The following is a 144179-nucleotide window of genomic DNA, read 5'->3' on the forward strand; positions in this document are numbered from 1 at the left end:
ATGCCGAAACTGCTTGTCTAAATAATAAGCTTCTCAAAACGTACGGATGTGTGGCGATTTTCCTACATTAAAATATTTCTGTGCTGTTTCACTATCTAACAGCACACGGGAAAAGTGAACATTTAAATATCTCTGTGCCAGCTCTGATTTATTTTATTATGATGGTCGTTCCTCCCATGAATGTGGGCGCAAAACAAATATGTTTACAGATTGAGCAGAAAGGTGGTGACTGAAACTCCCTGAGAAGGTCTTGTCGCAACGGAAAACGTCTATTTTCTAATGATTGCACCCCAAATCATGTATCACGTCCGTGGCACACTCCCTCCTATTACGCAATAACACAAAACGAGGTGCTCGATTCTGAACTTTTTTGATGTCCTCTGACGATATTATTTGATTCGGATCCCACACCACGTAGCAGTGCTCCACAAGAGGGCTTGTCAGTGTAGTGGGGGCAGCCCCTTTGGTAGACCTGTGGCATATTCTCAGTGTTCTGCCTATAAATTGCAGGCTTTGGTTTGCTTTACATTATCTATGTGATCATTACAACTCAAGTTATTCGTAACTGTAATCACACAGTATCCAGTTGAGTTTATAGCCTTTAAATTTCTGTGATTTATCGTGTAACCGAAATTTAGCGGATTTCTTATAGTAGTCATGTGGGTGAATTGATGCTTTTCATGACTTCGAGTCAGTTGGACCGTACATATACATGAAAGTAAATGACAGCATAACGTGCAGACTAGGAGGACCACTCTGAAGGTCTGGTAAACAGCAACAGCAGAGGGTTATTACACTTCCTTGGGAAACGCAAGCAATCACTTCTGTTTTACTCGATGAGTTTCCATCAGTTAGCAAAGACTATGACTGTTTTGACAGGATATCACGAATCCAGTCGCACAACTGAGACGATACGCCATACACGTGCAATTTGTTTAGAACTCGTTTGTGAGGTATAGTGTGAAAAGCTTTCTGGAAATCTAAAAATATGGAATCAATATGACAACCAATGTCTATAGCACTCATTATTGATGAGGATAAAGGGCTAGTCGTGTTGCACAAGAACGATATTTTCTGAACTCGTGTAGGCTGTCTGTCAGCAAATCGTTTCCTTCAAGGTAACACGTAATGTTAGAAAACAGCATATATTCTAAAATCCTACTACAAATCACCGTTAGCAATATGTTAAAAAATGTTCAAATGTGTGTGAATTTCTAAGGGACCACACCGCTGAAGTCATCGGTCCCTAGACTTACACACTACTTAAACTAACTTATGCTAAGAACAACACACACCCCCATGCCCGAGGGCGGACTCGAAGGTCCGTTGGGATGGGCCGCGCAGTCCGTGAAATGGGGCCTCAAACCGCGTGGCCAGTTCGTGCGGTGGATCAGTTAGTAGGACACATTCTGAGACGTCAACGGATCGTCAGCTTAGTATTGGAGGAAAGTGTGGAGAGTAAAAATGCAGAGGGAGATGAATACAGCTCGCAGGTTCAAACGGATGTGAGTAGCAGTAGTTACTCAGAGATGTAAAGGCTTGCAGAGAATAGAGTAGCAGAGAGCACTGCATCAAACCAGTCTCGAGACTGAAGGCCACACCAGAACGCAACGCAACACAACGTGTTTCATAGCTGCAGTCTCTGAAATAAACAGTTGAAAATGGTCCTGCAGACACTTACAATGCTTCGAATGTTACCCAATAAATAATGTTGTCAATGTTATTAGCTTTATGGAATGATATTCTTGTGCTTCTTTGTATATTAGTTATAATTATTAATACATTTCTTGTGCTACAAATTCATAAATTTCTAATTCTGCAGCGACAATCCAAATTTGTGATCTCAAGCTGTTGTACAGTACTGCGTATTTGTGTATGCCTCTTCTGTGTACTTTATGGAGGTCGTATACGCATCCTGACAATTCAAGTGTCAGCCTCTCTTCTGTTCACATGTGCTAGTAGCCAATTCCTTAAAAAAAGAACTGTTTGGGTGTTTGTGTGGCTATCGAGAGCTACAGACCAATGCACTACTGTACTGTTACCATTTGACCAATCGTTAAAGCTGCGATTGCGGTTTTCCATCTTGTTCCAGGGGCTGAGGAGGGAGGCAGCATGACGCTGAAAGTACATCCCAAACAGTATTATCAACACAGCGAATACTAGTCACGAAGTGAATATATCTAAAAAAATAAAAAATGTATGCGCGTTCTTGGCTCTTTAACTGCAAATTTCCCTTAACCTCATAAAAATAAAAGCTGGTCGGCAACACAACGGGCTTAATGTATTGGTATAAGCTGTCTCCACTACACTGGTCGGGAAAGATGAAGCGCATAGATCGACAAGTAGGCGCTGGATCAAGAACACCTATCACCCGAAAGGTCAGAGACTCACCCACACGCAACAGGCCACCACCGCCCTCTCGACAGCATGTATTTAGGCCGCCGCCGACAGTCAGTCATCCGGTTTGCCATCTGTCAGTTTACTCGCAGAGCGCGTTTAGTTCGTCACATCCTTCGACAGTATATTGCGACCAGATTAGTGACTATAGAGGGATTGTTACTGACGAACTTGAATAGAGTTCATGTCTGTGGTACATGTTAAGTAGATATTCCATTTCGTATAAATAACGAACAGTATTAATCCAAGTGTGCATTCGTGTTGCAGAAAGTGGATAATGGCCACCCAAAACTCCGCGGGCCCTCCCGCCAGAGGTTCGAGTCCTCCCTCGGGCATGGGTGTCTGTATTTTCCTTAGCATAAGTTAGTTTAAATAGTTTGTAAGACTAGGGACCGATGACCTCCGCAGACTAATCCCTTAATAGATCACACACATTCTAACATTTTGGCTTCCCATAATAACATCCTCTCGCTTCCTTGTTAGCGGTACAAGGCTCTGCAATGGCGAATGAGGATAATTCTGTGACGATCGTTGTTTCAGCCTGCAGGGGTGATCGTATTCATGTGTTACTATTTGTTGTTGTGTTCTTGCATGTATTCCAAGAGGGGAACCGCAGAACTAATCAAATTTTTCTTTTCAGAGGCTGTGCTTGCTTTTTGATGGCTCGGCGCCTCTGACGCAGACAGCCAGTGTGATCGATCTAACACAAGTTTCTCAGTTTCAGAACCGACAAATTGCTACCGTACTGACGACGGTACAATAACTGCTTGATGCACGATATGCGTCGGCAGCACAACCACAACCGACCAACCAATCAGCCTTCACAAGTGCCGCCGACCAGTATACCAACGTTACGGCAATTTAAGGAAACAAAGGAGGAATTGATTGAATACCTGACTCTGTTCCAAGAACATTGTCAAGTCCATCGTGTTCAAGAGACTGTAAAGTTATGACACTCCCTTTCGATTGCAGGGTCTCCAATGTTAAGGCTAATACAAAAACCATTCCCAACCGCGTCTCCCAACGAACTCGTGTATGACTAAAAATGGTTCAAAAGGCTCTAAGCACTATGGGACTTAACATCTGAGGTCATCAGTACCCTAGAACTTAGAACGACTTAAACCTAACTAACCCAAGGACATCACAAACATCCATGCCCGAGGCAGGATTCGAACCTGCGACCGTAGCGGTCGAGCGGTTCCAGACTCTAGGGCCTAGAACCGTTCGGCCACACCGGCCGACGGAATTCCTTATGCACTGCTTTTGAACCAAATGACAGACACTGAAAGTACATTGTCTTGGATACAAAGTTCTAGAGTACTGATGACCTCAGATGTTAAGTCCCATAGTGCTCAGTTCAGGAAATTCCTTAAAATGGTTCAAATGGCTCTATCTTCAGAAGGAATGGGAAAAGCTAATAACTTTGCAGTGCAGGTTATATTGAAAAACAATGCAGGTCCTAAGTTTATCCTGCCCCGCCCATTACAGTTGCTTTAAGAGACAGAGGATCTAGTGAATTTAAAGAATTGCAAGATAATGGTGTAATTGCTCCAATTCCAGCTAGTCAATGGTAAGTCCTCTCGTTTTGTTGCCCATGCCTTCTGGTCGCATTCGCATTTAAGTCTACAGTCAACCCACAGACAACAGTTGAAACTTACCCGTTACCTCGCCTCGACGAACTAATGGACAGTCTTGGTGCAGGACGTTACTTTTTAAGACAGATTTTTGTGATCCGTATTTGCAAATTCCATTAGAAGAAGAATCACAGAAAGTGTTTGTTGTAAATACACATTTAGGACTGTTCAAGTATCTGCATTTGCCCTTCAGCAGTGCTTCCGCACCGGCCGTTTTTCAACGTTACTTGGAACAGCTGACTACAAAAGTGTCATTTTGTTCAAACTACTTGACGATATTGTCGTGTCAGGCTCTACTCTGGAAGAACACATTGCCATTTGCGTACTCTTTTTCGATTGTTTTCAGACGCTGGACTCAAGTGAGACTTTTTTCAAACCCAACTACAATACTGAGGCCATGTGCTAAACAGTCTGGGTGTTCACCCCCTCCAATCTCATTTGATTGCAATCCGTGACCTGCCCCCGTGCCCCGCAATGTGTCAGATCTCCAGTCAGTACTAGGCAAGATGACATTCTTCATTCGGGTCATACCGAATGCTGCTCAGATCGCGGCTCCATTGCACCGCTTGCGTCGCGAAAATGTGTCGTGACAGTCTTTAGTCCACACAAAAGGTACATTTCAGTAAGTCAAAAATGCCTTGCTCAGTGACAGATTTTTAGTGCATTCTGACTCTGAAGCAAAGGCAAAAGGTCTGTCTTGTGCACCAATTCTCTGCCAAATCACAGCGCTGATTCTGTAACAGGAAGCGTCTACTTGGAAATATGCCGACTTTGCAAAGTTGTTACCTCAAGCTCAGTGCAATTATACTCAAATAGAAAAAGGGGCTCTCACTAGGCAATACAGTGTGACCAAATTCCATCACAATTTGTACAGTCGTAAGTTCCTTTTAGTGGCGGATCACACCCCTTTGCAGTCCATGTTTCATCCGTCAAAACCGGCTTCTACACGCACTTCTCAAAAATTCCAACGTTGTGCTTTATTGCTTGAAGCATCAGTATCAAATTGTGCACAGACCTAAGCCAAAGCACGGCAGTGTAGAACCCCCATCTCGCCTTCCAATTGGCCCAGATTCTGGCTTAGATGCATCTGCCGCATCTTGTGTCAGATCTATGTCTGTAATGTAAGGAAAAAGATTCCAGTAATTCAGAGTCCTGGACAAACTGCACAGGCCACAGAAGCAGACCCATATATCAAGATTTTGTTGCATTGCGTTCGCTCGTCTTGGCGTTGTTGATTGTGCAGTGTGCACAACTCAGTTGTTGTACTGAAAGGTTATGCCGACGTGCAAAATATCGGCGCACAAGGCATGATATTAGTGTAATCTAACAGTGGACAATCGCATGTGCTCTTTTCCGAAGTGTTGCAGAAGGATGTGTTGCGAATGAAACACCAAGGACATTGTTCGCATTAAACAGTTATCGCGCTGGCACTGTACTTGGCAGAGCATCGATGTCCACATAGAAAAGATGGCGTCACAGTGTCGGGCATGCCCGGAAAGCCAATCCAACTCACGACAGACATTCGCAGTTTTGCCTACAACTCAATCCCGATGGCAATGGGTGCACATCGACTCTGCAGGACCATTTCGGAACGCTCATTGTCTGATAGTGGTCAATTCTTGTAGAAAGTTCCCATTTGTGGTGCCTATGGCTTCCACCACATCACGTAGCACCATTCAATCTTAGTCCTCCATGTTTTGCATAGATGGTTTCCCAGAAGTACATGCGTTGGACAACGGATCACAGTTCACTTCACTCGACTTTGAACGGTGTTGTTAGACGACGAATGCCGTTTCTTTCACAAGTGTTCCGTTTCACACCCAGTCCAATGGAGACGCAGTTTGTGCGCAAATTTAAACAACAGAAGGCCAAGCTTCGCAATACCCACACACGGGAACAGGCGCTGCAACTCTTTCTCGCCTCCTATCGCTCCAACCACGAGACGGACCATAACTGGCGGAAGTTCTGCGTGTACTTGCTACACCCACTGCAGCGTCCGGCACTGCCAACTGTTCGCAAGTGTCGCTTTGCACCACGCCATCTTGTTATTTTCAGGGATTATGGCAACCGTGGGCGCTGGGAAATAGGTGTAATCCAGGAACGCATTGGCTCTTTTGTGTACTTCACAGCAGGTCGCGATGGTTTGCAGTGATGCCAACAGAACCAAAACTGGTGCGCGTCATTTGCCCCATGATTCTGCTGCTCTCCTTCCCACAGATTCGCGGCCTCACCGGACCTCACGGCCTTCGCAGCCGCCTGCACGTCCCACCAGGGCACCCCAGGAGGAGCGGATGGACGATGCGTCCTCGCTCCCGCCGTCCCCTCTTGCCGACCCAATGGACGTGGACCAATCGTCACTGGTGCTTCCCCGTCATCACCACAGGACACGCCCTCAGGCCTGGACATGTGCCCAGGCAGCAGTTTTACAGAGGCTGTTTCTGTTGCCTCAAGCCAGAGAGTGGGGTTCAGTCGGGGGTACGCCGCCCTACACAGTCGTGGCTCCCAGCTCATCTCTACGTCCAGTATCCTGTCTCCCTCCCCACACCTCCCCTGCCCTGCTGTCAGCATCCTTTTACATGACGTAGGATCATCTTGAGAGTTTCACTACGATTTATTCGCGCTCATTTATTTTCATTTCACTTTATAAACCACGCGTTGTATTTTCCAGTGTATTTGTGATTTTCGAGTGTATTAGCGTTCACTTATTTTTACGTGATGTATTTTCGTTCCACGTGCACCTGGTGCTGTGCTCGCAAGTGGTTTCAGGAAGTCTCTACTGGGGCCGCCACAGATTCTAAGATGCCCGGCCATGGCTCAGTGCGCTGCAACTTCCAGCACAGGTATATAACACTTTCCAAATACAGGGCAGCATTTTGTGTGGAAGTGTATTTGAAGTAAATTGTGTAAAGCACCATTTGTAAGTATACTGAGGCATCAAACAGTGTGTGAAGTGCATCATGGGGGAAGCCTTTTGTATTTCCCTCAAATGTGCATGAAGCGTCCGAGGGAGGAAAGCTGGATGAAGACTGGTAGGTTTCACAAGTGTGCAAGAATCCGCCATGATCGTTTCAAGCTCTGTGTTCAAGTCTGGTGGGATTTCTCGGATTTAAAAGTGTAATTACATCGCAAATTGTCTTAAAATTCTTGTGTCACCTGCAAAGCTCTCTCTCTCTCTCTCTCTCTCTCTCTCTCTCTCTCTCTTTCTTTCTATTTTTCTTTCTTTCTTCAGTGTTATATTTTAATCCTGCTGTAACTTTAATTTGCAGACTGTGTTAAATATTTCACACAATACCTGGGTTTAAAAATTCCATGCAACATTTACTTCCGATCTTTTTATTCAACCTGCTACTAGCTGTGAATTTTTTATATGTGTGAAACAATACCTGTGTATACAGCATCCCTGTAAATTGTTTGAACTCCAGTGACAATTTCGAGGTGTATTAGAAATAAATAACCACAATGCATTAAACAATTTGCATGGATATTGTTTAACATTGTATTAGCCTACAATCGTGAGATCCTCCCTGACCAGTAGCTTGGCACAGACTGAGCAAATTTCCCACTTTTTTTCACAGGCTGCCATCTTGGATTACGTCATGGGAAGGGAGGGAGCTGGGAATTCCCTGAGGAGGGACCGATGTGCCAGCTGGGGTAAACCTGTGACATCATCAGGGGTGTGGGTAAGAAATTGATCAATTAATTAATTTGTAGAATTACTTTGGTATCAATTTGACATCAAATGTAGGCTGGCAATGGCTCAGCCCAACCACTCATTCTGTCATTTGACAAGCCATAACGTGAGTGAACAGTATGGCTGTCGAGAAGAGGAAGCATTGACTATCAGTGAAACTGTTTTATGTGGACGGCAGCAGTTAGAGTGCTGCATTGAGAGAGTATCACCTACTGATAGGTCTGAGGAGAGACTTCATGTCATTAAATGGTACACATTAGTTGACGATGAAATTCGAAAACACTGTATTAGCTGTGCACACGGAAGAGGAAGGTGTCATATCACTTTGGAAGTTATTGATAAGGTTGCTGTTGCTGTAACTGCCAGTGCAGCACGTGTCCAATGTAGTAATAGTCCGTTCTCTAAAGAGAACAAACCCAGAGAACCTGTCAGGCTTACTGTGACGTCGGCACGCTATCGAGACCTTATTGTACAGAACGTGATTCCTACTTTGGAAAAGCGCAGCTTTGTGGAAACCATCGTTTTCATGCAAGGTGGGGCAACACCTTAAGCGTCATTTCGAGAGATTTTCTAGATGCATGAACTACAAGGTCACTTTATTCGAATCCATGTAACTTTTAGCTCTGAGGGTATCTGAAAGTACGCATTTACCGCGGACGCGTTCGGTCTCTACCTGACCTGAAGGCCAGCACACAGGAACACACTGCTCAGATTCCACCAGAACTGCTGTGAGCGACTGGTGGCCTGTTGTTTTACCGATGCAGCATCTCGTCGCTGTTTCCGGTGGTCGTATTTAACAAACTGTGTAGGCGACGTTAATAATAAAGTAAAGATTGTGCCTTTCCACTTATTTGAGCTTTCCTGCCACGTCCCGGTCCTAATCCGTTATGTACGGAAACACTTCCATATGGCTATCTTCCATTCACAGCGCCAGATTTGCATCGGTTCCACATTATCTCATTACCTACCAAATTTCGCTGCCATACGATTACTGCAGCCCACACTGGACCTCTGTGACATTAATTTGCACACAGTATTTCGTTGCACTATGAGACACAGTCTATACAAAAACGTCTACGTTCATGGTTGCATGCTGTATCTGAACAGCTTCCACATATTCGTCATGCAGTGCCAAGAAGCTTTGGTTTTCATTTGTGTCGAACATACTTAGGTAACGGTAACTAAGCGAAACAAATGTAGCAATTACGAATCTATTCTATCCTCGTATCGTGATGAAACAGAACATGTAACTGCAGTAATTCAACGACCTCACGGTCACTGTCTTTGACACTCCAGCTTTTCTGCAGGTTGTAAAACCAAGGAAGAACTAACTGGATTCTAGGTATTTTTGCTACTGATTAGTATGTACCCGCTTTAAATGGTTTCGTGAAATCTACAATTCTTCCTGCAAGTTCATTGTCATATCCCTCTAATCGGTAAGCGGAATTCTTATTCTTGACTAAGCAGCAACTTTTTTGCACAGTGTGTGTACGGACTCGAACATAGTGCACGAACTGTTCCAACATGTGCAGAACTTTGGCTCCAAGCATGAGTACAAGCCGCTGTTCTTCATATCATTTAACAGCGCAATTGTGGCTGACTGCTGTTTTACAATGAGCACCACAGAGAAGGCTTTCGCGATTTTCCAAAGCTGTTATTTCATTAAAACCCTGGTCGGAAATAAAAACAAAATTATGCAACATGTCCTGCGAAATTTTCGGATCAGTCATCCTCCCCTGTGCGTGTTTGGTTATATTTTGTCCTATCAGCTTAACGCCTGGGAATTTAGTTATAAATAAAACGTTATACACATGAGGGCAATCTGTATTTATGTAATGTGTTTTAAGTGTCAAATAATTCACCTTTTGTACGAATCAGTCCCCGTATCAACTGTCGCAGACAATGTTTTATTAATAACTTACTTAGTAACAGAAGCCCTCATTCGGATTCGGACTGCAAGAAGCCCGTCTACGTACAGTAGAAATATTTGACATAACGTATGAACTTCTGACTTCTCGATAATATGAACCTAGATGAATTAATTCTTGGCCTATATCTTTGAAACCTTCCTCAGAAACACCTCTCACATTTAATAGGTGCCATCTTTTTAGCACACATTGTAGCAAAGTTCACACTTGTTTTTATTAGCCGGACGGTGTTGCCGAGCGGTTCTAGGCGCTTCAACTCGAACCGCGCGTCCGCTACGATCGCAGGTTCGAATCCTGCCTCAGGCATGGATGTGTGTGATGTCCTTAAGTTAGTTAGGTGTAAGTAGTTCTAAGTTCTAGGGGACTAATAACCGCTGATGTTAAGTCCCATAGTGCTCAGAGGCATTTGAACCATTTGAGTTTTTTATTACTACCTACATTGCTGAAGGAGGTGTGTAAGTGTGGGATTTCTTACAACTGTATTTCTTAAATAAGTTGTTTCCGACTTCAACGTCGTAACAGTGATCAATTTACACATGACACATATCCTGTAGACTGTGTTTTAGTTTACAACAAATATTTATTCCTTACTACGCTTTTTAGACTCTCCCGTTTCTTCTCCGTTTACGCATTGGTTTCAGAGTTACTTGTTACTGTACATACATCCTCACTTTGCACGATTACAAATACACGACGAATCAGAAGCCTGTGCTGGATGTAGTCCTGCAGGGATAAAAACCCAGAAATTGCGTCGCTATGAAATACTATGTATTGTATGACCTCTCCTTCTAAATCGAGTAACGTTTCTATGGAAACGACAGGATATTCCTTTGGGATACGACTATCTCCCTTCCGATGCACTATTCCTTCTTGACTGCATCCCTCGCTCCCTCACATTGACGAAATAACACTGAAATTGCGTCGCTATGAAGTACTATAGGTTCTATGACATCTCCATGTAAATCGAATATCATATCTATGGAAACGACAGGAATTTCTTTTGGGATACGAGTAAATCCTTTCCGATGCACTATTCCTTCTTTACTGTATTCCTCGTTCCCTTTCATAGACGAATTCACACAGAAATTGCGTCGCTATGAAATACAATGGGGTCTATGATTTCTCCTTTTAATTCGAGTAACGTTTCTATGGAAACGACAGGAATTTCTTTTGGGATACGACTATCTGCTTCCCGGTGCACTATTCCTTCTTTATTGCATCCCTCGCTACCACAAAATGACGAATTAACACAGAAATTGCGTCGCTATGAAATACTATGGGATCTATGACTTCTCCTTCTAAATCAAGTAACGTCTCTACGGAACCGACAGGATTCTCTTTTAGGATACGAGAAACTCCTTTCCGATGCAATATTCCTTCCTTACTGCATCCCTCGCTCCCTCACATTGACGAAATAACACAGAAATTGCCTCGCTATGAAATACGTTATGTTCTACGACTTCTCCTTTTAAATCGAGTAACGTTTCTATGGAGATGACATGATTTTCTTTTGGGATACGAGTATCTCCTTTCCGATGCACTATTCCTTCTTTACTGCATCCCTCGCTCCCTCACATTGACGAATTAACACAGAAATTGCGTCGCTATGAAATACTATGTATTCTATGACGTCTCCATCTAAATCGAGTAACGTTTCTATGGAAACGACAGGATTTTCTTTTGGGATGCGAGTATATCCATTCAGATGCACTATTCCTTCTATACTACATCCTTCGCTCCCTCACATTGACGAATAACACAGAATTTGCATCGCTATGAAATACTATGGGCTCTATGACATCTCCTTCTAAATCGAGGAACGCTTCTATGGAAGCGAGAGTATTTTCTTTTGGGACACGAGTATCTCCATTCCGATGCACTATTCCTTCTTTACTGCATCCCTTGCTCCCTCACATTAACGAATTAAACAGAAATTGCGTCGCTATGAAATACTATGGGTTCTATGACTTTTCGCTCTAAATCGAGTAACGTTTCTATGGAAACGACAGGAATTTCTTTTGGGAGACGAGTATCTCCTCTCCGAGGCACTATTGCTTCTTTACTGCATCCCTCGCTCCCTCACACTGACAAACTAACACAGAATTTGCGTTGCCATGAAATACTATGGGTTCTACGACTTCTTCTTCTAAATCGAGTAACGTTTCTATGGAAACGACAGGATTTCCTTTTGGGATACGAGTATTTCTGATGCACTATTCCTTCTTTACTGCATCCCTCGCTCCCTAACATTGACGAATTAACACATAAATTGCGACGCTATGAAATACTATGGGCTCTATGACATCTTCTTCAAAATCGAGTAACGTTTCTATGGAAACGACAGGATTTTCTCTTTGGATGCGAGTATCTCCTTTCCGATGCACTATTCCTTCGTTACTGCATCCCTAGCTCCATCACATTGACGAATTAACACAGAAATTGCGTCGCTATGAAATACTATGGGTTCTATGACTTCTGCTTCTAAATCGAGTAACGTTTCTATGGAAACGACGGGTTTTACTTTTGGGATTCGACTATATCCTTTCTGATGCACTATTCCTTCTTTACTGCATCCCTCGCTCCATCACATTGACGAATTAACACAGAAATTGAGTCGCTATGATATACAATGTTTTCTATGACTTCTCGTTCTAAATGGAGTAACGTTTCTATGGAAACGACAGGATTTTCTTTTGGGATCAACTATCTCCTTTCCGATGCACTATTCCTTCTTTACTGCACCCCTCGCTCCCTCACATTGACGAATTAACACAAAATTGCGTCGCTATGAATAGTATGGGTTCTATGACATCACTTTCTAAATCGAGTAACGTTTCTATGGAATCGACAGGATTCTTCTTTGGGATACGAGAATCTCCTTTCCGATCCACTATTCCAGCTTTACTGCATCTTTTGCTCCCTCTCATTGTCGAATTAACACAGAAATTGCTTCGCTATGAAATACTATGCATGCAATGACATCTCATTCTAAATCGAGTAACGTTTCTATGGAAACGACAGGGTTTTCTTTTGGGATACCAGTATCTCCTTTCTGATGCACTATTCCTTCTTTACTGCATCCCTCGCTCCATCACATTGACGAATTAACACAGAAATTGCGTCGCTATGATATACAATGTTTTCTATGACTTCTCGTTCTAAATCGAGTAACGTTTCTATGGAAACGACAGGATATTCCTTTGGGATACGACTATCTCCCTTCCGATGCACTATTCCTTCTTGACTGTATCCCTCGCTCCCTCACATTGAGGAATTAACACAGAAATTTCGTCGCTATGAGATACTATGTGTTCTATGACTTCTCCTTCTAAATCGAGATCGTTTCTATGGAAACGTCATGATTTTTTTTTGGGATACAACTATCTGTTTTCCGATGCACTATTCCTCCCTAACTGCATCCATCGCTCCCTCACATTGACGAATTAACACAGAAATTGCGTCGCTTTGAAGTACTATAGGTTCTATGACATCTCCAAGTAAATCGAGTAACGTATCTATGGAAACGACAGGAATTTCTTTTGGGATACGAGTAAATCCTTTCCGATGCACTATTCCTTCTTTACTGCATTCCTCGTTCCCTTTCATTGACGGATTCACACAGAAATAGCGTCGCTATGAAATACAATGGGGTCTATGATTTCTCCTTTTAATTCGAGTAACGTTTCTATGGAAACGACAGGAATTTCTTTTGGGATACGACTATCTGCTTCCCGGTGCACTATTCCTTCTTTATTGGATCCCTCGCTACCACAATATGACGAATTAACACAGAAATTGCGTCGCTATGAAATACTATGGGTTCTATGACTTCTCCTTCTAAATCAAGTAACGTCTCTATGGAACCGACAGGATTCTCTTTTAGGATACGAGAAACTCCTTTCCGATGCAATATTCCTTCCTTACTGCATCCCTCGCTCCCTCACATTGACGAAATAACACAGAAATTGCATCGCTATGAAATACGTTATGTTCTACGACTTCTCCTTTTAAATCGAGTAACGTTCCTATGGAAATGACATGATTCTCTTTTGGGATACGAGTATCTCCTTTCCGATGCACTATTCCTTCTTTACTGCATCCCTCGCTCCCTCACATTGACGAATTAACACAGAAATTGCTTCGCTATGAAATACTATGTGTTCTATGACGTCTCCATCTAAATCGAGTAACGTTTCTATGGAAACGACAGGATTTTCTTTTGGGATGCGAGTATATCCATTCAGATGCACTATTCCTTCTATACTGCATCCTTCGCTCCCTCACATTAACGAATTAAACAGAAATTGCGTCGCTATGAAATACTATGGGTTCTATGACTTTTCGCTCTAAATCGAGTAACGTTTCTATGGAAACGACAGGAATTTCTTTTGGGTTACGAGTATATCCTCTCCGAGGCACTATTGCTTCTTTACTGCATCCCTCGCTCCCTCACACTGACAAACTAACACAGAATTTGCGTTGCCATGAAATACTATGGGTTCTACGACTTCTTCTTCTAAATCGAGTAACGTTTCTATGGAAACGACAGGATTTCCTTTTGGGATACGAGTATTTCTGATGCACTATTCCTTCTTTACTGCATCCCTCGCTCCCTCACATTGACGAATTAACACATAACTTGCGACGCTATGAAATACTATGGGCTCTATGACATCTTCTTCAAAATCGAGTAACGTTTCTATGGAAACGACAGTATTTTCTCTTTGGATTCGAGTATCTCCTTTCCGATGCACTATTCCTTCGTTACTGCATCCCTAGCTCCATCACATTGACGAATTAACACAGAAATTGCGTCGCTATGAAATACTATGGGTTCTATGACTTCTGCTTCTAAATCGAGTAACGTTTCTATGGAAACGACGGGTTTTACTTTTGGGATTCGACTATATCCTTTCTGATGCACTATTCCTTCTTTACTGCATCCCTCGCTCCATCACATTGACGAATTAACACAGAAATTGCGTCGCTATGATATACAATGTTTTCTATGACTTCTCGTTCTAAATGGAGTAACGTTTCTATGGAAACGACAGGATTTTCTTTTGGGATCAACTATCTCCTTTCCGATGCACTATTCCTTCTTTACTGCACCGCTCGTTCCCTCACATTGACGAATTAACACAGAAATTGCGTCGCTATGAATAGTATGGGTTCTATGACATCACTTTCTAAATTCGAGTAACGTTTCTATGGAATCGACAGGATTCTTCTTTGGGATACGAGAATCTCCTTTCCGATCCACTATTCCTGTTTTACTGCATCTTTTGCTCCCTCTCATTGTCGAATTAACACAGAAATTGCTTCGCTATGAAATACTATGGGTGCAATGACATCTCATTCTAATTCGAGTAACGTTTCTATGGAAACGCCAGGGTTTTCTTCTGGGATACGAGTATCTCCTTTCTGATGCACTATTCCTTCTTTACTGCAGCCCTCGCTCCCTCACATTGACGAATTAACAGAGAAATTATGTCGCTATGAAATACTATGGTTTCTATGACATCTCCCTCTAAATCGAGAACGTTTCTATGGAAACAGCAGGATTTTCTTTTGGGATACAACTATCTGCTTTCTGATGCACTTTTCCGTCTTAACTTCATCCTTCGCTCCCTGACATTATCGAATTAACACAGAAATTGCGTCGCTACGAAATACTATAGGTTCTATGACATCTCCTTCTCAATCGAGTAACGTTTCTATGGAAACGACAGGATTTTCTTTTGGGATACGAGTAAGTCCTTTCTGGTGCATTGTTCCTTCTTTACTGCATCCCTCGCTCCCTCACTATTACGAATTAATACAGAAATTGCGTCGCTATGAAAAACTATGGCTACTATGACTTCTCCTTCTAAATCGAGTAACGTTTCTATGGAAACAACGGGATTTACTTTTGGGATACGAGTATCTCCTTTCCGATGCACTATTCCTTCTTTACTGCATCCCTCGCTCCCTCTCATTGACGAATTGACACAGAAATTGCGTCGCTATGAAATACTATGTGTTCTATGACTTCTCCTTCTAAATCGAGTAACGTTTCAATGGAAACGACAGGGTATTCCCTTGGGATACGACTATCTCCCTTGCGATGCACTATTCCTTCTTGACTGTATCCCTCGCTCCCTCACATTGAGGAATTAACACAGAAATTTCGTCGCTATGAGATACTATGGGTTCAATGACTTCTCCTTCTAAATCGAGATCGTTTCTATGGAAACGTCAGGATTTTCTTTTGGGATACAACTATCTGTTTTCCGATGCACTATTCCTCCTTAACTGCATCCATCGCTCCCTCACATTGACGAATTAACACAGAAATTGCGTCGCTATGAAGTACTATAGCTTCTATGACATCTCCATGTAAATCGAGTAACGTATCTATGGAAACGACAGGACTTTCTTTTGGGATACGAGTAAATCCTTTCCGATGCACTATTCCTTCTTTACTGCATTCCTCGTTCCCTTTCATTGACGGATTCACACAGAAATTGCGTCGCTATGAAATACAATGGGGTCTATGATTTCTCCTTTTATTTCGAGTAACGTTTCTATGGAGACGACAGGAATTTCTTTTGGGATACGACTATCTCCTTTCCGATGCACCATTCGTTCTTTACAGCATCCATCGCTCCATCACATTGACGAATTAACACAGAAATTGCGTTGCTATGATATACAATGTTTTCTATGACTTCTCGTTCTAAATGGAGTAACGTTTCTATGGAAACTACAGGATTTTCTTCTGGGAACAACTATCTCCTTTCCAATGCACTATTCCTTCTTTACTGCACCCCTCGCTCCCTCACATTGACGAATTAACACAGAAATTGCGTCGCTATGAAATATTATGGGTTCTATGACTTCTCCTTCTAAATCGCAGAACGTTTCTATGGAAACGAGAGGATTTTCTTTTGGGTTGCAAGTATATCCTTTCGGATGCACTATTCCTTCTTTACAGCATCCCTCGCTCCATCACATTGACGAATTAACACAGAAATTGCGCCGCTATGAATAGTATGGGTTCTATGACATCACTTTCTAAATAGAGTAACGTTTCTATGGAATCGACAGGATTCTTCTTTGGGATACGAGAATCTCCTTTCCGATCCACTATTCCAGCTTTACTGCATCTTTTGCTCCCTCTCATTGTCGAATTAACACAGAAATTGCTTCGCTATGAAATACTATGGGTGCAATGACATCTCATTCTAAATCGAGTAACGTTTCTATGGAAACGCCAGGATTTTCTTTTATGATACGAGTATCTCCTTTCTGATGCACTATTCCTTCTTAACTGCAGCCCTCGCTCCCTCACATTAATGAATTAACAGAGAAATTATGTCGCTATGAAATACTATGGTTTCTATGACATCTCCCTCTAAATCGAGAACGTTTCTATGGAAACGGCAGGATTTTCTTTTAGGATACAACTATCTGCTTTCCGATGCACTTTTCCGTCTCAACTGCATCCATCGCTCCCTGACATTATCGAATTAACACAGAAATTGCGTCGCTACGAAATACTATAGGTTCTATGACATCTCCTTCTCAATCGAGTAACGTTTCTATGGAAACGACAGGATTTTCTTTTGGGATACGAGTAATTCCTTTCTGGTACACTATTCCTTCCTTACTGCATCCCTCGCTCCCTCACAATTACGAATTAATGCGGAAATTGCGTCGCTAGGAAAAACTATGGCTACTATGACTTCTCCTTCTAAATCGAGTAACGCTTCTATGGAAACAACGGGATTTATTTTTGGGATACGAGTATCTCCTTTCCGATGCACTATTCCTTCTTTACTGCTTCCCTCGCTCCCTCTCATTGAGGAATTAACACAGAAATTTTGTCGCTATGAGATACTATGGGTTCTATGACTTCTCCTTCTAAATCGAGTAACGTTTCTATGGAAACGACAGGACATTCCTTTGGGATACGACTATCTCCCTTCCGATGCACTATTCCTTCTTGACTGCATCCCTCGCTCCCTCACATTGAGGAATTAACACAGAAATTTTGTCGCTATGAGATACTATGGGTTCTATGACTTCTCCTTCTAAATCGAGATCGTGTCTATGGAAACGTCAGGATTTTCTTTTGGGATACAACTATCTGTTTTCCGATGCACTATTCCTCCTTAACTGCATCCATCGATCCCTCACATTGACGAATTAACACAGAAATTGCGTCGCTATGAAGTACTATAGGTTCTATGACATCTCCATGTAAATCGAGTAACATATCTATGGAAACGACAGGAATTTCTTTTGGGATACGAGTAAATCCTTTCCGATGCACTATCCCTTCTTTGCTGCATCCCTCGCTCCCTCACATTAACGAATTAAACAGAAATTGCGTCGCTATGAAATACTATGGGTTCTATGACTTTTCGCTCTAAATCGAGTAACGTTTCTATGGAAACGACAGGATTTTCTTTTGGGATACGAGTATCTCCTTTCCGATGCACTATTCCTTCTTTACTGCATCCCTCGCTGCATCACATTGACGAATTAACACAGAAATTGCGACGCTCTGACAGACAATGGGTTTTAGGACATCTTCTTCTAAATCGAGTAACGTTTCTATGGAAATTACAGGATTTTCTTTTGGGATACGAGTATCTCCTTTCCGATGCACTATTCCTTCTTTACTGCATCCCTCGCTCCCTCATATTGACGAATTAATACAGAAATTGCCTCGCTATGAAATACGTTGGGTTCTATGACATCTCCTTTTAAATAGAGTAATGTTTCTATGGAAATGACAGGAATTTCTTTTGGGATACGTGTATCTCCTTTCCGATGCACTATTACATCCTTACTGCATCCCTCGCTCCCTCACAATGACGAATTAACACAGAAATTGCGTCGCTATGAAATACTATGTGTTCTATGACTGCTCCATCTAAATCGAGTGACGTTTCTATGGAAACGACAGGATTTTTCTTTGGGATACGAGTATCTCCTTTCTGATCCACTCTTCCTGCTTCACTGCATCCCTCGCTCCCTCTCATTGACGAATTGACACAGAAATTGCTTTGCTATGAAATACTATGTGTTCTAAGACATCTCCTTCTAAATAGGGTAACGATTCTATGGAACCGACAGGATTCTCTTTTATGATACGAGAATCTCTTTCCGATGCACTATTCCTACTTTACTGCATCCCTCGCTCCCACAAATTGACGGATTAACACAGAAATTGCGTCGGTATGATATACTGTGGGATCTATGATATCTCCTTCGAAATCGGGTAACGTTTCTGTGGAAACGACAGGATTTTCTTTTTGGATACGTGTATCTCCTTTCCGATGCACTAGTCCTTCTTTACTGCATCCCTCGTTCCCTCACAAAGACGAATTAACACAGAAATTGCGTCGCTACGAAATGCTATGGGTACTATGGCATCTCCTTCGAAATCGAGTAACGTTTCAATGGTGACGGCAGGATTTTCTTTTGGGATGCAAGTATCTCCTTTCGGAGGCACTATTCCTTCTTTACTGCATCCCTCACTCCATCACGTTCACGAATTAACACAGAAATTGCGTCGCTATGAAATACTATGGGTTCTATGACATCACTTCCTAAATCGAGTAACGTTTCTGTGGGAACTACAGGATTTCCTTTTGGGATAGTGGTATTTCTGATGCACTATTCCTTCTTAACTGCATCCCTCGCTCCCTCACATTGACGAATAAACACATAAATTGCGACGCTATGAAATACTATGCGCTCTATGACATCTTCTTCAAAATCGAGTAACGTTTCTATGGAAACGACAGGATTTTCTCTTTGGATGCGAGTATCTCCTTTCCATGCACTATTCCTTCTTTACTGCATCCCTAGCTCCATCACATTGACGAATTAACACAGAAATTGCGTCGCTATGTAATACTATGGGTTCTATGACTTCTGCTTCTAAATCGAGTAACGATTCTATGGAAACGACGGGTTTTACTTTTGGGATTCGACTATATCCATTCTGATGCACTATTCCTTCTTTACTGCATCCCTCGCTCCATCACATTGACGAATTAACACAGAAATTGCGTCGCTATGATATACAATGTTTTCTATGACTTCTCGTTCCAAATGGAGTAACGTTTCTATGGAAACGACAGGATTTTCTTTTGGGAACAACTATCTCCTTTCCGATGCACTATTCCTTCTTTACTGCACCCCTCGCTCCCTCACATTGACGAATTAACACAGAAATTGCGTCGCTATGAAATATTATGGGTTCTATGACTTCGCCTTCTAAATCGCAGAACGTTTCTATGGAAACGACAGGATTTTCTATTGGAATGCGAGTATATCCATTCAGATGCATTATTCCTCCTATACTGCATCCTTCGCTCCCTCACATTAACGAATTAAACAGAAATTGCGTCGCTACGAAATACTATAGGTTCTATGACATCTCCTTCTCAATCGAGTAACGTTTCTATGGAAACGACAGGATTTTCTTTTGGGATACGAGTAATTCCTTTCTGGTGCACTATTCCTTCTTTACTGCATCCCTCGCTCCCTCACATTAACGAATTAAACAGAAATTGCGTCGCTACGAAATACTATAGGTTCTATGACATCTCCTTCTAAATCGAGTAACGTTTCTATGGAAACAACGGGATTTACTTTTGGGATACGAGTAATTCCTTTCTGGTGCACTATTCCTTCTTTACAGCATCCCTCACTCCCTCACATTGAAGAATTAACACAGAAATTGCGTCGCTATGAAGTACTATAGGTTCTATGACATCTCCATGTAAATCGAGTAACGTATCTATGGAAACGACAGGAATTTCTTTTGGGATACGAGTAAATCCTTTCCGATGCACTATTCCTTCTTTACTGCATTCCTCGTTCCCTTTCATTGACGGATTCACACAGAAATTGCGTCGCTATGAAATACAATGGGGTCTATGATTTCTCCTTTTAATACGAGTAACGTTTCTATGGAAACGACAGGAATTCCTTTTGGGATACGACTATCTGCTTCCCGGTGCACTATTCCTTCTTTATTGCATCCCTCGCTACCACACACTGACGAATTAACACAGAAATTGCGTCGCTATGAAGTACTATGGGTTCTATGACTTCTCCTTCTAAATCAAGTAACGTTTCTATGGAACCGACAGGATTCTATTTTAGGATACGAGAAACTCCTTTCCGATGCAATATTCCTTCCTTACTGCATCCCTCGCTCCCTTACATTGACGAAATAACACAGAAATTGGCTCGCTATGAAGTACGTTATGTTCTATGACTTCTCCTTTTAAATCGAGTAACGTTCCTATGGAAATGACATGATTTTCTTTTGGGATACGAGTATCTCCTTTCCGATGCACTACTCCTTCTTTACTGCATCCCTCGCTCCCTCACATTAACGAATTATACAGAAATTGCGTCGCTATGAAATACTATGGGTTCTATGACTTTTCGCTCTAAATCGAGTAACGTTTCTAGATAAACGACCAGATTTTCTTTTGGGATACGAGTATTTTCCGATTCACCATTCCTTCTTTACTGCATCCCTCGCTCCATCACATTGACGAATTAACACAGAAATTGCGACGCTCTGAAATACAATGGGTTTTAGGACATCTTCTTCTAAATCGAGTAACGTATCTATGGAAATAACAGGATTTTCTTTTGGGATACGAGTATCTCCTTTCCGATGCACTATTCCTTATTTACTGCATCCCACGCTCCCTCATATTGACGAATTAATACAGAAATTGCCTCGCTATGAAATGCGTTGGGTTCTATGACATCTCCTTTTAAATAGAGTAATGTTTCTATGGAAATGACGGGAATTTCTTTTGGGATACATGTATCTCCTTTCCGATGCACTATTCCTTCTTTACTGCATCCCTCGCTCCCTCACATTGACGAATTAACACAGAAATTGCGTCGCTATGAAATACTATGTGTTCTATGACTGCTCCATCTAAATCGAGTAACATTTCTATGGAAACGACAGGATTTTTCTTTGGGATACGAGTATCTCCTTTCTGATCCACTCTTCCTGCTTCACTGCATCCCTCGCTCCCTCTCATTGACGAATTAACACAGAAATTGCTTCGCTATGAAATACTATGTGTTCTAAGACATCTCCTTCTAAATCAAGTAACGATTCTATGGAACCGAAGGGATTCTCTTTTAGGATACGAGAATCTCTTTCCGATGCACTATTCCTACTTTACTGCTTCCCTCGCTCCCACAAATTGACGAATTAACACAGAAATTGCCACGGTATGATATACAGTGGGTTCTATGATATCTCCTTCGAAATCGGGTAACGTTTCTGTGGAAACGACAGGATTTTCTTTTGGGATACGAGTAATTCGTTTCCGGTGCACTATTCCTTCCTTACTGCATCCCTCGCTCCCTCACAATTACGAATTAATACGGAAATTGCGTCGCTATGAAAAACTATGGCTACTATGACTTCTCCTTCTAAATCGAGTAACGCTTCTATGGAAACAACGGGATTTATTTTTGGGATACGAGTATCTCCTTTCCGATGCACTATTCCTTCTTTACTGCTTCCCTCGCTCCCTCTCATTGAGGAATTAACACAGAAATTTTGTCGCTATGAGATACTATGGGTTCTATGACTTCTCCTTCTAAATCGAGTAACGTTTCTATGGAAACGACAGGACATTCCTTTGGGATACGACTATCTCCCTTCCGATGCACTATTCCTTCTTGACTGCATCCCTCGCTCCCTCACATTGAGGAATTAACACAGAAATTTTGCCGCTATGAGATACTATGGGTTCTATGACTTCTCCTTCTAAATCGAGATCGTGCCTATGGAAACGTCAGGATTTTCTTTTGGGATACAACTATCTGTTTTCCGATGCACTATTCCTCCTTAACTGCATCCATCGATCCCTCACATTGACGAATTAACACAGAAATTGCGTCGCTATGAAGTACTATAGGTTCTATGACATCTCCATGTAAATCGAGTAACATATCTATGGAAACGACAGGAATTTCTTTTGGGATACGAGTAAATCCTTTCCGATGCACTATTCCTTCTTTGCTGCATCCCTCGCTCCCTCACATTAACGAATTAAACAGAAATTGCGTCGCTATGAAATACTGTGGGTTCTATGACTTTTCGCTCTAAATCGAGTAACGTTTCTATGGAAACGACAGGATTTTCTTTTGGGATACGAGTATCTCCTTTCCGATGCACTATTCCTTCTTTACTGCATCCCTCGCTGCATCACATTGACGAATTAACACAGAAATTGCGACGCTCTGACAGACAATGGGTTTTAGGACATCTTCTTCTAAATCGAGTAACGTTTCTATGGAAATTACAGGATTTTCTTTTGGGATACGAGTAAATCCTTTCCGATGCACTATTCCTTCTTTACTGCATTCCTCATTCCCTTTCATTGACGGATTCACACAGAAATTGCGTCGCTATGAAATACAATGGGGTCTATGACTTCTCCTTTTAATACGAGTAACATTTCTATGGAAACGACAGGAATTCCTTTTGGGATACGACTATCTGCTTCCCGGTGCACTATTCCTTCTTTATTGCATCCCTCGCTACCACACACTGACGAATTAACACAGAAATTGCGTCGCTATGAAGTACTATGGGTTCTATGACTTCTCCTTCTAAATCAAGTAACGTTTCTATGGAAGCGACAGGATTCTCTTTTAGGATACGAGAAACTCCTTTCCGATGCAATATTCCTTCCTTACTGCATCCCTCGCTCCCTTACATTGACGAAATAACACAGAAATTGGCTCGCTATGAAGTACGTTATGTTCTATGACTTCTCCTTTTAAATCGAGTAACGTTCCTATGGAAATGACATGATTTTCTTTTGGGATACGAGTATCTCCTTTCCGATGCACTACTCCTTCTTTACTGCATCCCTCGCTCCCTCACATTAACGAATTATACAGAAATTGCGTCGCTATGAAATACTATGGGTTCTATGACTTTTCGCTCTAAATCGAGTAACGTTTCTAGATAAACGACAGGATTTTCTTTTGGGATACGAGTATTTTCCGATTCACCATTCCTTCTTTACTGCATCCCTCGCTCCATCACATTGACGAATTAACACAGAAATTGCGACGCTCTGAAATACAATGGGTTTTAGGACATCTTCTTCTAAATCGAGTAACGTATCTATGGAAATAACAGGATTTTCTTTTGGGATACGAGTATCTCCTTTCCGATGCACTATTCCTTCTTTACTGCATCCCTCGCTCCCTCATATTGACGAATTAATACAGAAATTGCCTCGCTATGAAATGCGTTGGGTTCTATGACATCTCCTTTTAAATCGAGTAACGTATCTATGGAAATAACAGGATTTTCTTTTGGGATACGAGTATCTCCTTTCCGATGCACTATTCCTTCTTTACTGCATCCCTCGCTCCCTCACATTGACGAATTAACACAGAAATTGCGTCGCTATGAAATACTATGTGTTCTATGACTGCTCCATCTAAATCGAGTAACATTTCTATGGAAACGACAGGATTTTTCTTTGGGATACGAGTATCTCCTTTCTGATCCACTCTTCCTTCTTCACTGCATCCCTCGCTCCCTCTCATTGACGAATTAACACAGAAATTGCTTCGCTATGAAATACTATGTGTTCTAAGACATCTCCTTCTAAATCAAGTAACGATTCTATGGAACCGAAGGGATTCTCTTTTAGGATACGAGAATCTCTTTCCGATGCACTATTCCTACTTTACTGCTTCCCTCGCTCCCACAAATTGACGAATTAACACAGAAATTGCCACGGTATGATATACAGTGGGTTCTATGATATCTCCTTCGAAATCGGGTAACGTTTCTGTGGAAACGACAGGATTTTCTTTTGGGATACGTGTATCTCCTTTCCGATGCACTAGTCCTTCTTTACTGCATCCCTCGTTCCCTCACAAAGACGAATTAACACAGAAATTGCGTCGCTACGAAATACTGTGGGTACTATGGCATCTCCTTCTAAATCGAGTAACGTTTCAATGGTGACGGCAGGATTTTCTTTTGGGATAGAACTATCTCCTTTCGGAGGCACTATTCCTTCTTTACTGCATCCCTCGCTCCATCACGTTCACGAATTAACACAGAAATTGCGTCGCTATGAAATACTATGGGTTCTATGACATCACTTCCTAAATCGAGTAACGTTTCTATGGTAACGACAGGATTTTCTTTTGGGATACGACTATCTCCTTTCCGATGCACCATTCGTTCTTTACAGCATCCATCGCTCCCTCACATTGACCATTTAAGACAGAAATTGTGTCGCTATGAAATACTATTGGTTCTATGGCTTCTCCTTCTAAATCGAGTAACGTTTCTATGGGAACCACAGGATTTCCTTTTCGGATACGAGTATTTCTGATGCACTATTCCTTCATTACTGCATCCCTCGCTCCCTCACATTGACGAATTAACACAGAAATTGCGTCGCTATGAAATATTATGGGTTCTATGACTTCGCCTTCTAAATCGCAGAACGTTTCTATGGAAACGAGAGGATTTTCTTTTGGGTTGCAAGTATATCCTTTCGGATGCACTATTCCTTCTTTACAGCATCCCTCGCTCCCTCACATTGAAGAATTAACACAGAAATTGCGTCGCTATGAAGTACTATAGGTTCTATGACATTTCCATGTAAATCGAGTAACGTATCTATGGAAACGACAGGAATTTCTTTTGGGATACGAGTAAATCCTTTCCGATGCACTATTCCTTCTTTACTGCATTCCTCGTTCCCTTTCATTGACGGATTCACACAGAAATTGGGTCGCTATGATATACAATGGGGTCTATGATTTCTCCTTTTAATTCGAGTAACGTTTGTATGGAAACGACAGGAATTTCTTTTGGGATACGAGTAATTCCTTTCTGGCGCACTATTCCTTCTTTACTGCATCCCTCGCTCCCTCACAATTACGAATTAATACAGAAATTGCGTCGCTATGAAAAACTATGGCTACTATGACTTCTCCTTCTAAATCGAGTAACGTTTCTATGGAAACAACGGGATTTACTTTTGGGATACGAGTAATTCCTTTCTGGTGCACTATTCCTTCTTTACTGCGTCCATCGCTCCCTCACATTGACGAATTAACACAGAAATTGCGTCGTTATGAAATACTATGTGTTCTATGACTTCTCCATCTAAATCGAGTAACGTTTCTATGGAAACGACAGGATTATCTTTTGGGATGCGAGTATATCCATTCAAATGCACTATTCCTTCTATACTGCATCCTTCGCTCCCTCACATTCACGAATAACACAGTATTTGCATCGCTATGAAATACTATGGGCTCTATGACATCTCCTTGTAAATCGAGGAACGTTTCTATGGAAGCGACATTATTTTCTTTTGGGACACGAGTATCTCCATTCCGACGCACTATTCCTTCTTTACTGCATCCCTCGCTCCCTCACATTAACGAATTAAACAGAAATTGCGTCGCTATGAAATACTATGGGTTCTATGACTTTTCGCTCTAAATCGAGTAACGTTTCTATGGAAATGACAGGATTTTCTTTTGGGATACGAGTATTTTCCGATGCACCATTCCTTCTTTACTGCATCCCTCGCCCCATCACATTGACGAATTAATACAGAAATTGCGTCGCTACGAAATACTAGAAGTTCTATGACATCTCCTTCTCAATCGAATAACGTTTCTATGGAAACGACTGGATTTTCTTTTGGGATACGAGTAATTCCTTTCTGGCGCACTATTCCTTCTTTACTGCATCCCTCGCTCTCTCACAATTACGAATTAATACAGAAATTGCGTCGCTATGAAAAACTATGGCTACTATGACTTCTCCTTCTAAATCGAGTAACGTTTCTATGGAAACAACGGGATTTACTTTTGGGATACGAGTAATTCCTTTCTGGTGCACTATTCCTTCTTTACTGCGTCCATCGCTCCCTCACATTGACGAATTAACACAGAAATTGCGTCGCTATGAAGTACTATAGGCTCTATGACATCTCCATGTAAATCGAGTAACGTATCTACGGAAACGACAGGAATTTCTTTTGGGATACGAGTAAATCCTTTCCGATGCACTATTCCTTCTTTACTGCATCCCTCGTTCCCTTTCATTGACGGATTCACACAGAAATTCCGTCTCTATGAAATACAATGGGGTCTATGATTTCTCTTTTTAATTCGAGTAACGTTTCTATGGAAACGACCGGAATTTCTTTTGGGATACGACTATCTGCTTCCCGGTGCACTATTCCTTCTTTATTGCATCCCTCGCTACCACACATTGACGAATTAACACAGAAATTGCGTCGCTATGAAATACTATGAGTTCTATGACTTCTCCTTCTAAATCAAGTAACGTTTCTATGGAACCGACAGGATTCTCTTTTAGGATACGAGAAACTCCTTTCCGATGCAATATTCCTTCCTTACTGCATCCCCCGCTCCCTCACATTGACGAAATAACACAGAAATTGCCTCGCTATGAAATACGTTATGTTCTACGACTTCTCCTTTTAAATCGAGTAACGTTCCTATGGAAATGACATGATTTTCTTTTGGGATACGAGTATCTAATTTCCGATGCACTATTCCTTCTATACTGCATCCTTCGCTCCCCCACATTGACGAAGAACTCAGTATTTGCATCGCTATGTAATACTATGGGCTCTATGACATCTCCTTCTAAATCGAGGAACGTTTCTATGGAAGCAACAGTATTTTCTTTTGGGATACGAGTATCTCCTTTCCGATGCACTATTCCTTCTTTTCTGCATCCCTCGCTCCCTCACATTGACGAATTAACACAGAAATTGCGTCGCTATGAAATACTATGTGTTCTATGACGTCTCCATCTAAATCGAGTAACGTTTCTATGGAAACGACAGGATTTTCTTTTGGGATGCGAGTAAATCCATTCAAATGCACTATTCCTTCTATACTGCATCCTTCGCTCCCCCACATTGACGAAGAACTCAGTATTTGCATCGCTATGTAATACTATGGGCTCTATGACATCTCCTTCTAAATCGAGGAACGTTTCTATGGAAGCGACAGTATTTTCTTTTGGGACACGAGTATCTCCTTTCCGATTCACTATTCCTTCTTTACTGCATCCCTCGCTCCCTCACATTAACGAATTAAACAGAATATGCGTCGCTATGAAATACTATGGGTTCTATGACTATTCGCTCTAAATAGAGTAACTTTTCTATGGAAACGACAGGATTTTCTTTTGGGATACGAGTATTTTCCGATGCAAAATTCCTTCTTTACTGCATCCCTCGCTCCATCACATTGACGAATTAACACAGAAATTGCGACGCTTTGAAAAACAATGGGTTTTAGGACATCTTCTTCTAAATCGAGTAACGTTTCTATGGAAATTACAGGATTTTCTTTTGGGACACGAGTATCTCCTTTCCGATGCACTATTCCTTCTTTACTGCATCCCTCGCTCCCTCATATTGACGAATTAATACAGAAATTGCCTCGCTATGAAATTCGTTGGGTTCTATGACATCTCCTTTTAAATAGAGTAATGTTTCTATGGAAATGACAGGAATTTCTTTTGGGATACGTGTATCTCCTTTCCGATGCACTATTCCTTCTTTACTGCATCCCTCGCTCCCTCACATTGACGAATTAACACAGAAATTGCGTCGCTATAAAATACTATGTGGTCTATGACTGCTCCATCTAAATCGAGTAACGTTTCTATGGAAACGACAGGATTTTTCTTTGGGATACGAGTACATCCTTTCTGATCCACTCTTCCTGCTTCACTGCATCCCTCGCTCCCTCTCATTGACGAATTAACACAGAAATTGCTTCGCTATGAAATACTATGTGTTCTAAGACATCTCCTTCTAAATCAAGTAACGATTCTATGGAACCGAAGGGATACTCTTTTAGGATACGAGAATCTCTTTCCGATGCACTATTCCTACTTTACTGCTTCCCTCGCTCCCACAAATTGACGAATTAACACAGAAATTGCGTCGGTATGATATACTGTGTGTTCTATGATATCTCCTTCGAAATCGGGTAACGTTTCTGTGGAAACGACGGGATTTTCTTTTGGGATACATGTATCTATTTTCCGATGCACTAGTCCTTCTTTACTGCGTCCCTCGTTCCCTCACAAAGTCGAATTAACAGAGAAATTGAATCGCTACGAAATACTATGGGTACTATGGCATCTCCTTCTAAATCGAGTAACGTTTCAATGGTGACGGAAGGATTTTCTTTTGGGTTGCAAGTATCTCCTTTCTGAGGCACTATTCCTTCTTTACTGCATCGCTCGCTCCATCACGTACACGAATTAACACAGAAATTACGTCGCTATGAAATACTACGGGTTCTATGACATCACTTCCTAAATCGAGTAACGTTTCTATGGTAACGACAGGATTTTCTCTTGGGACACGACTATCTCCTTTCCGATGCACCATTCGTTCTTTACAGCATCCATCGCTCCCTCACATTGACGATTTAAGACAGAAATTGTGTCGCTATGAAATACTATTGGTTCTATGGCTTCTCCTTCTAAATCGAGTAACGTTTCTATGGGAACCACAGGATTTCCTTTTGGGATACGAGTATTTCTGATGCACTATTCCTTCTTTACTGCATCCCTCGCTCCCACACATTGACGAATTAACACAGAAATTGCGTCGCTATGATATACAATGTTTTCTATGACTTCTCGTTCTAAATGGAGTAACGTTTCTATGGAAACGACAGGATTTTCTTTTGGGAACAACTATCTTCTTTCCGATGCACTATTCCTTCTTTACTGCACCCCTCGCTCCCTCACATTGACGAATTAACACAGAAATTGCGTCGCTATGAAAGATTATGGGTTCTATGATTTCGCCTTCTAAATCGCAGAACGTTTCTATGGAAACGAGAGGATTTTCTTTTGGGTTGCAAGTATATCCTTTCGGATGCACTATTCCTGCTTTACAGCATCCCTCGCTCCATCACATTGACGGATTAACACAGAAACTGCGTCGCTATGAATAGTATGGGTTCTATGACATCACTTTCTAAATCGAGTAACGTTTCTATGGAATCGACAGGATTCTTCTTTGGGATACGAGAATCTTCTTTCCGATCCACTATTCCAGCCTTACTGCATCTTTTGCTCCCTCTCATTGTAGAATTAACACAGAAATTGCTTCGCTATGAAATACTATGGGTGCAATGACATCTCATTCTAAATCGAGTAACGTTTCTATGGAAACGCCAGGATTTTCTTTTGGGATACGAGTATCTCCTTTCTGATGCACTATTCCTTCTTAACTGCAGCCCTCGTTCCCTCACATTGACGAATTAACAGAGAAATTATGTCGCTATGAAATACTATGGTTTCTATGACATCTCCCTCTAAATCGAGAACGTTTCTATGGAAACGGCAGGATTTTCTTTTGGGATACAACTATCTGCTTTCCGATGCACTTTCCCGTCTTAACTGCATCCATCGCTCCCTGACATTATCGAATTAACACAGAAATTGCGTCGCTACGAAATACTATAGGTTCTATGACATCTCCCTCTCAATCGAGTAACGTTTCTATGGAAACGACAGGATTCTCTTTTGGGATACGAGTAATTCCTTTCTGGTGCACTATTCCCTCTCTACTGCATCCCTCGCTCCCTCACAATAACGAATTAATACAGAAATTGCGTCGCTATGAAAAACTATGGCTACTATGACTTCTCCTTCTAAATCGAGTAACGTTTCTATGGAAACAACGGGATTTACTTTTGGGATACGAGTATCTCCTTTCCGATGCACTATTCCTTCTTTACTGCATCCCTCGCTCCCTCTCATTGACGAATTCACACAGAAATTGCGTCGCAATGAATTACTATGGGTTCTATGATTTCTCCTTTTACTTTGAGTAACGTTTCTATGGAAACGACAGGATTTTCTTTTGGGATACGACTATTTGCTTCCCGGTGCACTGCTCCTTCTATACTGCATCCCTCGCTACCTCACATTGACGAATTAACACAGAAATTGCGTCGCTATGAAATACTATGGGTTCTATGACTTCTCCTTCTAAATCAAATAATGTGTCTATGGAACCGACAGGATTCTCTTTTGGGATACGAGAATCTCCTTTCCGATTCACCATTCCTTCTTTACTGCATCCCTCGCTCCCTCACTTTGACGAGTTAACACAGATATTGCTTCGCTAAGAAATACTATGGGTTCTATGACATCTCCATCTAAATCGAGTAATGTTTCTATGGAACCGACAGGATTCTCTTTTAGGATACGAGAATCTCCTTTCAGATGCACTTTTCCTTCTGTACTGCATCCCTCGCTCCCTCACTTTGACGAATTAACTCAGAAATTGCTTCGCTATGAAATACTATGGGTTCTATGACATCTCATTCTAAATCGAGTAACGTTTCAATGGAAACGACAGGATTTTCTTTTGGGATACGAGTATCTCCTATCTGATGCACTATTCCTTCTTTACTGCAGCCCTCGCTCTCTCACATTGAAGAATTAACACAGAAATTGCGTCGCTATAAATACTATGGGTTCTATGACTTCTCCATCTAAATCGTGTAACGTTTCTATGGAAACGACAGGATTTTTCTTTGGGATACGAGTATCTCCTTTCTGAAACACTCTTCCTGCTTCACTGCATCCCTCGCTCCCTCTCATTGATGAATTAACACAAAAATTGCTTCGCTATGAAATACTATGTGTTCTAAGACATCTCCTTCTAAATCAAGTAACGCTTCTATGGAACCGACAGGATTCTCTTTTAGGATACGAGAATCTCTTTCCGATGCACTATTCCTACTTTACTGCATCCCTCGCTACCACAAATTGACGAATTAACACAGAAATTTCGTCGCTATGAAATACTGTGGATTCTATGATAGCTCCTTCGAAATCGAGTAACGTTTGTGTGGAAACGACAGGATTTTCTTTTGGCATACGTGTATCTCCTTTCCGATGCACTAGTCCTTCTTTACTGCATCCGTCGTTCCCTCACAAAGACGAATTAACACAGAAATTGCGTCGCTACGAAATACTATGGGTACTATGGCATCTCCTTCTAAATCGAGTAACGTTTCAATGGTGACGGCAGGATTTTCTTTTGGGATGCAAGTATCTCCTTTCGGAGGCACTATTCCATCTTTACTGCATCCCTCGCTCCATCACGTTCACGAATTAACACAGAAATTCCGTTAATATGAAATACTATGGGTTCTATCACATCTCCTTCGATAATCAGGTAACGTTTCTATGGATACGACAGGATATTCTTTTGGGATACGAGTATCTCTTTCCGATACACTATTAATTCTTTGCTGCATCCCTCGCTCCCACAAATTGACGAATTAACACAGAAATTGCGTTGCTATAAATACTATGGGTTCTATGACTTCTCCTTCTGAATCGAGTAACGTTTCTATGGAAACGACAGGATTTTCTTTTGGGTTGCAAGTAACTCCATTCCGATGCATTATTCCTTCTTTACTGCATCCCTCGCTCCCTCACATTGACGAATTCACACAGAAATTGCGTCGCTATGAAATCCTATGGGCTCTATGACGTCTCCTTCTAAATCGAGTAACGTTTCTATGGAAACGACAGGATTTTTTTTTTGGGATACAACTATCTCCTTTCCGATGCACTGTTCCTTCATTTCTGCATCCCTCGCTACCTCACATTGAAGAATTACCACAGATGATGCGTGGCTATGAAATACTATGGGTCCTATGACGTCTCCCTCTAAATCGAGTAACGTTTCTTTGGAAACGACAGGATTTTTCTTTGGGATTTGAGTCTCACATTTCCGATGCCCTATTCCTTCTTTACTGCATCCCTCGCTCCCTCACATTGACGAATTAACACAGAAATTGCGTTAATATGAAATACTATTGGTTCTATCACATCTCCTTCGATAATCAGGTCACGTTTCTATGGAAACGACAGCATTTTCTTTTGGGATACGACTATTTCCTTCCCGGTGCACTGCTCATTCTTTACTGAATCCCTCGCTACCTCAAAGTGACGAATGAACACAGTAATTGCCTCGCTATGAACTACTAAGGGTTCTATGACTTCTCCTTCTGAATCTAGTAACGTGTCTATGGAACCGACAGGATTCACTTTTAGGATACGAGAATCTCCTTCCCGATGCACTATTCCTTGTTTACTGCATCCCTCGCTCCCTCACTTTGACGAATGTACACAGAAATTGCTTCGCTATGAAATACTATGGGTTCTATGACATCTCCATCTAAATCGAGTAACGTTTCTAATGAACCGACAGGATTCTCTTTTAGGATACCAGAATCTCCTCTCCGATGCACTATTCCTACTTTACTGCATCATTCGCTCCCTCCCTTTGACGAATTAACACAGAAATTGCCTCGCTATGAAATACTAAGGGTTCTATGACTTCTCCTTCTGAATCAAGTAACGTGTCTATGGAACCGACAGGATTCACTTTTAGGATACGAGAATCTCCTTCCCGATGCACTATTCCTTGTTTACTGCATCCCTCGCTCCCTCACTTCGACGAATGTACACAGAAATTGCTTCGCTATGAAATACTATGGGGTCTATGACATCTCCATCTAAATCGAGTAACGTTTCTAATGAACCGACAGGATTCTCTTTTAGGATACCAGAATCTCCTCTCCGATGCACTATTCCTTCTTTACTGCATGCCTCGCTCCCTCACATTGACGAATTAATACAGAAATTGAATCGCTACGAAATACGTTGGGTTCTATCACATCTCCTTTTAAATAGAGTAACGTATCTACGGAAATGACTGGATTTCTCTTTGGGATACGAGTATCTCCTTTCCGATCCACCATTCCTGCGTCACTGCATCCCTGGCTCCCTTTCATTGACGAATTAACACAGAAATTTCTTAGCTATCAAATACTATGAGTTCCATGACACAACCTTCTAAATCGAGTAACGTTTCAATGGAAACGACAGGATTTTTGTTGGGATACGAGTATCTCCTTTCCGATGCACTATTCCTTCCTTACTGCATCCCTCGCTCCCTCACATTGACGAATTAACACAGAAATTGCGTCGCTATGAAATAATATGGAATCTACGACATCTCCTTCTAAATCGAGTAACGTTTCTAGGGAAATGACAGGGTTGTCTTTAGGGATACGAATATCTCCTTTCCGATGCACTATTCCTTCTTTCCTGCATCCCTCGATCAATCACACTGACGAAAAAACACAGAAAGTGCGTCGCTATGAAATACTATGGGTTCAAGGATTACTACTTCTAAATCGAGTAACGGTTCTATGGAAACGACAGGATTTTCTTTTGGGATACGAGTATCTCCTTTCCGATGCACTATTCCTTCTTTACTGCATCCCTCGCTCCCTCACATTGACGAATTAACACAGAAATTGCGTCGCTATGAAATACTATGGGTCCTATAAAATCTCCTTCTAAATCGAGTAACGTTTCTATGGAAAGGAGTGGATTTTCTTTTGGGATACGAGGATCTCCTTTCCGATGCACTATTCCTACTTTACTGCATCCCTCGCTCCCTCAAATTGACGAATTAACACAGAAATTGCGTCGTTATGAAATACTATGGGTTCAGTGACTTCTACTTTTAAATCGAGTAACGGTTCTATGGATACGACAGGATTTTCTTTTGGGATACGTGTATCTCCAGTCCGATGCACTATTCCTTCTTTACTGCATCCCTCGCACCCTCACATTGATGAATTAACACAGAAATTGCGTCGCTATGAAATACTATGTGTTCTATGACATCTCCTTCTAAAACGAGTAACGTTTCTATGGAAACCACAGGATTTTCTTTTGGGATACGAGTATCTCGTTTCCGATGCACTATTCCTTCTTTACTGCATCCCTCGCTCACTCACATTCACGAATTGACACAGAAATTGCGTCGCTATGAAATACTATGGGTTCTATGACACCTCCTTCTAAATCGAGTAACGTTTCTATGGAAACGACATGATTTTCTTTGGGGACACGAGTATCTTCTCTCTGATGCTCTATTCCTTCTTAACTGCATTCCTCGCTCCCTCACATTGACGAATTAACACAGAAATTGCGTCGCTATGAAATACTATGGGTTCTACGACATCTCTTTCTAAATCGAGTAACGTTTTTACGGAAAGGACAGGACTTTCTTTTGGGATACGAGTATCTCCTGTCCGATCCACTATTCGTTCTTTACTGCATCCCTCGCTCCCTCACATTGACGAATTAACACAGAAATTGCGTCGCTATGAAATACTTTGAGCCCTATGACATCTCCTTCTAAATCGTGTAAAATTTCTATGGAAACGACCGGATTTTCTTTTGGGATACGAGTATTTCCTTTCCGATGCACTGTTCCTTTCTTACTGCATCCCTCAATCAATCACACTGACGAATTACACACAGAAATTGCGTCGCTTTGAAATACTGAGGGTTCAAAGACTTCTACTTCTAATTCGTGTAACGGTTCTACTGAATTTACAGGATTTTCTTTTGGGATACGAGTATCTCCTTTCCGATGCACTATTCCTTCTTTACTGCATCCCTCGTTCCCTCACATTGACGAATTAACACAGACATTGCGTCGCTATGAAATACAATGGGTTGTATGGCATCTCTTTCTAAATCGAGTAACGTTTCTACGGAAACGACAGGATCTTGTTTTGGCATACGACTATCTCCTTTCCGATGCAATTTTCCTTCGTTACTGAATCCCTCGCTCCCTCACAACGACGAATTAACACAGAAATTGCGCCGCTATGAAATACTATGTGTTTTATGTCGTCTCCTTCTAAATCGAGTTACGTTTCTTTGGAAACGACAGGATTTTTTTTTTTTTTTGGGATACGAGCCTCTCCTCTCCGATGCACTATTCCTTCTTTACTCCATCGCTCGCTCCCTCACATTGACGAATTAACACAGAAATTGCGTCGTTATGAAATACTGTGTGTTCTATGACATCTCCTTCTAAATCGGGTAACGTTTCTATGGAAACGACAGAATTTTCTTTGGGGATACGAGTATATCCTCTCCGATGCACTATTTCTTCTTTACTGCATTCCTCGCTCCCTCACATTGACGAATTAACACAGAAATTGCGCCGCTATGAAATACAATGGGTTCTATGACATCTCCTTCTAAATCGAGTAACGTTTCTATGGAAACGAAAGGACTTCCATTTGGGATACGACTAAATCCTTTCCGATGCACTATTCCTTCTTTACAGCATCCCTCGCTCCCTCAAATTGACCAGTTAACACAGAAATAGCGTCGCAATGAAATACTATGAGTTCTATGACATATCCTTCTATATCGAGTAACGTTTCTATGGAAACGACCGGATTTTGGTTGGGAAATGAGTATCTCCTTTCCGATGCACAATTCCTTCTTTACTGCATCCCTCTATCAATCACACTAACGAATTAACACAGACATTGCGTCGCTATGAAATACTATGCGTTAAATGACTTCTACTTCTAAATCGAGTAACGGTTCTATGGAAACGACAGGATTTTCTTTTGGGATACGAGTATCTCCTTCCGATGCTCTATTCCTCCTTTACTGCACCGCTCGCTCCCTCACATTAACAAATTAACACAGAAATTGCGTCGCTATGAAATACTATGTGTTCTATGACATCTCTTTTTAAATCGAGTAACGTTTCTATGGAAACGACAGGAATTTCTCTTGGGATGCGAGTATCTCCTTTCCGCTGCACTATTCCTTCTTTACTGCATCCCTCGACGAATCACACTGACGAGTTAACACAGAAATTGCGTCGTTATGAAATACTATGGGTTCAGTGACTTCTACTTTTAAATCGAGTAACGGTTCTATGGATACGACAGGATTTTCTTTTGGGATACGAGTATCTCGTTTCCGATGCACTATTCCTTCTTTACTGCATTCCTCGCTCCCTCACATTGACGAATTACCACAGAAATTGCGTCGCTATGAAATGCTACGGGTTCTACGACATCTCTTTCTAAATCGAGTAACGTTTCTATGGAAAGGACAGGACTTTCTTTTTGGATACGAGTATCTCCTTTGCGATGCACTATTCGTTCTTTACTGCATCCCTCGCTCCCACACATTGACGAATTAACACAGAAATTGCGCCGCTATGAAATACTATGGGTTCCATGACGTCTCCCTCTAAATCGGGTAACGTTTCAATGGAGACGGCAGGAATTTTTCTTGGGATACATGTATCTCCTCTCCGATGCACTATTCCTTCTTTATTTCATCCCTCGCTCCATCACATTCACGAATTAGACACAGATATTGCGTCGCTATGAAATACTATGATTTCTATGACATCTCCTTCTAAATCGAGTACCCCTTCTATGGAACGACTGGATTTCCTTTTGGGATACGACTATCTCCTTTTCGATGCACTTTTCCTTCTTTACAGCATACCTCGCTACCTCAAATTGACCATTTAACACAGAAATTGCGTCGCTATGATATACCATGAGTTCTATGACAACTCCGTCTACATCGAGTTACGATTCTTTGGAAACGACAGGATTTTCTTTTGGGATATGAGTACCTCCTTTCCGATGCACTATTCGTTCTTCACTGCTTCCTTCGCTCGGTCACATTGACGAATTAACACAGAAATTGCGTCGCTATGAACTACTATGGGTTCTATGACATCTCTTTCTAAATCGAGTAACGTTTCTATGGAAACCACAGGATTTTCTTTTGGGATACGAGTATCTCGCTTCCGATGCACTATTCCTTCTTTACTGCATCCCTCGCTCACTCACATTGACGAATTAACACAGAAATTGCGTCGCTATGAAATACTATGGGTTCTATGACACCTCCTTCTAAATCGAGTAACGTTTCTATGGAAATGACAGGATTATCTTTAGGGATACGAATATCTCCTTCCCGATGCCCAATTCCTTATTCACTGCATCCCTCGCTCCTTCACATTGACGAATTAACACAGAAATTGCGTCGCTATGAAATACCACGGGTTCTATGACATCTCCTTCTAAAACGAGTAACGTTTCTATGGAAACGACAGGATTTCCCTGTGTGATTCGACTATCTCCTTTCCGATGCACTATTCCTATTTTTACAGCATCCCTCGCTCCCTCAAATTGACCAGTTAACACAGAAATTGCGTCGCTATGAAACACTATGTTTTCCATGACCTCTCCTTCTAAATCGAGTTACGTTTCTATGGAATCGACAGGATTTACTTGTGGGATACGGCTATCTCCTTTCCGATGCCCTGTTCTTTCTTAATTGCATCCCTCGCTCCCTCACATTGACGAATTGACACAGAAAATGCGTCGCTATGAAATACTATGGGTTCTATGACATCTCGTTTGAAAACGAGTAACGTTTCTATGGAAACGATTGGATTTTCTTTTGGGATACGAGTATCCCATTTCCGATGCACTATTTGTTCTTTACTGCATCCCTCGCTCCATCACATTGACAAATTAACACATAAATTGCGTCGCTACGAAATACTATGGGTTCTATGACTTCTCCTTCAAAATCGAGTAACGTTTCTATGGAACGACATGATTTTCTTTTCGGATATGACTATCTGCTTTCCGACGCACAATACCTTCTTTACTACATCCTTCGCTCCTTCACATTCACGAATTAACAAAGAAATTGCGTCGCTATGAAATACTATGGGTTCTATGACATCTCCTTCTAAATCGAGTAACGTTTCAATTGAAACAAGACGATTTTCTTTTGGGAAACGATTATCTCCTTTCAAATGCACTATTCCTTCTTTATTGCATCCCTCGCTCCCTCACATAGACGAAATAATACAGAAATTGCGTCGCTATGAAATACTATGGGTCCTATAAAATCTCCTTCTAAATCGAGTAACGTTTCTATGGAAAGGACTGGATTTCCTTTTGGGATCCGACTATCTCCTTCCCGACGCACTATTCCTTCACTACTGCATCCCTCGTTCCATCACACAGACGAATTAACACAGAAATTGCGTCGCTATTAAATACTACGAGTTCCATGACCTCTCCTTCTAAATCGTGTAACGTTTCTATGGAAACGACAGGATTTTCTTTTGGGGTACGACTATCTAATTTCCGATTCCCAATTCCTTATTTATTGCATCCCTCGTTCCTTCACATTGACGAATTACCACAGAAATTGCGTCGCTATGAAATACTATGGGTTCTATGACATCTCCTTCTAAAACGAGTAACGTTTCTATGGAAACAACAGGATTTCCTTGTGGGATTCGACTATCTCCTTTCCGATGCACTATTCCTACTTTTACAGCATCCCTCGCTCCCTCAAATTGACCAGTTAACACAGAAATTGCGTCGCTATGATTTACTATGAGCTCTATGACATCTCCTTCTAAATGGAATTACGTTTCTATGGAAACGACAGGATTTTCTTTTGGGATACGAGGATCTCCTTTCCGATGCACTATTCCTACTTTACTGCATCCCTCGCTCCCTCAAATTAACGGATTAACACAGAAATTGCGTCGTTATGAAATACTATGGGTTCAATGACTTCTACTTTTAAATCGAGTAACGTTTCTATGGAAACGACAGGATTTTCTTTGGGGATACGAGTATCTCCTCTCCGATGCTCTATTCCTTCTTTACTGCATTCCTCGCTCCCTTACATTGACGAATTAACACAGAAATTGCGTCGCTATAAAATACCATGTGTTCTATGAGATCTCCTTCTAAATCGAGTAACGTTTCTATGGAAACGACAGAATTTTCTTTGGGGATACGAGTATCTCCTCTCCGATGCTCTATTCCTTCTTTACTGCATTCCTCGCTCCCTCACATTGACGAATTAACACAGAAATTGAGTCGTTATGAAATACTATGGGTTCAATGACTTCTAGTTTTAAATCGAGTAACGGTTCTATGGAAACGACAGGATTTTCTTTTGGGATACGTGTATCTCCTGTCCGATGCACTATTCCTTCTTTACTGCATCCCTATCTCCCTCACATTGCTGAATTAACACAGAAATTGCGTCGCTATGAAATACTATGTGTTCTATGACATCTCCTTTTAAATCTAATAACGTTTCTATGGAAACGACAGGAATTTCTTTTGGGATACGAGTATCTCCTTTCCGATGCACTATTCCTTCTTTACTGCATCCCTCGATGAATCACACTGACGAATTAACACAGAAATTGCGACGCTATGAAATACCTTGTGTTCAATGACTTCTACTTTTAAATCGAGTAACGGTTCTATGGAAACGACAGGATTTTCTTTTTGGATACGTGTATCTCCTGTCCGATGCACTATTCCTTCTTTACTGCATCCCTCGCTCCCTCACATTGATGAATTAACACAGAAATTGCGTCGCTATGAAATACTATGTGTTCTATGACATCTCCTTCTAAATCGAATTACGTTTCTATGGAAACGACAGGATTTTCTTTTGGGATACGTGTATCTCCTGTCCGATGCACTATTCCTTCTTTACTGCATCCCTCGCTCCCTCACATTGACGAATTAACACAGAAATTGCGTCGCTATGAAATACTATGTGTTCTATGACATCTCCTTCTATATCGAGTAACGTTTCTATGGAAACGACCGGATTTTTGATGGGAAATGAGTATCTCCTTTCCGATGCACAATTCCTTCGTTACTGCATCCCTCCATCAAACACACTAACGAATTAACACAGAAATTGCGTCGCTATGAAATACTATGCGTTAAATGACTTCTACTTCTAAATCGAGTAACGGTTCTATGGAAACGACAGGATTTTCTTTTGGGATAAGAGTATCTCCTTCCGATGCTCCATTCCTCCTTTACTGCACCGCTCGCTCCCTCACATTAACGAATTAACACAGAAATTGCGTCGCTATGAAATACTATGTGTTCTATGACATCTCCTTTCATATCGAGTAACGTTTCTATGGAAACGACAGGAATTTCTTTTGGGATACGAGTATCTCCTTTCCGATGCACTATTCCTTCTTCACTGCATCCCTCGATGAATCACACTGATGAATTAACACAGAAATTGCGTCGCTAAGAAATACCATGTGTCCAATGACTTCTACTTCTAAATCGAGTAACGGTTCTAAGGAAAAGACAGGATTTTGTTTTGGGATACGAGTATCTCGTTTCCGATGCACTATTTCTTCTTTACTGCATACCTCGCTCCCTCACAATGACGAATTACCACAGAAATTGCGTCGCTGTGAAATGCTATGGGTTCTACGACATCTCTTTCTAAATCGAGTAACGTTTCTATGGAAAGGACAGGACTTTCTTTTTGGATACGAGTATCTACTTTGCGATGCACTATTCGTTCTTTACTGCATCCCTCGCCCCCTCACATTGACGAATTAACACAGAAATTGCGCCGCTATGAAATACTATGGGTTCCATGACGTCTCCCTCTAAATCGAGTAACGTTTCAATGGAAACGGTAGGAATTTTTTTTGGGATACATGTATCTCGTTTCCGATGCACTATTTCTTCTTTACTGCATTCCTCGCTCCCTCACAATGACGAATTACCACAGAAATTGCGTCCCTGTGAAATGCTATGGGTTCTACGACATCTCTTTCTAAATCGAGTAACGTTTCTATGGAAAGGACAGGACTTTCTTTTTGGATACGAGTCTCTCCTTTCCGATGCACTATTCGTTCTTTACTTCATCCCTCGCTCCCTCACATTGACGAATTAACACAGAAATTGCGTCGCTATGAAATACTATGGGTTCTATGACTTCTCCTTCTAAATCGAGTAACGTTTCTATGGAAACGACATGATTTTATTTTGGGATACGAGGATATACTTTGCAATGCACTACTCCTTCTTTCCTGCATCCCTCGCTCACTCACACTGACGAATTAACACAGCAATTGCTTCGCTATGAAATACTATGGGTTGTAAAGACAGGATTCTCTTTTGGGATACGAGTATCTCCTTTCTGATGCACTATTTCTTCTTTACTGGATCCCTCGCTACCTCAGATTGACGAATTGACACAGAAATTGCGTCGCTATGAAATTCTATGGGTTCTATGACACCTCCGTCTAAATCGAGTACCGTTTCTATGGAAATGACAGGATTTTCTTTTGGGATACGAGTATCTCCTTTCCGATGCACTATTCCTTCTTTACTGCATCCCTCGCTCCATCACATTCACGAATTAGACACAGAAATTGCGTCGCTATGAAATACTATGTTTTCTATGACATCTCCTTCTTAATCGAGTAACCCTTCTATGGAACGACTGGATTTCCTTTTGGGATACGACTATCTCCTTTTCGATGCACTATTCCTTCTTTACAGCGTACCTCGCTACCTCAAATTGACCATTTAACACAGAAATTGCGTCGCTATGATATACCATGAGTTCTATGACAACTCCGTCTACATCGAGTTACGTTTCTATGGAAACGACAGGATTTTCTTTTGGGATACGAGTACCTCCTTTCCGATGCACTATTCCTTCTTTACTGCATCCCTCGCTCACTCACATTGACGAATTAACACAGAAATTGCGTCGATATGAAATACTATGGGTTCTATGACACCTCCTTCTAAATCGAGTAACGTTTCTACGGAAATGACAGGATTATCTTTAGGGATACGAATATCTCCTTTCCGATGCACTATTCCTTCTATACTGCATCCCTCGATCAATCACACTGACCAATTAACACAGAAATTGCGTCGCCATGAAATACTATGGGATCAAGGACTACTACTTCTAAATCGAGTAACGGTTCTATGGAAACGACAGGAATTTCTTTTGGGATACGACTATCATCTTCCCGATGCCCAATTCCTTATTTACTGCATCCCTCGCTCCTTCACATTGACTAATTAACACAGAAATTGCGTCGCTATGAAATACTATGGGTTCTATGACGACTCCTTCTAAATCGAGTATCGTTTCTACGGAAACGATAGGAATATCTTTTGGGATACGGGTGTCCCCTTTCCGATGCACTATTCCTTCTTTACAGCTTCCCTGGCTCCATCACATTGACGAATTAACACATTAATTGCGTCACTATGAGATACTGTGGGTACTATGGCTTCTCCTTCTAAATCGAGTAACGGTTCTATGGAAACGAGAAGATCTTGTTTTGGGATACGACTATCTCCTTCCCGATGCGCTATTTCTTCTTTACTGCATCCCTCGCTCCATCACATTGACGAATTCACACAGAAATTGCGTCGCTGTTAAATACTATGGGATCTATGACATCTCCATCTATTTCGAGTAACGTTTCTATGGAAACGACAGGAATTCCATTTGGGATACGACTATCTCGTTTCCGATGCACTATCCTTCTTTACTGCATCCCTCGTTCCATCAGACTGACTAATTAACACAGAAATTGCGTCGCTATGAAATACTATGGGTTCTAGGACTTCTGCTTCAAAATCGGGTAACGTTTCTATTGAAACGAAAGGATTTCATTTGGGATACGACTATCTCCTTTGCGGTGTACTATTCCTTCTTTACTACATCCCTCGCTCGGTCACATTGACGAATTAACACAGAAATGGCGTCGCTCTGAAATACTATTCGTTCTACGACTTCTACTTCTAAATCGAGTAACGTTTCTATGGATACGACGGGATTCTTCTTTGGGATACGACTATCTCCTTTCCGATGCACTATTCCATCTTTACTGCATCCCTCGCTCACTCACAATGACGAATTAACACAGAAATTGCGTCGCTATGAAATACTATGGGTTCTACGACATCTGTTTCTAAATCGAGTAACGTTTCTATGGAAAAGACAGGACTTTCTTTGGGATACGAGTATCTCCTTTCCGATGCACTATTCGTTCTTTACTGCATCCCTCGCTCCCTCACATTGACGAATTAACACAGAAATTGCGTCGCTATGAAATACAATGGTTGTATGGCATCTCTTTCTAAATCGAGTAATGTCTCTATGGAAACGACAGGATCTTCTTTTGGGATACGACTACCTCCTTTCCGATGCAATTTTCCTTCTTTACTGAATCCCTCGCCCCCTCACAATGACGAATTAACACAGAAATTGCGTCGCTACGAAATACCATGGGTGCTATGACACCTCCTTCTAAATCGAGTAACGTTTCTATGGAAATGACAGGATTATCTTTAGGGATACGAATATCTCCTTTCCGATGCACTATTCCTTCTATACTGCATCACTCGATCAATCACACTGACCAATTAACACAGAAATTGCGTCGGCATGAAATACTATGGGATAAAGGACTACTACTTCTAAATCGAGTAACGGTTCTATGGAAACGACAGGAATTTCTTTTGGGATACGACTATCATCTTCCCGATGCCCAATTCCTTATTTACTGCATCCCTCGCTCCTTCACATTGACTAATTAACACAGAAATTGCGTCGCTATGAAATACTATGGGTTCTATGACGACTCCTTCTAAATCGAGTATCGTTTCTACGGAAACGATAGGAATATCTTTTGGGATACGGGTGTCCCCTTTCCGATGCACTATTCCTTCTTTACAGCTTCCCTGGCTCCATCACATTGACGAATTAACACATTAATTGCGTCACTATGAGATACTGTGGGTACTATGGCTTCTCCTTCTAAATCGAGTAACGGTTCTATGGAAACGAGAAGATCTTGTTTTGGGATACGACTATCTCCTTCCCGATGCGCTATTTCTTCTTTACTGCATCCCTCGCTCCATCACATTGACGAATTCACACAGAAATTGCGTCGCTGTTAAATACTATGGGATCTATGACATCTCCATCTATTTCGAGTAACGTTTCTATGGAAACGACAGGAATTCCATTTGGGATACGACTATCTCGTTTCCGATGCACTATCCTTCTTTACTGCATCCCTCGTTCCATCAGACTGACTAATTAACACAGAAATTGCGTCGCTATGAAATACTATGGGTTCTAGGACTTCTGCTTCAAAATCGGGTAACGTTTCTATTGAAACGAAAGGATTTCATTTGGGATACGACTATCTCCTTTGCGGTGTACTATTCCTTCTTTACTACATCCCTCGCTCGGTCACATTGACGAATTAACACAGAAATGGCGTCGCTCTGAAATACTATTCGTTCTACGACTTCTACTTCTAAATCGAGTAACGTTTCTATGGATACGACGGGATTCTTCTTTGGGATACGACTATCTCCTTTCCGATGCACTATTCCATCTTTACTGCATCCCTCGCTCACTCACAATGACGAATTAACACAGAAATTGCGTCGCTATGAAATACTATGGGTTCTACGACATCTGTTTCTAAATCGAGTAACGTTTCTATGGAAAAGACAGGACTTTCTTTGGGATACGAGTATCTCCTTTCCGATGCACTATTCGTTCTTTACTGCATCCCTCGCTCCCTCACATTGACGAATTAACACAGAAATTGCGTCGCTATGAAATACAATGGTTGTATGGCATCTCTTTCTAAATCGAGTAATGTCTCTATGGAAACGACAGGATCTTCTTTTGGGATACGACTACCTCCTTTCCGATGCAATTTTCCTTCTTTACTGAATCCCTCGCCCCCTCACAATGACGAATTAACACAGAAATTGCGTCGCTACGAAATACCATGGGTGCTATGACACCTCCTTCTAAATCGAGTAACGTTTCTATGGAAATGACAGGATTATCTTTAGGGATACGAATATCTCCTTTCCGATGCACTATTCCTTCTATACTGCATCACTCGATCAATCACACTGACCAATTAACACAGAAATTGCGTCGGCATGAAATACTATGGGATAAAGGACTACTACTTCTAAATCGAGTAACGGTTCTATGGAAACGACAGGATCTTCTTTTGGGATACGACTATCTCCTTCCCGATGCCCAATTCCTTATTTACTGCATCCCTCGCTCCTTCACATTGACGAATTAACACAGAAATTGCGTCGCTATGAAATACTATGGGTTGTAAGACTTCTGCTTCTAAATCGAGTAATGTTTCTATGGAAACGACGGGATTTTTCTTTCTGGGATACGACTATCTATTTTCCGATGCAAATATCCATTTTTAATGCATCCCTCGCTCCTTCACATGGAAGAAATAAAACATAACTTGCGTCGCTATGAATTAATATGTGTTCTATGACATCTCCTTCCAAATCGAGTAACGTTTCTATGGAAACGACAGGAATTCCATTTGGGATACGACTATCTCGTTTCCGATGCACTATTCCTTCTTTACAGCATCCCTCGCTCCCTCAAATTAACCAGTTAACACAGGAATTGCGTCGCAATGAAATACTATGAGTTCTATGACATATCCTTCTAAATCGAGTAACGTTCCTTTGGAAACGACAGGATTTTTGTTGGGATACGAGTATCTCCTTTCCGATGCTCTATTCCTTCTTAACTGCATCCCTCCATCAATCACACTAACGAATTAACACAGAAAGTGCGTCGCTATGAAAAATTATGCGTTCAATGACATCCACTTCTATATCGAGTAACGGTTCTATGGAAAAGACAGGATTCTCGTTTGGGATACGAGTATCTCCTTTCTGATGCACTATTTCTTCTTTACTGGATCCCTCGCTACCTGAGATTGACGAATTGACACAGAAATTGCGTCGCTATGAAATACTATGTGTTCTATGACACCTCCGTCTAAATCGAGTAACCCTTCTATGGAACGACTGGATTTCCTTTTGGGATACGACTATCTCCTTTTCGATGCACTATTCCTTCTTTACAGCATACCTCGCTCCCTCAAATGACCATTTAACACAGAAATTGCGTCGCTATGATATACCATGAGTTCTATGACAACTCCGTCTACATCGAGTTAAGTTTCTATGGAAACGACAGGATTTTCTTTTGGGTTACGAGTTCCTTTCTTTCCGATGCACTATTCCTTCTTCACTGCTTCCCTCGCTCGGTCACAATGACGAATTAACACAGAAATTGCGTCGCTATGAACTACTATGGGTTTATGACATCTCCTTCTAAATCGAGTAACGTTTCTATGGAAACCACAGGATTTTCATTTGGGATACGAGTATCTCGCTTCCGATGCACTATTTCTTCTTTACTGCATCCCTCGCTCCCTCAAATTGACAAATTAACACAGAAATTGCGTCGCTATGAAATAGTATTGGTTCTATGACAATCCCTTCTGAATCGAGTAACGTATCTATGGAAACAACAGGAATTTCTTTTGCGATACGACTAACTCCTTTCTGATGCACTATTTCTTCTTTACTGGATCCCTCGCTACCTGAGATTGACGAATTGACACAGAAATTGCGTCGCTATGAAATACTATGTGTTCTATGACACCTCCTTCTAAATCGAGTGACGTTTCTATGGAAATGACAGGATTATCTTTAGGGATACGAATATCTCCTTTCCGATGCACTATTCCTTCTATACTGCATCCCTCGATCAATCACACTGACCAATTAACACAGAAATTGCGTCGCCATGAAATACTATGGGATCAAGGACTACTACTTCTAAATCGAGTAACGGTTCTATGGAAACGACAGGATTTTCTTTTGGGATACGAGTATCTCCTTCCCCATGCACTATTCCTTCATTACTGCATCCCTCGTTCCATCACACTGACGCATTAACACAGAAATTGCGTCGCTATGAAATACTATGTTTTCCATGACCTCTCCTTCTAAATCGAGTAACGTTCCTATGGAAACGACAGGATTTTCGTTTGGCATACGTCTATCTCCTTTCCGATGCACTATTCGTCTTTTACTGCATCCCTCGCTCCCTCACATTGACGAATTAACACAGAAATTGCGTCGCTATGAAATACAATGGTTGTATGGCATCTCTTTCTAAATCGAGTAATGTCTCTATGGAAACGACAGGATCTTCTTTTGGGATACGACTACCTCCTTTCCGATGCAATTTTCCTTCTTTACTGAATCCCTCGCCCCCTCACAATGACGAATTAACACAGAAATTGCGTCGCTACGAAATACCATGGGTTCTATGACACCTTATTCTAAATCGAGTAACGTTTCTATGGAAATGACAGGATTATCTTTAGGGATACGAATATCTCCTTTCCGATGCACTATTCCTTCTATACTGCATCACTCGATCAATCACACTGACCAATTAACACAGAAATTGCGTCGGCATGAAATACTATGGGATAAAGGACTACTACTTCTAAATCGAGTAACGGTTCTACGGAAACGACAGGATTTTCTTTTGGGATACGACTATCTCCTTCCCGATGCCCAATTCCTTATTTACTGCATCCCTCGCTCCTTCACATTGACGAATTAACACAGAAATTGCGTCGCTATGAAATACTACGGGTTCTATGACATCTCCTTCTAAAACGAGTAACGTTTCTATGGAAACGACAGGATTTCCCTGTGGGATTCGACTATCTCCTCTCCGATGCACTATTCCTATTTTTACAGCATCCCTCGCTCCCTCAAATTGACCAGTTAACACAGAAAGTGCGTCGCTATGAAATACTATGTTTTCCATGACCTCTTCTTCTAAATCAAGTAATGTTTCTATGGAAACGACAGGATTTACTTTTGGGATACGGCTATCTCCTTTCCGATGCCCTATTCCTTCTTAATTGCATCCCTCGCTCCCTCACATTGATGAATTGACACAGAAAATGCGTCGCTATGAAATACTATGGGTTCTATGTCATCTCGTTCGAAAACGAGTAACGTTTCTATGGAAACGATTGGATTTTCTTTTGGGATACGAGTATCCCATTTCCGATGCACTATTTCTTCTTTACTGCATCCCTCGCTCCATCACATTGACAAATTAACACATAAATTGCGTCGCTACGAAATACTATGGGTTCTATGACTTCTCCTTCAAAATCGAGTAACGTTTCTGTGGAACGACATGATTTTCTTTTCGGATATGACTATCTCCTTTCCGACGCACAATACCTTATTTACTGCATCCCTCGCTCCTTCACATTCACGAATTAACAAAGAAATTGCGTCGCTATGAAATACTATGGGTTCTATGACATCTCCCTCTAAATCGAGTAACGTTTCAATTGAAACCAGACGATTCTCTTTTGGGAAACGATTATCTCCTTTCAAATGCACTATTCCTTCTTTATTGCATCCCTCGCTCCCGCACATAGACGAAATAACACAGAAATTGCGTCGCTATGAAATACTATGGGTTCTATGACGACTCCTTCTAAATGGAGTAACGTTTCTATGAAAGGATAGGGATACGAGTATCTCCTTTCCGATGCACTATTCCTTCTTTACTGCATCATTCGCTCGGTCCATTGACGAATTAACACAGAAATCGCGTCGCTATGAACTACTATGGGTTCTATGACATCTCCTTCTAAGTCGAGTAACGTTTCTATGGAAACCACAGGATTTTCTTTTGGGATATGAGTATCTCCTATCCGATGCACTATTCCATCTTTACTGCATCCCTCGCTCACTCACAATGACGAATTAACACAGAAATTGCGTCGCTAAGAAATACTATGGGTTCTACGACATCTGTTTCTAAATCGAGTAACGTTTCTATGGAAAGGACAGGACTTTCTTTGGGAAACGAGTATCTCCTTTCCGATGCACTATTCCTTCTTTACTGCATCCCTCGCTCCCTCACATTGACGAATTAACACAGAAATTGCGTCGCTATGAAATACAATGGTTGTATGGCATCTCTTTCTAAATCGAGTAATGTCTCTATGGAAACGACAGGATCTTCTTTTGGGATACGACTACCTCCTTCCCGATGCAATTTTCCTTCTTTACTGAATCCCTCGCTCCCTCACAATGACGAATTAACACAGAAATTGCGTCGCTATGAAATACTATGGGTTCTATGACGTCTCCTTCTGAATCGAATTACGTTTCTTTGGAAACGACAGGATTTTCATTTGGGATACGAGTCTCACCTTTCCGATGCACTATTCGTTCTTTACTTCATCCCTCGCTCTCTCACATTGACGAATTAACAGAGAAATTGCGTCGCTATGAAATACTATGGGTTGTAAGACTTCTGCTTCTAAATCGAGTAATGTTTCTATGGAAACGACGGGATTTTTCTTTCTGGGATACGACTATCTATTTTCCGATGCAAATTTCCATTTTTAATGCATCCCTCGCTCCTTCACATGGAAGAAATAAAACATAACTTGCGTCGCTATGAATTAATATGTGTTCTATGACATCTCCTTCTAAATCGAGTAACGTTTCTATGGAAACGACAGGAATTCCATTTGGGATACGACTATCTCGTTTCCGATGCACTATTCCTTCTTTACAGCATACCTCGCTCCCTCAAATTGACCAGTTAACACAGGAATTGCGTCGCAATGAAATACTATGAGTTCTATGACATATCCTTCTAAATCGAGTAACGTTCCTTTGGAAACGACAGGATTTTCTTTTGGGACGAGTATCTCCTTTCCGATGCTCTATTCCTTCTTAACTGCATCCCTCCATCAATCACACTAACGAATTAACACAGAAAGTGCGTCGCTATGAAATATTATGCGTTCAATGACATCCACTTCTATATCGAGTAACGGTTCTATGGAAAAGACAGGATTCTCGTTTGGGATACGAGTATCTCCTTTCTGATGCACTATTTCTTCTTTACTGGATCCCTCGCTACCTGAGATTGACGAATTGACACAGAAATTGCGTCGCTATGAAATACTATGTGTTCTATGACACCTCCGTCTAAATCGAGTAACCCTTCTATGGAACGACTGGATCCATGACCTCTCCTTCTAAATCGAGTAACGTTCCTATGGAAACGACAGGATTTTCTTTTGGGATACGACTATCTCCTTCCCGATGCCCAATTCCTTATTTACTGCATCCCTCGCTCCTTCACATTGACGAATTAACACAGAAATAGCGCCGCTATGAAATACTACGGGTTCTATGACATCTCCTTCTAAAACAAGTAACGTTTCTACGGAAACGACAGGATATCCCTGTGGGATTCGACTATCTCCTTTCCGATGCACTATTCCTAATTTTACAGCATCCCTCAAATTGACCAGTTAACACAGAATTTCCGTCGCTATGAAATACTATGTTTTCCATGACCTCTCCTTCTAAATCGAGTAACGTTTCTATGGAACGACATGATTTTCTTTACGGATATGACTATCTCCTTTCCGACGCACATTACCTTCTTTACTGCATCCCTCGCTAATTCACATTCACGAATTAACAAAGAAATTGCGTCGCTATGAAATACTATGGGGTCTATGACATCTCCTTCTATATCGGGTAACGTTTGAATTGAAACCAGACGATTTTCTTTTGGGAAACGATTATCTCCTTTCAAATGCATTATTCCTTCTTTATTGCATCCCTCGCTCCCTCACATAGACGAAATAACACAGAAATTGCGTCGCTATGAAATACTATGGGTTCTATGACGACTCCTTCTAAATGGAGTAACGTTTCTATGAAAGGATAGGAATTTCTTTTGGGATACGGGTAACCCCTTTCCGATGCACTATTCCTTCTTTACTGCATCCCTGGCTCCATCACATTGACGAATTAACACATTAATTGCGTCACTATGAGATATTGTGGGTACTATGGCTTCTCCTTCTAAATCGAGTAACGTTTCTATGGAAACGAGAGGATTTTGTTTTGGGATACGAGTATGTCTTTTCCGATGCACTATTCCTTCTTTACTGCATCCCTCGCCCCACAACATTGTCAAATTAACACATAAACTGCGTCGTTATGAAATACTATGGGTTCTATCACATTTCCTTCTAAATCGAGTAACGTTTCTAAGGAAACGATAGGAATATCTTTTGGGATACGAGTATCCCCTTTCCGATGCACTATTCCTTCTTTACTCCATCCCTCGCTCCATCACATTGACAAATTAACACAGACATTGCGTCGCTGTGAAATACTGTGGGTTCTATCACACCTCCTTCTAAATCAAGTAACGTTTCTATGGAAACGACAGGATTTTCTTTTGGGATACGTGTATCTCATTCCCGATGCACTATTCCTTCTTTACTGCATCCCGCGCTCCCTCACATTGGCGAATTAACACAGAAATTGCGTCGCTATGAAATACTACGCGTTCTGAGACTTCTCCTTCTAAATCGAGTAACGTTTCTATGGAAACAAAAGGATTTTCTTTTGGGACGAGTATCTCCTTTTCGATGCACTATTACTTCTTTACTGCATCCTTTGCTACATCACATTGACGAATTAACACAGAAATTGCATCGCTGTGAAATACAATGGGTTCTATGACATCTCCTTCTAAATCGAGTAACGTTTCTTTTGAAACGATAGGAATATCTTTTGGGTTACGAGTATCCCCTTTCCGATGCACTACTTCTTCTATACTGCACCCTCGCTCCGTCACATTGTCGGATTAACACACAAATTGCGTCACTATGAAACACTATGAGTTCTATGGCTTCTCATGTCCGCCCCGATAGCTGAGTGGTCAGCGTGACAGACTGTCAATCCTAAGGGCCCGGGTTCGATTCCCGGCTGGGTCGGAAATTTTCTCCGCTCAGGGACTGGGTGTTGTGTTGTCCTAATCATCATCATTTCATCCCCATCGACGCGCAGGTCGCCGAAGTGGCGTCAAATCGAAAGACCTGCACCAGGCGAACGGTCTACCCGACGGGAGGCCCTAGCCACACGACATTTCCATTTCTATATGGCTTCTCATTCTAAATCGAGTAACGTTTCTATGGAAACGAAAGGTTTTCCATTTGGAATACCAGTATCTCCTTTCCGATGCACTATACTATCTTTACTTCATCCCTGGCTCCATCACATTGACGAATTAACACAGAAATAGCGTCGCTATGAAATACTATTGGTTCTATGACATCTCCTTCTAAATCGAATAACGTTTCTATGGAAACGATTCGAATATCTTTTGGGATACGAGTATCCCCTTTCCGATGCACTATTTCTTCTTTACTGCACCCTCGCTCCGTCACATTGTCGGATTAACACAGAAATTGCGTCACTATGAAACACTATGGGTTTTATGGCTTCTCATTCTAAATCGAGTAACGCTTCTATGGAAACGAAAGGTTTTCCATTTGGAATACCAGTATCTCCTTTCCGATGCACTATACTATCTTTACTTCATCCCTGGCTCCATCACATTGACGAATTAACACAGAAATTGCGTCGCTATGAAATACTATTGGTTCTAAGACATCTCCTTCTAAATCGGGTAACGTTTCAGTGGAAACGAGACGATTTTCTTTTGGGATACGATTATCTCCTTTCAAATGCACTATTCCTTCTTTATTGCAACCCTTGCCCCCTCACATAGACGAATTAACACAGAAATTGCGTCGCTATGAAATACTATGGCTTCAATGACATCTCCTTCCATATCGGGTAACGTTTCTATTGAAGCAAGATGATTTTCTTTTGGGATACGGCTATCTCCTTTCCGATGCATATTCCTTCTTAATAGCATCTTTCACTACCTCACATTGTCGAAATAACACAGAAATTGCGTCGCTATGAAATACTATGTGTTCTATGACATCTCGTTCTAAATCGAATAACGTTTCTATGGAAACGATTCGAATATCTTTTGGGATACGAGTATCCCCTTTCCTATGCACTATTCCTACTTTACTGCATCCCTCGCTCCATCACATTGACGAATTAACACAGAAATTGCGTCGCTATAAGATACTATGGGTTCTATGACATCTCGATCTGAAACGAGTAACGTTTCTATGGAAACGATTGGATTTTCTTTTGGGATACAAGTGTCCCCTTTCCGATGCACTATTCCTTCTTTACTGCATCCCTCGCTCGGTCACATTGACGAATTAACACAGAAATGGCGTCGCTATGAAATACTATTCGTTCTACGACTTCTCCTTCTAAATTGAGTAACGTTTCTATGGATACTACGGGATTAATCTTTGGGGTACGACTGTCTCCTTTCCGATGCACTATTCCTTCTTTACTGCATCCCTCGCTCCTTCACATTCACGAATTAACAAAGAAATTGCGTCGCTATGAAATACTATTGGTTCTAGGACGTCTCCATCAAAATCGGGTAACGTTTCTATTGAAACCACAGGATTTTCTTTTGGGATACGACTATCTCCTTTCCGATGCACTATTCCTTCTTCACTACATCTCTCGCTCGGTCACATTGACGAATTAACACAGAAATGGCGTCGCTATGAAATACTATTCGTTCTACGACTTCTCCTTCTAAATTGAGTAACGTTTCTATGGATACGACGGGATTAATTTTTGGGATACGACTGTCTCCTTTCCGATGCACTATTCCTTCTTTACTGCATCCCTCGCTCCCTCACAATGACGAATTAACACAGAAATTGCGTCGCTACGAAATACTATGGGTTCTATGACAGCTCTTTCTAAATCGAGTAACGTTTCTATGGAAACCACAGGATTTTCTTTTGGGATACGAGTATCTCCTTTCCGATGCACTATTCCTACTTTACTGCATCCCTCGCTCCCTCACATTGGCGAAGTAACACAGAAATTGCGTCCCTATGAAATACTATGGGTTCTATGGGATCTCCTCTAAATCGAGTAACGTTTCAATGGAAACGACAGGATTCTCTTTTGGGATAGGAGTATCTCCTTTCCGATGCACTATTCCTTCTTTACTGCATCCCTCGCTCCATCACACTGACGAATTAACACAGAAATTGCGTCGCTATGAAAAACTATGGGTTATATGACTTCTCCTTCTAAATCGAGTAACGTTTCTATAGAAAGGACAGGATTCTCTTTTGGGATACGACTATGTCCTTCCCGATTCCCAATTCCTTCTTTACTGCATCCCTCGCTCCTTCACATTGAAGAATTAACACAGAAATTACGTCGCTATGAAATACTATGGGTTCTATGACATTTCCTTCTAAATCGAGTAACGTTTCAATTGAAACCAGACGAGTTTCATTTGGGAAACGATTATCTCCTTTCAAGTGCACTATTCCTTCTTTATTGCATCCCTCGCTCCCTCACATAGACGAAATAACACAGAAATTGCGTCGCTATGAAATACTACGGGTTCTATGAGATCTCTTCTAAATCGAGTAACGTTTCTATGGAAACGACAGGATTTTCTTTTGGGATACGACAACCCCCTTTCCGATGCACTATTCTTTCTTCACTGCATCCATCGCTCCCTCACATTGACAAATTAACACAGAAATTGCGTCGCTATGAAATACTATGTGTTCTATGACATCTCCTTCAAAATTAGGAAACGTTTCTATGGAAACGAAAGGATTTTCTTTTGGGATACGACTATCTCCATCCCGATGCGCTATTCCTTCTTTACTGCATCCCTCGCTCCATCACATTGACAAATTAACACATAAATTGCGTCGTTATGAAATATAATGGGTTCTATGACATTTCCTTCTAAATCGAGTAACGATTCTAAGGAAACGATAGGAATATCTTTTGGGATACGAGTATCCCCTTTCCGATGCACTATTTCTTCTTTCCTGCATCCGTCGCCCCGTCACATTGTCGAATTAACACATAAGTTGCGTCACTGTGAAATACTATGGGTTCTATGAGATCTCTTCTAATTCGAGTAACGTTCCTATGGAAACGACAGGATTATCTTTTGGGATATGAGAACCCCCTTTCCGATGCTTTATTCCTTCTTTACTGCATCCATCGCTCGCTCACATTGACGAATTCACACAGAAATTATGTCGCTGTTAAATACTATGGGATCTATGACATCTCCATCTAAATCGGGTAACGTTTCAATGGAAACGAGACGATTTTCTTTTGGGATACGATTATCTCCTTTCAAATGCACTATTCCTTCTTTATTGCAACCCTCGCCCCCTCATATAGACGAACTAACACAGAAATTGCGTCGCTGTTTAATACTATGCGATCTACGACATCCCCTTCCAAATCGAGTATCGTTTCTATGGAAACGACAGGATTTTCTTTTGGGATACGAGTATCTTCTTTCCGATGCACTATTCCTACTTTACTGCATCCCTCGCTCCATCACATTGACGAATTAACACAGAAATTGCGTCGCGCTGAAATAAAATTAGTTCTATGACATCTCCATCTAAATCGAGTACCGTTTCTATGGAAACGACAGGACTTCCTTTTGGGATCCGAGTATCTCCTTTCCGATGCACTATTCCTTCTTTACTGCATCCCTCGCTCCATCACATTGACGAATTAACACAGATATTGCGTCGCTGTAAAATACTATGGGATCTATGACATCTCCTTCTAATTCGAGTAACGATTCTATGGAAACGACAGGATTTTCTTTTGGTTTGCGGCTATCTCCTTTCCGATGCACTATTCCTTCTTAATTGCATCCCTCGCTCCCTCACATTGACGAATTAACACAGATATTGCGTCGCTATGAAATACTATGTGTTCTATGACATCTCGTTCTAAATCGATTAACGTTTCTATGGAAACGATTAGATTTTCTTTTGGGATACGAGTATCCCCTTTCCGAAGGACTATTCCTTCTTTACTGCATCCCTCGCTCCCTCTCATTGGCTAATTAACACAGAAATTGCGTCTCTATGAAATACTACGGGTTCTATGAGATCTCTTCTAATTCGAGTAACCTTTCTATGAAAACGACAGGATTTTCTTTTGGGACACGAGAACCCCCTGTCCGATGCACTATTCCTTCTTTACTGCATCCCTCGATCCCTCACATTGACGAATGAACACAGAAATTGCGTCGCTATGAAATACAATGGGTTCTATTATACTCCTTCTAAATCTAGTAACGTTTCTATGCAAGCGACAGGATATCCTTTTGGGATACGAGTATTTCCATTCCGTTGCACTATTCTTTCTTTACTGCATCCCTCGCTCCCTCACATTGACGTATTAACACAGAAATTGCGTCGCTATGAAATACTATGGGATCTGTGACATCCCCTTCTAAATCGAGCAACGTTTCTAAGAAAACGACAGGATCTTCTTTTGGTATACGAGTATCTCCTTTCCGATGCACTTTTTCCTCCTTTACTGCATCCCTCGCTTCCTCACATTGACGTTTTAACACAGAAATTGCGTCGCCATGAAATACTATTGGTTATATGATATCTCCTTCTAAAACGAGTGACGTTTCTATGGAAACGACAGGTTTTCTTTTTGGGATTCGACTATCTCCTTTCCGATGAACTATTCCTATTTTTACAGCATCCCTCGCTTCCTCACATTGACGAATTAACACAGAAATGGCGTCGCTATTAAATACTATGCGTTCTAAGACTTCTCCTTCTAAATAGAGTAACGATTCTATGGAAACAAAAGGACTTTCTTTTGGGATACGTGTATCTCCTTTGCGATGCACTATTCCTTCTTTACTGCATTCCTCGCTCCCTCACATTGACGAATTAATGCAGAAATATCGACGCCATGAAATACTATGTGTTCTATGACATCTCCTTCGAAGTGGAGTAACGTTTCAATGGTGAATGAAGGATTTTGTTTTGGGATACGAGTATTTCCTTTCGGATGCTTTATTCCTTCTTTACTGGATCCCTCGGCCCCTCACATTGACTTTTTAACACAGAAATTATGTCGCTATGAAAAATTATGGGTTCTATGACATCTCCTTCTAAAACGATTGACGTTTCTATGGAAACGATTGGATTTTCTTTTGGGATACATGTATCCCCTTTCCGATGCACTATTCCTTCTATACTGCAACCCTCGTTCCATCACATTGACAAATTAACACATAAATTGCGTCGCTATGAAATACTATGGGTTCTATGACTTCTCCTTCAAAATCGAGTAACGTTTCTATAGAACGACATGATTTTCTTTTCGGATATGACTATATCCTTTCCGATGCCCATTTCCTTCTTTACTGCATCCCTCGCTCCTTCACATTGACGAATTAACACAGAAATTGCGTCGCTAAGAAATACTATGGGTTCTATGACATCTCCTTCTAAAACGAGTAACGTTCCTATGGAAATGACATGATGTCCTTTTGGGATTCGACTATCTCCTTTCCGATGCACTATTCCTATTTTTACAGCATCCCTCGCTCCCTCAAATTGTCCAGTTAACACAGAAATTGCGTCGCTATGATTTACTATGAGCTCTTGACATCCCCTTCTAAATCGAATTACGTTTCAATGGATCGACAAGATTTTCTTTTGGGATACGAGTATCTCCTTTCCGATGCACTATTCCTACTTTACTGCATCCGTCGCTCCATCACATTGACGAATTAACACAGAAATTGCGTCGCTCTTATATACTGTTAGTTCTATGACATCTCCATCTAAATCGAGTAACGTTTCTATGGAAACGACAGGATTTTCTTTTGGGATACGTGTATCTTCTTTCCGATGCACTATTCCTTCTTAATTGCATCCCTCGCTCCCACACAATGACGAATTAACACAGAAATTACTTTGCCATGAAATACTATGGGTTCTATGACATCTCCTTCTAAATCGGGTAAGGTTTCTATGGAAACGACAGGATTTTCTTTTGGGATACGACTATCTCCTTCCTGATGCCCAATTCCTTCTTTACTGCATCCCTCGCTCCTTCACATTGACGAATTAACACAGAAATGGCGTCGCTATGAAATACTATGGGTTCTATGAACTCTTTTTTTAAATCGAGTAACGTTTCTATGGATACGACAGGATTTTCCTTTGGGATACGACTATCTTCTTTCCGATGCACTATTCCATCTTTATTGCATCCCTCGCTCCCTCACAATGACGAATTAACACAGAAATTGTTTGCTATGAAATACTATGGGTTGTATGACATCTCCTTCTAAATCGAGTAACGTTTCTATGGAAACCACAGGGTTTTCTTTTGGAATACGAGTGTCTGCTTTCCGATGCACTATTCCTACTTTACTGCATCCCTCGCTCCCTCACATTGGCGAAGTAACACAGAAATTGTGTCGCTATGAAATACTATGGGTTCTATGAGATCTCTTCTAAATCGAGTAACGTTTCAATGGAAACGACAGGATTTTCTTTTGGGATAGGTGTATCTCCTTTCCGATGCACTATTCCCTCTTTACTGCATCCCTCGCTCCATCACACTGACGAAGTAACACAGAAATTTCGTCGCTATGAAATACTATGGGTTATATGACTTCTCCCTCTAAATCGAGTAACGTTTCTACAGAAACGACAGGATTCTCTTTTGGGATACGACTATCTCCTTCCCGATGCACTATTGCTTCTTTACTGCATCCCTCGCTCCATCACATTGTCGAAGTAACACAGAAATTGCGTCGATATGAAATACTATGGGTTCTATGGCTTCTCCTTCTAAATCGAGCAACGTTTCTATGGAAACGATAGGAATAACTTTTGAGATACGAGTAACTCCTCTTCGATGCACAATTCCTTCTTCACTGCATCCGTCGCTCCCTGACATTGACGAACTAACACAGATATTGGGTCGCTATGAGATACTATGGGTTCAATGACATCTCCATCTAAATCGAGTAACGTTTCTATGGAAACAACATGATTTTCTTTTGGGATACGAGTATCTCCTTTCCGATGCACTATTCCTTCTTTACTGCATCCCTCGCTCCCTCACATTGACGTATTAACAAAGAAATTGCGTCGCTATGAAATGCTATGTGATCTATGAAACCCCCTTCTAAATCGAGCAACGTCTCAAAGGAAACGACAGGATTTTCTTTTGGTATACGAGTATCTCCTTCCCGATGCACTATTCCTTCTTTACTGCATCCCTCGCTTCCTCACATTAACGTTTTAACACAGAAATTGCGTCGCATTGAAATACTATGTGTTCTATAAAACCTTCTTCAAAATCGAGTAACGTTTCTATGCAAACGACAGGATATCCTTTTGGGATAGGAGTATCTCTACTCCGTTGCACTATTCCTTCTTTACTGCATCCCTCGCTTCCTCACATTGACGTTTTAACACAGAAATTGCGTCGCTAAGAAATACTGGGGGTTCTATGACATCACCTTATAATTCGAGTAACGTCCCTATGGAAACGACAGGATTTTCTTTTGTTATACGAGTATCTCCTTTCCGATGCACAATCCCTCCTTTACTGCATCCCTCGCTCCCTCACGTTGACGACTTAACACTGAAATTGCGTTACTATGAAATACTATGTGTTTATGACATCTCCTTCTAAACCGAGTAACGTTTCTACGGAAACGACAGGATTTTCTTTGGGATATGACCATCTACTTTCCGATGCACTATTCGTTGTTTTCTGCATCCCGCGCTCCCTCACATTGGCGAATTAACACATAAATTGCGTCGCTATGCAATAATATGGGTTCTATGACATCTTCTTCGAAGTCGGTAACATTTCTATGGAAACGACAGGATTTTCTTTCGGGATTTGACTATCCCCTTTCCGACGCACTGTTCCTTCTTTACTGCATCCATCGCTCCCTCACATTGACAAATTAATACAGAAATTGCGTCGCTATGAAATACTATGGGTTCTATGACATCTCCTTCAAAATTAGGAAACGTTTTTATGGAAACGACAGTATTTTCTTTTGGGATACGTGTATCTCCTTCCCGTTGCACTATTCCTTCTTTACTGCATCCCGCGCTCCCTCACATTGGCGAATTAACACAGAAATTGCGTCGCTATGCAATACTATGGGTTCTATGGCTTCTCCTTCTAAATCGAGTAACGTTTCTATGGAAACGAAAGGATTTCCTTTTGGAATACCAGTATCTCCTTTCCGTGCACTATTCCTTCTTTACTGCATCCCTCGCTCCCTCACATTGACGAATGAACACAGAAATTGCGTCGCTATGAAATACAATGGGTTCAATTACATCTCCTTCTAAATCTAGTAACGTTTCTATGCAAACGACAGGATATCCGTTTGGGATAGGAGTATTTCCATTCCGTTGCACTATTATTTCTTTACTGCTTCCCTTGCTCCCTCACATTGACGTATTAACACAGAAATTGCGTCGCTATGAAATACTATGGGATCTATGACATTCCCTTCTAAATCGAGCAACGTTTCTAAGAAATCGACAGGATTTTCTTTTGGTATACGAGTATCTCCTTTCCGATGCACTTTTTCCTCCTTTACTGCATCCCTCGCTTCCTCACATTGACGTTTTAACACATAAATTGCGTCGCTATGTAATACTATGGGTTCTATGACATCTCCTTCTAAAACGAGTGACGTTTCTATGGAAACGACAGGATTTCTTTTTGGGATTCGACTATCCTCTTTCCGATGCACTATTCCTACTCTACTGCATCCCTCGCTCCATCCCATTGACGAATTAACACTGAAATTGCGTCGCTGTGAAATACTATTAGTTCTATGACATCTCCATCTAAATCGAGTAACGACAGGACTTCCTTTTGGGATCCAAGTATCTCCTTTCCGATGCACTATTCCTTCTTCACTGCATCCCTCGCCCCATCACATTGACGAATTAACACAGATATTGCGTCGCTGTAAAATACTATGGGATCTATGACATTGCCTTCTAATTCGAGTACCGTTTCTATGGAAACGACAGGATTTTCTTTTGGGTTACGGCTATCTCCTTTCCGATGCACTATTCCTTCTTAATTGCATCCCTCGCTCCCTCACATTGACGAATAAACACAGAAATTGCGTCGCTATGAAATACTATGTGTTCTATGACATCTCGTTCTAAATCGAGTAACGTTTCTATGAAAACGATTGGATTTTCTTTTGGGATACGAGTATCCCCTTTCCGATGCACTATTCCTTCTTTACTGCAACCCTCGCTCCATCACATTGACAAATTAACACATAAATTGCTTCGCTATGAAATACTATGGGTTCTATGACTTCTCCTTCAAAATCGAGTAACGTTTCTATAGAACGAAATGATTTTCTTTTCGGATATGACTATCTCCTTTCCGACGCACAATACCTTCTTAACTGCATCCCTCGCTCCTTCACACTCACGAATAATCACAGAAATTGCGTCGCTATGAAATACTATGGGTTCAATAACATCTCCATCTAAATCGAGTAACGTTTCTATGGAAACAACATGATTTTCCTTTGGGATACGAGTATCTCCTTTCCGATCCACTATTCCTTCTTTACTGCATCCCTCGCTCCCTCACATTGGCGAATTAACACAGAAATTGCGTCGCTATGAAATACTACGGGTTCTATGAGATCTCTTCTAAAGCGAGTAACGTTTCTATGGAACCGACAGGATTTTCTTTTGGGATACGAGTATCCCCATTCCGAAGCACTATTCCTTCTTTACTGCATCCATCGCTCCCCCACATTGACAAATTAACACAGAAATTGCGTCGCTATGAAATACTATGGGTTCTATGACATCTCCTTCAAAATCGGGATACGTTTCAATGGAAACGACAGGATTTTCTTTTGGGATTCGAGCATCTCCTTCCCGATGCACTATTCCTTCTTTACTGCATCCCGCGCTCCCTCACATAGGCGAATTAACACAGAAATTGCGTCGCTATGCAATACTATGGGTTCTATGGCTTCTCCTTCTAAATCGAGTAACGTTTCTATGGAAACGAAAGGATTTCCTTTTGGAATACTAGTATCTCCTTTCCGATGCCCTATTCTCTCTTTACTGCATCCCTGGCTGCATCACATTGACGAATTAACACACAAATTGCGTCGCTAAAAAATACTATGGGTTCTGTGACATCTCTTTCTAATTCGAGTAACGTTTCAATGGAAACGAGTCGATTCTCTTTTGGGATACGATTATCTCCTTTCAAATGCACTATTCCTTCTTTATTGCATCCCTCGCTCCCTCACATAGACGAATTAACACAGAAATTGCGTCGCTAAGAAATACTGAGGGTTCTATGACATCAACTTCTAATTCGAGTAACGTCTCTATGAAATGGACAGGATTTTCTTTTGTTATACGAGTATCTCCTTTCCGATGCACAATCCCTTCTTTACTGCATCCCTCGCTCCCTCACGTTGACGAATTAACACTGAAATTGCGTTACTATGAAATACTATGTGCTTATGACATCTCCTTCTAAACCGAGTAACGTTTCTACGGAAACGACAAGATTTTCTTTTGGGATATGACCATCTATTTTCCGATGCACTATTTCTTCTTTACTGCATCCCGCGCTCCCTCTCATTAGCGAATTAACACAGAAATTGCGTCGCTATGCAATACTATGGGTTCTATGACATCTCCTTCGAAGTCGGGTAACATTTCTATGGAAACGACAGGATTTTCTTTTGGTATACGAGTATCTACTTTCCGAAGCACTATTCCTTCTTTACTGCATCCATGGCCCCCTCACATTGACGAATTAACACAGAAATAGCGTCGCTATGAAATACTATGGGTTCTGTGACATTTCCTTCGTAGTCGGGTAACGTTTCTATGGAAACGAAAGGATTTTCTTTTGGGATACGAGTATCTCCTTCCGATGCACTATTCCCTATTTATGCGTCCCTCGCTCCCTGACATTGACGAACTAACACAGAATTTGCGTCGCTATGAAATTCTATGGGTTCTATGACATCCCCTTCTAAATCGGGCAACTTTTCTATGGAAGCGACAGGATTTTCATTTGGGATACGAGTATCTCCTTTCCGATGCACTATTCCTTATTTACTGCATCCCTCGCTCCCTATAAAATAAATAAAATAAATAAATAAAAATATATTGTTATTTAGATATTGATTATTCTATCTGTATGATGGTGATTGTGATTGCAATTGTATTTGCTTATCTGGAACGTGGACGTTTAATTATTCGGTATCAGACGCTTGACAATGGCTTTTTCGTAAAGGCAATGTTACTCGTAGTTGACCGTGAAATAAAAACTGAATAATCGGACTTCGTAATTAAATCGTTTCCAAAGACTGCTGCGGTAGGTGTGGACTCATAATCTAAATCTCAATATTACAATAATTTGCCAGCCATGCCAATACGTCATACAGAGGTGATTGTCTACTAAACATAAAAAAGTTACACAGTTAGTTAAATCAGATATATTCAATGAATAAGCCTACAGTTCATAATCCTACTTACTTTTATAAATATAATTCTTTACAGAATCGAGTGCCTAGTGTGGTTGCAACTCGCAGTATTCTACTATAACATGAAATATGGCGGTGTGCCAGACAATAAAAAAATACGTGCTTCTCGCACCACTTCAACCTGAGCTCTCCCTTTCTTAATCAAACATAAGAGTAACGTAATTGTGCTTTTGTTTTATCAGCGACACAGCGCTGCAGTTGTGTGCCATAGGCTTTATTTATTTGTCACTGATTATTTATTTAATTAATATTTCGCGTTTCTGAGGAAACTCATGCTCGGCATGCAAATGTGCCTTTATATTGCCCCCTGAATTGCGAGGCGAAAGGACACACCTGCAGGCGAGCAATTCACCTAAAGGCACAAGAAAATCTAAGTTATCTACAACTATTTACATGACTTACATTACACATTATACACATTATATACAAAATTTGAATGACGCGGGTGCGCCGTAAAAGTTCTAATGTTGGCAGATAGAGTGCGCGCATGCGCAGAAGCGTCTGTGTAACTGTGGCACTGCCGTTATATCGTACAGTTAGATCACGCGGCACAGTATTGCAGATCATATTGTTCGTGTGCGCGCGTTTTTCAGTCGTTGCACAAAGAAAATATTCAACCATGATTACATATGAAGACTACATTCTATTACAGGTAACTTAGTTTTAAATTTACAATATTTGTTATAACGCAATACAACTTAGATTGTTGAATGCTCTTAGTTACATAGTATTGTTTTGAAATACTTCAAAGAAAAATGTCCGTATGTTTCAGGTGCGTTGACCTATACACATCGTGTCGTTATTACAGTTCATATTCATCCGCTGCACAATAATTTTTTACAGGTTAGTATCGTCGTGGTAAAGTTTTTTGATCACAGTAACATCGTTGTATAACAACGTGATTAATACATAAGCGTGTCCATTTCTCATTTCCATTATAGTCGTAGTGATGCAGTTGGTTGTGACTAAAAGCATTGCTTATTACAGATCAGACGTGACCCATCGAGTAATTGGTCCACGTGCAGTTCGTTTTTTACATTCCGTGGAAGCTTGGTTGCAGAACCTCGGACGGCACATAGCTGGCGTCGATCCTTGGACAGTCCAGGTAAGAGTGTCCGTCACATTTCGAGAACATTTCATTCCCTGAAGTTCCAACCAAAATTCTTCCACCCGTCGTGTTGTTTTCTGGACAGGCACTTTGTGTCCATTTAATCCAGTTAACATCTTGAAGTTGGGTACTGTAGTAATATCACTAGACGATGCACGAATTATGCACTTCACATTTTCAGTTTTTTGCTGAATATAGCTCACTTAAATGTTCGTAGTTATTAATCAAGGAAATCGTTCATCGCGTTCACGTAGATACGCTGCATAATGAATGGCATTAACAGTTTCTTTCACATAGGTTTCCGCGTAGTTGCAGAGTTAGTAATGTTCGTTAATGTCCGTGAACAGTGGTTCACTATGCAATGTCTTTTTGGCACTCGTTTTGTTCAAATTTTTACATAGTAACAGTTACACTATACATCAGTTAAAAAAATAAGTAATTATACATACACACGTCACATATTTTCTTAGCATAAACATAATATAGTTGCACATAAACATGTTTACATCATCATTACATCGCTATAGGTTATTACATTGTGTCACATTTGATTACATGAATTGCAGATATTTACATCCTCTTTAGCGGTTTTGCTGGGATATTATCAATGTTTTTTGTGATGTCATCTGAAATTAAGATAGGTTAGACACAACATTCATTACATCAGTAGGCAAGACTAGGAGTTTTCACTACTCAATAAATATTCAAAATAGTAAGAGAGAGAAAATGTTCGATTGCTCGCGTTTTGTGAGTGTGTGTAGAGTGTCTGTGTGGCCTTGACTACTGATAGATGCTTTTCGTGTTGAGAGATGTGCGTCTAATCTATTTCTCAAAGTAAAAGATCGCTTCACAGATGACGTTTGTCAGTTCGTCAGGTGTCACACCAAGTCAGTGGTAGCTTCAGTAACAAATGTTCCGTGAAAAATTAATATGTCATCCACTGCTACGTAATCATAAATTTTACTTTAATATTCCGTCTTTCAGGTGGAGGCGCGCGCTGAAAGAAGAGTTCTTCTGTCTTCAACTGCGTCACTGGAACCGCTGAAATGAAAATTTCTATACTACTTATTATCTGTGTTGTAACAACAGAGTTTTCCGAGTTGCTTAGCAATATTTTGATGGGTATGACTTTGACATTATTCAGCATGAAATGCTCTAAGATCTCGGTGTGCGTATAGCCCAATAATTTTGTTAGTTCTAGGATGTTGTAACAGATACGCACCAGGATGCGGTATGTTAACAATTATATAAGGTCCTTCATATAGCAGACGCCACTTAGCGTTGCGTCGTTTGAGTGCTACAGATTTATGATGAGTACGAAGTAGTACAAGCATTCCTACCTCGAATTTTTGTTTTCTTTTTATTATGTTTCTGTGATGTTTGTTTCGTATTTGTGCGTGATGTGTCAATGTAGTCAATACTTCTTTTATTTTCTGTTCAGGTGTGATTTCCTTGTCTGACAACTTAGGTAATGGTTCTATCCACTGATCGTTCTGTTTGCAATTGAACATGATCTCGTTAGGTGTGTAATTCGTATCGTAAATAGTTAAGTTATTGTGTACGTCTTCGAAAAGACTTAGGTAGGACACCCAATTAGTATGTTTTGATGAAATATAGGTCCTCATGAATCGATTTAATTCTCGGAAAAGTCTCTCAGTCGCGTTACATTGTGGACTAAACCTCGAAATAAATATACTTTTAATGTTATTGTCCTTCAAGAAATTTCTCCATTTGTACCCAGAGTAGTATGCTGCATTATCTGATAGAATTGCTTTAGGTTTTCCCACGTGCGTCAGGTAATCACTTGAGAATCTTCGTATTATAGCATTTGCAGTGGCGGATTTTAAAGCATAAAGTTTTACATGTTTAGAAAATATATCGTAAAAAGCTAAGATATATTTGACGCCTCCAGAGCTTGCTGGATGCGGTCCACTGATGTCAGTACACAGAATTTCCAGGGGTTTACTGGGTAAAATAGAATGTAAATCTGTTTTTGTGGATAAATTCTGAGGTTTTGATTTTTGACATATGACACATGTTTTCAGTTCCCTGTAAATTTTTCTTCTCATATTGCTAAAATAACAGTATGTACTGAGCTTTGCCAAACACTTTTTCGTCCCATAATGACCCCAAACTAAGTGTGTGTGCCAAATTAGATTACGTTCAGACTCTTTGGGAATGCATACACACCAGTTAGTAGCATTTGGATGTCGGCGGTAAAATAACACATCATTGTGTAACTTGTAATACTTAGTCAAAGGATGATTGTGTTTTTCCACCAGTAATGTTATTATCTTATACCAGTGAGGATCAGATTTTTGTAATTCAGCCATGTTTCTGCACATATCAATATAATATTGGTGATACTGCTTGTCTTGCATTAAGAGAATCCTGTAGTCATTTATATTTTCTAAGTCACTGTTGGTATCATTCATACCTTGTGGAAGTCTAGACAAAGTGTCTGCAATGGTGTTGTCCTTACCTCTTATGTACTTAATTTCAAAAGAGTAGTTCTGAAGTGTAACTGCCCATCGTGATAGTCTAGGATGTACAAGTTTACAAGTTAACAAAAATGTCAGGGCCTGGTGATCGGTGTAAATTACTGTATGTTTTCCAAATAAATAATAATTGAATTTCTTGAATGCCCATACTATGGAAAGTGTTTCTAACTCAGTAGTGGAGTATGTACGCTCACATTCAGTTAGAGTGCGACTCTCAAACCCAATAATTCTTATCTGTTCCTCCTCTTTATTCTTTACAACTTGAAATAAGCAACAGCCCAAGCCAGTACGTGAAGCGTCACAAGTCATACAAAAATCTAAATTGAAATCTGGATGGCTCAATATGTTAGCATTCACTAAAGCATGTTTAATTGTATTAAAGTCATTCTGGCACTGTTCCGACCAGATCCAAACTTGATTCTTTCTGAGTAGATTTAGCAGATGTTTGCTGTTCAAAAGTGGTTGTGGCAAAAAACGTCTGAAAAATGAACATAGCCCAAGGAATGATTTTAACTGCTTTTTAGTTCGAGGGCTAGGAAAGTTTCTGATAGCATCTAATTTACTGGGATCCGGACGTATGCCCTGTGAATTAATGATATGTCCTAAATACTTTATCTCACTGCAACCAAATTTTGATTTTCTTAGGTTGGCTGTGACTCCAGCTTGTGCAAATTTTTCTAAAATTCTTTGAAGTGTGTCAACGTGTTCATTCCAAGATTGTGTAGCTATCAGTATATCATCTACATAGTGTGTGACTGTCTCAACTAAATCGTCGCCAAGCACGGTATCCAGGGCTGTAATGAATACCCCAGAGCTGACATTCAGTCCGAAGGGTAGAACACAAAACTGATAGGTTCGCCCCCCGAACATAAATGCAGTATATTTCCGAGAATCAGGAGTGATACCCACCTGCCAAAACGAATTAGCGAGATCTATTGTGGAAAAATATTTTGCATCTAGGAATTTCTGTAATTGCTCTTCTAAATTTTCAGGTTTTGTGTGAACCGGTAAAATTATTTCATTAATAGCTCGTGCGTCTAACACTAACCTAATGCTTCCATTTGATTTTTTGACAACAAGTAGAGGACTACAATAAGGTGAGGTGGATGGTTCAATGACCTTCCAGTCTAACATTTGTTTTAATTCTTGCCACACAGCAGGTCGTTGAGATAACGGTACGTTATATGTCTTATGGTAGAAGATCTTGTGAGGCTTAACTTCAATCTTGTACACATACGTGTTGATAACACCTAATCGTTTGGTAAAAACTTGTAAATATTTGGATAACACTTCCTGTAGTTTTATACGTTCATGTACACTGAGAGCTGTAGCTTCACTTATGATCAAGCAATGTTTTCAAGTCCATTAGCTCTGTGTCAGATGAGTGTGTTTGCATGTCTTGAATGTCATTGTCAAGTACTAACTGAACCTTGTACCCTGTACAGTGTTTGTCATGCTTTAGAGTTCTCCTGTCCAAATCAATAATAATTACACTGCCTTTATCATTTAAAATACATTTACCTTTGGAGAAGTCTATAATGCAGTCCTTCTCGCTCATAATATCTATTCCTAATATGCAATTTGTCACAAGGTTTTGTACAACCAGGAATGGCCATTGTACGGTTCCATTACCTATTTTAACGTTTACAAAAACTTGCTTCGTAACCCTACATGACTTATTACCTAGTGCAGTAGTTATTTTACAGTTTTGGGCAGGAAACTCAGGCACAGGTTCCAATTCACACATCTTTTTATAGAAATTAAAAGACAAAACGCTCACAGCTGCACCTGCATCTAGGATAATAGTAGTTGGAATCCCACCTACTACACCAGTAGTAGATGCTAAAACAATTTCATTTGAGTTTAAACGACATTGTGTACTGTCTTGTAAAAGTTCATCTGATATATTGTTGTTGTGGTTGTATCTTATAAATAAAACAGGTAGTTTTTGTTTAGAATTACTCGGCATATCATTATTCTGTTGTTCAAGTGTGGTGTCAAATAACTGATTAACATTGAAGTCGCCCCCCAAGAATTCTTCAGCCACGACCTGGGGCAAAGTAGTGACTGTTTCTAGTTTGTTGGATTATCATTTGTACTAGGTACTGACACAGATTGAGGTTGTGCATCAGGTGTCATTTCTATCATATTCACATTCGGATATTGCCTATTATGATCTCCAAACTTTTGCGGTTGTTGTTGCTGTTGCGCATTATAACTTACCTGTCGGTCGTAAGGTATGCTCCAATTTTGTCCTGGTGGCTGCTGTGGTAAAGCAGAGTTTGAATGAAAGTACTGATCGTTACGAGTCCAACCTTGATGCTGTCTTGGCTCGTAGTTATTATTATTTCTATTTCTGTTTGTGTTTTTGTTATTACCTTTGTATCCGTTGTTACCGTTGTAGTTATTACCGCGGTGCCTTTTGTATGGATTGCCGCATGAAATGTTATTACTGTTGTAACTATTGTTTGTATTGGAATACGCGTGTTGATTTTGATTTCCGTACTGAGACGGCATGTGAGTTTGCTGTTTTTGTTGTACCGCGTATCCAACTGTGGGCGCGCCAGAATTGTGTTGGCAAGCCTGCATGTTTTGCATACCACTAGTGTAAACATTGTGGCTGCTGTTTTGCCGCGCGAAGCGCTGATCTTCAAGTAACATGTCAACTGAATCTAAAGCTGTTAAAAAATAATCTGAATCGTCATCCGGGATATGTAGAAGTTTTTCCTTAATGTTGAAAGGCAATTTGGCCTTCAACGCTCGGAGTATATCACGCGTTGCGACTGGTTCGTCTAAAAAATGTCCCATGTTCAAGTATTTTTCAAAATATCTGCGTAAGTTACCATTTTTACTGTTAAAAGTTTCAGGTTCTAAAATTTGTCTTCTGAGTCGCTCCTGGACGGATTGCGACCAGAATTTGTTCAGAAAAGCACGCTCAAACTCACTGTACGTGGTACATACGTCAGCCTGACTGTATGCCCAGACAGCTGCATCGCCTTGGATGTAACCGACAATATATGAAATCTTTTTCCGGTCACTCCAAGTGCGTGGAAATGCGTTACTAAAAGATTTAAGAAAAATCACCGGATGAATGGTTCGTTTTTCTGGGATAAAAATCTGAAATTGCCTGTGTTTCATTAAGCTTTCATCTTCCTTCGCATTGTGATATGGATTTATTCCACTGTAATTACTGGTATGTTCAGCTGGCGAGTAATTACGATAATGTTGCTGTGGTTTACCATGATAATAGCTTGTGTTTGTGTTTCCACATCGTGGTATGTGTTGTAGTCGTGGTGTGTTTTGTTCTTGTGTATTTGTCGTGTGCGGAATGTGTGTATCATACTCGAATGTATATTGGTTTCTGAACTGTACATTTTGACTGATATTTTCGTTACATTCAGACTGTAGTTGATCGGTGAATTGTCTCATGGGTGCAGTGACGGATTGTACTGCGTCACTGATCAGCTGTTTGTTATTAGTAATGTATTGCGCTACGGAGTCGTGCACAATTGTTGGTAAATTTTCACGTAAGCATCTATCAAAATGTTTGTCTTTGTTCTCAACCCAATCATGAAATTCTTTATTAATATTTTGAAAATGAGCTGTGGCATCTGATTGTAAGATGTCAGTCAGGTGTTGTTCAACATTGTCAAATTTATTCTGTACGTCAGTAATTCGTTTTTCAAGATTGTCATGTACTGAAGGATATGTTTGAATTTGTTCAGTAAGAACTTCACACGTGACATTAAGGTTTTTTACTTGTGTCTGTAAAAGTGCTACGTCAGTTGTAGTCTTTTCTTGTCTCGTATTGAGCTGGGAAAATTTAGTACTGAGTTCGGTCATCTGTTTGGTCAGTGTGGCGTCTATAAGTTCCACACGCTTACATAAAGTGTCATTACCTATCTTGATTGCTATGAGATCAGATTTGATTTCGTCCTTTTTTTGTGTTTTTAACTGTTCATTTTGTGTCTCTAATTGTGCCTTTAAGGTTGCCATGTTTTCGGCGTTTTGTTTCATTAGCATTTGTAACATGTCGGCAATGTTTACCGTTTGCAAGGTCTCTGCCCCCGCCGCGTCATTAGACGTGACGTCATGCATTAACATGGGCTCTGATTGAGATTTTGAAATTTTTGTAGTGGACGGCCTATCGTCAAAATTTTCGTCAACACTTGCGTCAATGTTTGATGAATCGTCACTACCGGTTGCTGTCGTAAAGTCATTTTCTAACACTTGTCTCACGTCCGAGTCGGATTGCGTCTGAATAGTACGTCCTTGCTGTTCCATTTTTGCGTATTGTTTTCTAGTTATTACCATGCCACACGTGATATATGTTTCAAGAAAATTTTTGACACTGATTTTAAAATAAAATGTAGTTGAGCATGAATCGCTCGTAGCAACAATGGCTGTCTGTTAATTTAAAAATATAAACTGAATTTGAGATTATTGGTAATGGCTGCTGGCCATGTTACATGATATCGTACAGAAGTCGGCCATATTGTACACTCGTGTATTGGTATTGTTGCATACGTTATTGTTTAGGGAAAAGTACTGAGAATGAAATTTATCACTGAAACTGTTATGCGGAAAAGAAACACTACAGAATTTACTGAAAAGCTAATACACTGAATTATACGTCTGGTCAAGCCTGCTAATGCAAAGATGCTGCGTCTTACCTTATTTTGCTGGAAGTTTCATTGCGTCTTCCCGCAAAATTTCAGAATTGGAAAATATCTTCAGATTTTGTTATCTCTCATTCATTGACGTCCAGATCCAGAAAGTTGATTTTTTACATGAAACAAAGAGAACAATATAACAAATGACAAAATAACAAGTCCGACACGCAGTCGCCAATATAAAATAAATAAAATAAATAAATAAAAATATATTGTTATTTAGATATTGATTATTCTATCTGTATGATGGTGATTGTGATTGCAATTGTATTTGCTTATCTGGAACGTGGACGTTTAATTATTCGGTATCAGACGCTTGACAATGGCTTTTTCGTAAAGGCAATGTTACTCGTAGTTGACCGTGAAATAAAAACTGAATAATCGGACTTCGTAATTAAATCGTTTCCAAAGACTGCTGCGATAGGTGCGGACTCATAATCTAAATCTCAATATTACAATAATTTGCCAGCCATGCCAATACGTCGTACAGAGGTGATTGTCTACTAAACATAAAAAAGTTACACAGTTAGTTAAATCAGATATATTCAATGAATAAGCCTACAGTTCATAATCCTACTTACTTTTATAAATATAATTCTTTACAGAATCGAGTGCCTAGTGTGGTTGCAACTCGCAGTATTCTTCTATAACATGAAATATGGCGGTGTGCCAGACAATAAAAAAATACGTGCTTCTCGCACCACTTCAACCTGAGCTCTCCCTTTCTTAATCAAACATAAGAGTAACGTAAATGTGCTTTTGTTTTATCAGCGACACAGCGCTGCAGTTGTGTGCCATAGACTTTATTTATTTGTCACTGATTATTTACTTAATTCATATTTCGCGTTTCCGAGGAAACTCACGCTCGGCATGCAAATGTAGTGCCAAAAAGACATTGCATAGTGAACCACTGTTCACGGACATTAACGAACATTACTAACTCTGCAACTACGCGGAAACCTGTGTGAAAGAAACCCTCACATTAATGTTTTAACACAGAAATTGCGTCGCTGTGAAATACTATGTGTTCTATGACATGTCCCTCTAATTCGAGTAACGTTTCTATGGACACGACAGGATTTTCTTCTTGGATACGACTAACTCCTTTCCGATGCACTATGCCTTATTTACAGCATCCCTCGCTCCCTCACAATGACAAATTAACACAGACATTGCGTCACTATGAAATACTATGGGTTCTTTGACATCTCCTTCTAAATCGAGTAACGTCTCTATGGAGACGACGGGATTTTCTTTTGGGATACGAGTATCTCCTTCCGATGCACTATTCCTTCATTACTGCATCCATCGATCCCTCACATTGACTAATTAACATAGAAATTGTGTCGCTATGAAATACTATGGGTTCTATGACATCTCCTTCGAAATCGGGTAACGTTTCTATGGAAACGAAAGGATTTTCTTTTGGGATACGAGCATCTCCATTCCGATGCACTATTCCTTCTTTACTACATCCCTCGCTCCCTGACAATGACAATTTAACACAGAATTTGCGTCGCTATGAAATACTATGGGTTCTATGACATCCCCGTCTAAATCGAGCAACTTCTCTATGGAAACGACAGGGTTTTCATTTGGGATACGAGAATCTCCTTTCCGATGCACTATTCCTTCTTAATTGCATCCCTCGCTCCCTCACATTGACGTTTTAAGACAGAAATTGCGCCGCGATGAAGTACTATGGTTTCAATGAGATCCCCTTCTAAATCGAGCATCGTTTCTTTGGAAACGACAGGATTTTCTTTTGGGATACAAGTATCTCCTTTCCGTGCCCTATTCGTTCTTTACAGCAGCCCTCGCTCCCCCACATTGACGAATTAAAACAGAAACTGCATAGCTATGAAATACTATGGTTTCTATGATATCTCCATCTAAATCGAGTAACGTTTCTATGGAAACGATAGGATTTTCTTTTGGGATACGAGTATATTCTTTTCGATGCCCAATTACTTCTTTACTGGAAACCGCGCTCCCTCACAGTGACGAATTAACACAGAAATTGCGTCGCTATGAAATACTATGGGTTCTATGACCTCTCCTTCTAAATCGAGTAACGTTTCTATTAAAAAGACAGGATTTTCTTTTGGGATACGAGTATCTCTTTTCCGATGCACTATTCCTTCTTTACTGCATCCCTCGCTCCCTCGCATTGACGAATTAATTCAGAAATTGCGTCGCTATGAAATACTATGGGTTCTATGACATCCCCTTCTAAATCGAGAAACGTTTCTATGGAAACGTTAGGATTTTCTTTTGGGATACGAGTATCTCCTTTCCGATGCACTAGTCCTTCCTTACTGCATCCCTCGCTCCCTCACATTGACGTTTTAACACAGGAATTGAGTCATTATGAAATACTATGGGTTCTTTGACATGTACTGCTACATCGAGTAACGTTTCTGTGGAAACGACAGGATTTTCGTTTCAGATACGAGTATATCCTTTCCGAGGCACTATTACTTCTTTACTGTATCCCTCGCTCCATCACATAGACGAATTAACACAGAAATTGCGTCGCTATGAAATACTATGCGTTCTATGACTTCTCCTTCTACATCGAGTAACGTTTCTATGGAAACGACAGGATTTTCTTTTGGTATACGAGTATCTCCTTTCCGATGCACTATTCCTTCTTTACTGCAACGCTCGCTCCCTCACATTGACGAATTAATTCAGAAATTGCGTCGCTATGAAATACTATGGGTTCTATGACATCCCCTTCTAAATCGAGCAACTTTTCTATGGAAACGACAGGATTTTCATTTGGGATACGAGTATCTCCTTTCCGATGCACTATTCCTTCTTTACTGCAACGCTCGCTCCCTCACATTGACGAATTTATTCAGAAATTGCGTCGCTATTAAATACTATGGGTTCTATGACTTCTCCTTCTAAATCGAGTAACTTTTCTATGGAAAATGAAGGATTTTCTTTTGGGATACGAGTATCTCCTTTCAGATGCACTAATCCTTCTTTACTGCATCCCTCGCTCCCTCACTTTGCCGTCTTGACACAGATATTAAGTCGCTATGAAATACTGTGGGTTCTACGACATCACCTTCTAATTCGAGTAACGTTTCTATGGAAACGACAGGTTTTCTTTTGGGATACGACTAAGTCCTTTCCGATGCACTATCCCTTCTTTACTGCATCCCTCGCTCCCTCACAATGGCGAATTAACACAGAAATTGCGTCACTATGAAATACTATTTGTTCTTTGATATCTCCTTCGATATCGGGTAACGTCTCTATGGAAACGAAAGGGTTTTCTTTTGGTTTACGAGTACCACCTTTCCGATAAACTATTCCTTCTTTATTGCATCACTCGCGCCCTCACATTGACGTTTTAACACAGAAATTGTGTCGCTATGAAATACTATGGGTTCAATGACATCTCCTTCTAAATCGGGTAACGTTTCTATGGAAACGACAGGATTTTCGTTTCAGATACGAGTATCTCCTTTCCGAAGCACTATTACTTCTTTACTGCGTCCTTCGCTCCATCACATAGACGAACTAACACAGAAATTGAGTCGCTATGAAATACTATGCGTTCTGTGACTTCTCCTTCTAAATCGAGTAACGTTTCAATGGAAACGACAGGATTTTCTTTTTGGATACGAGGATCTCATTTCCGATGCACTATTCCTTCTTTACTGCATCCCTCGCTCCGTCACATTGGCGAATTATCACAGAAATTGCGTCGCTATGACATACTATGGGATCAATGACATCTCCTTCTAAATCGGGTAACGTTTCTACGGAAACGACAGGATTTTCCTTTGGGAAACGAGTATCTCCTATCCGATGCACTATTCCTCCTTTACTGCATCCTCGCTCCCTCACATTGGCGAATTAACACTGAAATTGCGTCGCTATGAAATACTATGGACAAAATGATTTCTCCTTCTAAATTGAGTAACGCTTCTATATAAAAGACAGGATTTTCTTTTGGGATACGAGTATCACATTTCCGATGCACTATTCCTTCTTTACTGCATCCCTCGCCCCCTCACATTGGCGAATTAACACAGAAATTGCGTCGCTATGAAATACTATGGGCTCAATGATTTCTCCTTCTAAATTGAGTAACGTTTCTATATAAAAGACAGGATTTTCTTTTGGGATACGAGTATCTAATTTCCGATGCACTATTCCTTCTTTACTGCATCCCTCGCTCCCTCACATTGACGAATTAATACAGAAATTGCGTCGCAATGAAATACTATGTGTTCTATGACATCCGCTTCTAAATCGAGCAACGTTTCTATGGAAACGACGGGATTTTCTTTTGGTATACGAGTAACTCCTTTCCGATGCACTATTCCTTCATTACTGCATCCCTCGCTTCCTAACATTGACGTTTTAACACAGAAATAGCGTCGCTATGAAATACTATGTGTTATTTGACATCTCCTTCTAAATCGAGTAACGTTTCTATGGAAACGACAGGATTTTCTTTTGGGATTCGAGTTTCTCCTTTCCGATGCACTATTCCTTCTTTACTGCATCCCTCGCCCCATCACAAAGACGAATTAACACAGAAATTCCGTCGCTATGAAATACTATGCATTCTATGACTTCTCCGTCTAAATCGAGTAACGTTTCAATGAAAACGACAGGATTTTCCTTTGTAATACGAGTATCTCCTTTCCGATGCACTATTCCTTCTATACTGCATCCCACGCTCCCTCACATTGACGAATTAACACAGAAATTGCGTCGCTATGAAATTCTATGGCTACTATGACATCCCCTGCTAAATCGAGCAACTTTTCTATGGAAACGACAGGATTTTCTTTTGGGATACGACTATCTCCTTTCCGATGCACTAATCCGTCTTTACTGCATTTCTCGCTCCCTCACATTGACGAATTAACAAAGAAATTGCGTCTCTGTGAAAATCTATGGGGTTCTATGACATGTTCTTCTAAGTCGAGTAAGGTTTCAGTGGAAACTACGGGATATTCTTTTGGGATACGAGTATCTCCTTACCGAAGCACTATTCCTTTTTTACTGCATCCATGGCTCCCTCACATTGGCGAATTAACACAGAAATAGCTTCGCTATGAAATACTATGGGTTCTGTTACATTTCCTTCGTAGTCGGGTAACGTTTCTTTGGAAACGAAAGGATTTTCTTTTGGGATAAGAGTATCTCCTTCCGATGCACTATTCTCTGTTTATGCGTCCCTCGCTCCCTGACATTGCCGAACTAACACAGAATTTGCGTTGCTATGAAATTCTATGGGTTCTATGACATCCCCTTCTAAATCGGGCAACTTTTCTATGGAAGCGACAGGATTTTCTTTTGGGATACGAGTATCTCATTTCTGATGCACTATTCCTTCTTTACTGCAACCCTCGCTCCCTCACATTAATGTTTTTACACAGAAATTGCGTCGCTGTGAAATACTATGTGTTCTATGACATGTCCTTCTAATTCGAGTAACGTTTCTATGGAAACGAGAGGATTTTCTTTTGGGATACGACTAACTCCTTTCCGATGCACTATCCCTTCTTTACAGCATCCCTCGCTCCCTCACAATGACGAATTAACACAGAAATTGCGTCACTATGAGATACTATGGGTTCTATGATTTCTGCTTCAAAATCGAGTAACTTTTCTATGGAAAATGAAGGATTTCCTTTTGGGAAACGAGTATCTCCTTTCAGATGCACTAATCCTTCTTTACTGCATCCCTCGCTCCCTCACTTTGCCGTCTTAACACAGATATTAAGTCGCTATGAAATACTGTGGGTTCTATGACATCACCTTCTAATTCGAGTAACGTTCCTATGGAATCGACAGGTTTTCTTTTGGGATACGACTAACTCCTTTGCGATGCACTATCCCTTCTTTACTGCATCAATCGCTCCCTCACATTGACGAATTAACACAGAAATTGCGTCACTATGAAATACTATGGGTTCTTTGATATCTCCTTCTAAATCGAGTAACGTTTCTATGGAATCGGCGGGATTTTCTTTTGGGATACGAGTATCTCCTTTCCGATGCACTATTCCTTCGTTACTGCATCCATCGCTCCATCACATTGACGAGTTAACATAGAAATTGCGTCGCTATGAAATACTATGGGTTCTACGACATCTCCTTCGATATCGGGTAACTTCTCTATGGAAACGAAAGGATTTTCTTTTGGGATACGAGTATCTCCTTTACGATGCACTATTCCTTCATTACTACATCCCTCGCTCCCTCACATTGACGAATTAACTAAGGTATTGCGTCGCTATGAAATACTATGTGTTCTATGACATCCCCTTCTAAATCGAGCAACCTGTCTATGGAATCGACAGGATTTTCTTTTGGGATACGAGTATCTGCTTTCCGATGCACAATTCCGTCTTTACTGCATCCTTCGCTCCCTCACATTGACGATTTAACACAGACATTGCGTCGCTATGAAATACAATGGGTTCCATGACCTCTCCTTCTATATCGAGTAACGTTAGTATGGGGACGACAGGATTTTCTTTTGGGATAGGACCATCTCCTTTTCGATGCACTAATCCTTCTTTACTGCATCCCTCGGTCCCTCACATTGACGAATGAACACAGAAATTGCGTCGCTACGAAATACTGTGGGTTCTATGACATCCCCTTCTAAATCGAGCAACGTTTCTATGGAAATGATAGGATTTTCTTTTGGGATACGAGTATCTCCCTTCCGATGCACTATTCCTTCCTTACTGCATCCCTCGCTCCCTCACATTGACGTTTTAACACAGAAATTGAGTCGCTATGAAATACTATGGGTTTTTTGACATCTACTGCTAAATCGAGTAACTTTTCCGTGGAAACGACAGGATTTTCGTTTCAGATACGAGTATCTCCTTTCCGATGCACTATTACTTCTTTACAGCATCCCTCGCTCCATCACATAGACGAATTAACACAGAAATTGCGTCGCTATGAGATACTATGCGTTCTATAACTTCTCTTTCTAAATGGAGTGATGTTTCTATGGAAAATGATGGATTTTCTTTTGGGATACGAGTATCTCCTTTCAGATGCACTAATCCTTCTTTACTGCATCCCTCGCTCCCTCACTTTGCCGTCTTAACACAGATATTAAGTCGCTATGAAATACTGTGGGATCTATGACATCACTTTCTAATTCGAGTAACGTTTTTATGGAAAGGACTGGTTTTCTTTTGGGATACGACTAACTCCTTTCCGATGCACTATCCCTTCTTTACTGCATCCCTCGCTCCCTCACATTGACGAGTTAACATAGAAATTGCGTCGCTATGAAATACTATGGGTTCTGTGACATCCCCTTCTAAATCGAGCAACTTTTCTATGGAAACGACAGAATTTTCTTTTGGGATACGAGATTCTCCTTTCCGATGCTCTATTCCTTCCATACTACATTCCTCGCTCCCTCACATTGACGAATTAACACAGATATTGCGTCGCTATGTAATACTATAGGTTCTATGACTTCTCCTTGTAAATCGAATAACGTTCCTATTAAAACGACAGGATTTTCTTTTGGGATACCAGTATCTCCTTTCCGATGCACTATTCCTTCCATACTGCATCCCCCGCTCTCTCACATTGACGAATTAACACAGATATAGCGTCGCAATGAAATACTACGGGTTCTATGGCATCTCCTTCAAAATCGAATATCGTTTCTATGGAAATGACAGGATATTCTTTTGGGATACGAGAATCTCCTTTCCGGCGCCCAATTCTTTCTTTACTGCATCCCTCGCTCCCTCACATTGACGTATTATCACAGAAATTGCGTCGCTATTAAATACTATGGGTTCAATGACTTCTCATTCTAAATCGAGTAACGTCCCTTTAAAAAAGGCAGGATTTTCTTTTGGGATACGAGTATCTCTTTTCTGATGCACTATTCCTTCTTTACTGCATCCCTCACTCCCTCACATTGACGAAATAACACAGAAATTACGTCGATATGCAATACTATGGATTGTATGACCTCTCCATCTAAACCGAGTAAAGTTCCTATGGAAAATGCAGGATATTCTGTTGGGATGCCAGTATCTCCTTTCCGATGCACTATTACTTCTTTACTGCATGACTCGCTCCCTCACATTGACGAATTAACACAGAAATTGCGTCGCTATGAAATACTATGAGTTCAATGACTGCTCCTTCAAAATCGAGGAACGTTTCAATGGAAGCGACAGGATTTTCTTTTGGGATACGCGTATCTCCTTTCCGATGCACTATTCCTTCTTTACTGCATCCCTCGCTCCATCACATGGACGAATTAACACAGAAAATGCGTCGCTATGAAATACTATGCGTTCCATTTCTTCTACCCCTAAATCGAGTTACGTTTCTATGGAAACGATAGGATTCTCTTTTGGGATACGAGTATCTCCTTTCCGATGCACTATTCCTTCTTTACTGCATCCCTCGCTCCCTCACATTGACGAAATAACACAGAAATTGCGTCGTTATGCAATACTATGGGTTGTATGACCTCTCCTTCTAAACCGAGTAACGTTTCTATGGAAAATGCAGGATTTTCTGTTGGGAAGCGAGTACCTCCTTCCAGATGCACTATTCCTTCTTTACTGCATCCCTAGCTCCCTCACATTGACGTTTTAACACAGAAATTGCGTCGCTATGAAATACTGTGGGTTCTGTGATATCACCTTCTAATTCGAGTAACGTTTCTATGGAAAAGACAGGATTTTCTTTTGGGATATGAGTTACTCCTTTCCGATGCACTATTCCTTCTTTACTACATCCCTCTCTCCCTGACATTGACGAGTTAACCCATAAATTACATCGCTATGAAGTACTATGGGTTTAATGACTTCTCCTTCTAAATCGAGTAACGTTTCTTTAAAAAACACAGGATTTTCGGTTGGCATACGAGTATCTCCTTTCAGATGCACTATTCCTTCTATACTGCATCCCCCGCACCCTCTCATTGGCGAATTAACACAGAAATTGCGACGCTATGAAATACTATGGGTTCTATGACTTGTCCTTCTAATTCAGGTAACGTTTCTATGAAAAGACAGGATTATCTTTTGGGATACGAATAACTCCTTTCCGATACATTATTCCTTCTCTACTGCATCCGTCGCTTCCTTACATAGACGGATTAACTCAGAAATTGCGTCGCTATGAAATACTATGTGTTCTACGACTTCTCCTTCAATATGGAGTAACGTTTCTATTGTAACGACAGGATTTTCTTTTGGGATACAAGTATCTCCTTTCCGATGCACTATTCCTTCTTTACCGCATCCCTCGCTACCTCACATTGACGAATTAACACAGAAATTGCGTCGCAATGAAATACTATGGGCTCTATGACATCTCCTTCTAAATCGAGGAACGTTTCAATGGAAACAACAGGATTTTCTTTTGGGATACAAGTATCTCCTTTCCGTGCACTATTCCTTCTTTACTGCAGCCGTCGCTCCCTCACATTGACGAATTATCACAGAAATAGCGTCGCTATGAAATACTGTGTGTTCTATGACATCTCAGTCTAAATCGAGTAACGTTTCTATGGAAACGACAGGTTTTCTTTTGGGATACGACTATCTCCTTTTCGATGCAATTTTCCTTCTTTACAGCATCCATCGCTCCCTCACATTGACGAATAAACACAGAAATTGCATCGCTATGAAATGCTATGCGTTGTATGACATATCCTTCTAGATCATGTAACATTTCTATGGAAACGACAGGATTTTCATGTGGGATATGATTATCTCCTTTCCGATGCACTATTCCTTCCTTACCGCATCCCTCTCACCCTCACATAGACGAATTAACACAGAAATTGCCTTGCAATGAAATACGTTGTGTTCTATGACATCTCCTTCTAAATCGCGTAACGTTTCTTTGGAAACGACAGGATTTTCTTTTGGGATACCAGTATCACCTTTCCGATGCACTAATCCTTGTTTACTGCATCCCTCGCTCCCTCACATTGACGAATTAACACAGAAATTGCGGTGCTATGAAATACTATGCGTTCTATGACATTTCCTTCTAAATCGAGTAATGTTTCATTGGAAACGACAGGATTTTCTTTTGGGATACAAGTATCTCCTTTCTGATGTACTATTAATTATTTACTGGATTCCTCTCTCCCCCACACTGACGACTCAACACAGAAATTGCGGCGTTATGAAAAACTATGTGTTCTATGACATTTCATTCTAAATCGAGTAACGTTTCAATGGAAACGACAGGATTTTCTTTTGGGATACGACTATCTCCTTTCCGATGCTCTATTCCTCCTTTACTGCATCCCTCGTTTAATCATATTGACGAATTAACACAGAAATTGTGTCGCTATGATATACTATGTGTTCGATGACATCTCCTTCTACATGGAGTAAAATATCTATGCAAACGACAGGATTTTCTTTTGGGATACGAGTATCTCCTTTCAGATGCACTATTCCTTCTTTACTGCATCCCTCGCTCCCACACATTGACGAATTAACACAGAAATTGTGGCGCTATAAAACAATATGGGTTCTATGACATCTCCTTCTAGATCATGTAACGTTTCTATGGGAACGACAGGATATTCTTGTGGGATACGAGTATCTCCTTTCCGATGCACTAATCCTTGTTTACTGCATCCCTCTCTCCCTCACATTGACGAATTAACACAGAAATTGTGGCGCTATAAAACAATATGGGTTCTATGACATCTCCTTCTAAATCGAGTAACGTTTCAATGGAAACGACAGGATTTTCTTTTGGAATACGAGTATCTCCTTCCCGATGCACTATTCCTTCTTTACTGCATCCCTCGCTCCCTCACATTGACGAATTAACACAGAAATCGCAGCGCTATGAAATGCTATGGGTTGTAAGACATATCCTTCTAGATCATGTAACGTTTCTATGGGAACGACAGGATATTCTTGTGGGATACGAGTATCTCCTTTCCGATGCACTATTCCTTCTTTACTGCATCCCTCGCACCCCCACATTGACGAATTGACAAAGGAATTGCGGCGCTATCAAATTCTATGGGTCCTATGACATCTCCTTGTAAATCGAATAACGTCTCTATGGAAACGACAGGATTTTCTTTTGGGATACGACTATCTCCTTTCCGATGCACTATTCCTTCTGTACTGCATCCCTCGCTCCCTCACATTGACGAATTAACACAGAAATTGCGTCGCTATGAAATGCTATGGGTTGTATGACATATCCTTCTAGATCATGTAACATTTCTATGGAAACGACAGGATTTTCTTGTGGGATACGAGTATATCCTTTCCGATGCACTATTCCTTCTTTACTGCATCCCTCGCACCCTCACATTGACGAATTAACACAGAAATTGCATCGCTATGAAATGCTATGGGTTGTATGACATATCCGTCTAGATCATGTAACGTTTCTATGGGAACAACAGGATATTCTTGTGGGATACGAGTATCTCCTTCCCGATCACTATTCCTTCTTTACTGCATTCCTCGCACCCTCACATTGACGGATTAACACAGAGATTGGGTCGCTATGAAATACTATGGGTTCTATGACATCTCTTTCAAAATCGTGTAACGGTTTTATGGAAACTACCGGATTTTCTTTTGGGATACGTGTATCTCCTTTCCGAAGCACTAATCCTTCTATACTGCACTCCTGGCGCCCTTACATTGACGAATTAACAAAGAAATTGCGACACTATAAAATACAAAGGGTTCTATGACATCTTCTAAATCGAGTTACGTTTCTGCGGTAACGAAAGGATTTTCTTTTAGGATACGACTATCTCCTTTCCGATGCACTAATCCATCATTACCGCATCCCTCTCTCCCTCACATAGACGAATTAACACAGAAATTGCCTTGCAATGATATACGTTGGGTTCTATGACATCTCCTTCTAAATGGAGTAAAATGTCTATGGAAACGACAGGACTTTCTTTTGGGATACGACTATCTATTTGCCGATGCACTAATCCTTCTTTGCTGCACTCCTGGCGCCCTCACATTGAGGAATTAACATAGAAATTGCGTCGCTATGAAATATTATGTGTTTTATGACTTCTCCTTGTAAATCGAAAAACGTTACTATGGGAACGACAGGATTCTCTTTTGGGATACGAGTATCTCCTTTCCGACGCACTATTCCTTCTTTACTGCATCCCTCGCAACCCCACATTGACGAATTGACAAAGGAATTGCGTCGCTATCAAATTCTGTGGGTTCTATGACATCTCCTTGTTAATCGAATAACGTTTCTATGGAAAAGACGGGACTTTCTTTTGGGATACGACCATCTCCTTTCCGATGCACAATTCCCTCTTTACTGCATCCCTCGCTCCCTCACATTGACGAATTAACTCAGAATTTGCGTCGCTATAAAATACTATGAGTTCAATGACATCACCTTCTAAATCGAGTAATGTTTCTATGGAAACAGAATTTTCTTTTTGGGTACGACTTGCTCCTTTCCGATGCTCTATTCCTTCTTTACTGCATCCCTCAATACCTCACATTGACGAATTAACACAGAAATTGCGGGGATATGAAATACTATGTGTTCTATGACCTCTCCTTCTAAATCGAGTAACGTTTTAATGGAAGCGACAGTAATTTCTTTTGGGATGCATATATCTCCTTTCCGATGCAGTATTCCATCTTTACTGCATCCCTCAATACCTCACATTGACGAATTAACACAGAAATTGCGGGGTTATAAATACTATGTGTTCTATGACACCTCATTCTAAATCGAGTAACGATTCAATGGAAGCGAAAGGATTTTCTTTTGGCAAACGACTATCTCCTTTCCGATGCTCTATTCGTTCTTTACTGAATCCCTCGCTAAATCATATTGACGAATTAACACAGAAATTGTGTCGCTATGATATACTATGTGTTCGATGACATCTCCTTCTAAATGGAGTAAAATTTCTATGGAAAAGACAGGACATTCTCTTGGGATACGAGTATCTCCTTCCCGCTGCACTATTCCTTCTTTACTGCATCCCTCGCTCCCTCACATTGACGTATTAACACAGAAATTGCGTCGCTACGAAATACTATGGGTTGTATGACTTTTACTTCCAAATCGAGTAACGAATCTATGGAAAAGACAGGACTTTCTTTTGGGATACGAGTATCTCCTTCCCGATGCACTATTCCTTCTTTACTGCAACCCTCGCTCCCTCACATTGACCAATTAACACAGAAATTGCGTCGCTATGAAATACCTTAAGTTCTATGACATCTCCTTCAAAATCGAGTAACGTTTCTATGGATACGAAAGGATTTTCTTTTGGGATACGAATATCTCCTTTCCGAGGCACTATTCCTTCATTACTGCATCACTCGCTCCAACACATTGACGAATTAACACGGAAATTGCGGCGCTATGAAATACTGTGAGTTCTATGACATCTCCTTCTAAATCGAGTAACGTTCCAATGGAAACTACAGGGCCTTCTTTTGGTATACGAGTATCTCCTTTCCGATGCACTATTAATTCTTTACTGCATCCCCCACTCCCTCACATTGACGACTTAACACGGAAATTGTATGGCTATGAAATACTATGGGTTCTATGACTTCTCCTTCTAAATCGAATATCGTTTCTATGGAAACGACAGGATTTTCTTTTGGGATACGAGTATCTCATTCCCGATGCACTATTCCTTCTTTACTGCATCCCTCGGTCCCTCACATTGACGAATTAACACAGAAATTGCGTCGCTATGAAATACTTTGTGTTCTATGAAATCTCCTTCTAAATCGAGTAACGTTTCTATGGAAACGAAAGGATTTTCTTTTGGGATACGACTATCTCCTTTCCGATGCTCCATTCCGTCTTTACTGCATCCCTCGCTTAATCATATTGACGAATTAACACAGAAATTCTGTCGCTATGGTATACTATGTGTTCGATGACATCTCCTTTTAAATGGAGTTAAATTTCAATGGAAACGACAGGATTTTCATTTGGGATACGATGTACTATAAATTTTTTACAGCATCCCTCACTCCCCACACTGACGACTTAACACAGAATTTGCGGCGTTAGGAAATACTATCCGATCCATGACACCTCATTCTAAATCGAGTAACGTCTCAATGGAAACGAAAGGATCTTTTTTTGGGATACGACTACCTCCATTTCGATGTTCCATTTCGTCTATACTGCATCCCTCGCCTAATCATATTGGCGAATTAACACAGAAATTGTGTCGCTATGATATACTATGTGTTCGATGACATCTCCTTCTAGTAAAACAGAAATTGCGTTGCTGTGATGTGCTATGGGTTCTATGACTTCTTCTAAATCGAGTAACGTTTATATGGAGACGACAGGATTTTCTTTTGGGATACGACTATCTCCTTTCCGATGCACTATTCCGTCTTTACTGCATCCCTCAATACCTCACATTGACGAATTAACACAGAAATTGCCTGGATATGAAATACTGAGGGTTCCATGACATCTCCTTCTAAATCGAGTAACGTTTCTATGGAAACGACAGTAATTTCTTTTGGGATGCTAATATCTCCTTTCCGATGCACTATTCCTTCTTTACTGCATCCCTTGCTCCTTCACATTGACGCATTAACACAGAAATTGCGTCGCTATGAAATACTTTGGGTTCTATGACATCTCTTTAAAAATCGAGTAACGTTTCAATGGAAACGACCGGATTTTCTTTTTAATACGTGTATCTCCTTTCCGATGCACTGTTCCTTCTTTACTGCATCCCTCGCTATCTCACATTGACGAATTAACACAGAAATTGGGTCGCTATGAAATACTATGCGTTGTATGACTTCACCCTCTAAATCGAGTAACGAATCTATGGAAACAACAGGATTTTCTTTTGGGATACGACTATCTCCTAACCGATGTACTATTCCTTCTTTACTGTATCCCTCTCTCCCTCACATTGACGAATTAACACAGGAAATGCGTCGTTAGGACATACTATGGATCCTATGACATCTCCTTGTAAGTCGAGTAACGTTTCTATGCAAACGACAGGATTTACTTTTAAGATACGACTATCACCTTTCCGATGCACTATTCCTTCTTTACTGCACTCCTCGCGCCCGCACATTGACGCAGTAAAACAGAAATTGCGTCACTATGATGTGCTATGGGTTCTATGACATCTCCTTCTAAACCGAGTAACGTTTCTACGGAAACGACAGGATTTTCTTTTGGGGATACGAGTATCTCCTTTCCGAAGCTCTATTCCTTCTTTACTGCATCCCTCGCTCACACACATTGACGAATTAACACGGAAATTGTGGCGCTGTGATATACTATGGGTTCTATGACATCTTCTTCAAAATCGAGAAACGTTTCGATGGAAACGACAGGACCTTCTTTTGGGATACGAGTATCTCCTTTCCGATGCACTATTAATACTTTACTGCATCCCCCACTCTCACACATTGACGACTTAACACAGAAATTGTGGGGCTATGAGATACTATGGGTTCTATGACTTCTCCTTCTAAATCGAATAACATTTCTATGGAAACGACAGGATTTTCTTCTGGGATACGAGTATCTCCTTTCCGATGCACTATTCCTTCCTTACTGCATCCCTCGCTCCCTCACATTGACGATTTAAAACAGAAATTGCGTCGCTATGAAATACTTTGTGTTCCATGACATCTCCTTCTAAATCGAGTAACGTTTCTATGGAAACGAGAGGATTTTCTTTTGGGATACGACTATCTATCTTCCGATGCACAATCCCGTCATTACTGCATCCCTCGCTCCATCACACTGACGAATTAACACAGAAATTGCGGCACTATGAAAAACTATGGGTTTTATGACTTCTCCTTCTAAATCGGGTATCGTTTCTATGGAAACGAAAGGATTTTCTTTTGGGATACGACTATCCCCATTCCGATGCACTATTCCCTCTTTACAGCATCCCTCGCTCCCTCACATTGACGAATTAACACAGAGATTGCGTCGCTATAAAATTCTATGGGTTCGATAACATCGCCTTCTAAATTGAGTAGCGTTTCTATGGAAACAGGATTTTCTTTTGGGATACGACTACCTCCTTTCCGATGCACTATTCCTTATTTTTTACATTCCTCGCTCCCTCACATTGACGAAGTAACACAGAAATTGCGTCGCTATGAAATGCTATGGATTGTATGACATATCCTTCAAGATCATGTAACGTTTCTATGGGAACGACAGGATATTCTTGTGGGAAACGAGTATCTCCTTCCCGATGCACTATTCCTTCTTTACTGCATCCCTCGCACCCTCACATTGACGAATTAACACAGAAATTGCGGGGATATAAATACTATGTGTTCTATGACACCTCATCCTAAATCGAGTAACGATTCAATGGAAGCGAAAGGATTTTCTTTTGGGAAACGACTATCTCCTTTCCGATGCTCTATTATTCTTTACTGCATCCCTCGCTAAATCATATTGACGAATTAACACAGAAATTGTGTCGCTATGATATACTATGTGTTCGATGACATCTCCTTCTAAATGGAGTAAAATTTCTATGGAAAAGACAGGACATTCTTTTGGGATACGAGTATCTCCTTCCCGATGCACTATTCCTACTTTACTGCATCCCTCGCTCCCTCACATTGACGTATTAACACAGAAATTGCGTCGCTACGAAATACTATGGGTTGTATGACTTCTCCTTCTAAATCGAGTAACGAATCTATGGAAAAGACAGGACTTTCTTTTGGGATACGAGTATCTCCTTCCCGATGCACTATTCCTTCTTTACTGCAACCCTCGCTCCCTCACATTGACCAATTAACACAGAAATTGCGTCGCTACGAAATACTTTATGTTCTATGATATCTCCTTCAAAATCGAGTAACGTTTCTATGGAAACGACAGGAATTTGTTTTGGGATACGACTATCTACTTTCCGATGCTTTATTCCTTCTTTACTGCATCCCTCGCTCCATCTCATTGACGAGTTAACACGGAAATTGCGGCGCTATGAAGTACTGTGGGTTCTATGACATCTCCTTCTAAATCGAGTAAAGTTTCAATCGAAACTACAGGAACTTCTTTTGGGATACGGGTAACTCCTTTCCGATGGACTATTAATCCTTGACTGCATCCCGCAATCCCTCACATTGACGACTTAACACAGAAATTGTGGTGCAATGGAATACTATGGGTTCTATGACATCTCATTCTAAATCGAGTAACGTTTCAATGGAAACGACAGGATTTTCTTTTGGGATACGACTATCTCATTTCCGATGCACTATTCCTTCTTTACTGCATCCCTCGCTACTTCACATTGACGAATTAACACAGAAATTGCGTCGCTTTGAAATACTATGGGTTCTATAACTTCTCCTTCTAAATCGAGTAACGTTTCTATGGAAACGACAGGAATTTCTTTTGGGATACGGCTATCTACTTTCCGATGCTCTATTCCTTCTTTACTGCATCCCTCGCTCCCTCTCATTGACGAATTAATACAGAAATTGCTTTGCTATGAAACACTATGGGTTGTATGGCTTCTTCTTCTAAATCGAGTAACGAATCTATGGGAATGACAGAATTTTCTTTTGGGATACGACTATCACCTTTCCGAAGCACTTTTCCTTCCTTACTGCACTCCTCGCGCCCTCACATTGACGAAGTAAAACAGAAATTGCGTTGCTATGATATGCTATGGGTTCTATCACATCTTCAAAATCGAGTAACGTTTCTATGGAAACGACAGGATTTTCTTTTAGGATACGAGTATCTCCTTTCCGATGCACTATTCCTTCTTTACTGCATCCCTCGCTCCCTCACATTGACCAATTTACACAGAAATTGCGTCGCTATGAAATACCTTAAGTTCTATGACATCTCCTTCAAAATCGAGTAACGTTTCTATGGATACGAAAGGATTTTCTTTTGGGATACGAATATCTCCTTTCCGAGTCACTATTCCTTCATTACTGCATCCCTCGCTCCAACACATTGACGAATTAACACGGAAATTGCGGCGCTATGAAATACTGTGAGTTCTATGACATCTCCTTCTAAATCGAGTAACGATCCAATGGAAACTACAGGGCCTTCTTTTGGTATACGAGTATCTCCTTTCCGATGCACTATTAATTCTTTACTGCATCCCCCACTCCCTCACATTGACGACTTAACACGGAAATTGTTTGGCTATGAAATACTATGGGTTCTATGACTTCTCCTTCTAAATCGAATAACGTTTCTATGGAAACGATAGGATTTTCTTTTGGGATACGAGTATCTCATTCCCGATGCACTATTCCTTCTTTACTGCATCCCTCGGTCCCTCACATTGACGAATTAACACAGAAATTGCGTCGCTATGAAATACTTTGTGTTCTATGAAATCTCCTTCTAAATCGATTAACGTTTCTATGGAAACGAAAGGATTTTCTTTTGGGATACGACTATCTACTTTCAGATGCTCCATTCCGTCTTTACTGCATCCCTCGCTTAATCATATTGACGAATTAACACAGAAATTCTGTCGCTATAATATACTATGTGTTCGATGACATCTCCTTTTAAATGGAGTTAAATTTCAATGGAAACGACAGGATTTTCATTTGGGATACGAGTATCTCCGTTCCGATGTACTATGAATTCTTTACAGCATCCCTCTCTCCCCACACTGACGACTTAACACAGAATTTGCGGCGTTAGGAAATACTATCGGATCTATGACATCTCATTCTAAATCGAGTAACGTCTCAATGGAAACGACAGGATCTTCTTTTGGGATACGACTATCTCCATTTCGATGCTCCATTTCGTCTATACTGCATCCCTCGCTTAATCATATTGGCGAATTAACACAGGAATTGTGTCGCTATGATATACTATGTGTTCGATGACATCTCCTTCTAAATGGAGTAAAATTTCAATGGTAACGACAGGATTTTCTTTTGGGATACGACTACCCAATTTCCGATGCACTATTCCTTCTTAACTGCATCTCTCGCTGCCTCACATTCACGAATCAAAACTGAAATTGTGTCGCAATGAAATACTATGTGTTCTATGACATCTCATTCTAAATGGAGTAACGTTCCAATGGAAACGACAGGATTTCCTTTTGGGATACGACTATCTCCTTTCCGATGCACTATTCCTTCTTTACTGCATCCCTCGCTCCAACACATTGACGAATTAACACGGAAATTGCGGCGCTATGAAATACTGTGAGTTCTATGACATCTCCTTCTAAATCGAGTAACGTTCCAATGGAAACTACAGGGCCTTCTTTTGGTATACGAGTATCTCCTTTCCGATGCACTATTAATTCTTTACTGCATCCCCCACTCCCTCACATTGACGACTTAACACGGAAATTGTATGGCTATGAAATACTATGGGTTCTATGACTTCTCCTTCTAAATCGAATAACGTTTCTATGGAAACGACAGGATTTTCTTTTGGGATACGAGTATCTCATTCCCGATGCACTATTCCTTCTTTACTGCATCCCTCGGTCCCTCACATTGACGAATTAACACAGAAATTGCGTCGCTATGAAATACTTTGTGTTCTATGAAATCTCCTTCTAAATCGAGTAACGTTTCTATGGAAACGAAAGGATTTTCTTTTGGGATACGACTATCTCCTTTCCGATGCTCCATTCCGTCTTTACTGCATCCCACGCTTAATCATATTGACGAATTAACACAGAAATTCTGTCGCTATGGTATACTATGTGTTCGATGACATCTCCTTTTAAATGGAGTTAAATTTCAATGGAAACGACAGGATTTTCATTTGGGATACGATGTACTATAAATTTTTTACAGCATCCCTCACTCCCCACACTGACGACTTAACACAGAATTTGCGGCGTTAGGAAATACTATCCGATCCATGACACCTCATTCTAAATCGAGTAACGTCTCAATGGAAACGAAAGGATCTTTTTTTGGGATACGACTACCTCCATTTCGATGTTCCATTTCGTCTATACTGCATCCCTCGCCTAATCATATTGGCGAATTAACACAGAAATTGTGTCGCTATGATATACTATGTGTTCGATGACATCTCCTTCTAGTAAAACAGAAATTGCGTTGCTGTGATGTGCTATGGGTTCTATGACTTCTTCTAAATCGAGTAACGTTTATATGGAGACGACAGGATTTTCTTTTGGGATACGACTATCTCCTTTCCGATGCACTATTCCGTCTTTACTGCATCCCTCAATACCTCACATTGACGAATTAACACAGAAATTGCCAGGATATGAAATACTGAGGGTTCCATGACATCTCCTTCTAAATCGAGTAACGTTTCTATGGAAACGACAGTAATTTCTTTTGGGATGCTAATATCTCCTTTCCGATGCACTATTCCTTCTTTACTGCATCCCTTGCTCCTTCACATTGACGCATTAACACAGAAATTGCGTCGCTATGAAATACTTTGGGTTCTATGACATCTCTTTAAAAATCGAGTAACGTTTCAATGGAAACGACCGGATTTTCTTTTTAATACGTGTATCTCCTTTCCGATGCACTGTTCCTTCTTTACTGCATCCCTCGCTATCTCACATTGACGAATTAACACAGAAATTGGGTCGCTATGAAATACTATGGGTTGTATGACTTCACCCTCTAAATCGAGTAACGAATCTATGGAAACAACAGGATTTTCTTTTGGGATACGACTATCTCCTAACCGATGTACTATTCCTTCTTTACTGTATCCCTCTCTCCCTCACATTGACGAATTAACACAGGAAATGCGTCGTTAGGACATACTATGGATCCTATGACATCTCCTTGTAAGTCGAGTAACGTTTCTATGCAAACGACAGGATTTACTTTTAAGATACGACTATCACCTTTCCGATGCACTATTCCTTCTTTACTGCACTCCTCGCGCCCGCACATTGACGCAGTAAAACAGAAATTGCGTCACTATGATGTGCTATGGGTTCTATGACATCTCCTTCTAAACCGAGTAACGTTTCTACGGAAACGACAGGATTTTCTTTTGGGGATACGAGTATCTCCTTTCCGAAGCTCTATTCCTTCTTTACTGCATCCCTCGCTCACACACATTGACGAATTAACACGGAAATTGTGGCGCTGTGATATACTATGGGTTCTGTGACATCTTCTTCAAAATCGAGAAACGTTTCGATGGAAACGACAGGACCTTCTTTTGGGATACGAGTATCTCCTTTCCGATGCACTATTAATACTTTACTGCATCCCCCACTCTCACACATTGACGACTTAACACAGAAATTGTGGGGCTATGAGATACTATGGGTTCTATGACTTCTCCTTCTAAATCGAATAACATTTCTATGGAAACGACAGGATTTTCTTCTGGGATACGAGTATCCCCTTTCCGATGCACTATTCCTTCCTTACGGCATCCCTCGCTCCCTCACATTGACGATTTAAAACAGAAATTGCGTCGCTATGAAATACTTTGTGTTCCATGACATCTCCTTCTAAATCGAGTAACGTTTCTATGGAAACGAGAGGGTTTTCTTTTGGGATACGACTATCTATCTTCCGATGCACAATCCCGTCATTACTGCATCCCTCGCTCCATCACACTGACGAATTAACACAGAAATTGCGGCACTATGAAAAACTATGGGTTTTATGACTTCTCCTTCTAAATCGGGTATCGTTTCTATGGAAACGAAAGGATTTTCTTTTGGGATACGACTATCCCCATTCCGATGCACTATTCCCTCTTTACAGCATCCCTCGCTCCCTCACATTGACGAATTAACACAGAGATTGCGTCGCTATAAAATTCTATGGGTTCGATAACATCGCCTTCTAAATTGAGTAGCGTTTCTATGGAAACAGGATTTTCTTTTGGGATACGACTACCTCCTTTCCGATGCACTATTCCTTATTTTTTACATTCCTCGCTCCCTCACATTGACGAAGTAACACAGAAATTGCGTCGCTATGAAATGCTATGGATTGTATGACATATCCTTCAAGATCATGTAACGTTTCTATGGGAACGACAGGATATTCTTGTGGGAAACGAGTATCTCCTTCCCGATGCACTATTCCTTCTTTACTGCATCCCTCGCACCCTCACATTGACGAATTAACACAGAAATTGCGGGGATATAAATACTATGTGTTCTATGACACCTCATTCTAAATCGAGTAACGATTCAATGGAAGCGAAAGGATTTTCTTTTGGGAAACGACTATCTCCTTTCCGATGCTCTATTCCTTCTTTACTGCATCCCTCGCTAAATCATATTGACGAATTAACACAGAAATTGTGTCGCTATGATATACTATGTGTTCGATGACATCTCCTTCTAAATGGAGTAAAATTTCTATGGAAAAGACAGGACATTCTTTTGGGATACGAGTATCTCCTTCCCGATGCACTATTCCTACTTTACTGCATCCCTCGCTCCCTCACATTGACGTATTAACACAGAAATTGCGTCGCTACGAAATACTATGGGTTGTATGACTTCTCCTTCTAAATCGAGTAACGAATCTATGGAAAAGACAGGACTTTCTTTTGGGATACGAGTATCTCCTTCCCGATGCACTATTCCTTCTTTACTGCAACCCTCGCTCCCGCACATTGACCAATTAACACAGAAATTGCGTCGCTACGAAATACTTTATGTTCTATGATATCTCCTTCAAAATCGAGTAACGTTTCTATGGAAACGACAGGAATTTGTTTTGGGATACGACTATCTACTTTCCGATGCTTTATTCCTTCTTTACTGCATCCCTCGCTCCATCTCATTGACGAGTTAACACGGAAATTGCGGCGCTATGAAGTACTGTGGGTTCTATGACATCTCCTTCTAAATCGAGTAAAGTTTCAATCGAAACTACAGGAACTTCTTTTGGGATACGGGTAACTCCTTTCCGATGGACTATTAATCCTTGACTGCATCCCGCAATCCCTCACATTGACGACTTAACACAGAAATTGTGGTGCAATGGAATACTATGGGTTCTATGACATCTCATTCTAAATCGAGTAACGTTTCAATGGAAACGACAGGATTTTCTTTTGGGATACGACTATCTCATTTCCGATGCACTATTCCTTCTTTACTGCATCCCTCGCTACTTCACATTGACGAATTAACACAGAAATTGCGTCGCTTTGAAATACTATGGGTTCTATAACTTCTCCTTCTAAATCGAGTAACGTTTCTATGGAAACGACAGGAATTTCTTTTGGGATACGGCTATCTACTTTCCGATGCTCTATTCCTTCTTTACTGCATCCCTCGCTCCCTCTCATTGACGAATTAATACAGAAATTGCGTTGCTATGAAACACTATGGGTTGTATGGCTTCTTCTTCTAAATCGAGTAACGAATCTATGGGAATGACAGAATTTTCTTTTGGGATACGACTATCACCTTTCCGAAGCACTTTTCCTTCCTTACTGCACTCCTTGCGCCCTCACATTGACGAAGTAAAACAGAAATTGCGTTGCTATGATATGCTATGGGTTCTATCACATCTTCAAAATCGAGTAACGTTTCTATGGAAACGACAGGATTTTCTTTTAGGATACGAGTATCTCCTTTCCGATGCACTATTCCTTCTTTACTGCATCCCTCGCTCCCTAACATTGACCAATTTACACAGAAATTGCGTCGCTATGAAATACCTTAAGTTCTATGAGATCTCCTTCAAAATCGAGTAACGTTTCTATGGATACGAAAGGATTTTCTTTTGGGATACGAATATCTCCTTTCCGAGGCACTATTCCTTCATTACTGCATCCCTCGCTCCAACACATTGACGAATTAACACGGAAATTGCGGCGCTATGAAATACTGTGAGTTCTATGACATCTCCTTCTAAATCGAGTAACGATCCAATGGAAACTACAGGGCCTTCTTTTGGTATACGAGTATCTCCTTTCCGATGCACTATTAATTCTTTACTGCATCCCCCACTCCCTCACATTGACGACTTAACACGGAAATTGTTTGGCTATGAAATACTATGGGTTCTATGACTTCTCCTTCTAAATCGAATAACGTTTCTATGGAAACGATAGGATTTTCTTTTGGGATACGAGTATCTCATTCCCGATGCACTATTCCTTCTTTACTGCATCCCTCGGTCCCTCACATTGACGAATTAACACAGAAATTGCGTCGCTATGAAATACTTTGTGTTCTATGAAATCTCCTTCTAAATCGATTAACGTTTCTATGGAAACGAAAGGATTTTCTTTTGGGATACGACTATCTACTTTCAGATGCTCCATTCCGTCTTTACTGCATCCCTCGCTTAATCATATTGACGAATTAACACAGAAATTCTGTCGCTATAATATACTATGTGTTCGATGACATCTCCTTTTAAATGGAGTTAAATTTCAATGGAAACGACAGGATTTTCATTTGGGATACGAGTATCTCCGTTCCGATGTACTATGAATTCTTTACAGCATCCCTCTCTCCCCACACTGACGACTTAACACAGAATTTGCGGCGTTAGGAAATACTATCGGATCTATGACATCTCATTCTAAATCGAGTAACGTCTCAATGGAAACGACAGGATCTTCTTTTGGGATACGACTATCTCCATTTCGATGCTCCATTTCGTCTATACTGCATCCCTCGCTTAATCATATTGGCGAATTAACACAGGAATTGTGTCGCTATGATATACTATGTGTTCGATGACATCTCCTTCTAAATGGAGTAAAATTTCAATGGTAACGACAGGATTTTCTTTTGGGATACGACTACCCAATTTCCGATGCACTATTCCTTCTTAACTGCATCTCTCGCTGCCTCACATTCACGAATCAAAACTGAAATTGTGTCGCAATGAAATACTATGTGTTCTATGACATCACATTCTAAATGGAGTAACGTTCCAATGGAAACGACAGGATTTCCTTTTGGGATACGACTATCTCCTTTCCGATGCACTATTCCTTCTTTACTGCATCCCTCGGTCCCCCACATTGACGAATTAACACAGAAATTGCGACGCTTTGAAATACTATGGGTTCTATGACTTCTCCTTCTAAATCGAGTAACGTTTCTATGGAAACGACAGAAATTTCTTCTGGGATACGACTATCTCCGAAGCTCTATTCCTTCTTTACTGCATCACTCGCTCCCTCTCATTGACGAACTAACATAGATATTGCGCTGCTATGAAATACTATGGGTTGTATGTCTTCCTTTTTTTTAAATCGAGTAACGAATCTATGGGAACGACAGGATATTCTTTTGGGATACGACTATCACCTTTCCGATGCACTATTCCTTCTTTACTGCACTCCTCGCGCCCTCACATTGACGAAGTAAAACAGAAATTGCGTTGCTGTGATGTGCTATGGGTTCTATGACTTCTTCTAAATCGAGTAACGTTTATATGGAGACGACAGGATTTTCTTTTGGGATACGACTATCTCCTTTCCGATGCACTATTCCGTCTTTACTGCATCCTTCAATACCTCACATTGACGAATTAACACAGAAATTGCGAGGATATGAAATACTGAGGGTTCCATGACATCTCCTTCTAAATCGAGTAACGTTTCAATGGAAACGACAGTAATTTCTTTTGGGATGCTAATATCTCCTTTCCGATGCACTATTCCTTCTTTACTGCATCCCTTGCTCCCTCACATTGACGGATTAACACAGATATTGCGTCGCTATGAAATACTTTGGGTTCTATGACATCTCTTTAAAATTCGAGTAACGTTTCAATGGAAACGACCGGATTTTCTTTTTAATACGTGTATCTCCATTCCGATGCACTGTTCCTTCTTTACTGTATCCCTCGCTCCCTCACATTGACGAATTAACACAGAAATTGGGTCGCTATGAAATACTATGTGTTCAATGACATCTCCTTCGAAATCGGGTAACGTTTCTATGGAAACGAAAGGATTTTCTTTTGGGATCCGAGTATCTACATTCCGATGCACTATTCCTTCTTTACTGCATCCCTCGCTCCCCCACATTGACGAATTAACACAGAAATTGCGTCGCTATGAAATTCTATGGGTTGTATGACTTCACCCTCTAAATCGAGTAACGAATCTATGGAAACAACAGGATTTTCTTTTGGGATACGACTATCTCCTAACCGATGCACTATTCCTTCTTTACTGTATCCCTCTCTCCCTCACATTGACGAATTAACACAGGAAATGCGTCGCTAGGACATACTATGGGTCCTATGACATCTCCTTGTAAGTCGAGTAACGTTTCTATGGAAACGACAGGATTTACTTTTAAGATACGACTATCACCTTTCCGATGCACTATTCCTTCTTTACTGCACTCCTCGCGCCCGCACATTGACGAAGTAAAACAGAAATTGCGTCACTATGATGTGCTATGGGTTCTATGACATCTCCTTCTAAATCGAGTAACGTTTCTACGGAAACGACAGGATTTTCTTTTGGGGATACGAGTATCTCCTTTCCGAAGCTCTATTCCTTCTTTACTGCATCCCTCGCTCACACACATTGACGAATTAACACGGAAATTGTGGCGCTGTGATATACTATGGGTTCTATGACATCTTCTTCAAAATCGAGAAACGTTTCGATGGAAACGACAGGACCTTCTTTTGGGATACGAGTATCTCCTTTCCGATGCACTATTAATACTTTACTGCATCCCCCACTCTCACACATTGACGACTTAACACAGAAATTGTGGGGCTATGAGATACTATGGGTTCTATGACTTCTCCTTCTAAATCGAATAACGTTTTTATGGAAACGACAGGATTTTCTTCTGGGATACGAGTATCTCCTTTCCGATGCACTATTCCTTCCTTACTGCATCCCTCGCTCCCTCACATTGACGATTTAAAACAGAAATTGCGTCGCTATGAAATACTTTGTGTTCCATGACATCTCCTTCTAAATCGAGTAACGTTTCTATGGAAACGAGAGGATTTTCTTTTGGGATACGACTATCTATCTTCCGATGCACAATCCCGTCTTTACTGCATCCCTCGCTCCATCACACTGACGAATTAACACAGAAATTGCGGCACTATGAAAAACTATGGGTTTTATGACTTCTCCTTCTAAATCGGGTATCGTTTCTATGGAAACGAAAGGATTTTCTTTTGGGATACGACTATCCCCATTCCGATGCACTATTCCCTCTTTACAGCATCCCTCGCTCCCTCACATTGACGAATTAAGACAGAGATTGCGTCGCTATAAAATTCTATGGGTTCGGTAACATCGCCTTCTAAATTGAGTAGCGTTTCTATGGAAACAGGATTTTCTTTTGGGATACGACTACCTCCTTTCCGATGCTCTATTCCTTATTTTCTACATTCCTCGCTCCCTCACATTGACGAAGTAACACAGAAATTGCGTCGCTATGAAATACTATGGGTTCTATGACTTCTCCTTCTAAATCGAGTAACGTTTCAATGGGAACGACAGGATTTTCTTTTCGGATACGACTATCTCGTTTCCGACGCACTATTCCTTCTTTGCTGCATCCCTCAGCACCTCTCATTGACGAATTAACACAGAAATTGCGAGGATATCAAATACTAACGGTTCCATGACATCTCCTTCTAAATCGTGTAACGTTTCTACGGAAACGACAGTAATTTCTTTTGGGATGCGAATATCCCCTTTCCGATGCCCTATTCCTACATTACTGCATCCCTCGCTCCCTCACAATGACGAATTAACTCAGAAATTGCGTCTCTATGATTTACTAAGGGGTTCCATGACTTCTCCTTGTAAATCGAGTAACGTGTTAATGGATACGATAGGATTTCCTTTTGGGACACGAGTAACTCCTTTCCGATGCACTATTCCTTCTTTACTGCATCCCTCGCTCCCTCACATTGACGAATTAACACAGGAATTGCGTGGCTATGAAATACAATAGGATCTATGACGTCTCCTTATAAATCGAGTAACGTTTCTATGGAAACTACAGGCTTTTGTTATGGGATGCGACTATCTCCTTTCCGATGCACTATTAGTTCTTTATTGCACACTCGCTCCCTCACATTGACGAATTAACACAGAAATTGCGGCGCTATTTAATACTATGTGTGCTATGACATCTCCTTCTAAATCGAATAACGTTTCTATGGAAACGACTGGATTTTCTTTTGGGATACGAGTATTTCCTTTCCGATGCACTATTAAATCTTTGCTTCATCCCTCACTCCCTCACTTTGACGCATGAACACAGAAATTGCGTCGCTATGAAATACTATGGGTTGCATGATTTCTGCTTCTAAATCGAGTAACGTTTCCATCTATACGACAGGATTTACTTTTGGGATAAGACTATCTCCTTTCCGATGCACTATTCCTCCTTTACTGCATCCCTCGCTCCCTCACATTGACGAATCACACAGGAATTGTGTCGCCATGACATACTATGGGATCTATGACATCTCTTTGTAAGTCGAGTACCGTTTCTGTGGAACCGACAGGATTTACGTCCGATGCACTATTCCTTCCTTACTGCACTCCTCGCGCCCTCACTTTGACGAGTACAACAGAAATAGCGTCGCTATGAAATGCTACGGCTTCTATGACATCTTCAAAATCGAGTAACGTTTCTATGGAAACGACAGTATTTTCTTTTGGGATACGACTATCTCCTACACGATGCACTATTCCTTCTTAACTGCATCCCTCGCTCCCTCACATTGACCAATTAACACAGAAATTGCGTCGCTATGAAATACTTTAGGTTCTATGACATCTCCTTCTAAATCGAATAACGTTTCTATGGAAGCGACACGATTTTCTTTTGGGATACGAGTATCTCCTTTCCGAAGCACTATTCCTTGTTTACTGCATTCCTCGCTCCCACTATCTACTTTCCGATGCACAATCCCGACTTTACTGCATCCCACGCTATCTCACACTGACGAATTAACACAGAAATTGCGTCGCTATGAAAAACTATGGGTTCAATAACATCTCCTTCTAAATATAGTAATGTTTCTATGGAAACTACAGGCTTTTGTTATGGGATGCGACTATCTCCTTTCCGATGCACTATTAGTTCTTTATTGCACACTCGCTCCCTCACATTGACGAATTAACACAGAAATTGCGGCGCTATTTAATACTATGTGTGCTATGACATCTTCAAAATCGAGTAACGTTTCTATGGAAACGACAGTATTTTCTTTTGGGATACGACTATCTCCGTTCCGATGCACTATTCCTTCTTTACTGCGTACCTCGCTGCCTCACACTGACGAATTACCACAGAAATTGCGTCGCTATGAAATACAATGTGTTTTATGACATCCCCTTCTAAATCGAGTAATGTTTCCATGGAGTCGAAAGGAATTTCTTTTGGGATACGAGTATCTCCTTTCCGCTGCACTATTCCTTCTTTACTGCATCCTACCCTCCCTCACATTGACGAATAAACTCAGAAATTGCGTCGTAATGAAATACTATGGGTTCTATGACTTCTCCTTCTGAATCGAGTATCCTTTCTATAGAAACGACAGGATTTACTTTTGGGATACGACTATATCCTCTCTCATGCACTATACCTTCTTTACTGCGTCCCTCGCTCCTTCACATTGACTAATTAACACAGAAATTGCGTCGCTATGAAATACTATGGGTTCGATGACATCTCCTACTATATGGATTAAAGTTTCTATGGAAGCGAAATGATTTTGTTTTGGGGTACGACTATCTACTTTCCGATGCACTATCCCTTCTTTACTGCATCCCTCGCTCCCTCACACTGACGAATTAACACAGAAATTGCGTCGCTATTAAAAACTATGGGTTCCATGACATCTCCGTCTAAATGGAGTAACTTCTCTATGGAAACGACAGGATTTTCTTTTGGGATACGACTATCTCCTTTCCGACGCACCGTTCCTTCTGTACTGCATCCCTCGCTCCCTCACATTGACGAAGTAACACAGAAATTCCGTCGCTATGGAATACTATGGGTTCTAAGACTTCTAAATCTAAATCGAACAATGTTTCTATGGAAACGACAGGATTTTCTTTAGGGATACGACTATCTCTTTTCCGAATCAGTATTCCTTCCTTACTGCATACCTCAATACCTCACATTGACGAATTAACACAGAAATTGCGGGGATATGAAATACTATGGGTTCTATGACATCTCCATCTACATCGAGTAATGTTTCAATGGAAACGACAGTAATTGGTTTTGGGATACGACTATCTCCTTTCAGATGCACTATCCCTAATTTACTGCATCCCTCACTCCCCCACATTGTCGATTTAACACAGAAACAGCATCGCTATGAAATACTATGGGTTCTATGACATCTCCTTCTAAATCGAGTAACGTTTCTATGGAAACAAAGGATGTTCTTTTGCGATACGAGTATCTCCTTTCCGATACCCTAGTAATACATTGTTGCATCCCTCGCTCCCTCACATTGACGAAATAACACAGATATTGCGTCGCTGTGAAATACTATGGGTTGTATGACATCTTCTAAATTGAGTAACGTTTCTATGGAAACGACGGGATTTTCTTTTGGGATTCGACTATCTCCTTTCCGATGCACTATTCCTTCTTTACTGCATCCCTCGCTCCCTCACATTTGCGAATTACCACAGACTTTACGACGCAATTATATACTATGCGTTTTATGATATCTCCTTATAAATCGAGTAATGTTTCTGTGGAAACGAAAGGATTCTCTTTTGGGATACGAGTATGTCCTTTCCGATGCACCATTCCATCTTTACTGCAACCCTCGCACCCTCACATTGACGAAATAACACAGAAATTGCGTCGCTATGAAGTACTATGTGTTCTACGACATATCCTTCTAATTCGAGTTATGTTTCTATGGATACGACAGGATTCTCTTTTGGGATACGACTATCTCGTTTCCGATGCACTATTCCTTCTTTATTGCAACCCTCGCTCCCTCACATTGACGAATTAACACAGAAATTGCGTCGCTATGAAATACTATGGGTTGGATGACATATCCTTCTAAATCGAGTCACTTTTCTTTGCAAACGACAGGATTTTCTTTTGGGATACGACTATCTCCTTTCCATGCACTATTCCTTCTTTACTGCATCCCTCGCTCCCTCACATTGACGAATCAACACGGAAATTGCGTCGCTATGAGATACTAGGGGTTCTATGTCATCTCCTTGTAAAACGAGTAACGATACTATGGAAACGACAGGATTTTCTTTTGGGATACGAGTATCTCCTTTCCGATGCACTAATCCTTCATTACTGCACTCCTGGCGCCCTCACATTGACCAATTGTCACAGAAATTGTGTCGCTATGAAATACAATGTGTTCTATGACATCTCCTTGTAATTCGAGTATCGTTTCTATGGAAACGGCAGGATATTCTTTTGGGATACAAGTATATACTTTCCGATGCACTATCCCATCTTTACTGCATTCCTCGCTCCCTCACACTGACGAATTAACACAGAAATTGCGTCGCTATTAAAAACTATGGGTTCCATGACATCTCCTTCTAAATGGAGTAACTTTTCTATGGAAACGACAGGATTTTCTTTTGGGATACGACTATCACCTTTCCGACGCACCGTTCCTTCTTTACTGCATCCCTGGCTCCCTCACATTGACGAATTAACACAGAGGTTGCGTTGCTATGAAATACTATGGGTTCGATGACATCTCCTTCTAAATTGAGTAGCGTTTCTGTGGAAACAGGATTATCCTTTGGGATTCGACTATCTCCTATCCGATGCTCCATTCCTTCTTTACTGCATCCCTCGCTCCCTCTCATTGACGAATTAACACAGAAATTGCGTCTCTATGAAATACTATGGGTTCTAAGACTTGTCCATCTCTATAGAGTTACGTATCTATGGAAACGACAGGATTTTCTTTAGGGATACGACTATCTCTTTTCCGATTCAGTATTCCTTCTTTACTGCATACCTCAATACCTCACATTGACGAATTAACACAGAAATTGCGGGGATATGAATTACTATGTGTTCTATGACATCTCCTTCTACATCGAGTAACGTTTCAATGGAAACGACAGTAATTTCTTTTGGGATACGAGTATCTCCTTTCCGATGCACTAGTAATTTATTGCTGCATCCCTCACTCCCTCACGTTGACGCATTAACGCAGAAATTGCGTCGCTATGAAATACTATGTGTTCCATGACTTCTGCTTCTAAATCGAGTAATGTTTCTATGGAAACGACAGGATATCCGTTTGGGATAAGACTATCTCCTTTCCGATGCACTATTCCTTCTTTACTGCATCCCTCGCTCCCTCACATTGACGAATTAACACAGAAATTGCGTCGCTATGGAATTCTATGTGTTCTAAGACCTCTAAATCTAAATCGAACAATGTTTCTATGGAAACGACAGGATTTTCTTTAGGGATACGACTATCTCTTTTCCGAATCAGTATTCCTTCTTTACTGCATACCTCAATACCTCACATTGACGAATTAACACAGAAATTGCGGGGATATGAAATACTATGGGTTCTATGACATCTCCTTCTACATCCAGTAACGTTTCAATGGAAACGACAGTAATTGCTTTTGGGATGCGAGTATCTACTTTCCGATGCACTATTCCTAATTTACTGCATCCCTCGCTCCCTCACATTGACGACATAACACAGAAAATGCGTCGCTATGAAATACTATGGGTTGTATAACATCTTCTAAGTCGAATAACGTTTCTATGGAAACGACAGGATTTTCATTTGGGATACGACTATCTCCTTTCAGATGCACTACTCCTAATTTACTGCATCCCTCGCTCCCTCACATTGTCGATTTAACACAGAAACAGCATCGCTATGAAATACTATGGGTTCTATGACATCTCCTTCTAAATCGAGTAACGTTTCTATGGAAACAAAGGATGTTCTTTTGCGATACGAGTATCTCCTTTCCGATACCCTAGTAATACATTGTTGCATTCCTCGCTCCCTCACATTGACGAAATAACACAGAAATTGCGTCGCTATGAAGTACTATGGGTTGTATGACATATCCTTCTAAATCGAGTCACTTTTCTTTGGAAACGACAGGATTTTCTTTTGGGATACGAGTATCTCCTTTCCGATGCACTATTCCTACTCTCCTGCATCCCTCGCTCCCTCACATTGACGAATCAACACAGAAATTGCGTCGCTATGAGATAGTATGGGTTCTATGTCATCTCCTTGTAAAACGAGTAACGTTACTATGGAAACGACAGGATTTTCTTTTGGGATACGAGTATCTTCTTTCCGATACACTAATCCTTCATTACTGCACTCCTGGCGCCCTCACATTGACCAATTGAACAGAAATTGTGTCGCTATGAAATACAATGTGTTCTATGACATCTCCTTGTAATTCGAGTATCGTTTCTATGGAAACGACAGGATATTCTTTTGGGATACAAGTATATACTTTCCGATGCATTATTCCTTCTTTACTGCATCCCTCACTCCCTCACATTGACGCATTAACACAGAAATTGCGTCGCTATGAAATACTACGGGTTCCGTGACTTTTGCTTCTAAATCGAGTAACGTTTCCTTGAAAACGAAAGGCTTTCCTTTTGGGGTAAGACTACCACCTTTCCGATGCACAATTCCTTCTTTACAGCATCCCTCGCTGCCTCACATTGACGAATTAACACAGAAAGTGCTTCGCTTAGAAATACTATGGTTTCTATGACTTCTCCACCTAAATCGAATAACGTTTCTTTAGACACGAAAAGATTTTCTTTTGGGATACGACTGTCGCTTTTCCGATGCACTATATCATCGTAACTGCATTCCTCGCTCCTTCAAATTGAGAATTAACACAGAAATTGCGTCGCCATGAAATACAACGGGTTCTATGCCATCTCCTTCCAAATCGAGAAACGTAACTATGTTAACGACAGGATTTTCTTTTGGGATACGACTATCTCCTTTCCGACGCTCAGTTCCTTCTTTACTGCATCCCTCGCTCCCTCTCATTGACGAGTTAACACAGAGATTGCGTTGCTATGAAATACTATGGGTTCGATGACATCTCCTTCAAAATTGAGTAGCGTTCTGTGGAAACAGGATTATCCCTTGGGATTCGACCCTCTCCTATCCGACGCTCTATTCCTTCTTTACTGCATCCCTCGCTCCCTCACATTGACGAATTAACACAGAAATTGCGTCGCTATGAAATACTATGTGTTCTACGACATCTCCTTCCAATTCGAGTTACGTTTCTATGGAAACGACAGGATTTTCTATAGGGATACGACTCTCTCTTTTCCGATTCAGTATTCCTTCTTTACTGCATACCTCAATACCACACATTGACGAATTAACACAGAAATTGCGTCGCTATGAAATACTATGGGTTCTATGACTTCTCCTTCTAATTCGAGTAACGTATCTTTAGAAACGACAGGATTTTCTTTTGGGATACGACTGTCTCCTTTCCGATGCACTATTCCTTGTTTACTGCATTCGTCGCTCCTTCAGACTGACAAATTAACACAGAAATTGCGTCGCTATGAAATACAACGGGTTCTATGACATCTCCTCCTAAACTGAGTAACGTTTCTATGGAAACGACAGGATTTTCTCTTCGGATACGACTACCTCCTTTCCGATTCACTGTTCCTTCTTTACTCCATCCCTCGCTCCCTGACTTAGACGAATTAACACAAAAATTGCGTCGCTATGAAATACTATAGGTTCTATGACATCTCCTTCTAAATCGAAAAAGGTCTCAATGGAAACGACAGGATTTTCTTTTGGGAAGCGACTATTTCCTTTCCGATGCACTATTCCTTTTAACTGCATCCGTCACTACCTCACATTGACAGATTGACAGAGAATTTGCGGCGCTATGAAATACTATGTGTTGTACGACATCTCCTTCCAATTCGAGTTACGTTTCTATGGAAACGACAGGACTTTCTTTTGGGATACGAGTATCTCCGTTCCGATGCACTATTCCTTCTCTTCTGCATCTCACGCTCCCTCACATTGACGAATCAACACAGAAATTGCGTCGCTATGAGATACTATGGGTAGTATGTCATCTCCTTCTAATTCGAGTTACGTTTCTATGGAAACGACAGGATTTTCTTTTGGGATACGAGTATCTCCTTTCCGATGCACTATACCTTCTCTCCTGCATCTCTCGCTCCCTCACATTGACGAATCAACAAAGAAATTGCGTCGCTATGAGATACTATGGGTAGTATGTCATTTCCTTGTAAAACGAGTAACGTTACTATGGAAACGACAGGATTTTCTTTTGGGGTAAGAGTATCTCTTTTCCGATGCACTAATCCTTCATTACTGCACACCTGGCGCCCACACATTGACGAATTATCACAGAAGTTGTGTCGCTATGAAATACAATGTGTTCTATGACATCTCCTTCTAATTCGAGTAACGTTTCTATGGAAACGACAGGATATTCTTTTGGGATACGAGTATATCCTTTCCGATGCACTATTCCTTCTTTACTACATCCCTCACTCCCTCACATTGACGCATCAACACAGAAATTGCGTCGCTATGAAATACTATGGGTTCCGTGACTTTTGCTTCTCAATCGAATAACGTTTCCATGGAAACGACACGATATCCTTTTGGGGAAAGACTACCTCCTTTCCGATGCACAATTCCTTCTTTACCTCATCTCTCTCTCCCTCACATTGTCGAATTAACGTAGAAATTGCGTCGCAATGATGTACTATGGGTTCTATGACTTCTCTTTCTAAATGGAGTAACGTTACAATGGAAACGACAGGATTTTCTTTTCGGATACGACTGTCTTCTTTCTGATGCACAATTCCTTCTTTACTGCATCCGTCGCTTCCTCACACTGACGAATTAACACCTAAATTGGATCGCTATGAAATACTATGGGTTCTCTGTCATCCCCTTCTAAACCGAGTAACGTTTCTATGGAAACGACAGGATTTTCATTTGGGATACGACTATCTGCTTTCCGATGCACTAATCCTTCTTTACCTCATCACTCGCTCCCTCACATTGACGAATTAACACTGAAATTCCGTCGCTATGAAATACTATGGGTTCTATGTCCTTTCCTTCTAAATCGAGTGACGTTCCTATGGAAACGTCATGATTTTCTTTTGGATTGAGAGTATCTCCTTTCCGATGCACTATTTCTTATTTACTGCATCCTTCGGTCACTCACATTGAGGAATCAACACAGAAATTGCGTCGCTATGAAATACAATGGGTCTATAACTTCTCCTTCTAATTCGAGTAACGTTTCTTTAGAAACGGCAGGATTTTCTTTTGGGATACGACTGTTTCCTTTCCGATGCACTATTCCTTCTTTACTGCATTCGTCGCTCCTTCACATTGACGAATTAACACAGAAATTGCGTCGCTATGAAATACAACGTGTTCTATGACACCTCCTTCTAAATCGAGTAACGTTTCTATGGAAACGACAGGATTTTCTCTTGGGATACGACTATCTCCTTTCCGATGCACTGTTCCTTCTTTACTGCATGCCTCGCTCCCTCTCATTCACGAATTAACACAGAAATTGCGTCGCTATGAAATACTATGGGTTCTATGATATCTCCTTCTAAATCGAAAAACGTTTCTATGGAAACGACAGGATTTTCTTTTAAAAACCGACTATTTCCTTTCCAATGCTCTATTCCTTTTTTACTGCATCCCTCGCTCCCTCAGATTGACGAATTGCCACAGAAAGTACGTTGCAATTATATACTATGGGTTCTATGACATCTCCTTCTAAATCGAGTTATGTTTCAATGGAAACGAAAGGATTTTCTTGTGGGATACGAGTATCTCCTTTCCGATGCACTATTCCTTCTTTATTGCAACCCTCGCTCCCTCACATTGACGGATTAACACAGAAAATGCGTCGCTGTGATATACTATGGGTTCTAGAACAACTCCTTCTAAATCGAGTAACGTTTCTTTGGAAACGACAGGATTTTCTTGTGGGATACGAGTATCTCCTTTCCGATGCACTATTCCTTCTTTATTGCAACCCTCGCTCCCTCACATTGACGGATTAACACAGAAAATGCGTCGCTATGAAATACTGTGTGTTCTACGACGTCTCCTTCTAATTCGAGTTACGTTTCTATGGAAACGACAGGATTTTCTTTTGGGATACGAGTATCTCCTTTCCGATGCACTATTCCTTCTCTACAGCATCCCCCGCTCCCTCACATTGACGAATCAACACAGAAATTGCGTCGCTTTGAGATACTATGGTTTCTATGTCATCTCCTTGTTAAACGAGTAACTTTACTATGGGAACGATAGGATTTTTATTTGTGATACGAGTATCTCCTTTGCGATGCACTAATCCTTCATTACTGCACTCCTGGCGCCCTCACATTGACGAATTATCACAGAAATTGTGTCGCTAAGAAATACAATGTGTTCTCTGACATCTACTTGTAATTCGAGTAACGTTTGTATGGAAACGACACTATATTCTTTTGGGATACGAGTATATCCTTTCCGATGCACTATTCCTTCTTTACTGCATCCCTCACTCCCTCACATTGACGCATTAACACAGAAATTGCGTCGCTATGAAATACTTTGGGCTCCGTGACTCTTGCTTCTAAATCGAGTATCGTTTCCATGGAAACGACAGGATATCCTTTTGGGGTAAGACTACCTCCTTTCCGATGCACAATTCCTTCTTTACTGCATCCCTCGCTCCCTCACATTGACGAATTAACACAGAAATTGCTTCGCTTTGAAATACTATGGTTTCTATGACTTCTCCATCTAAATCGAATAACGTTTCCATAGACACTAAATGATTTTCTTTTGGGATACGACTGTCGCTTTTCCGATGCACTATATCATCGTAACTGCATTCCTCGCTCCTTCACATTGACGAATTAACACAGAAATTGCGTCGCTATGAAATACAACGAGTTCTATGACATCTCCTTCCAATTCGAGTAACGTATCTATGTTAACGACAGGATTTTCTTTTGGGATACGACTATCTCCTTTCCGAGGGACTATTCCTTCCTTACTGCATACCTCGCTACCTCACAATGATGAATTAACACAGAAATTACGTCGGTATGAAATACTATGGGTTCTATGACATCGCCTTCTAAACCGAGTAACGTTTCTATGGAAACGACAGGATTTTCATTTGAGATACGACTATCCGCTTTCCGATGCACTACTTCTTCTTTACTGCATCTCTCGTTCCCTCACATTGACGAATTAACACTGAAATTGCGTCGCTATGAAATACTATGGGTTCTATGACATCTCCATCTAAATCGAGTAACATTCCTATAAAAACGTCATGATTTTCTATAGGAATGAGAGTATCTCCTTTCCGATGCACTATTCCTTATTTACTGCATCCCTCGGTCCCTCACATTGACGAATTAACACTGAAATTGCGTCGCTGTGAAATACTATGGGTTCCATGACTTCTACTTCTAAATCGAGTATCGTTTCTATGGAAACGAGAGGATTATCTTTTGGGATACGAGTATCTCCTTTCCGATGCACTAATCCTTCATTACTGCACTCCTGGCGCCTTCACATTGACGAATTATCACAGAAATTGTGTCGCTATGAAATACAATGTGTTCTATGACATCTCCTTCTAATTCGAGTAACGTTTCTATGGAAACGACAGGATATTCTTTTGGTATATGAGTATATCCTTTCCGATGGAAACGACAGGAATTTCTTTTGGGATACGACTATCTCCTTCCCGATGCACTATTCCTTCTTTCTTGCAACCCTCGCTCCCTCACATTGACGAATTAACACAGAAATTGCGAGGCTATAAAATACTAAGGGTTCCGTGACTTTTGCTTCTAAATCGAGTATCGTTTCCATGGAAACGACAGGATTTCCTTTTGGGGTAAGACTACCTCCTTTCCGATGCACAATTCCTTCTTTACTGCAACCCTCGCTCCCTCACATTGGCGAATTAACACAGAAATTGCGTCGCTATGATATACTATGGGTTCTATGACTTTTCCATCTAAATCGAATAACGTTTCTATAGACACGAAAAGATTTTCTTATGGGATACGACTGTCACTTTTCCGATGCACAATATCATCGCAACTGCATTCCTCGCTCCTTCTCATTGACCAATTAACACAGAAATGGCGTCGCTATTAAATACAACGAGTTCTATGACATCTCGTACCAAATCGAGTAACGTATCTATGTTTACGACAGGATTTTCTTTTGAGATACGACTATCTCCTTTCCGATGCACTATTCCTTCTTTACTGCATACCACGCTCCCTCACAATTGTGAATTGACACAGAAATTACGTCGGTATGAAATACTATGGGTTCAATGACTTCTCCTTGTAAATCGAGTAACGTTATTATGGAAACGACAGGAGTTTCTTTGGGATACGACTATCTTCTTTCCAATGCACAATTCCTTCTTCACTGCATCCGTCGCTAATTCACATTGCCGAATTAACACCTAAATTGCGTCGCTATGAAACACTATGGGTTCTCTGACATCTCCTTCTAAACCGAGTAACGTTTCTATGGAAACGACAGGATTTTCATTTGGGATACAACTATCTGCTTTCCGATGCACTATTCCTTCTTTACTGCATCTCTCGCTCCCACACATTGAAGATTTAACACTGACATTGCGTCGCTATGAAATACTATGGATTCTATGACCTCTCCTTCTAAATCGAGTAACGTTCCTATAAAAAGGTCATGATTTTCTTTTGGAATGAGAATATCTCCTTTCCGAAGCACTATTGCTTATTTACTGCAGCCCTCAGTCCCTCACATTGACGAATTACCACTGAAATTGCGTCGCTATGAAATACTATGGGTTCCGTGACTTTTGCTTCTGAATCGAGTAACGTTTCCATGGAAACGACAGGATTCCCTTTTGGGGTAAGACTACCTCCTTTCCGATGCACAATTCCTTCTTTACTGCATCCCTCGCTCTCTCACATTGACGAATTAACACAGAAATTGCGTCGCTATGATATACTATGGGTTCTATGACATCTCCTTCTAAATCGAGTAATGTTTCTATGGAAACGATAGGATTTTCTTTCGGGATACGAGTATCTCCATTCCGATCCACTATTCATTCTTTACTGCATGCCTCACTCCCTCACATTGACGAATTAACACAGAAATTGTTTCGCTTTTAAATACTATGGGTTCTATGACTTCTCCATCTAAATCGAATAACGTTTCTATAGACACGACAAGATTTTCTTTTGGGATACGACTGTCGCTTTTCCGATAGACTATATGATCGTAACTGCATTCCTCGCTCCCTCACATTGACGATTTAACACAGAAATTGCGGCGCTATGAATTTCTATGTGTTCTATGACATGTCCTTCTATATCGTGTAACTTTTCTATGGAAAGGGCACGATTTTCTTTTGGGAAACGAGTATCTCCTTTCCGATGCACTGTTCCTTCTCTACAGCATCCCTCGCTCCCTCACATTGACGAATTAAGACCGAAATTTGCTCGCTGTGAAATACTATGGGTTATATGACATCTCCTTCTAATTCGAGTATTGTTTCAATGGAAACGAAAGGATTTTCTTTTGGGATACGAGTATCTCCTTTCCGATGCACTAATCCTTCATTACTGCACACCTGGCGCCCTCACATTGACGAATTATCGCAGAAATTGCTTCGCTATGAAATACAATCTGTTCTATGACATCACCTTCTAAATCGAGTAACGTATCAATGGAAACGACAGGATTTTCTTTTGGGATACGAAAATCTCCTTTCCGATGCAGTATTCCTTCTTTACAGCATCCCTCGCTCCCACACATTGACGAATTCACACAGAAATTGCGTCGCTATGAAATACTATGAGTTCTACGACCTCTCCTTCTAGATCGGGTATTGTTTCTATGGAAACGATAGGATTTTCTTTCGGGATACGAGTATTTCCTTTCCGATGCACTATTCCTTCTTTACTGCATATCTAGCCCCCTTACACTGACGAATTAACACAGAAATTGCGTCGCTATGAAATACTATGGGTTCTGTGACTTCTCCTTCTAAATCCAGTAACGTATCAATAGTGACGACAAGATTTTCTTTTGGGATACGACTATCTGCTTGCCGTTGGACAATTCCTTCTTTACAGCATCCGTTGCTCCCTCACACTGACGAATTAACACAGAAATTGCGTCGCTATGAAATTCTATGGGTTCTATGACCTCTCCATCTTAATCGAGTAACGTTCTTATGGAAACGACAGGATTTTCTTTTGGAATACGAGTATCTCCTTTCCGATGCACTATTCCTTATCTACTGCATCCCTCGGTCCTTCACATTGACGAATTGTCACAGAAATTGCGTCGCTATGAGATACAATGGGCTCTATGATTTCTCCTTCAAAATCGAGTAACGTTTCTTTGGAAACGAGAGGTTTTTCCATTGGGATACGACTATCTCCTTTCCGATGCACTAATCCTTCTTTATCAGCACTCCTGGCGCCCTCACTTTGACGAATTAACACAGAAATTGCGTCGCTATGAAATACTATGTGCTTTATGACAAATCCTTCTAAATCAAGTAACGTTTGTATGGAAACGACAGGATTTTCTTTTTGGACACGACTATCTCCATTCCGATGCACTATTCCTTCTTTACTGCATCCCTCGCTCCAGCACATTGACGAATTAACACAGATATTGCGTCGCTATGAAATACTATGGGTTGTATGACATAATTATCTAAATCGAGTAACGTGTCTATGGAAACGACAGGATTTTCTTTTGGGATACGAGTATCTCCTTTCCGATGCACTATTCCTTCTTTACTGCCACCCTCGCTCCCTCACATTCACGAATTAACACAGAAATTGCGTCGCTATGAAATACTATGTTTAATATGACTTCTCCTTTTAAATCGAGTAACGTTTCCATGGAAACGAAAGGATTTTCTTCTGGTATAAGAGTATCTCCTTTTAGATGGATTATTCTTCTTTACTGCATCGCTCGCTACCTCACATTGATGAATTAATACAGAATTGACGTCGCTATGTAATGCTATGGCTTCTATGACCTCCCCTTCTAAATCGAGTAACGTCTCTATGGGAACGACACGATTTTTTTTAGTATACGAGTATCTCCTTTCCGATGCACTATTCCTTCTTTACAGCATCCCTCGCTCCCTCACATTGACGAATTAACACTGTAATTGCGGCGCTATGAAATACTATGGGTCCATGACAACTCCTTCTAAATCGGGTAACGTTTCTATGGAAACGACAGGATATTCTTTTGGGATACGAGTATCACCTCTCCGATGCACTATTCCTTCTGTACTGCATCCCTCAATCCCTTACATTGACGCATCAACAGAGAAATTGCGTCGCTATGAAATACTATGGGTTTCATGGCTTCTGCTTCTAAATCGATTAACGTTTCCATGGAAACAACAGGATTTCCTTTTGGGATAGGACTACCTCCTTTACGATGCACTATTCCTTCTTTACTGCATCCCTCGCTCCCTCACATTGACGATTTCACACAGAAATTGCGTCGCTATGAAATACTATGAGTTCTATGACATCTCCTTCTAGATCGGGTATTGTTTCTATGGAAATGATAGGATTTTCTTTCGGGATACGAGTATTTCCTTTCCGATGCACTATTCCTTCTTTACTGCATCCCTAGCTCCCTCACACTGACGAATTAACACAGAAATTGCGTCGCTATGAAATTCTATGGGTTCTATGACCTCTAAATCTTAATCGAATAACGTTCTTATGGAAACGACAGGATTTTCTTTTGGAATACGAGTATCTCCTTTCCGATGCACTATTCCTTATCTACTGCATCCCTCGGTCCCTCACATTGACGAATTATCACAGAAATTGCGTCGCTATGAAATACAATGGGCTCTATGATTTCTCCTTCAAAATCGGGTAACGTTTCTATGGAAACGAGAGGTTTTTCCATTGGGATACGACTATCTCCTTTCCGATGCACTAATCCTTCTTTATCAGCACTCCTGGCGCCCTCACTTTGACGAATTAACACAGAAATTGCGTCGCTATGAAATACTATGTGTTTTATGACAAATCCTTCTAAATCAAGTAACGTTTGTATGGAAACGACAGGATTTTCTTTTTGGACACGACTATCTCCATTCCGATGCACTATTCCTTCTTTACTGCATCCCTCGCTTCAGCACATTGACGAATTAACACAGATATTGCGTCGCTATGAAATACTATGGGTTGTATGACATAATTATCTATATCGAGTAACGTTTCTATGGGAACGACAGGAATGTTTTTGGTATACGAGTATCTCCTTTCCGATGCACTATTCCATCCTTACTGCGTCCTCGCTCCCTCACATTGACGAATTAACGCAGAAATTGCGTCGCTATGAAATCCTATGGGTTCTGTGATTCTCCTTCTATATCTACTACGTTTCTATGGAAACGACAGAATTTTCTTTTGGGATACGACTATCTCCTTTCCGATGCACTATTCCATCTGTACTGCATCCCTCGCTCCCTCACATTGGCGAATTAACATATAAACTGCGTCACTATGAAATACTATGGGTTCTATGACTTCTCCATCTAAATCGAGTAACGTTTCCATTGAAACAACAGGATTTTCTTTGGGATACGAGTATCTCCTTTCCGATGCACTATTCCCTTTTTACTGCATCCCTAGCTCCCTCACATTGACGAATTAAAACAAAAATTGCGTAGCTATGAAATACTATGTGTTCCATGAATTCTCCTTCTAAATCGAGTAACGTTTCTATGGAAACGACAGGATTTTCTTTTGGGACACGAGTATCTCCTTTCCGATGCTCTATAAGTTCTTTACTGCATCCCTCGCTCCCTCACATTGACGAATTAGCACAGATATTGCGTCGCTATGAAATACTATGGGTTCTATGACTTCTCCTTCTAAGTCGAGTAACGTTTCCATTAGAACGACATGATTTTCTTTTGGGATACGAGTATCTCCTTTCCGATGCACTATTCCTTTTTTACTGCATCCCTGGCTCCCTCATGTTGACGAATTAACACAGATATTGTGACGCTATGGGGTACTATGTTTTCTAAGGCATTTCCTTCTAAATCGAGTAACGTTTGTATGGAAACGACAGGATTTTCTTTTGGGATACGAGTATCTCTTTCCGATGCACTATTCCCCCTTTACCGCATCCCTCGCTCCCTCACATTGACGAATTAACACAGAAATTGCGTCGCTATGATGTACTGGCGGATCCATGACTGCTCCTTCTGAATCGAGGAACGTTTCTATGGAGACGAGAGGATTTTGTTTTGGTATACGAAAATCTCCTTTCCGATGCACTATTCCTTCTTTACTGCATCCCTCGCTCCCTCACATTGACGAATTAACACAGAAATGGCGTCGCTATGAAATGCTATGGGTTCTATGACTTCTCCTTCTAAATCGAGTAACGTATCTATGGAAATGTAAGGATATTCTCTAGGAATACGAGTATCTCCTTTCCGATGAACTATTCCTTCATTACTGCATAACTCGTTCCCTCAAATTGACAAATTAACACAGAAATCGCGTCGCTATGAAATACTATTTGTTCTGTGACATCCCCTTCTAAATCGAGTAACGTCTCCATTGAAACGACGGGATTTCCTTTTGGGATACGAGTATCTCCTTTCCGATGCACTATTCCTTCTTTACTGCATCCCTCGCTCCCTCACATTGACGAATTAACACAGAAATGGCGTCGTTATGAAATACTATGGGTTTTATGACTTCTCTTTCTAAATCGAGTAACGTTTCAATGGAAACGACAGGATTTTCTTTTGGGATACGAGTATCACCTTTCCGATACACTATTCTTTCGTTACTGCATCCCTCGTTCCCTCACATTGACGAATAAGCACAGAAATTGCGTCGCTATGAAATACAATGGGTTCTATGACTTCTACGTCTAAATCGAGTAACGATTCTATGGAAACGACAGGATTTTCTTTTGGGATACGAGTATCACCTTTCCGATGCACTATTCCTTCTTTACTGCATCCCTCGCTCCCTTACAATGACTAATTAGCACGGATATTGCGTCGCTATGAAATACTATGGGTTCAATTACTTCTCCTTCTAAATCGAGTAACGTTTCTATGGAAACGACAGGATTTTTTTTTGGGATACGAGTATCTCCTTTCCGATGCACTATTCCTACTTTACTGCATCCCTCGCTCCCTCACATTGACGAATTAATACAGATATTGCGTCGCTATGATTACTAGGGGTTCTATGTCTTCTCCTTCTAAATCGAGTAACGTTTCTATGGAAACGAGAGGATTTTCTTTTGGTATACGAGTATCTGCTTTCCGATGCACTATTCCTTCTTTACCTCATCCCACGCTCCCTCACATTGACAAATTAACACAGGAATTGCGTCGCTCTGAAATACTATGTGTTCTATGACTTCTCCTTCAAAATCGAGTAACGTTTCTATGGAAACGTCAGGATTTTTTTGGTGATATGAGTATCTCCTGTCCGATGCATTATTCCATCTTTACTGCATCCATCGCTCCATTACATTGACAAAATAACACAGAAATTGCGTCGCTATGGAATACTATTGGTTCTATGACTTCTCCTTCTAAATCGAGTAACGTATCTATGGAAACGACAGGATTTTCTTTTGGGATACGAGTATCTCATTTCCGATGCACTACTTATTCTTTACTGCATCCCTCGCTCCCTCACATTGACGAATTAGCAGAGAAATTGCGTCGCTATGTAATAGTATTGGTTCTATGACAATCCCTTCTGAATCGAGTATCGTTAATATGGAAACGACAGGAATTTCTTTTGGGATACGAGTATCTCCATTCCGAAGCACTATTCCCTCTGTACTATATCCCTCGCTGCCTCACATTGACGAATTAACACAGAAATTGCGTCGCTATGGAATATTAGGGGTTCTATGACTTCTCCTTCTGAACCGAGTAACGTCTCTGTGGAAACGACAGGATTTTTTTTTCGGATACGAGTATCTCCTTTCTGATGCACTATTCCTTCTCTACTGCATCCCTCGCTTTCTCACATTGGCGAATTAACACAGAAATTGCGACGCTATGAAATACTATGGGTTCTACGACTTCTCCTTCTAAATCGAGTAACGTTCCTATTCAAACGACAGAATTATCTTTTGGGATACGACTATCTCCTTTCCGATGCACTATTCCTTCTATACTGCATCCCTCGCTCCCTCACATTGGCTAATTAACACAGATATTGCGTCGCTATGATATACTATGGGTTCTATGACTGCTGCTTCTAAGTGGTGAACGTTTCTATTGAAACGACAGGATTTTCTTTTAGAATATGAGGATCTCCATTCCGATGGACTATTCCCTCTTTACTGCATCCCTAGCTCCCTCTCATTGACAAATTAACACAGAAACTGCGTCGCTATTAGATACTATGGGTCCCACGACTTCTCCTTCTAAATCGAGTAACTTTTCTATGGAAACGTCAGGATTTTCTTTTGGGATACGACTATCTCCATTCCGATTCACTATTCCTTCTTTACTGCATCCCTAGCTCCCTTACACTGACGAATTAACACAGAAATTGCGTCGCTGTGAAATACTATGGGTTCTGTGACTTCTCCTTCTAAATCGAGTAACGTATCAATAGTGACGACAAGATTTTCTTTTGGGATACGACTATCTGCTTGCCGTTGGACAATTCCTTCTTTACAGCATCCGTTGCTCCCTCACACTGACGAATTAACACAGAAATTGCGTCGCTATGAAATTCTATGGGTTCTATGACCTCTCCATCTTAATCGAGTAACGTTCCTATGGAAACGACAGGATTTTCTTTTGGAATACGAGTATCTCCTTTCCGATGCACTATTCCTTATCTACTGCATCCCTCGGTCCTTCACATTGACGAATTGTCACAGAAATTGCGTCGCTATGAAATACAATGGGCTCTATGATTTCTCCTTCAAAATCGAGTAACGTTTCTTTGGAAACGAGAGGTTTTTCCATTGGGATACGACTATCTCCTTTCCGATGCACTAATCCTTCTTTATCAGCACTCCTGGCGCCCTCACTTTGACGAATTAACACAGAAATTGCGTCGCTATGAAATACTATGTGCTTTATGACAAATCCTTCTAAATCAAGTAACGTTTGTATGGAAACGACAGGATTTTCTTTTTGGACACGACTATCTCCATTCCGATGCACTATTCCTTCTTTACTGCATCCCTCGCTCCAGCACATTGACGAATTAACACAGAAATTGCGTCGCTATGAAATACTATGGGTTGTATGACATAATTATCTAAATCGAGTAACGTGTCTATGGAAACGACAGGATTTTCTTTTGGGATACGAGTATCTCCTTTCCGATGCACTATTCCTTCTTTACTGCCACCCTCGCTCCCTCACATTCACGAATTAACACAGAAATTGCGTCGCTATGAAATACTATGGGTAATATGACTTCTCCTTTTAAATCGAGTAACGTTTCCATGGAAACGAAAGGATTTTCTTCTGGTATAAGAGTATCTCCTTTCCGATGGATTATTCTTCTTTACTGCATCGCTCGCTACCTCACATTGATGAATTAATACAGAATTGACGTCGCTATGTAATGCTATGGCTTCTATGACCTCCCCTTCTAAATCGAGTAACGTCTCTATGGGAACGACACGATTTTTTTTAGTATACGAGTATCTCCTTTCCGATGCACTATTCCTTCTTTACAGCATCCCTCGCTCCCTCACATTGACGAATTAACACTGAAATTGCGGCGCTATGAAATACTATGGGTCCATGACAACTCCTTCTAAATCGGGTAACGTTTCTATGGAAACGACAGGATATTCTTTTGGGATACGAGTATCACCTCTCCGATGCACTATTCCTTCTGTACTGCATCCCTCAATCCCTTACATTGACGCATCAACAGAGAAATTGCGTCGCTATGAAATACTATGGGTTTCATGGCTTCTGCTTCTAAATCGATTAACGTTTCCATGGAAACAACAGGATTTCCTTTTGGGATAGGACTACCTCCTTTACGATGCACTATTCCTTCTTTACTGCATCCCTCGCTCCCTCACATTGACGATTTCACACAGAAATTGCGTCGCTATGAAATACTATGAGTTCTATGACATCTCCTTCTAGATCGGGTATTGTTTCTATGGAAATGATAGGATTTTCTTTCGGGATACGAGTATTTCCTTTCCGATGCACTATTCCTTCTTTACTGCATCCCTAGCTCCCTTACACTGACGAATTAACACAGAAATTGCGTCGCTATGAAATACTATGGGTTCTATGACCTCTCCACCTTAATCGAGTAACGTTCGTATGAAAACGACAGGATTTTCTTTTGGAATACGAGTATCTCCTTTCCGATGCACTATTTCTTATCTACTGCATCCCTCGGTCCCTCACATTGACGAATTATCACAGAAATTGCGTCGCTATGAAATACAATGGGCTCTATGATTTCTCCTTCAAAATCGGGTAACGTTTCTATGGAAACGAGAGGTTTTTCCATTGGGATACGACTATCTCCTTTCCGATGCACTAATCCTTCTTTATCAGCACTCCTGGCGCCCTCACTTTGACGAATTAACACAGAAATTGCGTCGCTATGAAATACTATGTGTTTTATGACAAATCCTTCTAAATCAAGTAACGTTTGTATGGAAACGAAAGGATTTTCTTTTTGGACACGACTATCTCCATTCCGATGCACTATTCCATCTTCACTGCATCCCTCGCTCCAGCACATTCACGAATTAACACAGAAATTGCGTCGCTATGAAATACTATGGGCTGTATGACATAATTATTTAAATCGGGTAACGTTTCTATGGAAACGACAGGATTTTCTTTTGGGATACGAGTATCTCCTTCCCGATGCACTATTCCTTCTGTTCTGCATCCCTCGCTCCCTCACATTGGCGAATTAACATAGAAACTGCGTCGCTATGAAATACTACGGGTTCTATGACATCTCCTTCTAGATCGGGTATTGTTTCTATGGAAACGATAGGATTTTCTTTCGGGATACGAGTATTTCCTTTCCGATGCACTATTCCTTCTTTACTGCATTCCTAGCTCCCTTACACTGACGTATTAACACAGAAATTGCGTCGCTATGAAATACTATGGGTTCTGTGACTTCTCCTTCTAAATCGAGTAACGTATCAATAGTGACGACAAGATTTTCTTTTGGGATACGACTATCTGCTTGCCGATGGACAATTCCTTCTTTACAGCATCCGTTGCTCCCTCACACTGACGAATTAACACAGAAATTACGTCGCTATGAAATTCTACGGGTTCTATGACCTCTCCACCTTAATCGAGTAACGTTCGTATGGAAACGACAGGATTTTCTTTTGGAATACGAGTATCTCCTTTCCGATGCACTATTCCTTATCTACTGCATCCCTCGGTCCCTCACATTGATGAATTATCACAGAAATTGCGTCGCTATGAAATACCATGGGCTCTATGATTTCTCCTTCAAAATCGAGTAACGTTTCTATGGAAACGAGAGGATTTTCCATTGGGATACGACTATCTCCTTTCCGATGCACTAATCCTTCTTTATCAGCACTCCTGGCATCCTCACTTTGACGAATTAACACAGAAATTGCGTCGCTATGAAATACTATGTGTTTTATGACAAATCCTTCTAAATCAAGTAACGTTTGTATGGAAACGACAGGATTTTCTTTTTGGACACGACTATCTCCATTCCGATGCACTATTCCTTCTTTACTGCATCCCTCGCTCCAGCACATTGACGAATTAACACAGAAATTGCGTCGCTATGAAATACTATGGGTTGTATGACATAATTATCTATATCGAGTAACGTTTCTATGGGAACGACAGGATTGTTTTTGGTATACGAGTATCTCCTTTCCGATGCACTATTCCATCCTTACTGCGTCCTCGCTACCTCACATTGACGAATTAACGCAGAAATTGCGTCGCTATGAAATCCTATGGGTTCTATGATTCTCCTTCTATATCTACTACGTTTCTATGGAAACGACAGAATTTTCTTTTGGGATACGACTATCTCCTTTCCGATGCACTATTCCTTCTGTACTGCATCCCTCGCTCCCTCACATTGACGAATTAAAACAAAAATTGCGTAGCTATGAAATACTATGTGTTCCATGAATTCTCCTTCAAAATCGAGTAACGTTTCTATGGAAACGACAGGATTTTCTTTTGGGATACGAGTATCTCCTTTCCGATGCTCTATAAGTTCTTTACTGCATCCCTCGCTCCCTCACATTGACGAATTAGCACAGATATTGCGTCGCTATGAAATACTATGGGTTCTATGACTTCTCCTTCTAAGTCGAGTAACGTTTCCATTAGAACGACAGGATTTTCTTTTGGGATACGAGTATCTCCTTTCCGATGCACTAATCCTTTTTTACTGCATCCCTGGCTCCCTCATGTTGAAGAATTAACACAGATATTGTGACGCTATGGGGTACTATGTCTTCTAAGGCATTTCCTTCTAAATCGAGTAACGTTTGTATGGAAACGACAGGATTTTCTTTTGGGATACGAGTATCTCTTTCCGATGCACTATTCCCCCTTTACCGCATCCCTCGCTCCCTCACATTGACGAATTAACACAGAAATTGCGTCGCTATGATGTACTGGCGGATCCATGACTGCTCCTTCTGAATCGAGGAATTTTCTATGGAGACGAGAGGATTTTGTTTTGGTATACGAAAATCTCCTTTCCGATGCACTATTCCTTCTTTACTGCATCCCTCGCTCCCTCACATTGACGAATTAGCAGAGAAATTGCGTCGCTATGTAATAGTATTGGTTCTATGACAATCCCTTCTGAATCGAGTATCGTTTATATGGAAACGACAGGAATTTCTTTTGGGATACGAGTATCTCCATTCCGAAGCACTATTCCCTCTGTACTATATCCCTCGCTGCCTCACATTGACGAATTAACACAGAAATTGCGTCTCTATGGAATATTAGGGGTTCTATGACTTCTCCTTCTGAACCGAGTAACGTCTCTGTGGAAACGACAGGATTTTTTTTTCGGATACGAGTATCTCCTTTCTGATGCACTATTCCTTCTCTACTGCATCCCTCGCTTTCTCACATTGGCGAATTAACACAGAAATTGCGACGCTATGAAATACTATGGGTTCTACGACTTCTCCTTCTAAATCGAGTAACGTTCCTATTCAAACGACAGAATTATCTTTTGGGATACGACTATCTCCTTTCCGATGCACTATTCCTTCTATACTGCATCCCTCGCTCCCTCACATTGGCTAATTAACACAGATATTGCGTCGCTATGATATACTATGGGTTCTATGACTGCTGCTTCTAAGTGGTGAACGTTTCTATTGAAACGACAGGATTTTCTTTTAGAATATGAGGATCTCCATTCCGATGGACTATTCCCTCTTTACTGCATCCCTAGCTCCCTCTCATTGACAAATTAACACAGAAACTGCGTCGCTATTAGATACTATGGGTCCCACGACTTCTCCTTCTAAATCGAGTAACTTTTCTATGGAAACGTCAGGATTTTCTTTTGGGATACGACTATCTCCATTCCGATTCACTATTCCTTCTTTACTGCATCCCTAGCTCCCTTACACTGACGAATTAACACAGAAATTGCGTCGCTATGAAATACTATGGGTTCTGTGACTTCTCCTTCTAAATCGAGTAACGTATCAATAGTGACGACAAGATTTTCTTTTGGGATACGACTATCTGCTTGCCGTTGGACAATTCCTTCATTACAGCATCCGTTGCTCCCTCACACTGACGAATTAACACAGAAATTGCGTCGCTATGAAATTCTATGGGTTCTATGACCTCTCCATCTTAATCGAGTAACGTTCCTATGGAAACGACAGGATTTTCTTTTGGAATACGAGTATCTCCTTTCCGATGCACTATTCCTTATCTACTGCATCCCTCGGTCCTTCACATTGACGAATTGTCACAGAAATTGCGTCGCTATGAAATACAATGGGCTCTATGATTTCTCCTTCAAAATCGAGTAACGTTTCTTTGGAAACGAGAGGTTTTTCCATTGGGATACGACTATCTCCTTTCCGATGCACTAATCCTTCTTTATCAGCACTCCTGGCGCCCTCACTTTGACGAATTAACACAGAAATTGCGTCGCTATGAAATACTATGTGCTTTATGACAAATCCTTCTAAATCAAGTAACGTTTGTATGGAAACGACAGGATTTTCTTTTTGGACACGACTATCTCCATTCCGATGCACTATTCCTTCTTTACTGCATCCCTCGCTCCAGCACATTGACGAATTAACACAGAAATTGCGTCGCTATGAAATACTATGGGTTGTATGACATAATTATCTAAATCGAGTAACGTGTCTATGGAAACGACAGGATTTTCTTTTGGGATACGAGTATCTCCTTTCCGATGCACTATTCCTTCTTTACTGCCACCCTCGCTCCCTCACATTCACGAATTAACACAGAAATTGCGTCGCTATGAAATACTATGGGTAATATGACTTCTCCTTTTAAATCGAGTAACGTTTCCATGGAAACGAAAGGATTTTCTTCTGGTATAAGAGTATCTCCTTTCCGATGGATTATTCTTCTTTACTGCATCGCTCGCTACCTCACATTGATGAATTAATACAGAATTGACGTCGCTATGTAATGCTATGGCTTCTATGACCTCCCCTTCTAAATCGAGTAACGTCTCTATGGGAACGACACGATTTTTTTTAGTATACGAGTATCTCCTTTCCGATGCACTATTCCTTCTTTACAGCATCCCTCGCTCCCTCACATTGACGAATTAACACTGAAATTGCGGCGCTATGAAATACTATGGGTCCATGACAACTCCTTCTAAATCGGGTAACGTTTCTATGGAAACGACAGGATATTCTTTTGGGATACGAGTATCACCTCTCCGATGCACTATTCCTTCTGTACTGCATCCCTCAATCCCTTACATTGACGCATCAACAGAGAAATTGCGTCGCTATGAAATACTATGGGTTTCATGGCTTCTGCTTCTAAATCGATTAACGTTTCCATGGAAACAACAGGATTTCCTTTTGGGATAGGACTACCTCCTTTACGATGCACTATTCCTTCTTTACTGCATCCCTCGCTCCCTCACATTGACGATTTCACACAGAAATTGCGTCGCTATGAAATACTATGAGTTCTATGACATCTCCTTCTAGATCGGGTATTGTTTCTATGGAAATGATAGGATTTTCTTTCGGGATACGAGTATTTCCTTTCCGATGCACTATTCCTTCTTTACTGCATCCCTAGCTCCCTTACACTGACGAATTAACACAGAAATTGCGTCGCTATGAAATACTATGGGTTCTATGACCTCTCCACCTTAATCGAGTAACGTTCGTATGGAAACGACAGGATTTTCTTTTGGAATACGAGTATCTCCTTTCCGATGCACTATTCCTTATCTACTGCATCCCTCGGTCCCTCACATTGACGAATTATCACAGAAATTGCGTCGCTATGAAATACAATGGGCTCTATGATTTCTCCTTCAAAATCGGGTAACGTTTCTATGGAAACGAGAGGTTTTTCCATTGGGATACGACTATCTCCTTTCCGATGCACTAATCCTTCTTTATCAGCACTCCTGGCGCCCTCACTTTGACGAATTAACACAGAAATTGCGTCGCTATGAAATACTATGTGTTTTATGACAAATCCTTCTAAATCAAGTAACGTTTGTATGGAAACGAAAGGATTTTCTTTTTGGACACGACTATCTCCATTCCGATGCACTATTCCATCTTCACTGCATCCCTCGCTCCAGCACATTCACGAATTAACACAGAAATTGCGTCGCTATGAAATACTATGGGCTGTATGACATAATTATTTAAATCGAGTAACGTTTCTATGGAAACGACAGGATTTTCTTTTGGGATACGAGTATCTCCTTCCCGATGCACTATTCCTTCTGTTCTGCATCCCTCGCTCCCTCACATTGGCGAATTAACATAGAAACTGCGTCGCTATGAAATACTACGGGTTCTATGACATCTCCTTCTAGATCGGGTATTGTTTCTATGGAAACGATAGGATTTTCTTTCGGGATATGAGTATTTCCTTTCCGATGCACTATTCCTTCTTTACTGCATTCCTAGCTCCCTTACACTGACGTATTAACACAGAAATTGCGTCGCTATGAAATACTATGGGTTCTGTGACTTCTCCTTCTAAATCGAGTAACGTATCAATAGTGACGACAAGATTTTCTTTTGGGATACGACTATCTGCTTGCCGATGGACAATTCCTTCTTTACAGCATCCGTTGCTCCCTCACACTGACGAATTAACACAGAAATTACGTCGCTATGAAATTCTACGGGTTCTATGACCTCTCCACCTTAATCGAGTAACGTTCGTATGGAAACGACAGGATTTTCTTTTGGAATACGAGTATCTCCTTTCCGATGCACTATTCCTTATCTACTGCATCCCTCGGTCCCTCACATTGATGAATTATCACAGAAATTGCGTCGCTATGAAATACCATGGGCTCTATGATTTCTCCTTCAAAATCGAGTAACGTTTCTATGGAAACGAGAGGTTTTTCCATTGGGATACGACTATCTCCTTTCCGATGCACTAATCCTTCTTTATCAGCACTCCTGGCGCCCTCACTTTGACGAATTAACACAGAAATTGCGTCGCTATGAAATACTATGTGTTTTATGACAAATCCTTCTAAATCAAGTAACGTTTGTATGGAAACGACAGGATTTTCTTTTTGGACACGACTATCTCCATTCCGATGCACTATTCCTTCTTTACTGCATCCCTCGCTCCAGCACATTGACGAATTAACACAGAAATTGCGTCGCTATGAAATACTATGGGTTGTATGACATAATTATCTATATCGAGTAACGTTTCTATGGGAACGACAGGATTGTTTTTGGTATACGAGTATCTCCTTTCCGATGCACTATTCCATCCTTACTGCGTCCTCGCTCCCTCACATTGACGAATTAACGCAGAAATTGCGTCGCTATGAAATCCTATGGGTTCTATGATTCTCCTTCTATATCTACTACGTTTCTATGGAAACGACAGAATTTTCTTTTGGGATACGACTATCTCCTTTCCGATGCACTATTCCTTCTGTACTGCATCCCTCGCTCCCTCACATTGACGAATTAAAACAAAAATTGCGTAGCTATGAAATACTATGTGTTCCATGAATTCTCCTTCAAAATCGAGTAACGTTTCTATGGAAACGACAGGATTTTCTTTTGGGATACGAGTATCTCCTTTCCGATGCTCTATAAGTTCTTTACTGCATCCCTCGCTCCCTCACATTGACGAATTAGCACAGATATTGCGTCGCTATGAAATACTATGGGTTCTATGACTTCTCCTTCTAAGTCGAGTAACGTTCCCATTAGAACGACAGGATTTTCTTTTGGGATACGAGTATCTCCTTTCCGATGCACTAATCCTTTTTTACTGCATCCCTGGCTCCCTCATGTTGACGAATTAACACAGATATTGTGACGCTATGGGGTACTATGTTTTCTAAGGCATTTCCTTCTAAATCGAGTAACGTTTGTATGGAAACGACAGGATTTTCTTTTGGGATACGAGTATCTCTTTCCGATGCACTATTCCCCCTTTACCGCATCCCTCGCTCCCTCACATTGACGAATTAACACAGAAATTGCGTCGCTATGATGTACTGGCGGATCCATGACTGCTCCTTCTGAATCGAGGAATTTTCTATGGAGACGAGAGGATTTTGTTTTGGTATACGAAAATCTCCTTTCCGATGCACTATTCCTTCTTTACTGCATCCCTCGCTCCCTCACATTGACGAATTAACACAGAAATGGCGTCGCTATGAAATGCTATGGGTTCTATGACTTCTCCTTCTAAATCGAGTAACGTATCTACGGAAATGTAAGGATATTCTCTAGGGATACGAGTATCTCCTTTCCGATGCACTATTCCTTCATTACTGCATAACTCGTTCCCTCAAATTGACAAATTAACACAGAAATCGCGTCGCTATGAAATACTATTTGTTCTGTGACATCCCCTTCTAAATCGAGTAACGTCTCCATTGAAACGACGGGATTTCCTTTTGGGATACGAGTATCTCCTTTCCGATGCACTATTCCTTCTTTACTGCATCCCTCGCTCCCTCACATTGACGAATTAACACAGAAATGGCGTCGTTATGAAATACTATGGGTTTTATGACTTCTCTTTCTAAATCGAGTAACGTTTCAATGGAAACGACAGGATTTTCTTTTGGGGTACGAGTATCACCTTTCCGATACACTATTCTTTCGTTACTGCATCCCTCGTTCCCTCACATTGACGAATAAGCACAGAAATTGCGTCGCTATGAAATACAATGGGTTCTATGACTTCTACTTCTAAATCGAGTAACGATTCTATGGAAACGACAGGATTTTCTTTTGGGATACGAGTATCACCTTTCCGATGCACTATTCCTTCTTTACTGCATCCCTCGCTCCCTTACAATGACTAATTAGCACGGATATTGCGTCGCTATGAAATACTATGGGTTCAATTACTTCTCCTTCTAAATCGAGTAACGTTTCTATGGAAACGACAGGATTTTTTTTTGGGATACGAGTATCTCCTTTCCGATGCACTATTACTACTTTACTGCATCCCTCGCTCCCTCACATTGACGAATTAATACAGATATTGCGTCGCTATGATATACTAGGGGTTCTATGTCTTCTCCTTCTAAATCGAGTAACGTTTCTATGGAAACGAGAGGATTTTCTTTTGGTATACCAGTATCTCCTTTCCGATGCACTATTCCTTCTTTACCTCATCCCACGCTCCCTCACATTGACAAATTAACACAGGAATTTCGTCGCTATGAAATACTATGGGTTCTATGATTCTCCATCTAAATCGAGTAACGTTTCCATTGAAACGACGGGATTTTCTTTTGGGATACGATTATCTTCTTTCCGATGCACTGTTCCTCCTTTACTGCATCCCTCGCTCGCTCTACTTGATAATTTAACACAGAAATTGCGTCGCTAGGAAATACTATTGGTTCTATGACTTCTCCTTCTAAATCGAGTCCGTTTCTATGGAAATGACAGAGTTTCATTCGGGATACGACTATCTCCTTTCCGATGCACTATTCCTTCTGTACTCAATTCCTCGCTCCCTCACATTGGCCAATTAACATAGACATTGCGTCGCTATGGTATACTGTGGGTTCTAGGACTTCTCCTTCTACATCGAGTAACGTTTCTATTGAAACGACAGGATTTTCTTTTGGGATTCGAGTATCTCCTTTCCGATGAACTGTTCCCTCTTTACTGCATTCATAGCTCCCTCACATTGACGAATTAACACAGAAATTGCGTCGCCATGAAATACTATGCGTTCCATGACTTCTCCTTCCAAATCGAGTAACGTTTCTATGGAAACGACAGGATTTTCTATTTGGATACGAGTATCTACTTTCCGATGCAGTATTCCTTCTTTACTGCATTCCTCGCTCCCTCACAATGACGAATTAACACAGAAATTGCGTCTCTATGATATACTATGGGTTCTATGACTTCTCCTTCTAAATCGAGTAACGTTTCTATGGAAACGTCAGGATTTACTTTTGTGATACGACTATCTCTTTTCCGATGCACTATTCCTTCTTTACTGCATCCCTCACTCCCCCACATTGACGAATTAACACAGACATTGCGTCGCTATGAAATACTAGGGGTTCTATGACTTCTCCTTCTAAATCGAGTAACGTTTCTATGGACACAACAGTATTTTCATTTGGGATACGAGTATCTCCTGTCCGATGCACTATTCCTTCATTACTGCATCTCTCGCTCTCTCACATTGACGAATTAACACAGAAATTGGGTCGCTATGAAATACTATTGGTTCTATGACTTCCCCTTCTAAATGGAGTGACGTTTCTATGGAAACGACAGTATTTTCTTTTGGGATACGACTATCTCCTTTCCGATGCACTATTCCTTGTGTACTGCATCCCTCGCTCCCTCACATTGGCGAAATAATACAGATATTGCGTCGCTATGAATTACTATGGGTTCTATGACTTCTGCTTCTAAGTGGAGTAACGTTTCTATTGAAACGACAGGATTTTCTTTTAGGATATGAGGATCTCCATTCCGATGGACTATTCCCTCTTTACTGCATCCCTAGCTCCCTCTCAATGACGAATTAACACAGAAACTGCGTCGCTATTAGATACTATGGGTTCCACGACTTCTCCTTCTAAATCGAGTAACGCTTCTATGGAAACGATAGGATTTTCTTTTGGGATACGAGTATCTCCTTTCCGATGCACCATTATTTCTTTACTGCATCCCTTGCTCCCTCACATTGACGAATTATCGCAGAAATTGCGTCGCTCTGAAATACTATGTGTTCTATGACTTCTCCTTCAAAATCGAGTAACGTTTCTATGGAAACGTCAGGATTTTTTTGGGGATATGAGTATCTCCTGTCCGATGCATTATTCCATCTTTACTGCATCCATCGCTCCATTACATTGACAAAATAACACAGAAATTGCGTCGCTATGAAATACTATTGGTTCTATGACATCTCCTGCTAAATCGAGTACCGTTTCTATGGAAACAACAGGAATTTCTTTTGGAATACGAATATCTCCTTTCCGATTCACTAATCCTTGTTTACTGCATCCCTCGCTCCCTCACATTGACGAATTAACACAGAAATTGCGTCGCAATGAAGTACTAAGGGTGCCATAACTTCTCCTTCTATATGGAGAAACTTTTCTATGGGAACGACAGGATTTTCTATTGGGATACGACTATCTCCATTCCGATTCACTATTCCTTCTTTACTCCATCCCTCGCTCCCACACTGTGACGAATTAACGCAGAAATTTCGTCGCTATGAAATTCTATGGGTTCTATGAAATCTCCTTCTAAATCGAGTAACGTTTCTATAGAAACGACAGGGTTTTCATTTTGGGACACGAGTATCTCCTTTCCGATACACTATTCCTTCTATAAAGCATCCCTAGCTCCCTCTCATTGACGAATTAACACAGAAACTGCGTCGCTATTAGATACTATGGGTTCCACGACTTCTCCTTCTAAATCGAGTAACGCTTCTATGGAAACGATAGGATTTTCTTTTGGGATACGAGTATCTCCTTTCCGATGCACCATTATTTCTTTACTGCATCCCTTGCTCCCTCACATTGACGAATTATCGCAGAAATTGCGTCGCTCTGAAATACTATGTGTTCTATGACTTCTCCTTCAAAATCGAGTAACGTTTCTATGGAAACGTCAGGATTTTTTTGGGGATATGAGTATCTCCTGTCCGATGCATTATTCCATCTTTAGTGCATCCATCGCTCCATTACATTGACAAAATAACACAGAAATTGCGTCGCTACGGAATACTATTGGTTCTATGACTTCTCCTTCTAAATCGAGTAACGTATCTATGGAAACGACAGGATTTTCTTTTGGGATACGAGTATCTCATTTCCGATGCACTACTTATTCTTTACTGCATCCCTCGCTCCCTCACATTGACGAATTAGCAGAGAAATTGCGTCGCTATGTAATAGTATTGGTTCTATGACAATCCCTTCTGAATCGAGTATCGTTTCTATGGAAACGACAGGAATTTCTTTTGGGATACGAGTATCTCCATTCCGAAGCACTATTCCCTCTGTACTATATCCCTCGCTGCCTCACGTTGACGAATTAACACAGAAATTGCGTCGCTATGGAATATTAGGGGTTCTATGACTTCTCCTTCTGAACCGAGTAACGTCTCTGTGGAAACGACAGGATTTTTTTTTCGGATACGAGTATCTCCTTTCTGATGCACTATTCCTTCTCTACTGCATCCCTCGCTTTCTCACATTGGCGAATTAACACAGAAATTGCGACGCTATGAAATACTATGGGTTCTACGACTTCTCCTTCTAAATCGAGTAACGTTCCAATTCAAACGACAGAATTATCTTTTGGGATACGACTATCTCCTTTCCGATGCACTATTCCTTCTGTACTGCATCCCTCGCTCCCTCACATTGGCTAATTAACACAGATATTGCGTCGCTATGATATACTAGGGGTTCTATGACTTCTGCTTCTAAGTGGTGAACGTTTCTATTGAAACGACAGGATTTTCTTTCAGAATATGAGGATCTCCATTCCGATGGACTATTCCCTCTTTACTGCATCCCTAGCTCCCTCTCATTGACAAATTAACACAGAAACTGCGTCGCTATTAGATACTATGGGTCCCACGACTTCTCCTTCTAAATCGAGTAACTTTCCTATGGAAACGTCAGGATTTTCTTTTGGGATACGACTATCTCCATTCCGATTCACTATTCCTTCTTTACTGCATCCCTGGCTCCCTCACTGTGACGAATTGGCACAGAAATTGCGGCGCTATGAAATACTACGGGTTCCATGACTTCTCCTTGTAAATCGAGTAACGTTTCTGTGCAAACGACAGGATTTTCGTTTGGGATACGAGTTTCTTCTTTTCGATGCACTATTGATACTTTACTGCATCCCTCGCTCCCTCACATTGACGAATTAACACAGAAATTGGGACGCTATGGAATACTATGTGTTCCATGACTTCTCCTTCTAAATCGAGTTACTTGTCAATGGAAACGACAGGATTTTCTTTTGGGATACGTGTATCTCCTTTCCGATGCACTATTCCTTCTTTACTACATTCCTCGCTGCCTCACATTGTCGAATTAGCACAGAAATTGCATCGCCATGAAATACTATGTGTTAAATAACTTCTCCTTCTAAATCGAGAAACGTTTCAATGGAAACGAGAGGATTTTGTTTTGGTATACGAGTAACTCCTTTCCGATTCACTACTCTTTCATTACTACATCTCTCGCTCCCTCACATTGACGAATTAACACAGAAATTGCGTCGCTATGAAATACTATACGTTCTATGAATACTCCTTATAAATCGAGTAACGTTTCTATGGAAACGACAGAATTTTCTTTTGGGATACGTATATCTCCTTTCCGATGCACTATTGCCTCTGTACTGCTTCCCTCGCACCATCACATTGGCCATTAACACAGAAATTGCGTCGCTAAGAAATTCTATGGGTTCTATGCCTTCTCCATCTAAATCGAGTAACGATTCTACTGCAACGACAGGATTTTCTTTTGGGATACGAGTTTCTCCTTTCCGATGCACTATTCCATCTTTACTGCATCCCTGGCTCTCTCACATGGACGAATTTTCACAGCAATTGCGTCGCTATGGAGTACTATGGGTTCATAGACTTCTGCTCCTAAATCGAGTCACGTTTCTTTGGAAACGACTGGATTTTCCTTTGGGATACGACTATCTCCTTTCAGATTCACTATTCCTTCTTTACTGCATCCCCCGCTCCCTCACATTAACGAATTAACGCAGAAATTTCGTAGCTGTGAAATACTATGGGTTCTATGATTTCTCTTTCTAAATCGAGTAACGTTTCTATGGAAGCGACAGGTTTTCTTTTGGGATACGACTATCTCCTTTCCGATGCACTACTCCTTCTTTACTGCATCCCTCGCTCCCTCACATTGACGAATTAGCACAGAAATTGCGTCGCTATGAAATACTATGGGTTCTATGACTTCTCCTTGTAAATCGAGTAACGTTTCTATGCAAACGACAGGATTTTCGTTTGGGATACGAGTTTCTCCTTTCCGATGCACTATTAATACTTTACTGCATCCCTCGCTCCCTCACATTGACGAATTGACACAGAAATTGCGTCGCTATGAAATTCTATGGGTTCTATGACTTCTCCTTCTAAATCGAATAACGTCTCTACGGAAACGACAGGATTTTCTTTTGGGGTACGACTATCTCCTTTCCGATGCACTATTCCTTCTTTACTGCATCCCTGGCTCCCTCACTTTGTTGAATTAACATAGAAATTGCGTCGCTATGTCATACTATGCGTTCTGTGACTTCTCCTTCTAAATCGAGTATCATTTCCATGGAAACGACAGGATTTTCTTTTGGGATACGACTATCTCCTTTCCGATGCGCTATTTTTTCTGTACTGCATTCTTCGCTCCCTCACATTGACGAATTAACACAGAAATTGCGTCGCCTTGAAATGCTATGCGTTCTATGACATCTCTTTCTAAATAGAGTAACGTTTCTATTAAAACGACAGGACTTTCTTTTGGGATACAAGGATCTCATTTCCGATGCACTATTCCTTCTTTACTGTATCCCTGACTCAGTCACATTGACGAATTAACACTGAAATTGCGTCCCTATGGTATACTATGGGTTCTATTACTTCTCCTTCTAAATCGAGTAACGTTTCAATGGAAACGACAGGATTTTCTTTTGGTATAGGAGTATCTCCTTTCCGATGCACTATTATTTCTTTACTGCATCCCTCGCTCCCTTACATAGACGAATTACCACAGAACTTGCGTCGCTATGAAATACTATGGGTTCTATAACTTCTCGTTCTAAATCGAGTAACATTTCCATGGAAACGATAGCATTTTCTTTTGGGATACGATTATCTCCTTTCCGATGCGGTATTCCCTCTGTACTGCATCCCTCGCTCCCTCACATTGACGAATTAACACAGAAATTGCGACGCTATGGAGTACTATGTGTTCTATGACTTCTCCATCTAAATCGAGTAAAGTTTCAATGGAAATGACAGGATTTTCTTTTGGGTTACGAGTATCACCTTTCCGATGCACTATTCCTTCTTGAATGCATCCCTCACTCCCTCACATTGACGAATTAACATAGAAATTGCGTCGCAATGAAATACTATGGGCTCTATGACATCTCCTTCTAAATCGAGTAACGTTTCTATGGAAACGAGAGGATTTTCTTTTGGATTACGGGTATCTCATTTCCGATGCACTATTCCTTCTTTACTGTATCCCTGGCTCAGTCACATTGACAAATTAACACTGAAATTGCGTCCCTGTGGAATACTATGGGTTCAATTACTTCTCCTTCTAAATCGAGTAACGTTCCTATGGAAACGACAGGATTTTCTTTTCGGATACGAGTATCTCCTTTCCGATGCACTATTCCTTCTTTACTGCATCCATCGTCCCCTCACATTGACGAATAAGCACAGAAATTGCGTCGCTATGAAATACTATGGGTTCTATGACTTCTCCTTCTAAATCGAGTAACGTTTCTATGGAAACGACAGGATTTTCTTTTGGGATACGAGCATCTCCTTTCCGGTGCACCATTCCTTCTTTACTGCATCCCTCGCTCCCTCACATTGACGAATTATCGCAGAAAATGCGTCGCTATGAAATACTATGTGTTCTACGACTTCTCCTTCTAAATCGAGTAACGTTTCTATGGAAACGTCAGGATTTTCTTATGGGATATGAGTATCTACTGTCCGATGCATTATTCCATCTTTACTGCATCCATCGCTCCATTACATTGACAAATTATCACAGAAATTGCGTCGCTATGATATACTATTGGTTCTATGACATCTCCTTCTAAATCGAGTAAAGTTTCTACGGAAACAACTGGATTTTCTTTGGGATATGAATATCTCCTTTCCGATGCACTATTCCTTCTTTAATGCATTCCTGGCTACCTCACCTTGACGAATTAACAGAGAAATTGCGTCGCTATGGTATACTATGGGTTCTATGACTTCTCTTTCTAAATCGAGTAACGTATCTATGGAAACGACAGGAATTTCTTTTGGTATACGAGTATCTCCTTTCCGATGCACCATTCCTTCTTTACTGCATCCCTCGCTCCCTCACATTGACGAATTGACACAGAAATTGCGTCGCTATGAAAGTCTATGGGTTCCATGACTTCTCCTTCTAAATCGAGTAACGTTCCTATGGAAACGACAGGATTTTCTTTTGGGATACGACTATCTCCTTTCCGATGCACTATTCCTTCTTTACTGCATCCCTGGCTCCCTCACATTGACAAATTAACACAGAAATAGCGACGCTATGGAATACTATGTGTTCCATGACTTCTCCTTCTAAATCGAGTACCTTGTCAATGGAAACGACAGGATTTTCTTTTGGGATACGTGTATCTCCTTTCCGATGCACTATTCCTTCTTTACTACATTCCTCGCCCCCTCACATTGTCGAATTAGCACAGAAATTGCATCGCCATTATATACTATGGGTTCAATAACTTCTCCTTATAAATCGAGTAACGTTTCTGTGGAAACGAGAGGATTTTCTTTTGGTATACGAGTATCTCCTTTCCGATGCACTATTAGTTCATTACTGCATCTCTCGCTCCCTCACATTGACGAATTAACACAAAACTTGCGATGCTATGAAATACTATGCGTTCTATGACTTCTCCCTATAAATCGAGTAACGTTTCTATTGAAACGACAGGATTTTCTTTTGGGGTACGAGTTTCTCCTTTCCGATGCACTATTCCTTCTTTACTGCATCCCTGGCTCTCTCACTTGGACGAATTGTCACAGCAGTTGCGTCGCTATGGAATACTATGGGTTCATTGACTTCTCCTTCTAAATCGAGTAACGTTTCTTTGGAAACGACTGGATTTTCTTTTGAGATACGACTATCTCCTGTCAGATTCACTATTCCTTCTTTACTGCATCCCTCGCTCCCTCACATTGACGAAATGACGCAGATATTTCGTCGCTATGTAATACTATGGGTTCTATGACTTCTCCTTCTAAATCGAGTAACGTTTCTATTGAAACGAAAGGATTTTCTTTTGGTATACGATTATCTCCTTTCCGATGCACTATTCCTTCTTTACTGCATACCTCGATGCCTCACATTGACAAATTAACACAGAAATGGCGTCGCTATGAAATCCTGTGTGTTCTATGACATCTCCTTCTAAATCGAGTAACGTTCCTATTCAAACGTCAGGATTTTCTTTTGGGATGTGAGTATCTCCTTTCCGAGCACTATTCCATCTTTACTGCATCCCTCGCTCCATTACATTGACAAATTAACACAGAAATAGGGTCGTTATGAAATACTATGGGTTCTATGACTTCTCCTTCCAAATCGAGTAACATTTCCACGGAAACGACGGGTTTTTCATTTGGAATACGACTATCTCCTTTCCGATGCACTATTCCTACTGTACTGCATCCCTCGCTCCCTCACATTGACGAATTAACACAGAAATTGCGTCGCCTTGAAATACTATGCGTTCTATGACACCTCTTTCTAAATCGAGTAACCTTTCTTTTGAAACGACAGGATTTTCTTTTGAGATACGAGTATCTCATTACCGATGCACTATTCCTTCTTTACTGCATCCCTGGCTCAGTCACATTGACGAATTAACACTGAAATTGCGTCCCTATGGATTACTATGGGTTCTATGACTTCTCTTTCTAAATCGAGTAACGTTTCTATAGAAACGACAGGGTTTTCATTTGGGATACGAGTATCTCCTTTCCGATGCACTATTCCTTCTTAAATGAATTACTGGCTACCTCACATTGACGAATTGACACAGAAATTGCGTCGCTATGAAATACTATGGGTTCTATGACTTCTCCTTCTAAATCGAGTAACGTATCTATTGAAACGAAAGAATTTTCTTTTGGGATACGACTATCTCCTTTCCGATGCACTATTGCTTCTGTACTGCTTCCCTCGCTCCATCACATTGGCGAATTAACACAGAAATTGTGTCGCTATGAAATACTATGGGTTCTATGCCTTCTCCTTCTAAACGAGTAACGTTTCTATTGAAGCGACAGGATTTTCTTTTGGGATACGAAATTCTCCTTTCCGATGCACTATTCCTTCTTAACTGCATCCCTGGCACTCTCACATCGACGAATTGTCACAGCAATTGCGTCGCTATGGAATACTATGGGTTCATTGACTTCTCCTTCTAAATCGAGTAACGTTTCTATGGAAACGACAGGATTTTCTTTTGGGATACGAGTATCTCCTTTCCGATGCACTACTCCGTCTTTACTGCATCCCTCGCTCACTCACATTGACGAATTAGCACATAAATTGCGTCGCTATGAAATACTATGGGTTCTAGGACTTTTCCTTCTAAATCGAGTAACGTTTGAATGGAAACGACAGGATTTTCTTTTGGTATAGGATTATCTACTTTCCGATGCACTATTCCTTCTTTACTGCATCCCTCGCTCCCTTACATTGACGAATTACCACAGAAATTGCGTCGCTATTAAATACAATGGGTTCTCAGACTTCTCCTTCTAAATCGAGTAACGTTTCTATGGAAACTACTGGATTTTCATTTTGGATAACACTATCTCCTTTCCGATGCAATATTCCTTCTGTACTGCATCCCTCGCTCCCTCACATTGGCGAATTAACACAGAAATTGCGTCATTATGAAATACTATGGGTTCTATGGCTTCTCCTTCTAAATCGAGTAACGTTTCTATTGAAACAACAGGTTTTTCTTTTGGAACACGAGTATCTCCTATCCGGTGCACTATTCCCTCTTTACTGCATCGCTAGCTGACTCAGATTGACGAATTAACACAGAAATTGCGTCGCTATGAAATGCTATGAGTTCCATGACTTCACCTGCTAAATCGAGTAACGTTTCTATGGAGACGACAGGATTTTCCTTTGGAATTAGAGTATCTCCTTTCCGATGCTCTATTAGATCTTTACTGCATTCCTAGCTCCCTCTCATTGACGAATAAGCACAGAAATTGAGTCTATATGAAATACTATGGGTTCTATAACACCTCCTTCTAAATCGAGTAACGTTTCTATGGATAAGAGGGGGTTTTCTTTTGGGATACGACTGACTATCTCCTCTCCGATGCACTAGCCATCTTTACTGCATCCCGCGCACCCTCACATTGAAGAATTAACGCAGAAATTGCGTCGCTATGAAATACTACGGGTTCTATGACATCTCCTTCTAAATCGAGTAACGTTTCTATTGAAACGACAGGATTTTTTTTGGGATACGAGTATCTCCAATCCGATGCACTATTCCCTCTTTACTGCATCCCTAGCTCCCTCACATTGACGAATTAATACAGAAATTACGTCGCTATTAAATACTATGGGTTCCATGACCTCTCCTTATAAATCGAGTAACGTTTCTATGGATACGACAGGATTTTCTTTTGGGATAAGAGTATCTCCTTTCCGATGGTCTATTACTTATTTAATGCATCCCTAGCTATCTCACATTGACGAATACACACAGAAATTGCTTCGCTATGAAATACTATGGGTTCTAAAACTTCTCCTTCTGAATGGAGTAACGTTTCTATGGATACGAAAGGGTTTTCTTTTGGGATACGACTGACTATCCCCTTTCCGATGCACTATCCCTTCCTTACTGCATCCCGCGCTCCCTCACATTGACGAATTAACACAGAAATTGCGACGCTATGAAATACTATGGGTTCTATGACTTCTCCGTCTAAATCGAGTAACGTTTCTATGGAAATGACAGGATTTTCTTTTGGGATAAGAGTTTCTGCTTTCCGATGCACTATTAATACTTTACTGCATCCCTCGCTCCCTCACATTGACGAATTGACACAGAAATTGCGACGCTATGAAATACTATGGGTTCTATGACCTCTCCTTCTAAGTCGAGAAACGTTTCTATGGAAACGACAGGGTTTTCTTTTGGGATACGAGTATCTCCTTTCCGATGCACTACTCCTTCTTTAATGCATCCATGGCTACCTCACACTGACGAATTAACACAGAAATTGCGTCGCTATTTAATACTATGTGTTCCATGACTTCTCCTTCTAAATCGAGTAACTTGTCAATGGAAACGACAGGATTTTCTTATGGGATACGTGTATCTCCTTTCCGATGCACTATTCCTTCTTTACTGCATCCCTCGCTCCCTCACATTGACGAACTGACACAGAAAATGCGTCGCTATGAAATACTATGGGTTCTATGACTTCTCCTTCTAAATCAAGTAACGTCTCTATTGAAACGACAGGATTTTCTTTTGGGATACGATTATCTCCTTTCCGAAGCAGTATTCCCTCTTTACTGCATCCCTCGGTCCCTCACATTGACAACTTAACACAGAAATGGCGTCGCTATGAAATTCTGTGTGTTCTATGACATCTCCTTCTTAATCGAGTAACGTTCCTATTAAAACGTCAGGATTTTCTTTTGGGATATGAGTAACTCCTTTCCGATGCACTATTCCATCTTTACTGCAACCCTCGCTCCATTACATTGACTAATTAACACAGAAATTGCGTCGCTATGAAATACTATGGGTTCTATGCCTTCTCTTTCTAAATCGAGTAACGTTTCTATTGAAACGACAGGATTTTCTTTTGGGATACGAGTTTCTCCTTTCCGATGCACTATTCCTTCTCTACTGCTACCCTGGCTCTCTCACATGGACGAATTGTCACAGCAACTGCGTCGCTATGGAATACTATGGTTTCATTGACTTCTCATTTTAAATCGAGTAACGTTTCTTTGGAAACGACTGGATTTTCTTTTAGGATACGCCTATCTCCTTTCTGATTCACTATTCCTTCTTTACTGCATCCCTCGCTCCCTCCCATTGACGATTTAACGCAGAAATTTCGTCGCTATGAAATACTATGTGTTCTATGACTTCTCCCTCTAAATCGAGCAACATTACTATAGAAACGACAGGATTTTCTTGTGGGATACGAGTACCTCCTTTCCGATGCACTATTCCTTCTTTACTGCATCCCTGGCTGACTCACATTGACGAATTAACACTGAAATTGCGTCCCTATGGAATACTATGTGTTCAATGACTTCTCCTTCTAAATCGAGTAACGTTTCCATGGAAACGACAGGATTATCTTTCCGGATACGAGTATCTCCTTTCCGATGCACTATTCCATCTCAACTGCATCCCTCGCTCTCTCACATTGACGAATTAACACAGAAATTGCGTCGCTATGAAATACTATGGGTTCTATAACTTCTCCTTCTAAATCGAGTAACGTTTCTACGAAAACTACTGGATTTTCTTTTTGGATAAGACTATCTCCTTTCTGATGAACTATTTCTTCTTTACTGTATCCCTCGATCCATCACATTGACGAATTAACACAGAAATGGCGTCGCTATGAAAACCTGTGTGTTCTATGACATCTCCTTCTAATTCGATTAACGTTCCTATTCATACGTCAGGATTTTCTTTTGGGATATGAGTATCTATTTACCGATGCACTATTCCATCTTTACTGCATCCCTCGCTCCATAACATTGACAAATTAACACAGTAATTGCGTCGGTATGAAATACTATTGGTTCAATGACTTCTCCTTCTAATTCGAGTAACGTTTCCATGGAAACGACAGGATTATCTTTTCGGATACGAGTTTCTCCTTTCCGATGCACTATTCGTTCTTTACTGCTACCCTGGCTCTCTCACATGGACGAATTGTCACAGCAATTGCGTCGCTATGGAATACTATGGGTTCATTGACTTCTCCTTCTAAATCGAGTAACGTTTCTTTGGAAACGACTGGATTTTCTTTTGGGATACGACTATCTCCTTTCAGATTCACTATTCCTTCTTTACTGCATCCCTCGCTCCCTCACATTGACGAATTAACGCAGAAATTTCGTCGCAATGAAATACTATGGTTTCTATGACTTCTCCTTCTAAATCGAGCAACATTACTATAGAAACGACAGGATTTTCTTGTGGGATACGAGTATCTCCTTTCCGATGCACTATTGCTTCTGTACTGCATCCCTCGCTCCCTCACATTGAAGAATTAAGACAGAAATTGCGTCGCCTTGAAATACTATGTGTTCTACGACATCTCCTTCTAAATTGAGTAACGTTTCGAATGAAGCGACAGAATTTTCTTTTGGGATAAGAGTATCTCCTTTCCGATGCTCTATTACTTCTTTAATGCATCCCTAGCTCCCTCACATTGACGAATATTCACAGAAATTGCATCTCTATGAAATACTATGGGTTCTAAAACTGCTCCTTCTGAATCGAGTAACGTTTCTGTGGATACGAAGGGGTTTTCTTTTGTGATACGACCGACTATCTCCTTTCCGATGCACTGTCCCTTCTTTATTGCATCCCGCGCTCCCTCACACTGAAGAATTAACGCAGAAATTGCGTCGCTATCAAATACTATGGGTTCTATGACTTCTCCTTCTAAATCGAGTAACGTTTCTTTGGAAACGACTGGATTTTCTTTTGGGATACGACTATCTCCTTTCAGATTCACTATTCCTTCTTTACTGCATCCCTCGCTCCCTCACATTGACGAATTAACGCAGAAATTTCGTCGCTATGAAATACTATGGTTTCTATGACATCTCTTTCTAAATCGAGTAACGTTTCTATTAAAACGACAGGATTTTCTTTTGGTATACGAGTATCTCCTTTCCGATGCACTATTCCTTCTTTACTGCATCCCTCGCTCCCTCACATTGACGAATTATCGCAGAAATTTCGTCGCTATGACATAGTATGGGTTCTATGACCGCTCCTTCTAAATCGAGTATCGTTTCTATAGAAACGACAGGGTTTTTTTTTTGGGATACGAGTATCTCCTTTCCGATGCACTACTCCTTCTTTACTGTATCCCTCGCTCCCTCACATTGACGAATTAACACAGAAATTGCGTCGCTATGAAATACTATGGGTTCTATGCCTTCTCCTCCTAAATCGAGTAACGTTTCTATTGAAACGACAGGATTTTCTTTCGTGATACGAGTTTCTCTTTTCCGGTGCACTATTCCTTTTTTACTGCATCCCTGGCTCTCTCACATGGACGAATTGTCACAGCAATTGCGTCGCTATGGAATACTATGGGTACATTGACTTCTCCTTCTAAATCGAGTAACGTTTCTTTGGAAACGACTGGATTTTCCTTTGGGATACGACTAGCTCCTTTCAGATTCACTATTCCTTCTTTACTGCATCCCTCGCTCCCTCACATTGACGAATTAACACAGAAATTGCGTTGTCTTGAAATACTATGCGTTCTATGACATCTCTTTCTAAATCGAGTAACGTTTCTGTTAAAACAACAGGATTTTCTTTGGGATACGGGTATCTCATTTCCGATGCAGTATTCCTTCATTACTGTATCCCTGGCTCAGTCACATTGAAGAATGAACACTGAAATTGAGTCCCTAAGGAATACTATGGGTTCTATGACTTCTCCTTCTAAATCGAGAAACGTTTCTATAGAAACGACAGGATTTTATTTGGGATACGAGTATCCCATTACCGATGCACTATTCCTTCTTTACTACATCCCTGGCTCAGTCACATTGACGAATTAAAACTGAAATTGCGTCCCTATGAAATACTATGATTTCTATGACTTCTCCTTCTAAATCGAGTAACGTTTCTATGGAAACGACAAAATTTTCATTTGGGATACGACTATCTCCTTTCCAATGCACTACTCCTTCTGTACTGCATCCCTCGCTCCCTCACATTCGCGAATTAACACAGAAATTGCGTCGCTATGAAATACTAAGGGTTCTATGACTTCTCCTTCTATTTCGAGTAACGTTTCTATGGAAACGACGGTATTTCCTTTTGGGATACGAGTATCTCCTTTCCGATGCTCTATTAGTTCTTTACTGCATCCCTAGCTCCGTCACATCGACGAATATTCAAAGAAATTGCGTCGCTATGGAATACTATGGATTCTAAAATTTCTCCTTCTACATCGAGTATCGTTTCTATTGATACGACGGGATTTTCTTTTTGATACGACTATCTCCTTTCTGTTGCACTATTATTTCTTTACTGCATCACTCGCTCCCTCACATTGACGAATTAACGCACAAATTGCGTCGCTATGAAATAATATGTGTTCTGTGACTTCTCCTTCTAATTCGAGAAACGTTTCTATGGAAACGACAGTAGTTTCTTTTATGATACGAGGATCTCCTTTCCGATGCACCATTCCTTCCTGACTGCATCTCTCGCTCCCTCATATTGACGAATTAACACAGAAAATGCGTCG

This window comes from Schistocerca americana, chromosome 4 (assembly GCF_021461395.2).
Source record: "Schistocerca americana isolate TAMUIC-IGC-003095 chromosome 4, iqSchAmer2.1, whole genome shotgun sequence".
In the NCBI taxonomy this organism is placed as follows: domain Eukaryota; kingdom Metazoa; phylum Arthropoda; class Insecta; order Orthoptera; family Acrididae; genus Schistocerca; species Schistocerca americana.